This window comes from Euprymna scolopes, chromosome 7, assembly GCF_053919585.1.
Source record: "Euprymna scolopes isolate OS-2025 chromosome 7, ASM5391958v1, whole genome shotgun sequence".
Lineage (NCBI taxonomy): Eukaryota > Metazoa > Mollusca > Cephalopoda > Sepiida > Sepiolidae > Euprymna > Euprymna scolopes.
In genome coordinates, this window is record NC_136488.1 from 107,175,321 (window position 1) to 107,306,626 (window position 131,306).

At 30.7% G+C, this 131,306-nt stretch overlaps 1 protein-coding gene across 2 annotated transcripts; it reads left to right on the forward strand.

Moving 5' to 3' along the window:
• Positions 1-230: 230 nt before the first annotated feature.
• Positions 231-96,103, forward strand: LOC145279883 (uncharacterized). 2 transcript variants are annotated; one of them, XM_080131343.1, is made up of 9 exons: positions 231-500; positions 11,674-11,721; positions 30,622-30,852; positions 31,466-31,699; positions 40,796-40,966; positions 50,605-50,876; positions 71,530-71,706; positions 77,978-78,119; positions 95,930-96,103. In XM_080131343.1, exons 1-9 carry the CDS (start codon positions 461-463, stop codon positions 95,968-95,970), a joined length of 1,356 nt encoding a protein of 451 aa, XP_079987469.1. In that variant the 5' UTR covers positions 231-460; the 3' UTR covers positions 95,971-96,103. The 2 variants fall into 2 exon arrangements, with proteins under 2 accessions (XP_079987469.1, XP_079987470.1); XM_080131344.1 differs by lacking the exon at positions 30,622-30,852 and having other exon boundaries at positions 354-500.
• Positions 96,104-131,306: the final 35,203 nt, after the last annotated feature.

Genomic DNA, 131,306 nt, shown 5'->3' on the forward strand with positions numbered 1-131,306 from the left:
AACACGCCAGACTATCTGACACAAAATGCCTTTCAGCAAGGAAGAAGAGAAGCGGTTCCGGTTGTTGTGCAACGGTAGAAAGTAAACCATCTGCTCAATGTTCTTGAAAATGCAAATCAATAGGTGAACTATTATTTTCTTTCTCGCTATACAATGAAGCACAAATAATAAGCATTAAAATAAAAGCAAACGAAGATACTACTACTACTACTACTACTACTAACAATAATAGTATAATATGAAACACTCCAAATAGTGTTAGTAGTAGCGATAATCCATGAGGAGTAATATTTAAAAAAAAATTAATATTGAAGCGAAGTAACAATGGTAAAAGGAGGGGAGGGGCTATAGTTTTCAAAGAAAAAAAATATTAAGCGTGAATAAAAAGCGTTTCCAATCTTTATAAGTTAGGACGGCGTCTCTTTTAGGAAACGTTAATCTTTTTAAATCTCTGTTCAAGATGAAGGCGTTTCTTTTACTGCTTCCATTACTTTTACCAGGTTTGTGACGCTTTTAATTTTATTTATGTACAAAATGTATTTCCTCGGCGTTGCCTGGGAATTGATTTGATCTTTACTGTGTTTTTATTTTGCCAATTATGTTACATTCTAACTTCAGGTTCGCTTTTTACCTTTTTTCGTGAGAAAATATTTCGACAGATAATTCAATGAGGGAATCATTAAAAATCGGTTTTGTAATAATATCGAGGGAATGTTTTAAGAAATATTGAAATATAAATCTCATAAATATATTCCAATTTTATTTTTATTGATGAAATCGACATGACACGAAATAATGTTTTCAATTGTTGGTCAAAGTTCTTTATATATATATATATATATATATATATATATATATATATATATATATATATATATATATATATATATATATATATATATATATATATATATATAAATTAAATCGGATTTTTGTAAAATTTTATTGAATTACGGCATCGTTTGGTCATTGCATTGCTTGAATAAAATTGTTCAAAATCATAAGAGATTCAAACTAAGTTAAAAAAAAGTTGCATTTGAACGTGAATTATTATAACAATCACTGAAGAGTTGTGATATGATATGGCGAAGCAGTTGTTTGTGGATGTTTTCACTAAACATTCATTGCATATTTGATTGAAGTTTAAGTAAAAATCTGTAACGATGGCAAACGATTAAAGGATAACGCACATGCTACAAGGGAATGTAAGAAAGCTCGTCACCGGAAAACTCGTCCATTTTTGCTTGGTAGGAAAACTGGTCCATTATTGAATAAATATCGATTGAAAACACATTTTATTGAAAGAGATATTGTTTTTTTGGTAAATTTTCAGAGTAGGTCCACCTCTACAATTTTCTTTTAAATGACGACTTTTTTTTTCGACTATGCTGAATACGAAAATCGCATTGAAATTTTGCAGAAATAAGTAGTTATCGAGATATAAAAAGTTGTATTATGCATTGTATTCTTTGGCGGGTATCTTTTTACGCACATGCGCGCGACTACACACGCGTAAAAAAGATGGTCGCCAAAGAATACAATGCATAAAACAACTTTTTATATCTCGATAACTACTTATTTCTGCAAAATTTCAATGCGATTTCCGTATTCAGCGTAGTCGAAAACTTTAAAAAGTCGTCATTTAAAAGAAAATTGTGGAGATGGACCTAATCTAAAAAATACCAAAGAAATTAATGAATAATCTGGAAGAAAGAGAGATCCTATTTCCTCCGTTTAACTATAGGTGGCGTTACTGTCTGTCCACCCAGTTATGGAAGCACAAAATGTATATAATGGCACCCTTGAAATAAAAATCAATGTTTTTGCTATATTTTAATTTTAAACATGTTTTTTTTTTTTTTTTTTCAAACATATTTAAGTTTTATTTTTTTCAACCATATTTACGTTTTTTTTTTTTGGTTTTGCAAATATATTTAAGTTTTATTTTTTCAAAGATATTTGCGTTTTTTTTTTGCAAACATATTTAAGTTTTATTTTTTCAAACATATTTACATTTTGTTGCTTGTTTATTTTCAAACATTTACTTTTTTTTTCGTTTTTCATATTTATTTATTTTTGTTGTTGTTTGTTTTGGAAACATTTACGTTTCATTTTTGCTTTTCCAAACACATTTACGTTTTTTCTTTTTTTGCAAACATATTTTTTGTTTTTGTCATTTTTTTCAAATATATATATTTTTTTATTTTTTTATTTTGTAAACATGCGCAATCTATTACGATCTTTGCCGCCAATTAACCCTTGCCAAACCACATAATGGGTGCAATTGTTGATAATATTTTACCTCTAAGTGACATGCGTTTTCTTAAAGGATGTTCTCTTAGAAACGTAAAAAAAAACCCCAAAAAACGTAAATGTTTGCAAAAATAAAACTTAAATATGTTTGCAAAAAAAAAAAAAAAAAAAAAAACATGTTTAAAATTAAAATATAACAAAAACGAATTTAGGTAAACTCGTCCCCGGAAAAACTCATCTCCGGAAAACTCGTTTCCGGAAAACTCGTACCCGGAAAACTCGACCCCGGAAAACTCGACCCCGGAAAACTCGACCCCGGAAAACTCGACCCCGGAAAACTCGACCCCGGAAAACTCGACCCCGGAAAACTCGTTGCTAGGTAGGAAAACTGGCCCCTTATTGATTGAAAACACATTTTATGACCGTTTTTGAAGAAGATATTGTCTTTAAAAGAGAATACACATCCCATAATATTTTTTAAAAATATTTTACTTGTTTACTGTTGTTTTAAAAAAATTAAATTAATTTTTCTAAGTTTTCGATTTCTACCTAGCTTTGAAAGTTTTTGGTCTTTCAACTTATTTTAAGGAGTTTATTTAGTTAAAAAAAAAAGAAAGAAAGTAATGTCGAGTGTTACTTATGAACAAAAAATGTCCGACATAAGAGGATCATGTCTTAGGAGGATAATTGCTCAAAAATAGAAAATCAAAGAAAATATTAAGGTAGATATAGTTTTAAAACGAGCCCCCCCCCCCCAAAAAAAAAGAAAATAAATTTGTATATTTTTAGGTAATAATGCACATGCACATCTCATAATATTTTTAAAAATATTTTTACATGTTTATTGTTTTAAAAAAATTAAATTGATTTTTCTACGTTTTCGTTTTCTACCTAGCTTTGTAAGTTTTTGGTGTTTAAAATTATTTTAAAGAGTTTATTTAGTTAAAAAGAAATAACAAGTAATGTCGAGTGCGACATTACTTAGTAAATAATTTTGAACAAAAAAATGTCCGAAAATTAAAGAAAATACTGAGGTAGATATAGTTTTAAAATAAGCCTCCCCCACCTCCAAAAGAAACTAAATTTGTATATTTTAAGTACTGCAGTTGCACAAGTGCCCCCGAAATGACTTTTAAACGATACCCTCTCCTCCCTATGTTAAGAATGGCTTTCGAAATAATAAGGCGCGGTACCAAAAATTACATAAGACCGTGTTTTCTTTTTTGTTGTTTTGTAATAACACAAGAATTATTTAAACTGAATTGATTCTTCTAAATAAAATAATTGCTTTCTTTGATAATATGTTTTCTTCCTTTTATTTTTGTTTCGTAATGACACAAAAAGTGTTAAAACTAAAGTATTTTTTAAAATAAATATTTGGTTTCGTTTTTCATATCTTAACTCCGTGATCAAGTTTATTTTTTTAAGCAAGAGTTAAAAATAATTAAAAAAAATATTATTGAGGTGCATAGTCTCTTTTAAAAACAATATCTCCTTCAAGAACGGTAATAAAATGTGTTTTCAATCGATATTTATTCAATAAGGGACCAGTTTTCCTACCTAGCAAAAAGGAGGGGGATTTTTCCGGAGACGAGTTTCCGGAGACGAGTTTTCCGGGCACCTACAAAAACATAACAACCAAATATATTTTTATGTTTTTCGTTCTTTTTTTTAGGCTGGATGTATTCAATTATAAGACTTATGTAGTTTAACAGGTGCTTCTGCAGTTTACTTAATCGTTTTTCCGTAAGTAACGCGCCGACATTTCACCACCACCGCCTCCACCCCCCTCTCCAATAAATATCGGCGCGTTACTTACGGAAAAACGGTTAAATAAACTGCAGAAGCACCTGTTAATGGAATATCCTTCCTAAAAAGAATAACGAAAAACATAAAAATGTGTTTGGTGCTTATGTTTTTGACAACCGCTCGTGAAAACTGTATTTTTTTGTATCAATTAAAAAAGCATTAAAAACTACGTAAGACGAAAAAAAAAAAAAATGAACCACTTTTTTTCTTTTTTTTTTTTTTTTTTTAACTTTCTTATTTGAAAGATTCCTACACGACGTGATAAGACACTTCACTACGCCCGTTGTTCGCATGCGAACGTATCATGTAAGAAAAACATTACCGAAGGCGGTGAAATAGCACAAAATAGTCCCAAGTTCCAGTTCATACCATGCAAACCATAAATTTGCGGCGGTTTTGATTATCAGATTCGTTACCTCGAATACCCCTAAAAAATTAATTAAATCAGTGCTCTGTTGTAGAGTAAGGTAACATTTACCCAAAATATTAATCTAAAAAATATATTTTAATCTAAAAAATATATTTTAATCTAAAAATATATTTTAACCTAAAAATATATTTTAATCTAAAAAATGTATTTTAATCTAAAAAATATATTTTAATCTAAAAATGTATTTTAATCTAAAAAATGTATTTCAATCTAAAAAATATATTTTAATCTAAAAAATGTATTTTAATCTAAAAAATATATTTTAATCTAAAAAATATATTTTAATCTAAAAAATGTATTTTAATCTAAAAAATATATTTTAATCTTAAAAATGTATTTTAATCTAAAAAATGTATTTTAATCTAAAAAATGTATTTTAATCTAAAAATATATTTTAATCTCAAAAATGTATTTTAACCTAAAAATGTGTTTTAATCTAAAAAATGTATTTTAATCTAAAAAATATATTTTAATCTGAAAAATGTATTTTAATCTAAAAAATACATTTTAATTTAAAAATGTATTTTAATCTAAAAAAAATATTTTAATCTAAAAATGTATTTTAATCTGAAAAATATTTTTTAATCAAAAAATAATGTTTAATCTAAAAAATATATTTTAATCTAAAAAATATATTTTAATCTAAAAAATGTATTTTAATCTAAAAACGTATTTTAATAAAAAAATGTATTTTAGTCTAAAAAATGTATTTTAATCTAAAAATATATTTTAATCTAAAAATGTATTTTACTCTAAAAAATGTATTTTAACCTAAAAAATGTATTTTAATATAAAAAATGTATTTTAATCTAAAAAATGTATTTTAATCCAAAAAATATATTTTAATCTAAAAAATGTATTTTTATCTAAAAAATTTATTTTAATCTAAAAGATATATTTTTATCCAAAAATGTATTTTAATCTAAAAAATGTATTTTAATCTAAAAAATGCATTTTAATCTAAAAAACGTATTTTAATCTAAAAAATATATTTTTATATAATAAATATATTCTAATCTTTAAAAAATATATATCAATCTAAAATATATATTCTAATTAAAAAAATATTCTTGTCCAAAAAAAAATATTCTAATCTAAAAAATATATTTTAATCTAAAAAATATATTCTAATCTAAGAATAACATTCTAATCTAAAAATATTCTTTAATCTAAAAAAAATGTATTTTAATCTAAAAAATATATTCTAATCTAAAAAAATATATTTTTATCTAAAGAATAATACTCTAATCTAAAAACTATATTTTAATCTAAAAAGTATTTTTTAATCTAAAAAATATATTTTAATCTAAAAAAATATATTTTAATCTAAAAAATATTTTAATCTTTAAAATAATATTTTAATCTAAAAAATATATTTTAATCTAAAAATATATTTTTATCTAAAATATATATTTTAATGTAAAAAATATATTTTAATCTAAAAAATGTCTTTTAATCTAAAAAATATATTTTAATCTACAAAATGTGTTTTAATCTAAAAAATGTGCTTTAATCTAAAAAATGTATTTTAATCTAAAAAATATATTTTAATCTAAAAAATATATTTTAATCTAAAAAATGTATTTTAATCTAAAAAATGTATTTTAATCTAAAAAATATATTTTAATCTAAAAATATATTTTAATCTTAAAAACGTATTTTAATCTAAAAAATGTATTTTAATCTAAAAAATATATTTTAATCTTAAAAATATATTTTAATCTAAAAAATGTCTTTTAATCTAAAAAATATATTTTAATCTGAAAAATGTATTTTAATCTAAAAATATATTTTAATCTTAAAAATGTATTTTAATCTAAAAAATATATTTTAATCTAAAACTGTATTTTAATCTATAAAAATATATATTTTAATCTAAAAATGTATTTTAATCTAAAAAATGTATTTTAATCTAAACAATATATTTTAATCTTAAAAATATATTTTAATCTAAAAAATATATTTTAATCTACAAAATGTATTTTAATCTAAAAAATATATTTTAATCTTAAAAATGTATTTTAATCTAAAAAATATATTTTAATCTAAAAAACATTTTAATCTAAAAATGTATTTTAATCTAAAAAGTGTATTTTAATCTAAAAAATATATTTAATCTAAAAATATATTTTAATAAAAAAATGTATTTTAATCTAAAAAATGTATTTTAATCTAATAAATATATTTTAATTTAAAAAATATATATTAATCTTAAAAACGTATTTTAATCTAAAGAATGTATTTTAATTTAAAAAATGTATTTTAATCTAAAAAATATATTTTTAAATGTATTTTAATCTTAAAAATATATTTTTATCTAAAAAATATATTTTAATCTAAAAAATGTATTTTAATCTAAAAAATGTATTTTAATCAAAAAAATGTATTTTAATCTAAAAAACGTATTTTAATCTAAAAAATATATTTTAATGTAAAAATGTATTTTAATCTAAAAAATGTATTTTAATCTAAAAAATGTATTTTAATCTAAAAAACGTATTTTAATCTAAAAAAATGTATTTTGATCTAAAAAATGTATTTTAATCTAAAAATATATTTTAATCTAAAAAAACGCATTCTAATCTTAAAAATATATTTTAATCTAAAAAAATGTATTTTAATCTAAAAAATATATTTTAATCTAAAAAATGTATTTTAATCTAAAACTGTATTTTAATCTAAACAATGTATTTTAATCTAAAAATATATTTTAATCTTAAAAATGTATTTTAATCTAAAAAAATATATTTTAATCTAAAAAAATATATTTTTATATAATAAATATATTCTAATCTTTAAAAAATATATATATCAATCTAAAAAATATATTCTAATTAAAAAAAAATTATTCTTGTCCAAAAAAAAGATATTCTAATCTAAAAAATATATTTTAATCTAAAAAATATATTCTAATCTAAGAATAACATTCTAATCTAAAAATATTCTTTAATCTAAAAAAAAAATGTATTTTAATCTAAAAAATATATTCTAATCTAAAAAAATATATTTTTATCTAAAGAATAATACTCTAATCTAAAAACTATATTCTAATCTAAAAAGTATTTTTTAATCTAAAAAATATATTTTAATCTAAAAAAATATACTTTAATCTAAAAAATATTTTAATCTTAAAAATAATATTCCAATCTAAAAAATATATTTTAATCTAAAAATGTATTTTAATCTAAAAAATATATTGTAATCTAAAAAATATATTTTAATGTAAAAAATATATTGTAATCTAAAAAATATATTTTAATGTAAAAAATATATTCTAATGTAAAATATATATTCTAATCTAAAAAATATACTTTAATGTAAAAAATATATTTTAATCTAAAAAAATAATATTCTAATCAAAAAAATATATTCTAATCTAAAAATATGTTAAAATCTAAAAAATATATTTTAATCTAAAAAAAATATATTTAAATCTAAAAAAATATATTTTAATCTAAAAATATTTTAATTTAAAAAATAATATTTTAATCTAAAAATATTTGAATCTAACAAAATATATTTTAATTTAAAGAATTATATTTTGAACTAAAAAAATATTTTAATCTAAAAAAATATATTTTTATTTAAAAAAATATTTTTATTTAAAAAATATATATATTAGTCTAAAAAAATATGCATTGGCTACCAAGCTTCAGCCCCAGTCCCATCATCGCAATGTGGCATTCCTGTGCTTGTTTTACAAATTTGCTCCAATTAACTTGTTTTACTGATGTGCGTTTTTTTTCATGTAAATGCCCCTGTTTCATGTTTCCTTAGTTGTACTAACATGAAGGAATTTAAATGAAATGTGAACAAGCTTCTTACTGCACAACTCCTTTCTTAAGCTTTCCCTATAAATCGGTCCACTAATTCACAGCATAACCGCAGTTTCTTCGAGACTATCATAAAATTTTGGATGTTTTAATTTCACCACGCGAAATCTATAGACTGAGATAAAAGATGAAATTTTGAAATTCAGGTACTTATGCTATAATATTTTGCATATTCTTATAGCAAATTATCCTAAATCTTATTTAGAAAAAAAATTTAATTGATTCAAAAACCTTTTTAAAAATATAAATGGCGATGAATTTTTTTGTTGTTGTTGAATATTTAAAACTTAAAATTCTATTAAAAATAGTAGAAATTTTTTTATATTATTCTGCTTTTCATATGATAAAATTCAGGCTTTTATCTTTCTGGAAAAAAGGTTGCTCATGAATAATGGATTTTAATAGATTTTAAGTCGTTTAAAAAAAAGGCAACAACTTGGTTTTTCTACCATTTTTTGGCCGTGCCTAGTTTTATTATTATGAGACCATCCTCTCAAACACATCCTTCCAAACATCACCTCATCCTTTGGGCTAAAGGGTAGTGTAGTATATGTTCGATCGTCATATTTAATATGCTCTCTCGGTTGCGTATTATTACTAATGGATATAATCGACTGATTTATCTCTATTCGGCGTAAACAAAACAATAAACTCTTTTTTAACTTTCCAGAAATAACAAAAGCGCTACCGTTTATAGTTAACTCGTGAATAAATAAAAGTATAGAAGCACGTGCTTTCGTTCTCACTGGATTCTAAGATATTGTGTCTTGCTTTTTTAAGCGTAATAATAAAAAGAATAACGATTTTATTATTAGCTCTTTTAGTGAATGTCGATCGGCTTATGAGCAAGCTATTGCAGGCCATTTTATTCACAACTCGAATCAATATTAACTCGACAAGTGCATAAAATATGCATTCCCACCAGCTATTATATTAGTTCGACTACACAGCATCTGTCGGAGAAGTAACGAGTATTTATAAATATGTTAAAATTGGTAATAAATATTAACAATTTCTGTTTTGATTTTATCAGAACACATTCTTGAAATAGTTTGACTGTTCAGACTTCAAAGTATATAACGATCATTTGTGTAATCTAGAGTAGAAATAACTTAATGAAATTATTTGCATAGTTAATCTTTGGTGGGTTTTCACCCATTCAAATGTAATTGTTTATTATTTGCATATTTATTTTTACTAATGTACTATCACAAGACCGCTCGAAAATAAGTGTTAAAGAGAGCTCAATGATGATAAACACTATGAGAGGATTGAAAATAATTAATAAAATTTGATGACTTGTGAAGATGATTTCGAACTCTTGTTGACATTAGCCTTGTAAATGACGATTTTGTAGTTCACATTGAATTAATCTTATAGGAACATGTTTCGAAAACGTGAAGTTCTTGGAAATAAACTATGTTCATAGAAATGTCATTTGATGTTAGGTAGACGGAGGAAAATGGAAAATTCTTTGGAGTGGTGCAAGTTAACCGAGTTCTTGACATGAAAGTTTTACAAGGAGAAACGATTGAAACTCAAGCACTTCTCGTGAAAATAATGGTAGAATAGCATCGTCTCTTCTTTGAGAAAGGAATTGTAGAGAACGAATAGATCATCACACTAGATTTCAAAGTCGATTTTGAATTCCGTAAAACTAAAAAAGTGTGACGTGAGCTGCACTTCTACAGATGTGGCAGTAGTATTCCATTTTGAGACGTATATGGCTCTTATACAGGTAGAGGATAACATCAGGAGTCAAGTACAATCTTGAAAGCCATTTTCCCAGCAACTTTATTATGTTCACTAATTTTCTTTGTACTCCAAGCAACAAAAATAAAATTCAAATAAGGAGATGACATTGTCGAACAAAACATCCGAGTAATAAGGTGATGTACAAAAAAGAAATAAATAATGCAAATATTATTTGGATTATTCGAATTACTGTTCCAATCTTAAGTGCCATTTCACCCGATGTAACCCTCGACCTTCTTTAGGCATATTTTGTCAAACTCAGGAATCTCTTTGAAATTTCGAACAGGACCCTTTGTTTAATCATGATCTCGTTCCGTCAGCCATGACCAGGTAAAAGTCTCTAGTAATTCGCAATTGTATTCTTAATTCTTAGTATCACCTGCACTGAGGATTGAAGCCGCAACCCACTAAAAAGTGTCACAAAGAACTGTATTTTATTTAGTATTTTAATCGTTATGCTACGAGCCAGTAACATTATACAACTAACAATAACATAATTAACCATCAATTTTATTTCTGAAAAAATATTTATTGTTTTCTTATATCATTAATTCGCAAAAAAACATATCCTACTTCTCTCTTGAGGGGCAGCAATAAATCTCGTTGTATTATTTATAGAAAAACAAAGAAACAAATTTATTTTATATTTTGCTATTGCAGTTTTTGTGGTCGGTTCTTTTATTGGTTTTGAGTTGTTAAAAATAGCTGCATTGTGTCATAATTGCAAGAAAAAAAAACGAAAGTTGGCAGGCATATGTTGACGTAAAATGCTTTTGTACGCATGTGTAAATATAGGTTTATACGTCAAAGTTAGTTCATTTTTAACTATTTCTTATCCGTCTCACGATAGGTCAAACGATAACGACTAAGGCTGGGGCACTACATGTTTTGGTTTCAATTCTAACACATGACACTTAAGTCATATTTTTTTAACACTTTTGAAATCATTATAATATATTCTTAATAGAGAATTGCCTCTATAATAATAAACATTATTAATAAAGAGGAGACTATCAAAAAAATACTTAGTTAGGACAAATCACCAACATTTTAAAGATAGAGGCAACAGAGAACTATTTCTACCAAGAAAGGAAACAGAACTGCGATAAACAGATCGAATAATTTCGAGAGAATAGAAAAAATCTCGGGAGCATAACGTTTAAGAACGACAGGAATTGAATGACTACCGGAAGTCTTTGACAGTTTAAATTGGTAAAAGAAAAAAGTCACTGCGTATAATGAGATGCTTATTTTTAAAAAGAAATTATTTCAAAGTAATTTAACTTGCTGTGTGTACAGGTGACCGGAAGTTATTCAAATGTCAAAATGATCAGTTTGAATGTAAAACCTGTTTTCATTATAGCGCTTGAGTGAAGAAAATTGGAAATCAAAATAAGAACAGAATCGTGCCGAATATTAATTTATTATAAGAATTTCTTAATTATTCATAAAATCAAATATCTCGAAGAATGTGTGCGGCATTTTAAAATGGTTTTAATGTATAATTGAATTGGATAAACCTAAGGTGTTTTGATATAAATAATATTCGCACAAATAAAAAAAAATCTATTCATTCACTTTTACAATTTTCAGGTATTGTCAACGCTGGTGACTCAAGTACTATAAGAACAGCCGATATAGGTATGTAAATTTCTTAAAATTTGTCGATAATTCTTGGCGTACTTTCCGAAGATGTTTTAGTGTGTGTGTGTGTATATATATATATATATATATATATATATATATATATATATATATATATATATATATATATATATATATATATAAATGTAATTCTTGGTTCGTTCTAAATCGATAAAACCATATTTCTACATTACCAATTTAATTGAAATTTTCAGAAAATCTATCTGTAAAGTCAATGAATGTTTGCATGCTATTAAAATAATTTAACATTGCGAATTATAAAAATATTAATTAAAATAAAAAATATATTTCGTAAGTCGTTTCTGCGAGACTGCCCGGTTTTATTTCCGGTAACTTCCGTTTCAACGACTCGAATTAGAAGATAAGTAAAAATAAAAAAAGGTACTCATGCAGAGAGTGATCCGTGTTGAAATAATAACGTTATTATTTAAAAAGCCACTCTTAACATGGGGAGGGGAGGGTGTTTTGTACCTATTCTGTACTTTAACCTTACAACTGAATAAAAAACACCGTAAAACTTTAATTAAACGTGGAAATACGATATAAAAAATAGCACGGATCACCCTCTGCATTAGCAAAAAAAAAAAAAAAAAAAAAAATCCCCTATTTTTTAAATTTATGTATCTTACCAATTTTTCCTTTGTTTATCTTAAGGCTTTTCACTCATGAAACATTACGTTTTAATTGTTTAGTTTCTTTCACGGCATTGTTTACATAAAAAAGATTGTTTTAACTTTTTCTAAACTGTTTCATTTTTACGACATGCCTCAGTGTATTATAAACACCCTAATCTCCCCATGTTAAAAACGGCTTTCAAATTAAACACGCCCTTCCACAAACCTCGAAAGCCGTTCTTAACATGGGGAGGTTAGGGGTGTTCATTCCGAAAGCCGTTTTAACATGGGGAGGTTAGGGTGTTTATAATCTGGGGCGAGTCGTAAAATTAACGAAGTTGCTATTCATTATTTATTGCAAAAATTGCTTGAAATTTATTTATTTGACAAAAAAATCTTGACAATTCAAAAGAATGTTTAAAATTATTTATTTGTTCGAAAAAAAAAACTATTTTATAAAAGTCCAAGGTTGCTTTCATTTCAAAATTGTTTTCCTAAAATTATATTTTTTTACGCAAACTTTTCAATCAATGTTTTTACGATTATATTTCGATTCCCAGTAAAGAAAACACTTCTCCGTTAAAAAAACAAGCAAAACAATCATTTAAATTAATTTGTAGTTGACCTTTCAAAGTTGCTTTAATTAAAAAAAAATGTATAAAATTATTTATTTGTTCTAAAAAAAAAAAAAATAAATACACACACACACAAACGAAAAAATAAACAAACAAAAAAAAAACTAATAAATGTTTTGGTTTTCAAATGGCGCTCGCCCAGTTTAAACTATTATGAATATGTCATTTCAATTTTCTGTTTTTAATAAAATATTTTTTAAATATTTATGTTTTTAATAATATATAATGTTCAATGAAAAACTTTCCCGTTCTCATTAATTAAATCGAAATATTTCCAATTAAACAATTATGGATATATGTTCTTTTTCATTTTCTTTATTCACTTTTTTTCATAGTTCTTTCCGGAAGTTTTTTTTTGTTGTTTTTTTTTTTTTCAAACAAATAAATAATTTTAAACATTCTTTTGAATTGTCAAGATTCATTTTCTCCAGTAATATCAGTTTACCAAGTTTCTGGAAGTAATAAATGATAACTTTAGTTTAATTTCATGTTTCCGGAAGTAATAAATGTTAATTTTGGTAAAATTATTCTTTCCCTTTCCGGAAGCAATCGTTCGGCCATATAATGATGTCTCCCCTAGATTTGGATAGCAAGTGCGTGAAAAAAAATGGCGTCTCCAATTTCGGCATTAAATGGTAGAAGCACCATTTTATTCATTGTTGATTTATTCAAACAGTTCTTTGGAAAATAAATATTTAAAATTAAGTGGTCCTTGGGCGTTGAGTTCCATGGCAACCAGCAAAATTATTTAATGGTCGCTCCCTTAGCACCTCCATCAAGGCTAACGCATGCACACGTAACATTTATCATTTATTTACTTATGTTGCCTTTTACAAACATTATTTATTTACGTTGGCTTAACTCTTTTCATGAATAAAAAATGTAACTAAACCTGAATTTGTCACTTTTACAAACATTTATTTATTTACGTTGGCTTAACTCTTCATGAATTATGGGAAAATAGTTTTACTCTTTATGAATATTAAAAGAAAAAAAGTTACTAAACATTTATTAATAATTTCTCACTTTTACAAACATACGTTGACTTAACTCTTTTCATGAATATTAAAAAAAAATAACTAAACCATGTATTGATAATTTCTCACTTTTACAGACATTTTTAATTTACATAAGTGGATATTTTTTGGGGTAAATATTTACATTTAGGTTCATCTCCACAATTTTCTTTTTTAAATGACGACTTTTATTGATAAATAAATCTACTTCTCTGCAACGGGCATTGAACCCCTCCTTTTTTTTTTTAAATAGTATTTTCGGGTGGGTATGCTGACAACAAATATCAGTTGCAAATATTTTTCACCCCCCCTCCAAAAATGGTGTTTATTCCGGAATCTGTTCTTAAGATGAGGCGTTTTGGGGTGATTATAAGGTGGACCTAATCTAAAAAAAAAAAAAAATACCAAGTTTTTAAATGATTTAAATAATTTCTCACTTTTACAAACATTTTTACATGCGCACATAAGCAACTATTTTTTTTATCAACTTTTTTAAAACTTTTTTTTATTTAAAAATTAGTAAATTTCAATGAATAGAATAATAAATCATTTATCATTAATATGCGTTTTTGATTTTGTGTTGAATGAAACTTTTTTTTTTTCATTACAACAATAATGAATCAATTTAAATCTTCCGGCATGCGTTTAAGGGTTATATATCTATATCTATATATATCTATATATATCTATATATATATATATATATATATATATATATATATATATATATATATATATATATATATATATATATATATATATATATAATAAATCTCATTGTATTATTTATAGAAAAACAAAGAAACAAATTTTTTATATTTTGCTGAAAAACGACAAAATTTAGTTTTTCATGGTGTTATTTGATATATATCAATGTTGAGGAAATTTATTGTGTATGAACATTTTCTTAATTGGGAAAAAAATATCGTAAAGATTTTTTAATATATTTTTTCGATGTGAAAATTCAAGAGGTTTTATTTTGTATAACAATGAATTTCCTATAATTTGGTTATATGATCTTCTAATTTATATGTCTATCTCATCTTTTCAAAATGCACCTCCTCCGAGACACAAGGTCAGAGAGCGGCTCGAGGTGGGCCAAATGATTGCAGTTTTTGTAGTCGGTTCTTTTACTAGTCTTTAGCTGTTAAAAATAGCTCATGCTAATGTGTCATAATTGGGGGAAAAAACGAAATTTGGCATATATATATATATATATATATATATATATATATATATATATACAAATGGATTCCTTCAGTCTTGACAGACTATGGATACCCATGGTAAGGGTGCCTGCGCATGAAATTTTTTGTGGCAAGAGTTGTGCAATCTCCAACCACACCTCTCCTGAGTCGACATTGTTGAATACGAGTGGCAAGTGGATGTTCAGGACGACTGGAAACAATGCCGAGATAAATGAAAAGCACATACAGCACCTAGAATTTCCAAATGGTCACCCATCTGGTACTAGCCAGGCAAAATGTTGCTTAACTTTGGTGATCTGCCAAGAACCAGCGTGTCAACGCAATCATGCCGTATATATATATATATATATATATATATATATATATATATATATATATATATATATATATATATATATATATATATATATATATATATATATATATATATATATAATGAAAGTGGTGCAGACCCCTCTAGACCAAAATACCGCAAGTTTACAACAGATGGCATTTACAACAGATAGCCATTACCTTATTTAACTATAGAACAACATTATAGACACATTAATTCATAATATTAAAACATTACATTTATTCCTAGGAGTGACATCATCATCGTTGTCATAACCTACAGAGGAAGTAGTTCCCATTTTTCCCTATATTCTCCAAGTACTAGCACTGTCACTCACTTACACCACATATTTATACTCACAGGGGAATTAAATTTACATTCCTTCCTACGTAATTAATTTATTCACTATGACACATAGCATTTACCTTCCCTTCTTCTGCACTAAAAATATTAACAATAATAAAAGGCTATATGTCTGTCTGTCTCCATATTTTCAAACTAAAAGTCACAATCGGTCAAAATTGAGCTTGTCTTATATATAAAAGGCTATATGTCTGTCTGTCTCCATATTTTCAAGCTAAAAGTCACAGAGCGGCGCTAGGATCCTCAAATGATTGGATTTTTTATGGATCGTTCTTTTATAAGTCTTTAACCAGTTAAAATCGTTTTTCAGGGGTCAAAAATGGGTCAAAATTTTAAAAAAATCGTATTTTACGCCTGGGTAAAACCAGGTGCCTCAGCCACCCCCCCTACTAGTTTAACATATAAAAGAGTATATTTCTGTCTGTCTGTCTGTCTGTCTCCATATTTTCAAACTCTATCTTTATCAAAACTAAAAGTCGCAGAGCGACATTAGGAATCTCAAATGATTGGATTCTTTACAAACCATTCTTTTATGGGTCTATAGCCGGTTAAAATAGTTTTTCAGGGGTCAAAATTGAAAAAAAATCGTTTTATATTTTGTACATTTATCTTAGTTTCTTTTAATCAGTTCATATGTGTGCCGCATTGCTATAGTGGTAACGTTATCAGCTTTGAATGCTAAGGTTTTACTTTCAGTTTCGATTCTAGGTGATGGCACCTAAATACTTTTTTATTTACTTTTGAAATCACTACTTTATAATAATATATACGGAATCACTACTTTATAATAATATATACGGAATCACTACTTTATGATAATATATACGGAATCACTACTTTATAATAATATATACGGAATCACTACTTTATAATAATATATACGGAATCTGGGCAAATTAAAATATCATATTTAAGTGTATTTCATGACTGGCCAAAACTGGACATCCGCCACCCTGACTAGTTTTACATTATTTAACCTAGAATTTCCATTTATATTATTGCGCAATCTTGCGTATTGAGCTTTATTTATCTGCCTGGGATTGTCTTATAAATATTGATAATAATATTTTTTTTAGTTTATGTTTACAGTTTGTTATAGTGTTAAATGGTAATAAAAACGAAAGGAACACAGGACTCTTAGAAACAAACATGCATGCACATATATTACAGGCAAGGCAGGTTGAGCAATACCATTCCTCAACTGTTGGGTGTTTGCACACGACCTGCTTAGCCGTGTACCAAACTCAGACTGCCGAGCGCCGGACCTCGTTACTGGAAGTGACATCACCAGAGGAAGTGAGATCATGAGATAGTCGATTAATCCCATGGAGGGGCGTCTCCAATCCCCTCCCTACCAAGCTTTTTGTTCGTAAAAGCTGTCAGTACCTCTTCCTTTTAGGGTTTACCATCAATGGATCGGTAACTTTCTCTTACGGAACGACCGCCATAGTTCAGGTGTTGGTTGAGGAGGTTCAAGATCAAAAGTTTTGAAGACAGTGTCTATTGGCTCATCTTCCAATGGCGGACTGTCACTGGTTTCAACTGATCGATATCTTCTAAGTTGGTTCTGGTGATGTTTGTGGGTATATGTTGGTCCTTGGACAATATATACCATGTTACCGACTCTCTTAGTAATTGTACCCACCTCCCAGAATGATGTGTTGTTTTTATAACTTTTGAAAAACACTCTTTCACCTGACCTGAAATGTTTACTGGGTACACAAGTGGTCATTGGTAGCCTTGACTGCTTGGGTAAGAGCTTGTCAAAAATAAATCTCACTTTCCGCGCAAACAATGTTTCTGCAGGTGAGACTGCTCTTGGTGTGTTTGGATTAGGTGTAATCCTATACACGTGTAGAAATTGTTGAAGTGCTTCATCTGTTGGGATCCCTTGAACCTTCTTCAGTGCTCTTTTAAGAGTGTCCACAAAGTGTTCCACTTGCCCATTCGATGGTGTTGGGGAGTGGTGATATGATTAATTTGGAATGTATCGCAAAAACTTTTGAACTTAGCAGACGTAAACTGGGTTCCATTATCACTTACAATGCAATCGACTACACCAAAACGTGCAAACAGTTCATGTAAGAAATTTATAGTCATTTCAGTTGTCGGTCTTTTGCACCTCAATACCTCAGGCCACTTGATGAAACTATCGACTACGATTAAGTAATAATTGTCCTCGAGCGGACCCACAAAATCGTTGTGCACCCTAGACCATAGCTGGTCAGTCTTCAGTCACAAGGGTACAGCCTGTGCACAAGTCTATCCTCTCATTGATGTCCTTGTCCATTTTAGGCCAGTAGACATAGCTCCTCATCAAACTCTTCATATGATTTTCCCAGGATGTCCTGTGTGAAAATCCCGTAGAATTTGTTTTTGGAGACATTTGAGAATCACCACTCTTTTGCCAGATAGTAAAACCTCATTGCAAAGCAAAAATACTTCTGGAACATCGCCCTTTATGATGATCTTGTTTTTTATGTCACAGATGAAGTCATTCTTGTCTGCTTCCCTTTTAATCTCTGGTAGAGACACCGGGATTTCTCTAATTGTGAATCCCTTTTCAATGGTATCAGCCTAGATAGGCTATCTGCATGGCTAATTTATTTTGAAGACAAGTACTCCAGGGTGAAATCATAATTCAGTAATAATGTATCCCATCTCAACAGTCTATTAGCTATTAGTAAGCCTTTTTTGGAACCAAAAATCGTGAGCAACGGCTTATCATCCGTCTGCAATGTAAATTTTCTGCCGTGTAAATACTTATGAAACTTTGTCACAACGAATATAATACTCAAGGCTTCTTTTTCAATTTGAGAGTACTGCCTTTCAGCCATTAATAGCGTTCTTGCTGCATGTCCGATTAGTTTTCTGGTACCGTCAGGCATTATATGAAGTATGCACGCTCCCACACCAAATGAGCTTGCGTCACACGCTACTATTATTCTCAACCTTGGATCATAGTATGTCAAAAAAAGATCTGAAGTTAACGTCTCTTTGGTCTTCTCAAACGCCTTCTGGCATTCTGGCGTCCAGTCCCAGGCTTTCTCGTTCTTCAGTAGTCCATTTAGTGGGGTGCGCAAATCTTGCATATTCTTGATGAAGACTTGGTAGAAATTAGCCAGGCCCAGAAAGCTTTGTAGTGCTTGTACGTTATTGGGAGCTGGCATGTTCTTTATGGCTTCCACCCTCTCAGGATTGGGGTGTCTACCATTTTCATCAATAATGTGACCTAAGTAACATATTTTCTTCATCAGGAAGTCACACTTTGCTTCTTTTACTTTCAAACCAAAACTTTGAATTCTTTCAAAAACTTCATATATGTGTTTTCGGTGCTCATCCGTTGATTTACTGGCCATGACAATTTTTTTTTTAATTATATTTTCACCCCAAATAAGGCACGTTGTCACTTTGATGTAGGGGGATACTATCAGGGACATAATCTGCAGGGGTACTATGTAGGGAGTTGGGTAACAAGATGTCAGTTCACGTTACACTTGAACTTCTTCATGTCAGTACAGTTAGGGAAGCAGGGACCCGGAAGGGAATTCCAAAGTCTAGCGGTTCATGGGAAGAAACTACTGGAATAGAAGGCTCTCTTACATCTAGGGATCTCTATTGTGAAGGGGTGGGATTTAGCTGCTTGTCGAGTTTGTCAGGAGTATTTACATCGAGGGGGGTACAAGTGCTTGCAGTTCGTCAGAGTATTCACCATTAAAGTACTTGTAGAACAGGCAGAGTGATGCAACATTTTGTCGATGGGACAGAGGCTGAAGCTTAGATGACAGTTCAGGACCTATTAGATTGGCGACTCTCTTTTGAACCTTGTCTAGGAGCGACAGACTAGTGGCATATGCACTAGCCCAAATATGGCAACAATACTCCATACATGGGCAAATGATGACCTTATAGGGGTATAGGATACTTTCAAGCATTAGTAACTTTCTAGCACGGTAGAGAGAACCTACCTTCTTCGCAGCGGTCCTGGCAGTACTCTCAATTGTTCCAACTCATGTTTCCTGTGAAAAGTTAGGCTGAGGAGTTTAAAAGATGTACTTTCAGATAAAGAGTCATTAGCCATTGCTATTGGTGATAGAGAAGGTTTCTTGTAATTATTGAAGGATACAAGTTTAGTCTTAGCAGCATTGAATGTGACCATCCGTTTTTGTCCCCATTCTGCTACAGATCGGAGGTCATCCTCTAGTGTTTCTGCCATTTCTTTAGATATGTGTTCATTTGTTTTCCTGTCCTGTCTGCTATAGAGCATGGTGTCATCAACATATATACCCATCTCAGAGGCAATTTTGTCGGGGAGGTTATTTATGAATATTAGGAATAATAGAGGTCCAAGGATAGACCCCTGAGGCACTCCCACATTTATATCATATTGGTTAGATGTACGACCGTCGAGGACAACCTAGATTTTTCTCTTATCTAAGAAGGATTTACTTATGTCATGTATTCTTCCAGTTTACTGTATCATCTGATTTTCCTGAGAAGACCCTCATGCCACACCCTGTCAAAAGCCTTAGATATATCTAGAGCTACTGCTCTGCCCTCCCCCGCTTTGCCCAGTGAATGGTATATACATTCAGAGATTACAGTAAGGATGACTGCTGTGGCTTGCCTAAATCCATATTGTTGGTCAGTCAGAAGTTTAGTATCTGTAAGGTGATGGACTAGAGCTTGGTTAATTATGGTCTCAAATATTTTGGCAAAAAGTGGGAGGAAGCTAACAGGGTGATAATTTAATGGGTTATTTCTTTCGCCAGAATTCTTGAAAACTGGTACTACAGAAGCAGTTTTCCAGCAGGCAGGAAAGCATGATTCATTAAGGCATTTGTTGAAAAGTTTGGAGAGAACTGGAGCTACTTCAGCAGAGCATTTTTTTAATAGCACAGCTGGGATGAGATCAGGTCCACATGCTTTTGCAGTGTCAAGGTTTTTTATGATAGCATGCACCTTAGAAGAGGTGATTTTCAGATCGTCTAGCGTGGTGTCTGTCCGCAAAGGAAAGTCAGGGAGGGGGTGGGTTAGCAGGGTCCAGTGTGGATTTGGAGGCAAACCGACTGGCAAGCATGTTAGCCTTCTCGGTTGCTGAGCAAACAACCTCACGATTGTTGGATAGTGGGGAAATTGTTGATTGCCCATTATTTACTACACTGTTGTAGATTTTCCAGAAGTCACGGGTTCTTAATTTCTGTGCTTCGATCCATTTTTTGGTGGTTTTAGTAAATTCCCTCTTAGCTGTCGCTATTTCTTTCTTCCAGTTACTTCTGGCTTCTATATAATTCTGTTTGAACTGGACTTATGTTAGTTAAATTTGCAGTACACATGCTGCCTTTGCACTATGGCAGCTGCACAAGTAGAAGTAAGCAGTTGAGGAAAGTGAGGCTTGCTATAAAATTTGCGTATAGGAACATGTGCTTAAATTGCCATTTTGAACCATTCACCGGTCTCATTTGTGCACTGTTCAGCAGGAAGTGAAAAGATATTTCGCCATGGGGTGTCTCTGATGAGATCCCTTATGGCTTCCTAGTCAGCCTTTTCATAATATCTCGTTGTTTTGAGCAATGGCTCTTCAGTTTTGTCTCTAGGGTTTAGGGCGATTTCAACCATTATCACTGCATGATCGGCATTCCCGAGTGGGTTGTGGGTATTTGTTACACAATCATCGGGAACTGTGGTCAGAAACAGATCTAGAAGTGATGCGTGTTGTTCTTGCGGGTCTGGGAAACTGGTTGGAAATGTAACCATCTGTGATAGGGAATGAGATATAGAGAAGTTATGTATTGTGGTACCAGCTGCGTCTGTGTAAGTAGAAAATCCAAGCCAGTTGCTGTGGTGGACATTGAAGTGTCAAGGGAAAGTGCTGTATCTATTCTGTCAGAGACTTTGTTTATTAGGGTACAGTCCTGGGTCGAGGTAGAGCGGTAGAGAAAATAAAAGTAATTAATGTTATGTTGCATGTTAAATCTAAAGCACATAGAGGCTTAATCGTTTGATTCTAGTTTTGTTTCTCTAGTCAAGGGGAGGGTGTTTCGAATATCATCCAAGTAGACGCAAGCAAAATCGAGGTCACCCAGCATGACCTGCTGAAAAATCGCAGGTGCGACCTTGACTCTGAAAGCTAACCTTTCAAACTTGTAGAGTCCCCTGCGTGTATTTATACAGAGGAGTTTTGATGGGGATCTGCAAATATGCATCGTTCAAATCCACCTTAGAAAATACTTTACCGTTTAATTCGTTGAATATCTCCTCTTCTGGTGTGGGGAGTGGATAGTGGTAATCTTTGAGGGCTGCGTTCAGACCCGTGGAAAAATTTGCACGTACACGAATCTGGTTTGTTTTCTTGGTCACATATATGGTAGGGCTGCCAAATCACTGCTGCTTACTTTCGATAGTATACCGGCCACTTCTAGCTGATCCAATTCCTTGTTGATTTTCTCCGTTGCTGCAAATGGGACGTTTTATTTCTTCCTGAAAATGGGCAGAGTATTTTCTTTTAATTTGAATTTTGCTATACCTTTGTACATTTTCCTAGTCCTGGTGAGAATACTTCTGTAAATTCCACTTTTAACTCGTCCTTCAGTTGTTGCACCTCCGTAGACGAGTCTTCTACCCTATGACAGAATTTATTCATAGGTTGGTCCCACAATTCGAATCGCTCCATCCAATCAGTACTGAACAGGTTTTTGGATGTCCTATGTACATACGTTTTCACTTTTTTAGTAACACCATTTAAGGTCACCGGAAGTGTGAGCTCTCCCTCAATTCCACTTTATTGCCTGTCACAGCTCGAGCTGATTTATTCGTCTTCCACATGGTTGGTTTCCTTAGCCTTTTCCATGTCTTAAGGTTAATGATGGACAGGTCTGATCCGGAATCCAATTGTAGATGCACAGTTTTATTTGCGATGTTAACTTTGACATATTTGCGCTGTTCTTATCCGAATCCAAGTCGAATCTAGTCTGTCGGACGCTGTTCTTAACCTTGTTCCTCCTGCACTGAATCGCTTTGTGGCCCTTTCTGCTACATTCGTTGCAGTACTTATCTTATCTTTGTAAAAACATTAACTCGACCAATGTTTCCTGCCGCAGCGATAGTATGGGCTCATAGGGGATCCGGGTCTTGTGACTGGGTGTTACTTATAAGGTTTAGCCTGACTTTTCTTACTTCCAACTTTGCTTTTTTGGAGTGAGTATTTTTCCAGTCTGAAGGTCGTCCTTCTAATGAATGTTCCACCTGACTTCTCAACGTGTCTCGAGTTGTTCCTCATGCAGACTACTCATTGGCAATCCTCGGCCAAGTTCTGGAGGGTGAGGCCCTGTTCGCTCTCAAGTCTAGAGAGAACACATCGTCTAATCTCAGCATTTTTGGATGAGATTAGGCCCTGCGCAAAAATTAAACACTTGAAGTCATCTGCCGATAAGTCAGACAAACTGAAATCATTGCAGTGTTTATTTACCATGGATGCGAAGGTCAGGTAATTGCCATCATTACCTTTTTGCAGGCTAAAGCACTTCCATCTTTTATGAAAGAGTGTAGTATTCGGGCTGAACAGTTTGGATAAAAGTTTGACTGCTTCAGAAAATTCCAATTCACTCGTCTTCCTGGGGAGAATATAATCCACACACTTGCTATGTTCTGCGGTCCCTAGTTTCCTCAAAAGTAGGCAAACTTTTTTAGCATTGCTCCACTTTTGACAGTCCATGGTGAATAGGTCCTCATATCTCTGATAGAAAGCATCAAACGTCCCATCCAAAAGTCGGAAATTAACCAAAATGGCTAGTTTTTTTGTTTTTTTTTTTGTGTGTGTGTGTGTGTGTGTGTGTGGGACTTATTCCCACGAGGAAGAACTAAAAGAAATTTTTCACTTTAGAACAGACAGTTAAAAATAGAATATTTCAGAAAATTCCACTCAATGAAAAAGTCTTTCCTTTCAATACTACTTTAGTTCAAGTAAAAAGAAAGGGGGGGAAAACATTTCTCTCCCATTAAAAATTTGCATAAAGTTAGCAGCAAAAAGAAAAGGCAAAAAAACTTTTCACTTCATTTGAAAAATGTCCGACTTTGCATAAGAATGAACAGTAGACAAGTTACAATTAGAATTGTTTCGCAGTGAATTTGGGTCAACATTTTTTCTCTTTTTTGCCAATAAGCAGCCAAATTACTTTTTATGGCATTAACAAAAATGTACAGTTCTTTTCAATTTATATATATAGACAAAAAGATTACTTACAATTAAGTCGAGAACTTTGCCTTGCCATCATATCTTTTTTTGTTTTAGAATTTTGTTTTTAGAAAGTAATTGCCAGCTGAATTCTTAGCTTGTAAATCCAAAGTTCTTTTGAAGTCAAATTAATTTTATTTTTTTCCTTTTTTGTGGAGTTAACCCGTGTGAAGGTCGAATCCATTCGTCACCAGTTTGGTATGGTGTTAAATGGTAATACAAACGAAAGGAACACAGGACTCTTAGAAACAGACATGTATGCACATATATTACAAGCAAGGCGGGTTGAGCAATACCACTCCTCAACTGTTAGGCGTTTGCACACAACCTGCTTAGCCGCATCCCAAACTCTGACTGCCGGGCACTGGTACTCGTTACCGGAAGTGACGGCACCAGAGGAAGTGACGTCATGATATAGTCCATTAATCCCATGGAGGGACGTCTCCAACACAGTATTATACAATATTTTATAGTATATTTTACAGTATTATAAAATATTTCAGTATTTCATTTACATTAATATATATATTTAAATTATATGTATATCTACCACAGCTCCGAATATGCCATATACCAAGTTCCAAGTATTATAGACCAAAAATTAACAAAGCTGTTTGGTAAAGAACATTTTGAAATAGAAATTTACTCCAAATTCTGTGCAATTATGCACAATGTAGAAATTATGCACTCATAGAATTGTGCGTAATAATGAAATGAAATAAATTATCAATTAAGAAAAAAAATGCGAACAGTGAATTAATAAAAGTTTGTTTAAAAAATATGTAAATTAGTACAAACACAAATCTGTATGAAATTCCCAATACCTTGGAAAACTTCATCAGTTTGTCCCGTATTTAAAAATTCCAGAGATTAGTCATCTCCCTCTTAGTATAAACTAATCAGTCTCCTGTGCATCATGAATAAGTTGCTGGAATCTGTGATAAACAGAAGTGGTCAACCACCTCAGCAAAAATAACCTGTTCAGTGACATGTAATATGGTTTCTGTTCTGTGGGATTTACAGCTGATGTACTAACTGTTATGTCACACAGGATTTGTGAATCTCTCAACAGGAACTTTGTTTCTAGAGCAACAGCTCTTGACATATCAAAGGCTTTTGATAAAATGTGGCATAAGGTCCTACTTCACAAGATCACTAGCTAACATATATGTGAAGATTCCCCAACAAGAAGAGAAATCCTTTGTTTTGTGAGGTGTGAAAAAAACCCTCACCTTTGAGACACTACCTGCTGTATTTAAGATATTAAATACTTTGGATTATGGCTCTATCTAGAATATTGAGCACTTCTGTAAGTAAGCCAACCTTTAGAGCACTAAAATTAATTTACTAATAATGCCCTCTTCTAGAACAGAAATTATTTAAGTGATCAGTGAAAAAATAATTTAAAAAAAACATGCCTGCAGAGCACTACTAAACTAATTAAGGATGCCACCAAGGTACTACTAAACTAAGTGTCTCCTCATTCTTTCTTTGTAGTTAAGACCATAAAAATAAATTGATACAAATATTTTTCGATTTTATTTCAACATGAAAAGTTTGTTAGTAAAGACATTATGGCGTTAAATTTGAAATAGTGACATCAAACAAATTCAGAGTTGTATTATTATTATTATTATTATTATTATTATTATTATTATTATTATAATAACTGTGAAAATTCTACATCAGCATTTTTCATATGTAATATATTGTTGCTGAGCATTCTGTGGGCGTTCTGTTCAGCATGAAGAAAGGCACAATCATATTATTCTAGCCCTTTTATTAAAACTGTATCGTCCTCTTACTAAAATAATAACTTTGATATATTTCCTGGGCTGATTATTTCATTACAAACACACCGGTCAATTACCTCACATTTCATCATTTCTCATAACTATTCAATATGTTACTTTGTTCGATAATAATTTAACATAATTTTAACCCACATTATCGCCTCTCCCCTTACTAAAACAAAACATGTGACATAATGTATGGGCTGATTATTTCATAAAAAAGCACAACTATCAATTAACTCACATTTCATCATTTTTCATAATTCTTGGATATGGTACTAATTTCGACCATAATTTTTCATCATTTAAACTTACCATATCACACACCTTACTAAAATAATAGCTTTAATATATTGTCTGGGCTAATTTTTCATTACAACACACCTATCAATTAACTCGCATTTCATCATTTGTCATAATTCTTGGATATATTACTTATTTCGACAATCATTTTTTATAATTTTAACCGACATCATCGCCCACCTTGCTAAAATAATAACTTTGATATATTGGCTAGTCTGATTATTTAATTGCAAACACACTAATGTATTTAATCAAATATTAACATTTTTCATAATTCTTGTATATGTTACTAATTTCGACAATCATTTTCATAATTTAAACCGTCCTTATCGCCCTGTCTTACTAACATAATGACTTTAGTATATTGTCTGGACTGATTATTTTATTATAAACACATCAATCAATAAACTCACAGTTTATCATTTTTCATAATTCTTGTGTATGATACTCATTTCGACCATATTTTTTTGTAATTAAAACACATCTTATCGCCCTCTCTTACTAAAATAATAACTTTGATATATTTCCTGGGCTGATTATTTCATTACAAACACACCAATCAATTAACTCACATTTCATAATTTTTCATAATTCTTGGATATGTTACTAATTTTGATAATCATTTTTCATAAGTTTAACACACCTTACAGCTTCCCCCTTACTAAAATAATAACTTTGATATATTACTTGGGCTAATTATTTCATTACAAACACACCAATCAATTAACTCACATTTCATCATTTTTCATAATTTTTGGATATGTTACTTATTTTGACAACAATTTTTTATAATTAAAAAGCATATTATGCGCCCCCCTCCTACTAATGTAAGAACTTTGATATATTGTCTGGGATTATTCTTTCATTACAAACACACCAATCAAGTAACTCACATTTTATCAGTTTTCATAATTCTTGGATATGTTACTAATTTCGACAAAAATTTTCATAACTTTAACCCACTATGTCGCTCCCCCTTACTTAAATAATAATTTTTATATATTGCCTGGCTGATTATTTCATTACAAACACATCAATCAATTCCGGGTATTCTCATAGTATATATGTTCCACCTATCTTATCCTATCCCGGGTGATGCCACATATTCTGCTAGTATATATTTTTCACCTATCTCATTTGATCCCGGGCGACACTAGATATTCTGCTACTATATGTTTTCCACCTATCCCTGGGCGACGCTTTCTGCTAGTAGATATTTGCACTTATCTCATTCAAACCTGGGACTGACTTCATGTCCACCACCCCACTATTAAAAATATACATGAAATAAAGTAATGTTTAAATCGTAAACTGTTTCAGCTATTTCTGGGACTGAATTATTATTATTATTATTTCTACTAGTTACATATGTGTCTTTTGTGTTAGTTTTATTTTTGTCATGGTGTCGACTTTTTTTTAAAAGATAACGCTAATCCATTATACGTAAACCCTAAGTCCAACCACCCACCATCAATTATAAAACAGATTTCTAACTTGATCGTAAGTAGACTCAGCAATAACTCAAGCGATGAAAATGTATTTAACAGGTAAACCAATATCTATGAAACAGCCCTAAAAAATAGTAGATACAAAAATATTGATATCAAATATAAGCAACAAAACCCTAATAACTATAATAAAATTAAAAATAGAAGAAAAAGAAATATAATCTGGTATACGGCACCATACAATCAAATCTTAAAAACAAAACTTGGCAAGAAATTTCTAGATCTTATCGAAAAGCATTTTCCCACAACCAATCCCTTACACAAAATTTTCAGTAAGAATAATTTAAAGTTATCCTACAGCTGCTGCGAAAATTTAGAGATCATAATTATGTTACATGATAAAGGGCTGGCCTCTTTTCATGTAAGTAAAAAAATAGGGAATTAGTTAAATGTAAATATGAAATAGGATAGTCAAGGATTCGAACTTGCGAAGCTAGATTTGAAATTGAAAATTCCAATCATAAGTTAAAATAAATACAGAATGTTATTGAAATAAGGAATGTGGAATTGAAATTAGCTTACATATCTGTTTATTGGGAAAGGACTGTAATGATGAAATTTGTTCTGTTATAAAAATGAAAATTAAAATAAGGAATTTAATCATCAATTGAAATTGTAAACATATTTTGTAAAGAGGTTAATTGAGAAATAGGTTACTGAACTCAGGGTCATGTCAAGTTTGGCAACATGACGCATGTCATCCAACGTGCTTTATGAGAACATGCTTAATCATGCGAGGATGTGACGAGTTCTCAATATAGGTAGAGTTTTTAGATGAAGTCGGAGAGAAGAGGAGAGGAGAAGAGTCAGGGAGAAAGAGCCGAGAGAGAGAGAGAGAGAGAGGTCAGAGACGGCTGCTGACGTCAAACCTTGGAAGTGAAAGGTTAGAGAAGAAAAAGCCATGTAAAGAAACTTTGAATTCCTCAAGCGTAATCATGGACAGGTCATTGAAATAAAGGACGTCATCATCTTTTTGTATCTGCGTCTTCGTGTTGTCATTCAGCAGAAAAGGTATTGTCCATTTATATTATAAGAAATTTGTGAAAATCATCATCTCAAAAATAGGTAAGAAATATATGTGTCATTGGTTATAGAAACACTCCCATTCACAGAACTGTCAAACGTATAAATGCCAAATGCACAAACTCTCGGTCTATCTATCTATATATCAAATCTCCTCTCATTGAATTACATGCGGGTCTCTCTCTCTTTAAATGAACATCCGAAGACTATATGAACACACGAACAAAACATATCCACAATTTTAGTACCTTCTAATAATAACACTCAGTATATAACAATTAAAGCACATAATAGCAAAATATTAAATAAAGCAATGAAAACAACAACAAAATAAACAATAAAAAAGTGGACACCATGACAAAAATAAAACTAACACAAAATGTAACTAGTAGAAATATTAATAATAATAACTAGCAGAGCAGAATCTTTCATATGTAATATATTGCTACTGGGCATTCCATGGGCGTTCAGCATGAATGAAAAAAAAAAATCATATTATTCTAGACAACAAATATTATATAGGTATGACTTTCTTAGATTTCAAAACCTGATATTATGACCACAAAAGTACATTCAATAATAAAAACACCGTATGAAAACAATCTAGCAAACAAATACTGGGAACTCAAGGAAAGCGGACATTCGCCGGTAGTCGAATGGAAAATAGTAAAACAAGCAAACACATGTAGAGACCTAGACGATCCATGTAGATTATGCCTTCATGAAAAATTTGCTATCCTATATTTAAAGAACCCCAACATCTATCTATTAAACTGTAGGAGAGAAATAGCAATAACTATGTTCACAGGATAAAATTTACTTTAGGATAGAGATACAAAATAATTTTAAACAATTTAAAACGATAGAAAATAAACAAATAAAAAAAAAATAAACATGCATATACATAAACTATCATACACACACACACACACACACACACACACACACACACACACACACACACACACACACACACACACATATATATATATAAACTAGCATATTAAATGAAAAAGATATATATATATATATAACTAGCATATTAAATAAAAAAGAAATTTATAAAAAATCTAACCTAGATTTGAAATACGTCAGGACACTAGATATCTACGCTAAATAGCACACATAAAGGAACGGGTCAACCGGAGGTCAACTGGGCCTTTGTCCTGTAAGTGCCTGCTCATTGACTGATTAGGAAGGATACGGTGAAAACTAGAAAGCTGATTGGCTAACTAAAAACAATAGAATGTGCTTATATAAAAACGTGAGACAACCACAAAATTCTCGCATAAACCTGATGAATCCTAGCGTGGATGAAATGCGGAATATTCTGTGTAGCTTAATCGTCATATATATTTTATAACTCTCTTTCTATCTATATTTATCTATCTATCTATCTATCTATCTATATATATATATATATATATATATATATATATACACCTATATCAATCTGTTTATATCTGTCCATTCCTTATACTCGTATCTCTCTATGCTTGTATCTATCTATTATTATATACATAAATATATACATTATATACATAAATATATACATTATATACATAAATATATACATTATATACATAAATATATACATTATATACATAAATATATACATTATATACATAAATATATACATTATATACATAAATATATACATTATATACATAAATATATACATTATATACATAAATATATACATTATATACATAAATATATACATTATATACATAAATATATACATTATATACATAAATATATACATTATATGCATAAATATATACATTATATGCATAAATATATACAATGTATGCATCAGTATGTTCCTATCTATTTATTTGTCCAGGCAGTCTCTCATATTTCGTACAAGTTAAACACGCAACGATAAATGATCTGGAGAGCAACACCAAACATCAGGTCGACCTTAAAATGTGCGCAAAACTCTGTCTTGATGACATTACTTGCGCATCGTTCGAACATAACGAAAAGAATCAGACCTGTTCCATCTCAAAAAGAACTGCAAACAAATTCACTGTTGAGTTTCACGGAAATCACGATTACTACCAAGCCATAATTCGTAAGTAAGAAAGTTTCTTTTATTATATCAATGAAAAGTATTTCAAAATTAATTCTTTCATGTGAGTAACAGATAATATAACTTTTTTTTAAAATGCAGAATCCATACGAAAATTAGAATTTCCTCATAAACAATACCTTAATTTCTCTCTTGAATTCCTTATGACGGCCTCTCTCAATCCGTTTTGCCATACAGCCATATTTGGTGTGAATAAATTTCAGTCTGTGCTTAATCAGCCAATGTCGGATAGTCTTTGTTTTATTGGCATGCAACGACACACATGCAATATGGTCAATAATTCTGACCAACTTTGCCTTTCTTTGCACTGATTTATAAAGTCTGGAAATTATTTTGACATACGGGTTATTGTTCGGTGAGTTTGATGCTCATTCAGGACCTACTGATGAGACAATCACTAACGTGTCACACTGCATATAATTGAACAATGATTAAACAAAACCTGTTGATCAAGCCAGGCATAAACTGAAATATATTTGCATGGAATATGGATTGCATAAAAGCTTGAAAGGGTTCAGTTTCTTTTGATTCAACCTATATCGTAATCGTTTTTCTTTTATTTTGAATTAAATTTTCTAAACGTTATCTTCAACAGCTGATCAGAAACTGATTGGTCTGAAGGGTGTTGCTGTTCTGGGAATTGATGAGTTGGAACAATTCAAAAAGGTTTCTGTCGACGATTGCGAGGCGAAATGTCGGAAAAATCTTAAATGTAAATCAATTGCTTACAAAACTCGCACAAAACTTTGTAAATTGAATGACGTCACCTACTTGGATCAGAAATTAGAAGCAAGCAAATGGGGCTGGGACACCTATTTTCTTCATCAAGGTAAAAAATTATTTTATTTATTTATCTATTATGCAATATCCAAATGTTGGTCATAGCAGAGAAGATTTTCTTCATCTGTTGAAAGCAGTTTCTGATTTCATGAATAATTACATAGTAAAATACGCTTTAGCTTGTGTATGGCACTCTTTGTGTAGCATGACTCAAGCTAACACGTAATGTTTAAAAGGAGGTACTAAAAAACTAATGAAACACAGAAAATTGGCGTGGAAAGGCCACAGGAGAGAGACAACCAAGCAAAAAAAAAAAAAAAACTGAGCAAAATTCATCCCAAAGCAGCAAAACAAAAGCTGGCCTGCCATGACACTATATACACAAATGTAGGCAAATTTAAGCATATTTTTTACCAATTGTCATAAACTTTTAACCATAGAATAGTATTATAATCTTCAAAATGCCTGCAAATTTTTATGTAGTTTTGTCTCATAAAACCAAACATATGAGCATTTCAATATTCAATTTGGCTACAAGTGTAATGCTTCAAGCAAACTACTACCTACTGATATATATATATATATATATATATATATATATATATATATATATATATATATATATATATATATATATATAGCACATACAGAGAAAAATATTAAAAGTAAAATATTTTTCTCTCTATGTGCTACTTAGGAAAATTATTGCAAACCAATATTAGTATTTGGCTAGAAACTTTTCTCTGAGGAGATGTGCTTACATTAAAAACTCATGGGTTAAGGACATTAATTTAAACATTGTATTCTTTGATTCAAGCAATAAATTTTAAATTTTATTTTAAAATTGATCCTTTTAAATGAAATTTGAAAATATAAAAGAGAATATATATATATATATATATATATATATATATATATATATATATATATATATATATATATGTTACATGAACGGGCTGTCCCCTTCTCATGTAAGTAAGAAGACATACTAGATAAGTGAAAATGATATTAGGATAAGGCTAGAATCGAACACTGTAGGCAAGTGTTAAAGATAATAAATAATGGAATATTAGAAATTCAGTCCATTGTTAATTTTATTAGAAATAGTTAAATATTGTTTATGTTGGAAAGAGCCGATTGTCCATTCTTTCAGAAATCTTGATATTAAATATGTCAATTAAATGAATGCACAATGCGAGTTAAAATATATTGTTTAAAAATAGGTTAGAATGAGAATTGAGGATTCTTTGTTTGCCAAAAGTGTGTTTGGACAATCATTTGTAAATCCATGTGATATAGTCACGTTTGTAAACACGCTTCTGACGTCATGAACAAAGGAGATTTCTCAATATAGGAATCTGAGGATTTGAAGTTAGGAGAGTTGATGAGGATCAGATATTCAGAGCAGATCCCTCACGGTGATAGTCAGTTGGAGAGGAGGGCCCCTTAGAAGCGATGGAGGAAAATAGACCATTTCAATCAAAGTTTGAATTCCTGACGTCACTGATTGATCGATTAGATAAAGAACCAAATATGTTTGTAACTGTTTGTCTCGTCACTCCTTACAACAAAAAGGTAAATCATCTATAAGAAAAAGGTAAATCATCTACAAGAAAAAGGTATCATCATCTATAACGAACTTTGTGTAAACCCTTCCAAGTATTATGTGTCCTCCTCACCATCATAAGTAAAGTATCTTCTCCCTTCTATATGTGTTAAGAACTGTTGCATCATATATCTTCCATTCCGTATATAATATGAAGTCCCCAAGAATCATCCCAGTCAGATATAAATGTCTCCCTCATTATCATCGTCATCTGTTCTGAGTTAATATGTTAATATGTCTCCAATATGAGCCCCCTGCTACACAACATATATATATAGTAGAAATGGTAATTAATAAAAACTGAAGAAAGTGCTCAATACTGTTGTAGAGCAAATATGCGTTTTATTTTTTATTACCATATCTTTCTGTTAAGTTACATTATTGTTTCAGCTACTCGACCGTTTTTTTGGCTGTCTGTAACTTCCTCAGATTTTTACAGAAATGTTCGTTATGATGGGATGAGAGAGTGAATGATGTCAGGGGAGGGGTGCGAGAAGAGCGGAAAAAAGAGGAAGGGAACAAGGGGGAAAGTGGGAGGGGGTGCTTGGTATGTCGGTAATGTTTTAGTTTGGGAGTTTAAGGACCTTGTGGGGGAGGGTCTGGGAAGTTCATTTCTGGTGTGACCTACCCCCACATATTCCCCTTCCCCCTCCATGTATCCCTATACATGGAGGGGGAAGGGGAATATGTGGGGGTAGGAGGAGGGGGTTACTTTAAAATTTGAGTCTTAATGTTAAAGTTTTTGGCGTCTCGTTGGCGAGATAATTTCTTGATAAGTATGATTCGGTTTATTTATTTGGGTTTTATTTGTTGTTAATTGTTTGGAGAGGGTTTGCTAGCGGCCGCGCGCGCGAGCACACACATGCGCACGTACACACATATATACTTAAAGAAACGTTCACATGTACACATACATCTCCGCCCTGGCATGCAAATGTATGCACATACGTGCGCATGCATGCATAGACACCCGCGCACCTCCCGCGCCACTCCCGCTGACGTCAAATTTTCCTAAAGGTGCTAAATTGGGTACGTGTGCATAAGCATGGATGCGCTCATACACAGATACATACACACATCGACACCCATACCCCCAAGGAGGTGTATACATGGGCCTATATGCGCATATTGATTCAGATGCACATGCACCCCCACGCATACATTGCAAGCGCATGCACACATACAGATACTAATACTCGTGAACACATACATCAACATATATACACAGCTGCACGCTCTCACACACGTATGTGGGCAGCAGGCAGCGGGCACATATACTCTCACATCCACACATGTATACATAGGTACGTGCACATATACACACGGACGCACACGTGGATGTACACATGCGTGCATACACACCCAGATATACAGACAGTTATTGGTATAGATATATTCGTCTACATAGATGTAAATCTAAGTTCATTTGTGGGTATATAGGCGCAATACTTTCGTTCGATATAGACATGATTATACATAAATATGAGCATAAATTCATTCCCAGGGTCATATACATAATATTTTCATTTTCATTTGTGGGTTTTTTTATGGTTAGATGTGGGTGCACATGGGAGCGCCGGTGTACACCTGCGCATACATATACATACCCACAGATGCACGTCCCCACATGCATGCATGTACACAGATATACATGCATACACGCATACACATATGCACACACATATGCTCTCGTTATATACATCTGCAAAGATACACACCCACACTCCCTCAAGCACCGATATGTGCGCACGCATATACATATAGATATATAGCGTGACATGCCGTAAATATGGGCAGAGGTTTCATCCATATATACTTACATACGCATTAATAAACGCCTACGTACCCGGGATAGTGGTCCTAGGTAGCCATGTTTATAGATTTTGGAGAGGGGTTTGAGGTGGTTTATATGGGGATTGAGTGCTGTAGTTATTGTTCTAAGTTGGGGTATTTGGTTTTTTAGGGTATTATTGATCAGTTTAGGCGGAAGGCTATATTGGGGTGTCATACTCTAAGGTATGCGTCTATGGACATAAGGCATTGGTCAGTTGTACATTTCCATGCATACTTACCTGTGCAGGTGTAAATCCACATAGTTATATGCAAACAATTTCCGTGTTAAGTCGTGGAGGTTGCATGTAGGGTGTGTTGGGGTTGGGCAAGAGGTTGGCTAGGGGGAGGGGAATTGATGCCGATTATTGGGTGGTTATGTGGGATGAGGTTATGTGGTGTTTAGAGTTGATGGTGATTGGAGGTATGTTTTATTTTGTTGGATTTAGGGGGATTCTTAGGGGGAGGGCGTAAGGTGGTGTGGGGTGTGGGGGAATTGGTTAAGAGGGTTTGGTTGAGTGTATGTCATGGTAGTTGTGATGGGTGGTTGTATTGGATGTATAATTTTGGGGATTTAAGGTGGTGTTGTCTAAGGGATGTTTTAGAGAGGTGTATAGTTGCTAAGGAGGTGGGATTTATAATATATATATATATATATATATATATATATTTTTTTTTTCCTTGTACACATTTTTTTTTATTTTTCCATGGATTTCTGCCTTTGAATTATTATGGACCATCTTCTTCCAATTACGGGATTTCCTTAGATTTTACTTGTGCAAATGGAAATTCAATTAATTTTCTTGAAGTTATATATTTGGATTTTACCGTCACTGGATTATTTATCTTCCACCAGACTATCCATTCACGTGTAATCACCTTTTTCTTCACCATATTCCCTCTGCTTCACTTTTTGTTTTCAAGTAAGATCTTTGACTTACTTGTTGTTTCATAAAATACTTTTGCATGCAAAATCCGATCCCGCATTTTGCTAATTCCTACCCTCTGATGAGAAGAAAAGTATTTCTTCGAAACTCCGTGGATTAAGGACTATCCACTTATCTAGTGTTTCCTTTTCAGATTAAATATGTTTTTAACTCATTTCAAAGTGTTTTTAACATGTTTTATTAACTGTTTGCTCGTATTATAAGCTCTATCTCCTATTTGGTTTTATCGAGCTTTTACATCTGGCTGAGATAACTTTATAAATATTTATTCTTAATATACTTTAGTTTAACCACTTTGAATAATTTTGGTAAATTTAATTGTAATTTTATTTTATTATAAGCTCCCGTTTGGTTGAGCTTTTTATTCTCTCCAGATATGTTTGAAAAGGAACACATTCCTCTATCTGCCAAAAATATACCCAATAAGAATATATCCACAAATTTGTTCTCGCTTTGAACACTTTCCTAAAAAATATAAGGTGGAAGGCTTATCTCCATGACTTAAGCATTAAAAATAAACTTAAAGTGCCTATTTCCTCTGAAGACCAACTTCACCCAGAAATCTTAACAAATGAACTCCCTATCAACTCTCATAGAGAACAAAAGAAATTCGAAAGAATTGCTGCCAAATTTTATGGATTAAAAACTACTGCCCACCCCAAATACAACCCTTACCTCGAGGAGTTTGAGAATTCCATGTTAAATTTAGTCCAAAAAATTAAATTTAAGAAACAAAAACACCATTATAATCCGGTTACTCAAAAAATAAATAATTTTGCCGAAAAAGTTAAAAAGAATAAACATATATTCGTCCGTGCTGATAAGACAAAAAAAATATTATAAACTTGACTATACTACATATAAAAAACTTTTGTATAAAGAACTTAATAAATCTTATAAAATAGTCCCTCCTAAGACTTTAGATTCCATTAATTCTGAAGCTAAACTTTTACTGACTTCTATGAATATTCATAACTTCACTGAAATAATTTCTCTGGGTACTCCTAGATTCACCCTCAAAGATCATAAACCTAATTTCTATGTCAACCCCTCCATCAGATTGATCTGCCCATCTAACTCTGACTTAGGAGCTGTAAGCAAAAATATCTTAGATAGAATCATCCCTTCTATTAAAGAAAAAGTAAATTTCCCTCTTTGGCTGAATTCAGATTCCGTAATTTGTCTCCCTTAAAGATAAACACCTCCTTAACTTCATAACATTTGACATCCAAAATTACTATCAATCAATTTCTCCGATCCTTTTAAATAAGGCTCTGATCTTTGCTAAGAGAAATTCTGACTTAACTAATTTAGAAATAAAATTAATTCTCCTAGCGAGAAAGTCCCTTATACAATTTAACAATAAGCTTTGGACTAGAAAGGATACCCCTTATAATTTTGACATCTTGATGGGTGCTTCTGTCTCTGCAGATTTTTCTTACAGAAAGAACTTAAATACCACTTTAAACATATCCAAGGGGGTCTTTATAGAGACGATGCCATTTTTACTACAACAGCCAGGCCAAGAGAGTACAACAAAACAATTAAAAAATTACATAACTTCTTCAATAACTTTGGCCTTTCTATAATTATCAAACCAAACAAAAAAACTTCAAATTTTCTAGATGTTACACTTAATCTTAACACCGAAACTCATAGCCCCTATCATAAACCTAATCTTAAGCTTTTATACATCCATAAATCTTCTAACCACCCCAACTCAATTATAAAATCTATAGTACCATCCGTTTCTAGAAGAATTTCTGCTTTTTCTGCTGATAAAAAAACTTTTAATCAAAATGCTACTTTCTTCAATAATGCCTTATGGAACTCAGGACACAAGGAAAAGATTAAATGCAACAATTATGCTCCTCCTGCAGGCCGCCTTAAATCTGTAATCACACAATATGACTCGTAAGAAACCAGTTCAAATAACAAGATCTGCTGCTATCAATAACAATGAACCAGTCTACATTTATAATCCAAACCAAAATACTAATCGCAATACCTCTAACCCACCCAGTCGCATCAGGAGAAAGAAAAATATTTGGTTTAATCCTCCATTTAGCCTAAATGTCAAAACTAATATACCTAAGGAATTCTTCAACATTGTACAAAACTCTTTCAAATACCCACACAGATATAGTTCTATTTTCAATAAAAATTCAATCAGGATTTCTTATTCAACAATGCCTAATTTAGCACAAAGAATCTTAACATCTAATAACAAAAAAATTAAATCAGCCCAAAAAATTCCTTTCCCAATTAAACCCAAAACTAACTGTAATTGTAATAATAAACATCTTTGCCCACTCAATAATGATTGCATCCATAAAGATGTTATATATTCTTGCACTATTACTGAGCTCCCATGCAATCATCCCATAACAGATACTAATATTTCGTCTTCAAGTTATTCTTCTTCCCATCCTCCATCTGATATAGTTACTAATCCAATACACCACTCGAGCAGCCCCTCCATCTACAAACTAGTAATAATAATAATGATAATATTAATGAAAATAATAATATTTCTCCTAACAGCCATCCTAACACTAACAACACTCATTATCCCATTCAAAATAGTCATTGTCCCACCATTTGTTGAACACTATGAACAAAATTCAAACCATTTAACTAATACAAATCAGCAAATTTATATTAATACCAGACCTCGAGCTTTTAATAAAATACATACATATATCGGCGCTACTTCAACATTAATTAAGAAAAGAATATTAAACCACATTTCTTCTTTTAACAACCATAATTCTAATAATAACCAAGGAACTTCTCTAACCACTTTAATTAAAAAACTTAACTCTAACAATACCCCCTTCTCAATCAAATGGACTATCATGAAAATAGTTAAGTCTTATACTCCAGGCTCTAAGTCATGTCGCCTCTGCACAACCGAAGCTATAATTATAATTACTTCCCCTCAAAGTAACAATATAATAAATTCTAAAAATGAACTGATCTCTTTCTGTAAACATAAGTCCAAATTTAATTATGGCAATTTTGAAATTACATAGTTATTACTTTTACCTTTTATATAGATATAAAAAAATTTTCTTTAACTTTATCGTTTTTCTACATACTTAATACTTTATAATTTAATAATCCTTTATTTTAATTCTTTATCTCTTCTTTGCATGGCCGGTTTTTTATCTGCATTTTCTGCTTTATTCTTTAAACTTTCCTATCTATCTAATATATCAATCTACCCACACTTTCATATCTTGTATGTATATTTACTTATATTTTACTATATGCTTGTACTTACTTTTTTTCTTGTTTTTTTTCCTGAATTTGCAGATACCGGCCATCCCCCTCCTTAAATAATTTTTATTTTTTATTTTATATTTTATTTTTTATTTTTATTTATTTATTTATTGTTTATTTATTATTTATTTTCTATTTATTTATTTATTGATTGATTTATTTATTTTCCATTTAGTGTCTTCTAACAACTCTTGCTGACTTTTTTAAGTGATGACCTGTACATTTCAGTTGACCTATATTATTTTGCCCTATATATTTTTTCGCGCCTTTAACATTTCCTGTCTGGGTCATTTTGACATTTGTTTCTCTATTTTATATTTAACTCTATCACCATTTTTTTCTCCTCTTTTTCTTTCCTGATCTTTCTTATTTATATTTATATCTCGGCAGTAGAGTGAAAAGCATATCTTATTTTTCTTTTATTAATATTATTGGAATTTTTTCCTTTTTTCCTTGTACACATTTTTTTAATTTTTCCATGGATTTCTGCCTTTGGATTATTATGGACCATCTTCTTCCAATTACGGGATTTCCTTGGATTTTACTTGTGCAAATGGAAATTCAATTGACTTTCTTGAAGTTATATATTTGGATTTTACCGTCACTGGATTATTTATCTTCCACCAGACTATCCATTCATGTGTAATCACCTTTTTCTTCACCATATTCCCTCTGCTTCACTTTTTTGTTTTCAAGTAAGATCTTTGACTTACTTGTTGTTTCATCAAATATTTTTGCATGCAAAATCCGATCCTGCATTTTGCTAATTTCTACCCTCTGATGAGAAGGAAAGTATTTCTTCGAAACTCTGTGGATTAAGGACTATCCACTTATCTAGTATTTCCTTTTCAGATTAAATATGTTTTTAACTAATTTCAAAGCGTTTTTAACATGTTTTATTAACTGTTTGCTCGTATGTATATATATATATATATATATATATATATATATATATATATATATATATATATATATATAAGGAGCTTTGTGTGTGTGTGTGTGTGTGTGTGTGTGTGTGTGTGTTTATCCCATGCCATAATTGTCATCAAATATACGTTGGTGAAACTCAATATATATAAATAAATAATAAAAACAGCAAAACACATTACAATTATACATCTAACATTTGAATTATAACAGCTATATTAATTCCAAAACGAACAGAAATTACATCATATCTAACGACTATATGATGTTAAAAAATCTCACTCACTTCATGCCACAACGCTATATACAATTTGAAAGCTAACAGCTTTTTTTCGTTCTGAAATAAAACAAAGACATTCTTTTTAATGCAACAAATATATTTTTAAATATTGTATTTGGTATTTTATTTTCTCTAAATAAATCTTCTCAAGGAAGTCTTGAAATAAATATGAAACGTTGGTGAACATATAATTTGCTTTGTTTCTTTTTCATCTCTCAAATGATTTCACTTATGTTTTTACTTTATCATTGCATTGTTTTTTTTTTTCAGACAAGAAAGAAGTGAATTGTGGCAGTCCTCCCACTGAAGGTTACAAGTCAGTGGCATATAGCACTACGATTTACAAATCGGTGGCATTGTACCGATGCAGCCTGGGAGAGACTTTCTCATCCGTTTGCGGTATTGACGGGAAATGGTCCAAGCCAAATGGCACCTGTAAACGTCAGTATAGATTTTATTTCGGTATTTCAAAGTACAGTGGTACCTCGGCTCACCAAGGTTATTCGGTTTTGAACTGCATTTGTGAGTCCAACTGTGTTGATAGTGGAAACAAATTCCCCATTGAAATTAATGCACATCAAATTAACACGTGCACTTGCTTTCGAAACAGATTATTTACCTCTTTACCAGGAAGTTAGACGCAAGGTCAGGTGTAGTTTTGAGAAGCCAACACACTATAATAAGCCAATTTTGACCTATGAAAATGCTGTGTACATTTCCAGACAAGGTTACCTCAGGCGATCAACAGTAAAAAAATCACTTCTTGAAGAGAAAGTAGAGTTTGTGAAGGTGGATCTCTTGAGACTGAATCGAACCATATGTCAACCCGACTATAACACAACCAAGATCGAACAATTCATTCTACCTACTATTTCTTACACTTCGTTAACATAGTTACTCATTTAGCTACAACAATTGCTTGGCGAAATCAATGCAATGAAGACGATTCCCAAGTTTATCGCCAACACTGCAATAGAGAACAATGTTCATTGTATGCAAATATGAGCATAACTGATGCAATAGTTCTTGGATTTGTGCATTTATATATTTCCAGCAAAAGCCTGTATGTTCGTACACCGTGTTCGCAGGTGAAAATGAAATGTGTTAGAAAATGTGTTTGTGAGTCGATATCTTTATGGTTTAAGGTGTTAGTGAAGTGAGGTATCACTGCATTTTTTAGCCATTCTTTTATATGTTTTTTATACATCTTGCGTAGTACTCAAGGTATTCTGTCTTTACAAACTATTTTATTGTCTGAAACCTTTTTATGTTGCATTGAATCATTACATTTTATGTTTACAATAATGTTATGTTGTGACGAATGACATATTAGCAAAGGGTGTTAACGTCAAGTTTACCTATATTTTATTTTATTATTTAAAAAAATTTATATAACATTTTATTATACTTTTTTATTTTGATTTTAATCAATTGATTCTAGTCATGTTTATCTTTCCTGTGAACTTCTTTAAAATTCGTATTTTAAATGCCTGTACAAAAAATGTCTGGAAACTTATTGAAGGCACCTCGAACCTTGTGTAAGTTCTTGTGGGATGAGTTAAGATGCTTCGTTTGCTGGTAATATGAGTGATGTTGAATTTATGAAAGAATGGTCTATGCAATTCCTTTTCATAGAATTGTCTTTCTCGTGATTTATTTTCCAAAATTTAGCTAAAATTGCGATGCCTGCTTCTTTGTAGGAAGCAATAATTTACCTTTTTTCTCAGTGTTGAAATCCACGACTGTGTCGACAGGGAACCCCTTTTTATTTTCTTCGTTTCTTCCACAAACTGTCTTCTCGTTATTTGTTCAAAAGCTGCCCTTCTTTTCCTCTGTTGGAATTTTATTCTTGTTTAGTCTTTCTTTCTCTCTTTTTCCACTTTTTCTTTCTTACTATTTCTATCTATTTCTATTGTGATGATGATGACTGTTGTATCATGTGACTGAATTGTACTCGCTGATTGGTTTGGGAAGTTCCCGCTTGTTTTTTTGAAGATTTACGATATTTTGTCAGTTGGGGATTTGCTATCCACTGGTGCAGGACGTGTGAACTTTGTCTCCATCAAACAAGACGTAAAATTGGAAATAGTCTTAACTGGACTTTAAAACAGTTGGAAATCAAGAAAGTTTGAAGATAAGTTAACCGAGCGAAGGTCACAATTTATCCGGATGTCTGACTCGACTATAAACAAGTCAGAGAAGAATGACATGTCAGAAAAGACATAAAAATCAGTAACATTCGTGCATTGGAGGATAAAAGACAGAATATTTCTCCTAGGAATGAAGAATGGCCTAACACGAGGTCGAAATGCTGCATGGCTAAGTTTAGCCAGATTACAAATGGAAAGTCGACTTCAGTGTGCACGACAAAAAAAGTAAAATCCTCTGAGCAAGGTGGTGGAAACTTAGCTGCCGAAGAGATGAAACTACAGGAATTATCAAAATAACTTTGATTGAATATTCATGGTTTTATTTCTGTCATCTAAAACCATGGGTCTATTTACCCTAAGGCAAAAAAAAGAAAAAAAAGAAAAAGAGATATTGACGATGGTTAAGGGGACGTAATTTCTGTTGACTTATTTCCGTCCACACATAAAAAGATAAAATGTCGTCCATTGTAAAAAGTTCTTCATTAAGTGCCTTCTATCTATCTCTCTCTCTCTTTCCTTCTTCTACTCTGCACTCTCTCCAATGATTTTTTTTATAGTTACTTAAGGTCCATTAGACCTTGCTAAGGGGCAAATTTAGCAATTGCAGGCGTGAGTAAACATTTTACATCTCCCCCCCCTTTTTTTCTCAATAAATTATTTTGTTGTTTCTTACTTTTTCTTGTTTTTGTTGTTGCATTTTTTGTACCTTGGTAACTATGACCTGCGGGATAACTGTTGTTGCAGATAGCAACAAATGTTCTGCTAAATTTTGTTATGAATTTCTGCTAGTTGTCATTTGAACTGATGGAATTCTAACCTGAACGGTTTAAATCCAGTCTCGAATAAAACATCTGGGTAAAATCATTCCCCAACGACCGACGCTTGAGAATTTCATCAATAGAATCGTTCTCTGTTTGAATAAAATTTTGAGGAACCATTCTGTTCAGGCATTCTGTATGGAATGTGTATTTGTGTTCACTCTGTAACTGCTGTCCCCTCTCTTTCTAGGCTTTCTTTTTTCTTTTTGTGTCACCATCTTGTCTTTTTGCTCAGTTTGAATTTGGTGGGCTTTTACATCGCCATCTTGTCCTTCTGGTTAGAAACTGTGTTTGGTAGGTCTTTTGAGCACCAAAATTGAATTACGGCATTGTTGGTTATACCCCTCCCTATATTTGTCTGCCTTTTCCTACTGTTGTTCTTAGCTCTGATTGGTTGTAGGTTTAGGGTGGGTGGCGACTAATAAGTAAAATGGCTGCTATTTCAGTAGATTCCTTGTTGAAAAAGTTAAAGTTGACTAGATATAAAATTTTAGTCATATTCGAGTATCTAGAATCTTCAGTTGTGGTTGAAGAATTTAAATATTCTTTGTATCAAGTCAAGTGGATAATTATTTAACGTCTGTAGGCCTATTGGAAGATCAGATCATAGATATTTATTTAGCTGAAGATGCTGATGAAAGCGTCATTGAATCTTTCAATAAATATTGTTTATTTAAGATGGAGGTACAGGAAAAATTATCTGAATTTACAGCCTGTCAAGGTTGCAGATAATGACCCTTGTATAAGATTGTCAGGGAAGATTAAAAGAGGTTGATTTATCTTCTAGGATAGAATGCCCTAAATTTAATGATAGAGACTTGGAGGCAGATAAATTGGCATATTTGAATTTTCATAGAGAATTTCTGAATAGTGTTGCTAATCTTGATAATGATGCGTTAAGATTAGTAGTATTAAAAAATCATCTTACAGGTTGATTAGACATTTGTCTGTGTCTGAAAAAAATTATGGGGTGGCATTAGAACTCCTTTCCAAGGAATTTTTGGACGAGAATAGCATAGAAGACTATATTTTCCACCATGTTGGGTGTAGACAGACTGACTAGTAATGCAGCTGTCAGAAAATTTCTAAATGCAGTTAAAACGCAGGTTTACGAGTTAAGGAATTCTTTTGGAATGAATTTTCTGGAATGTAAATCCCCAGGAAATTGTTTACTTAGTTGCATAGTTTTTAGTAAGCTACCAGATTGATTTAAATCTGAACTTGTGCACAAGATTGGTAGTAATTTTCTCTCATGTGAACAAATTCTAGAAAATTGTGTAGACATCGCTCGTACTATTGAGTTCTGTAAGAATCAACATCATAAGGCAGTGGATTTTAGTAAGAAGAAGTTCACTCCTAATTTAAATATTACTCAGAAGCTAAGAAATCCTCTACTTTGGAGAATTTTTGCCCCAAATCTTCTAAGCTTAATTACGGTTGTAATTTTTGAAAGTCTGATCACCAGAAAGGACGTGCATGTGTATATATCCTACTTATGCTGCTCACATAAAGAGATGTTGAGAGTTAAAACTTTGTATTAAATGTGCTAGTGCACTTCATGAAGATAAGGGTAGTTGTGGATAGCTTGAAAAACCTTTGTGGAAAGAGAAAACAACTATAACAAAAATAAATAATTTAGAATTTAAAGTGGGGGGATCAGTTTAACATAAAATGATCCCCCGTTTTTGAGTCGTTCTATATTAGTTAACCTTCAGGTTTAGTCTTGAAATATACATATTAGTTAACTGCCCTAATAAGTTAGAATCAACATCAAAGGTAGAATCTCATTTCTTTAAGTGGGTGATAATTTAGCCAAGGATGTTAATTTACAAAAATGTGTTATTTAAAATTATGGAATTCTCTTTGTAAAAATATTTTAACAATACGCCTTTCCCACTGAGCTTTTTTAAATTACGAAAAAAAAAAAAAAAAAAAAAAATCATCATTATGCCTTATTTATTATTGTTGTTGTTGTCGTCATTGTCAAGAACAGAGTTGCCAGGTAGGTCATAATTAAGTAATTTAAAAAGTAGTTCCAATGTCAAGACTTGTAGATTTTTTAAATTTTGTCTTTTTTTTTTTTTCTGATTCATGGATTTGTACGAGAAAAACAGCCCCGGAATCAACATCTAACATTTGTCATATCAGGAAAAAAAGAGTAAAGTCCCTTGCCCATTCCCACCCCTCACTGAAGGAATCTCACACCTAAATGTTAAATTTGTTTTCATACTTACTAAACGTTTATATGGAACCTCTCACAGTTGAATATAAAACCGTTCTGGAGAAATTGTTTTAGTGTTGGTACTTTTGCTCTGTCCAATTATGTCAATCGGTCACTGAGTATATCTCCTCTGAAATAATTAATGTTTGTGCTTTTTGTTTGGAATCCTTTAAACCTAGTACTTTGAAATTAATGGAATCGATTTATTTTCAATTTATCGAAATTTAAATTTATAACTGTTAAACTATTTCTCAAATAGCTATTTAAAGTTGTATTTAAAAAGAATTGTTTAAAAATAATCTTATGCTTTTTCTTGAGTAAGTCCCAAAAGTTTAATTAAAAATAAATAATTATAGATTTTCTAACTATCTTGGATTAATAGACACATTTGTCTTAATAATGACGCATAGATTGTTCTTAGAAACAAAATCTACTTTTCAAGTTATGACTAAAGTTAAATTTATCAATATTTTAAAGATATTTAAAGTTGATACCCCCTGAGTAAATGTGGTATTGTGGCGACTGAAATAATTCTTCTCTAAGAATATGATAGACAAATAGAGTAGACAAATAGGAACTTATGTACAAATTGTATCAATAAGAATGGCATGGGAAAATTGGAACTAGTAAAAATTGTAAAATTGGTTTAATGGAAAAAAATAGCAGGAGTGAAAGATATAGATAAAAATTTCATAAGTTTATGAAAATCTTGGATGTAATGCATAAAGGGAAAATATAAGGAACTTTGGCAAATTAAAAATAAATCAATATTTCAAAGTAGATGTGGAGTCTCAACTAATAAACAATTACCTTTCAATCATGCCGCCATCTTTGAAATCTGTCAATTATACTAGCATATTTATCAATTTTAAATGTTTTCTTCAGTTTTCATGTGTAATACGAAATAGATGCTAACTCCAAAGGGTTAATTATGTTATAATCTTAAAAAAAAAAATTTATATCGCCTATAAACACTTCTTTTCTGTCCCAGTCATGAATCAATGATTACATTAAAGTGTAGTACTTGTTCTGATACTATACTTCTTCTAAATTCTTCTAAACTTTGGGTATATTTTTGCTATGGGAGATAAATTCTCTGCTTTTTACTTTTCAAGGTGATTTAATCTGGTTTTACGATTTTGCCAGTCAGATAGAAAAAAGTTAACTACCCAAAAAGTTATGATGGCTTGAAAATGGAGGATCATTTTATGTTTAATTTATATGCGAAACTAATTAATTATAAATATTTCTTTTCTGGATGTTCACACGTAATCATTTAAAAAAGGTAGAATCACATCTTTAGGAGGAATAGCTGAGGGTCCTTGTCTACTTTAGAATATAGATATAATTTAATTTTAATTTGACAAACTTCTTAATGTTATCTTGGATAACACACAGGTGAAAATATCAGTTTCAAATAAATTAATAAGAAAACTCTTCGATATAATTACATATTAGGCAAAAATGGATAAATACACCAAAAATCTTATCTCCCCAGTTTTATATATCAGTGGCAAATCGGAAAAATACTATAAAATAATTAAAATTCTATGCAATAATTTTTCTAATTTTTAAACAAAAATAAATTACTTATATCAAATGCAGTAGAACTTAATTATCTATCGATCTGTATACTTTTAACATGCTGCAACTTTTAAGTTTTTTATATTTCAAAATGTTAATGTTTTAAGTGATCTTTACATACAGGAAAAAATGGCCATTTGTAGCTTTGTGAAATTTGTAAATAAAATTACTTACTCTATCACTCAGACCGAAGAATTATGTTTCTCTTTGCTAGCATTGATTAAATTTAAATGCTGTCTTTTACACTGTTATAAATAATGTATATGTTCATATGTGTCTTTGATACAATGTCATTTTACTCCATTTGAAAATGTTCAATACATTAGTACATACATTCAGTTCTACAGACTTGCAGTTCTGCATCTTTCGTGTGTATATAAAAAAATTAGAACAATTGAATTTTGTGGACAAGTTATATTTCTGCTACCTTTCTACCACATTTACCTTTGTTCAGAAATTCTATTCTTGTGCACTATCACAAACATTCATGTGCATAGCTGCGTTTCAATGCAATATTTGTTTTTTATCTTGTTTTAATGTTTTTCATATCTTCTAAAAAATAAACTGCAACAGTTAAACCTTATTCATGTGAAAGCCCAACTTACTTCTTCGTTCTCTCATAATTTTTGTGTTTGTCGATCTATTCGATCTGTGATAGTAATTAATGAAAAGTATTTTGAACACATTTTTCAGTTACATTAAAAATGTTTGTGTGTTTCTTCTATTTGTTTTATTTTCTTAACGGTGAGGGTGCATCAGTCTATAATTTTTTAAATCATACTGGAGAACATTAAAAAAAGAATAACGTGTGTAAATGTTATCTCCTCTCCATATATAATATTTTGATTGCAGAAATTCCCCTCTGGACGAAAATACCGTAGGTTTGTAGCAACAGATGCCACATACAAAGTTATTATGTCTAAACTATTAGCCACTGTCATATGTAACTTTAGAACCACATTTTAGACACATTTAGTCGTTATAATAAAATCCTACATTTCCTCCTAGGAGCAACACCATTACAATTGCAGTATCTTTAGAGAAAGTAGTTCCTATTGCCCTCCTAAATAATAAATCCTCCTACCACCCACGAGAGAAAATGTACACATTCTACAGATATTGTGCTTGCACCACTCATAATTGGATCATAAACTCATAGACATAACATAATTTTTCCATTTTCCGATTCAAAAATAATAAATTCTCCCTTCTCAAATTCCACCCATTCTCATTGACTGAGAGCTGATATTCGATTATTCCAGAATCTACCTCTTAATACATAAACGAATGTTCCAGAACTTTTCAAATATGGTGACATTCTCTACAAGAGGCCATCGTTTAAAAAAATATACCAAATACAAACATAATAACTGCTCATAAACAGAAAATTAAATACTAATAAACTTACACTAACCTATGCACACATTAACAACATACCACTTACTACCCCCCCCACCCCCCATCCAACAAAACAAACCCTGAAAAAAAAATATGTATGGGTATCATTTTTTATTTTTCGATTTTGGAGCAGCTTAGCAAACCTTACACAATGCTATTTTTTTGTTTTCTTTTACACTGCCAACCCCACATTTTTTTTGTTGGTTTATAGTATTTGCAGATGGGTATCCTGACAATGATTATCAAGGTTAAATTTTGGGGCAAATATTTTGACAACTCCTCTTCACAAAATGGGGTGTCTATTCTGATAGCCGTTCTTAACATGAAGAGGTTGGGGGAGTCCATTCTGAAAGCCGTTCTTAACATGAGGAGGTTGGGTGTGTCTATTCCAAAAGCTATTCTTAACATAAGGAGGTTGGGGGTTGGGCAAAAACAACAACCATACTTTAACTGGCAACACCAGTTAATGGGTCCTGCTAGTATTTAAATAGTTTAAGTGAATAATCTTGTAAAAAACCCAATTTATCTTCTTTCACAGAAGAAATTCTGGTTATATGTTCTTAAAACGCTATCCTGTTAGAAATGGGTGATCACCATATGTCAAATTTATATGCGAGACTGATCTCTCACTCTGAATTCTGAAATAATTGTTTTACCAAAGTTTTTCAAGATATTCAAATGTAATCTTTTAAAAAAGTAGATCTATCTGTTATTTTTGGGGGGTGGAAGCACCTGAGAGTTCTCATCTACAAATTTACCAACATTTCCTTAAATTATTTAATATTAAAATAGTACTAAATATTCTTTGATGTTTTCTTGTATAATGTTAAAAATATCTAAACTGTAGAATGTACTGTAATGAAATTGTTTGGCTAAATGTTAAAAATCAAACCGTTCCCTATTAAATTAAAACCAAAAAATATGCTTGGAAGAGGGTGGTGGTGGTAAAGCATATTTTTCAGTTTCATAGGTAACGCTTTTGCCAAGAAAACACTACAAAACTAATACAGAAAAAAAAACTGTTAAAACTTTAACATAGTTAATTTTTCTTCGATTTTCAATTTGGCTTTTTTTTTTTTTTTTTTTTTTTTTACCTAAAAAAATGTGGTTTCGCATTTTAATTTGGCCTTTTCTAGCCTTTTCCCGAAAATTTTGGCTTCAAACATTTATTATAGTCTGGCAACCCTGGTCAAGAATAACCAACAGAAAGAAAGGGGTAACAAATAGCCAACAAATAACTTTTACGAAAAGTAATAAAATGCTTTTGTGGTTTAAAGTATTTTAAAACGTTTTTATTTCAATTTAAATGTTCGGTCAAATATATTACGTTAGATTAAAATCAAAAAGATAACTGACAGTCGTTTGCCAACCATCCAAGAAAATTGATAATTTTTTTGTACTTTTCTCCTTTTAATTAGGTAGAAAAGTAAATTTTAAGACATTTTTTTTTCACCCCAAAATACGAAAAACTCATCAAGAAAACTTCCGCTTGGTCATCTTTAAAATGTAACTGTAACGCGATCAAATTTTAAAATACGAAAACAAAAAAAGTGGGCAGGTAAAAAAGTGAGTTTATTATCTTTAGTAACAGTTATTGATTTTTGTTCACCTCTTTTTCTTTTGGTAATGCTTTACAATTGCTCTAATTTTTTGTTTATTCTTTTCATTATTAGGATTCATTTTTATGCTTATGCAAAATTCAAATCTCAACATTGGAATATAATAACACTATGACAATAGTCTTTTGTTGTATTTTTTTAATTACCAAAATATATAAAAAAAACTTTGTTTCTTTATTTTTTCTGTAGTTAAGGAAACAGCTAGATTAATTCCTGCCTGAAAGGCGGATAGTTTTGGACAGTATATATACTATCAAAATAAATAAGATAAAAACCATATCTTTTTTAGAACCTACTACATGCAAAGAATTAAAAAAGTGTGCCGAATTTGTACCCGATGGAGAGTATTGGATTTACCCGGTCGGATTACACGGGAAGAAAATGAAAGTCTACTGCAGCGGAATGCAAACGTGTAACCCCAAAGAATACATCTCACTCCTGGAAGAAAACTTTACATCTTACCCCTCAAAGAAAGCCTTCTTTTTCTGTTTCACACGGACGTCTTTGGACTGGAAGCAACCTGGAAAAACGCTGTTCACAAAGATCCGAATAAACCCAAAGGTTGGTAGAAATTGACAGAATCTTGAGTTTGATTTCCAATTTGCCAATATGTTACAAATGACACACATAACTTGTACTATTTCTGCATGTCCCCAGAATTCTAACCTAATGATAATCGCTACAATAATTTCTTAATAAAAATCATATTTTTATAGATGACATTAAGAACTTATAATTCAAAATTGAAACTGAAATACATACAAACAGATTTGATATGTTTTAAGTTTCCTTTGAAATTTTTTTTTTGAAAAACTTTTTATTTTTAAATCACAAGGCCATCACACAAGTACATCCACAAAATGTGCTCCGATAAACTTACTGCACTTGTACTCATCAACATAAATATCCAGACACCGCGACTATCAGCAAAATCGCACCCCTTCTCTGCAGGGGTCGCTAGATGCTGTTATGTGTTCTACTATAATTGTTTTTTACTCAACTGCTTATCTTTGGAATTCCCTCTCTGTTCTCTGTTTTCCCAACCTTACCAACATGCATAAATTGAAATGTAATGTTAACAAACATCTGGCTGTATAACTCCTCAGTCGTCTATATATATCTAGCCCCTAACACAAGTGTCATAATCAAATGAAAAAATGAAAAAATTTAGTCGTTTTTCTCATTTTTTTTGAGTAGTTTTTTTAGTACTCCTATAATTTGTAAAATATATATGGCTCATTCCATGTCAAATCGACAGGGAGTAAAACCATGTCCAACACGGATTTCTTTTCAAATTTGCTATGCTCTTAGATCTCCATGAAAGGGATTGCACTTGTTAAACATCTCAAAGTCAATGTGTTAATGAGATATGACCTTGACCTTTTACAAAAATGTGAATTTTTATGAAGAAGTGACCAACTTTATAAGACGATATCTCTGTTGTTTATGGGCCTAAAAAGTTCATTCATATATCATTTTAAAGTACTTGGATAGATCTATAATTTTATCTGGGAATTTTTTTTTCAAGATCAAATTAAAAAAGTTGACCTTGACCATGATCTTAACTTTTAACCTGAATTATCTCAGAAACCGTTCGTTCAATTTCTTTTAAATTTTGACAGAAGATTTGTCTATCTTATGACAGTATATATTCCAAATTTCATGATGGGCCTTTCACTAGAACTATCGTTACAAGCGTTTTAAAGAAGTGGGCAAATTCAAAATGGCGGAACGTAGTACCTGCGACTTCATATAAAACATTTTGATATTTCCCAATATGGTCAAGTTTGATATCTTTGTAAAGCTATTTTGATGCTGATTAATATTTACATAAAGATCATGGTCAAAAAGTAAAAAAAAAAAAAATTGTTAATGAAACTGAATTTTCTTCATTTGTTTTTTGGTACTTGTGCACTTTTTGAACTATGCTGAAATAATAACGTTATTTCGGAAGCCATTCTTAACATATGGAGAGTAGGGTGTTTTGTAACTAATGTGCACTTTCACCTAACAATTTTATAATAAAAAGAACATATCATAAAACTTTAAATTAAGCTGAAAATACAATTTGAAAAATAGTGTGGTTCAAAAAGTGCATAAGCACCATTTTTTTTTTTTTTAATGCACCACGGATTTTGTTATGGAAAAAGTGATATATAATAAAAAAAAAAATTTTGAAAGATGTTAAGGGTTTATTAAATTATACGATAAAACATATGTGATCTCAATGGTCTACTAAGTCAATTTTTATTAAGGCAATTTCTGTTGTTTATTGGTAATTTTTTTCAGTGACAAATTTTTAAAATGCATGTTCTTAAAAATTCTTGACATGTTGAATTTTATGCAAATTCTGGTTGTGAAGTCAAACTGTTTTATGACTTTCATACTTTTCTTATACAACACAGATTTTAATACAGAAAGTGATGTAATAAAAATTTCTAAAAAGTGCGTTGAGATTTAAGTAGGTTATAGTATCAAAAGAATAAACATTTGATGGCGATGGTAAAGAGTTTCTTTGACATTTTTAGAAGTCTTAAGCATACACTATATACACAAGAAATCAACATGTGTTCATTAGGATACATTTCAAAATGAAAAATCTGTTTTACTGAAACATTTTTATAATAATGAACATTAAAATATTTATTTAGATTTTTCTTTCATAATCTTTCTTTCTAAAATATATGATGCATTTTCATCTCATTTTTTGAAAGTTTATAAGATATTCCTGTTTCAGTTATTGGATCAACTGAGCTAAGAATATCAGAATATTTTAAAATTGATATATTTGGATGTAATGGATAATAGAAAGATGGAGAGGGTCCATTTGGTTGTAAAAATGTCACTTTCACCTCATCATTATCTGGATTTTTGTCAAGTACACATCCTAACCATCAATTGCTCTCATAAAGTGTTGTCACAAATCTGTTAATGTCTTCGAACTCCATATTGTTCCGTTTTGTGATTCGAACTACTCTTCCTTTCTTTTGTGTTCACACTGTTTTTATTTCCACTTCTCTCTGAGAGGAATGAAAGTATGTCATTTTTGTGTTCCTATAATCGTGGAGGAATTGCTAACTCTGTCTTCTAAGATGTTTGCTTCCTTTGTCCATTCTGCAATTGAGGAATATAAGAAATGTATTCCGGAAATATTTTTATTGCATAAAAATACAACTACCTTGGCGTCAATATTTGTTTATTATACGGTCGCTGCAGGCTAGCTTTTGCTGCTAACCTTTTTACAGTGCCACCTAACCCATCACATGGTCCTTTCCCATGAGAAGTAGCAAAAAATGCCACTCTGCATCAATACCAAAATCAGATTTATGGTTGCACAGATTTATAAAGTTTAAAAATTTTTTATAATGTGTAACAGCCCCATCAGAGAAATATATCATTTTTGTACATTAAAATTCATTTCTTTTAATTTTTCTATAACTTTTCTTTGAAACAAATGGACAGCTACTGCATCATGCTTAAGACAATCAGATATTATAACAAAATTAATATGCTCAAGCTCAATTCTATTTCTATAGTAGCAGATGAATGGGTGCAATGTAGCTTGATCATTATTCCAGTGGAATCCTTGAGTTGAATCTTGCAAAATACATGAATAATTCTCAGAAAAATCTGCTATTGCTAAGACTTCACCAAACTTTAAAGAACCTTTTCTATCAGAACAAAATTTTGATTGTGATTTGGCAATGAAATTATACTTCTTCAATTTTTGAAGGCCTGCATGGAAAGTTTCAATAAATTTCTCTGTAGATTGTGATAGAGTTTGTAGAATGGTTCTATCAGTTGATAACCACTGTTTGTATACAAAATCATCAATTGAGTTTTTTGAAAAATTTCTTGCATAACAAAATCATCCATCATTTTGTTGCAAGATGAGCAGTCACCCAAGTAACAATTTGTCGATGCTTCATTGCATGTAACAGCAAGTATGCATTGGTTGTAATCTGTCAAATGATGACTTTCTCCTTCAGTCACTTTAGCCGGATGAGATCCTGTAATCATCAACTTTATATTCTGATGGATTGTGCAAATGCAAATAGTACGAGTCCCGGCATCACGTGTTAGCATGCATTCTTTTGGCCTAAGCTCGGCGAATTTAGAGAAGCCTATTTCCTCTTGGTGCTTTGATGTGAATAATTTAAATGCCTCTTTCAGGTTACAGAGAAGAAGATAGTTTTGTTCCTGAACCCGTTCCCCATCCTTGTAATCATTTTTCCCCGGGCATCACTCGACTGACTTCTTCACTTTTGTAAAAGTGCTTTCCTTTATTAATTGTATCTTGTGGAAATCTAGTTTTTCATGTATTTGGCAAATATAAGATTCCTTCCTCATTCACAAGTTTTACGAAATATATTTAAATCGATCGAAATTACTATTTATTATGAAAGATGATAGTTCCAATAAATACAAAATATTTATTTTTTTACATTTTAAATGCACAAATTGGACAAAAACTTACCTTGAATTTGGAATTAAAAAATTAATCCTTTTTTAAAATAACCTTTTTTTTCTCCCGTTGAATTGCGAAGAAAAAAAAAACTTCCTAAAAGTTAATTCATTTTTAAAAGATTAAAACTCCATTATTTCAAAATGTTCCATTACAACATAGATTTAAAAAAACTGTGTTTAAATTTTATTTTAATATTAAGTTATAATATAAACACAACTCTTGACATCTATTTCATCGCCAGATTAAAGACGATTGAAAAATATTATTGTGCGAAAAATAAACTATTTCAAAGATCACTACGTTTTCTAGTTTGTCCCTTTTTACCAAATAAAGTATAGAAACACACAATTAACCAAAGGAATAGCGGTAAATATTTAGTAAAACCGTATTTTATAGTTAATATACAAATGTTGATAATATTACTAATCATTAAACTGTGTAAAACATAAAACTTAACAAAATTATAACAAAGATTATTTATTAGTTGTCGTTTGAAGAAGATAAACAAAGATTTTTAAAAAAACATTAAGTCGCTTCTGCCGTCCCATATTTCGTAAAGTAAACACAAGTCTGACGTTACGGGATTATGACAAAATTCTTCACAAACGTTTGAAGGTCCCTACAAAACACCCTCCCCTCTCCATGTTAAGAATGGCTTTCGAAATAATAACGTTATTTCAGCACAGTACCTAAAATACATAAGTACAAAAAATAGGCAAAAGAAACAAATTCATTTCCCTGTTTACAAAATAGAGTATCGATTTACTATAATGTCATAACTAAAAAGTGAGCAGCCCTTACAAACGTCGAAATATTAACTTTTAATTTTTTTTTCTTTAATAACCTTTGTATATAAGTGTCCATTCAATAATAATCCACTGAAAAATAGCAAGAAACCGAACAAAAACATATTTTTAGTAGGAGTGATGCTCCTACAGGTTCACCATTTTAATAAAAATATCTACTAAAATTCTACATAAAATTAATGAAAATAGAACTTACAATTTTATGGTGACTTGCAAAATGTCAATCTTGTAGCATGAATATTTAATGTCTTATCTGTTGTTCCAAGTCAAACTCGACTGGCAAAACGATTTCAATAATATTTTTTTTATATTTTTTTTTTATTGCTTTTTATCTTTACCAATCTCCCTACTACATATATTGAAAACTTATTTTCATAACAGGCAGTAGTCTCAAGTAAAGGGACCGGTGACTTCAAAAATTAAAAGATGTCTAACAGAGGTGATAAAAGCTTCCCTTATTGAAAAACCTAAGTATTTTAATATCTTTTAGCACTTTCTTGTCAGATTTAGACTGAAGGACTGGGCAGAAAAAAGGTAATGTTTTATGGGTTTTTTCACACAGTTAAAATAAATCCACATCCTATTTTTATGTTCTTAGCTTTTATTTCTACTAGTAGCTTAAAAATAAATGTTCTACATGTTAAACATTTCTTTTGTTTGTATTAGAAGATAATTCTTCTAATACAAACAAAATAAATGTTTAACATCTTTTGAAATTGTCACATAAGTTTGAAATATTACTTTTCATTGGTTTGTCACATATAAGCTTTCTGATTCCATACCTAAAAAAGTTTTCTAGATGGTCTAAATTCTGCACTAATTATATCATTATTTTCCATAATAAAATCTGCAAAAAATCTTTAAAGCAAAAACAAAAAATAAAACAAATGAAGAAAATTCAGTTTCATCAACAATTTTTTTTTTTTACTTTTTGACCATGGTCTTTATGTAAATATTAATTAGCATCAAAATAGCTTTACAAAGACATCAAACTTGACCATATTGGGAAATATCAAAATGTTAAAACATTGAATGATATGAAGTCGCAGGTACTACGTTCCGCCATTTTGAATTTGCCCACTTCTTTAAAACGCTTGTAACGATAGTTCTAGTGAAAGACCCATCACGAAATTTGGAATATATACTGTCATAAGATAGACAAATCTTATGTCAAAATTTAAAAGAAATTGAAAGAACGGTTTCTGAGATAATTCAGGTTAAAAGTCAATGTCAACTTTTTTAATTTGATCTTGAAAAAAAAAATTTCCAGATAAAATTATAGATCTATTAAAAAAAATGTATATGTATGTATGTGTATTATATATATATATATATATATATATATATATATATATATATATATATATATATATATATGTGTGTGTGTGTGTGTGTGTGTGTGTGTATATGTAAGCACATATATATGTGTGTGTGTGTGTATCTGTATGTATATCTCTATCTAAAACGCCATGAAATTAAAAAAGGTAAGTACTACAATATATAGACCTTCCTATTCCGTTTGTATAACCTAAATGCTCCGAATTTGTTGTTATATATTTATTGTTATATATTGTTATATCTATCTATAATATAAAGCTGAATGTCTGCGTGTGTATGTGTGTGTCTGGTCATGAATAGGCTCCTATATGGTTGACTATTATAGAAAACTGGTCACATATAATGATAGAAGATGTATCAAGACACAGGAATGGGTATGTTTGATCTGGCAGAACGGTGGTTCATTAAAATTGTGGGGTCTCCGTTCGCGCCTGGTCCACAAAGTATGCAAATAAAAAATTTAAAAATGAAAAAAAAAAAAAACGTTTACAAGTGCTTTTGATATAGATGTACATAATAATACTTTGATAAGTATGTTTTAACTTAAATAGGGATGGTATGATAAAATTATGGGGTCTGCGTTCGCGCCTGGCCCCCATAGAATGGAAATAGGCACAAACTTTAATAAAGACTTTTCATATCTATCTGCGTAAGTATACTTTGATAATTATGTTTCAGTTTGAAGAACTATGGTATAATAAAATTCTGGGGTGTACATTCGCGTCAGACCTCCATAGAATGGAAATATGTCATAAAGTTTAACAAGGTTTTTTAATATATATCCACAGAATATTGTGATGTGTTTCTGTGTGAACAGGTATGGTATAATAAATTATGGGGTTTATCTATTTTATTTTTACTTTCATCATATTTTGCTTTGGTTTTGATACCCCCAAATTCGAAGCTATCTCTTTACAACCCTTCCTTTTCATAACCTATCATACTTTCATAAATCAGAGTCCATTTTCTGTAGGCTGTTTTTGAACCCAGTCAAAGTATTGCTAGTATCTATATAAACCTGAAGGAAGTAGTTGTTTAATTGGTGGATAGACCTATAGACTTCAACCTGAATTTACTATAAGTTTCATCTAATAAAAAAAAAACATAAAAAACATAAAAATTGCGAAAAATAACAAGTGCTAGGGTGCGTTTAATATAAGTATGCGTATACGATGTTGCTAAGAAGAGTTATGTTGAGAATGCATTCATATCTATATCTACTTTAGGTGTATCATGGATATGTGAACGTACATGAGTGTGTATCTATGTATGTATTTGTATATGTAAGTCTATATATATATATATATATCTCGGAACTATTAAAATAGGTTGTCTCATATATAGAGAAATAACAATAATTGTATATATTACCAGAAAGTATATGCGTATGCATATGTATGAATCTATGTATGCGTGTATATGTACGCCTATGTAAACTATAATAATACGCGTTTTCATGTAAAGGGGTTACCACACCACCGGAGGTAGAAGGCACCTTATTAGATAAGATCTATTGAATAAATTTTATTAAGTTTTATTTAATTAAATAGAATTTATTAAAGTTTTTGTGTATGTACCTGTATGACTGTATATTTATGCGTTAGAGGTAAGCAGGTATCTGTGTATATGTGTATTTGTATATGTGTAGCTGTATACGTGTGTATATATGGATATCTATATAATTTATGTATTTCATATTTATATGTATATGTGTCTATGCCCGTATGTGTGTGTATATATATATTTTATTGAAAGGTGTATCCGATTGGAGTCTACAGGTTTTAAGGTTCCAAATTAACAGTTTTATTGATACTAGTATAATAATTGGAGTAGTATATAATATACAGGGGTGTATGGCTATTTATGTTAAATATCTGTATAGATATAACTTCGTGTATGAGTATCTATGTAGATTGTATGGCTGTGCATTTACGTTTAATGTAAATGAATTTAACTGTATATAGACATTATGTATATGTGTGGGTATGTTTATATATGTGTATATATGTACGTGGAGGTATCAAAGTAGTGAGTTTTGTACATGGGTTTGTGTATATTTTATGCATGCGGAAGTCGATAGTCTGCTTATATTTTATAAATTTTATACTTTTTTGTATTTATATTCTAGTTTTATACTTATAATTTATATTTCAGTGCGTATGTGTAAGTTTGGAATATAACAAACGTGTGTATCCACTCCTGAGTATATCTGTGTGTTTGGCTTCTATAATAGAATGTGTATGTAAACGAAGAATGCCGGCCTAATCCCAATGGATAACGACCGGAAATATCTATATTCTTTTGACCACCGGCCAGGCGAGACAAAATGTCTGGTCTCTCAAGCATGGGTGCGTGTGTGCATCAGTGTGAATTTTGAGTGCCGGCATCGCGTGTGTAATTATGGTTTCAACAGCTTTGAAAACGACGATGAGATGAAAATGAGAGACATGTTCTCGTGTCATGTTGGAGTTACAAGAGAAGAAGAAAGAAGGGAAAAAGGAGGGAAGAAAGAATGTTTAATGCGTTTAAATACTTTTTGGACTGGCTTCATAACAAGATTGCTGCTGCTGATATTTTGTTTTTTGGAAAAGCGTTAAAAAGACAATCTTCTAAATTTTCTCATTGGTCGCTTGTGTCATGTGATACTGTCGCCAACTACATCCGCTAGAAATATGTTCATTTTACTTTTGTTGCTGTGAGAAATTTGAAATTATGTCGTTGCTGGAAGAACTTATTTTTGTGCAAAATGCGCAGGGAAATTGAAATAAATAAACGTTCATTTATTTGCACGCGAGTGTGTGTGAGTGAGTGACAGCAGACCAGTCAAATTTTAGTTATCGAGGCGATTAGATCAGGCCATTTGACTTGCTCTGGTAAACATTTTTCATACTGTTGTTACTAGACCCAGTTGGGGGTTTGCTAAAAGAGTATTTCTGTTTTGCAACCTTGATACTTGCCTGCTTGCCTTGGAGTGTTGCCCTTCGACCCATTTTTTATTTTGACAAATTATTAGTATTACGATAGTTTTCTTCATGTTTCTTCTGTCCTTCACCTCTCTGGCAAGTTACATGTATTTACTTAATTTTTATGCCTTCTTGAGTTTCACACTGTGGTTTGCTGGGACGGCGAAAGATTTTACTTCATATTAATTACTATGATGTCTTGCTTGAACGAATTTCTGTTTCCAAACGATTTTATGTGCTCACACAGGTCAGCATCAATAATTTCTCTTTGAGAACAACCCGTGATGTTCTCTGGAATCTTAGTGACAACAAGTTTCCCTAAATTTCCAGTACTCTCCACTTCTTTCAATAAGATTTACCATTGACTTCTTCTTGGCAGCAACCATTAGTCTTCACTGGAATTTAGATGACGATAAGCTTCTTCAATGTCCCAGTTCTTTTTGCACTCATCCAGTAGTGGTCTGGTTAATGCTTTCTTACCTTTGTCTTTCCATTCTTCTCGAGCCTCTTCATGTGGTATCAGTTAATGCTATCACTTTCGTTTTGGAAGGTTGGGAGTAACTTTGCAATTATACATTCAATTTTGTTGACTGCATGTAGAGTTTCTTTGTGTTTTACCTTTGTAGCAGTTTCTATATGCCTGGCTTGCACCTATGGCTCATGTGTCTCCACATTCAAGGGTTTTCTTTAATATTTCAGCAATTTCCATTATTGTTATCCATTGTATCTTCTTAGCCATTCCTCTGATTCCAATTTCTCCCATTCTTTTTTCAAAGTTTATCGGAATTGTTCCTAATGCTCCTTGGTATTATCTTGATCTTCTCCATCTTCCATATGCCTTTCAGCTCTCTGGCTAACTCTGTGTATATGCTCCGCTTCTCAGTCTCCCTGATATTCATTCTGTGGTCTGCTGGAATAGTGAAATTTATGATTTGGCAGGACTTTCCCTTCTTATTAACTATTACGACATCTGGTCTTCTTTGCTTGGATGGGTTTATTTTCGTATGTCCATTTGTAATTTCTGTTTTCAAGTACTGCTGCTGATTTATGCTTGCACCATTTGCCTGGGTGTTCAACATGCAGTTGTTTGCATAATTCGCAGTGTAATGCTTTCGCCATGGTCATGTCTGTTCTTGTATTCTTTTTGGGTTAGTTTGCTGCATTCATTTCTCCATATCGAATTTCGTTTGGATATCCTGGCTGAAGATGTTGGTTATGTTTATTTGTGTTTCTAGTTCCTTTTTGGTTCTTGCAAAAAGTTTTAGATTGTCCATGTATATCAGGTGGTTCATTTTTCATTTGCATTAATGAACTTGTATCCGGCTTAAGATTTTCTTAGTAAATAACAGTATACTAAGAGGTATCATGGCTATAATGAACAGCAGTGATGATAAGAAATTTTTTTGGAAAAATAGATCTTTGTATTTTAATCTCGGTTCTGTCAGTTCAAATCTTCATGTTCTTATTGCATTTCCAATCAAATTGATAATTTTACCTGGTATTTTATACATTTTCAGGCATTCTATTATCCATACTCGAGGAATCCTGTCATACGCTTTTTATAGTCGATCCATGCCATGGCTATATTCTTTTTTTTGTTTAACCTCTTTCAGGATCTTTTGTTTCATGTATAGTAGATCATGTATTCCTCTTCGGCATCCTTTCTGGTTATCAGGGAATCGTCCACGATTATAATATGACGTTTTCACCATAGGGTCGGTCCTAGGTCACATGACCAGTTATGATGTTTTATTATGACGTCACAAGACGAGAGAGAAAAACAAAGAAAAAAAACAGATGACTTGTTATAAATAATCTCCACGACTCTTTCCTCCCCTCTGATTGTCTATTATTGGACCTTGCCTGATTTTGGGTGTCCTTCGCCCTTACTCTCTCCCAATACCTAACTGCTTCTACCGCTATCCCTACCGATTGTCTGGGGGACCTCGGAATACATCCCTTCTGACGTCCCCATCCCCAAGGGCATCGATGAACAGGTCTACTAATTGGGTCTGAATCATCACCCCCTGTCTAATTATCTCGTTGGATATGCGATCTTGGCTAATTCCGCCATACGGTCACCCAACTCCGATGTCGATTTCCCCTCCTGTTTGATCTTCATGAGGCTTCTCATTGCCTCTATGGCTGTACGCTCCATAGCATATTGCTTTTTTAATGCCTCTTTCAGCCGCGCCCAACTTATCCCCGGACCCCCTTTGTATATTTTCCGGATGAATTTTGACACAGTCCCCACCGCTCCATCATATGTTAAGAGTACCGTTTCTATGTTCCTCAGCCCATAAATGATCCTTTTCTTGTCAATGGCCCCCAAGCCATTCCTACAATTCCAAGGGATTTCCCCCATAACTAGGGATCCTCACTTTCTCCAATACTTCCCGGAGTTGTTGAGTGATTGGTGAGTACTCCTCACCTAATTCTTTCACCTCAGTAGTCGTGGATCCCTCACTTCTTTGGGACATAATTTCCTTTTTTTTCTTTCTTTTTTTTTCCATATATATATATATCCGTGCTAGACACACATAAAAAAAACAAAACAAGGGGACTGGTAGCTTCTCGATGTAACTGGGATCAAAATGAGCAAACATGAGCGAAAATTCAAACAATGTAAGGAAGCCAATAAAAATGTTCTTACCTTCCGGTCCTCTTATTCCAGCTGGTGCAATGTCCTTGATGATCCCTTGAATGTTGAGCTGGGAACCGTTATAGTTATCAAAACTAAAGTCCATGGTTCCCTTGCCACAACAATACAGAAGTAATTATCAAAGTTTTGTTGCTGTTTGTTTCTTGGGGACTGGGATTTTTTTGCAATTGTTGCCGCAACCGCAAGAGTCTACCCCAGTATCACTTAGGGTTTTTTTTCCTTTTGTGGAACGTTTAAGTAGTTTGTTCTTTGAGTTGAACATGATAATTATTTGGTTGTGTCCGTGGATTTTTCCATAGGGTCGATTCCGGGTGTCGGCACCAGTTATGACGTTTTCACCATAGGGTCGGTCCTAGGTCACGGGACCAGTTATGATGTTTTATTATGACGTCACAAGATGAGAGAGAAAGACAAAGAAAAAAAACAGACGACTTCCTATAAATAATAAGTCTAAATGTATTACAAAAAAAAAAAGATACAATAAAACACTAATTCCTTGTTACATCAAGTCGTTGGAGTGTGAACACTGTAAAAGTCAATGTTTGCAAAAAAAACCCTGTGTTTTATATATTTTTGGCTAGCCCGTCGCACATCGCCTTTGACCTGAGGCTGCTGATATGCAAGATATTAATCTTCCATTCATACGTATCAAGTGTTTCAACCGGTCAATTATTCGGGTCGCTTGGCCGACATTCAATACCGTATTTATATCTATCAAATGTCGACCCGTTCAACTTTTCTATTGTTTTCTCCGATCTATTTAAAGAATGATTTTCTGTTTACAAAACTTTGCCTTTCCTCTTGTTTCTGTTCAACTCTGTTATTTATCTACCAACTAGTATCAAACCCACAAGCCAGGTTCGATTTCTCATCCCGCACTTTCCAATTCTTTTAACTTAGACACTTTACAGTGTTACAATAAGTGAGTGTTAAATTTGTGCTGTTAATATTTTCCACATTGTAGGTAAGCATGTTATAGGCATGTAGTTGCTGAAGCAGGTTTCCTTTTCTGTGTCTTTTTGTATTAGTGTGTTTCTACGTTTCGTCATACATCTTTTAAGGTTTTGAACTAGCCTTTCATATAGTGTCGTAAAATTTTAAAACTAGTATGTGTGTATTACATTATGACCTAGTGCTTTCCAGTTTACCATTTTTCGTAAGATTTTCTTGAGGGTTTCTTTGCTGATTTCATTCTCTGTCCCTTCTTTGATTTGCTGTGACTCATCTTTCAGCCATTCAGCATTTCTATTGTGATCTTGTAACTCTTCCCATATCTTACTCCGGTAAAGTTTTGTTTCTGTTAGGTTTGGTCGTTCTTTTTTTGTTTTTCCTCTGTTTATTATTATTATTATTATTATTATTATTATTATTATTATTATTATTATTATTATTATTATTATTATTATTATTATTTTATGTATTATCCTCATTAATATTATTATGATCATTTTATGATCATGACATTTATTATTATTTTATGTATTATCATCATTAATATTATTATGATCATTTTATGATCATGACATTTATTATTATTTTATGTATTATCATCATTAATATTATTATGATCATTTTATGATCATGACATTTATTATTATTTTATGTATTATCATCATTAATCATTATGATTACTTGATGTATGGTTAATTGTTTCATCTCTTTGTTCAAAGAGTCTGCATTTGCCGTTTTCTTGTGTTTTGTCAATCTTTACTTTGATATAATTGGTATTAATTGCGTTATCTAGTGCAACTGTTATTAAGGATTTAATTTCTCTGTTTGGGTGTCCTTTTTTAGCCCTTCCCAAGTGTTTCCGAAAGTCTCATCTTTTGTCATCCATATGAATGATCTATGTAGCTGTTTCTCTTTCTGTTTTCAGTTTCTCATCTTATCTGTTGCCTCTCTATTCTCTGCCTTGTTCATTTGTTTCAGTGTCTCTTGCTACAGCGATTAACTTTTCTGTGTTCTGCATTATGTATTTTTCTAGTTCGTTTTTGTGTCATTTACCAGTCCCCTTCCTCTGTCTTTTCATGTAGAATCGGTCAACATTTCCAGCACTCTTTGCTTCTATAAATAACTCTTGTAAATTATTTGCATTATTGCAACAGCCACTGATCATTGATTTATCGTTGATAACAAACATTGAATTTTCCTGAAAGTAACAATAAGCCTCCATAAGATCCTATTGCTCTCTGTATCACTCTAACGTAGGTCTGAACTTGGTATTTCCATCCTTTTTAATACTTCATGACAATTTTGTGTGATAGGTACTATTTCAACTTACATGTGATTAGGTTGGTCGTCGAGCTCGAGGATTTTCCTTAATATTTTACCTGTTTTCGTCATTGTTATTGTATGCTGTCAATTCTCCCTTGGATTCTAATTTTTTAGAGCCAGAGTTTTTTTCCTATTGAATATGAGAATCAGCTTCTCTGTATTTATTACTATTTGTTTATTATTATTATCATTATTATCATTATTATTACTATTATTATTATCATTTGTTTATTATTATTATCATTTGTTAATTATTATTATTTGTTTATTATTATTATTATTTGTTTAATATTATTATTTGTTTATTATTATTATTTGTTTATTATTATTATTTGTTTATTATTATTATTTGTTTATTATTATCGTTATTTGTTTATTATTATTATTTGTTTATTATTATTATTTGTTTATTATTATTTGTTTATTATTATTATTATTTGTTTATTATTATTATTATTTGTTTATTATTATTATTTGTTTATTATTATTATTTGTTTATTATTATTATTTGTTTATTATTATAATTTGTTTATTATTATCATTTGTTTATTATTATCATTATTTGTTTATTATTATCATTATTTGTTTATTATCATTATTTGTTTATTATTATCATTTGTTTATTATTATTATTATTTGTTTATTATTATTATTTGTTTATTATTATTATTTGTTTATTATTATTATTTGTTTATTATTATCATTTGTTTATTATTATCATTTGTTTATTATTATCATTATTTGTTTATTATCATTATTTGTTTATTATTATTATCATTTGTTTATTATTATCATTTGTTTATTATTATCATTTGTTTATTATTATCATTATTTGTTTATTATTATCATTTGTTTATTATTATCATTTGTTTATTATTATCATTATTTGTTTATTATTATCATTATTTGTTTATTATTATCATTTGTTTATTATTATTATTTGTTTATTATTATCATTTGTTTATTATTATCATTTGTTTATTATTATCATTTGTTTATTATTATCATTATTTGTTTATTATTATCATTATTTGTTTATTATTATCATTTGTTTATTATTATTATTATTTGTTTATTATTATCATTATTTGTTTATTATTATTATTTGTTTATTATTATTATTATTTGTTTATTATTATTATTTGTTTATTATTATTATTTATTTATTATTATTATTATTTGTTTATTATTATTATTATTTGTTTATTATTATTATTATTTGTTTATTATTATTTGTTTATTATTATTATTATTTGTTTATTATTATTATTATTTGTTTATTATTATTATTTGTTTATAATTATTATTTGTTTATTATTATTATTATTTGTTTATTATTATTATTTGTTTATTATTATTTGTTTATTATTATTATTATTTGTTTATTATTATTATTTGTTTATTTTTATTATTTGTTTATTATTATTATTATTTCTTTATTATTATTATTTGTTTATTATTATTATTTGTTTATTATTATTATTATTTGTTTATTATTATTTTTATTTGTTTATTATTATTATCATTATTTGTTTATTATTATTATTATTTGTTTATTATTATTATTTGTTTATTATTATTATTATTATTTGTTTATTATTATCATTTGTTTATTATTATTATTTCTTTATTATTATTGTTTGTTTATTATTATTATTATTTGTTTATTATTATTATTTTTTTATTATTATTATTTGTTTATTATTATTATTATTTGTTTATTATTATTATTATTTGTTTATTATTATTATTTGTTTATTATTATTATTTGTTTATTATTATTATTATTTCTTTATTATTATTTTTTTGTTTATTATTATCATTATTTGTTTATTATTATCATTTGTTTATTATTATCATTATTTGTTTATTATTATCATTATTTGTTTATTATTATCATTTGTTTATTATTATTATTTGTTTATTATTATTATTTGTTTATTATTATTTTTTGTTTATTATTATTATTAATATTATTTGTTTATTATTATTATTTGTTTATTATTATTTGTTTATTATTATTATTTGTTTATTATTATTTGTTTATTATTATTTGTTTATTATTATTATTTGTTTATTATTATTATTTGTTTATTATTATTATTTGTTTATTATTATAATTTGTTTATTATTATTATTTGTTTATTATTATTATTATTATTTTATTATTATTTGTTTATTATGATTATTATTTGTTTATTATCATTATTTGTTTATTATTATCATTATTTGTTTATTATTATCATTTGTTTATTATTATTATTTGTTTATTATTATTATTTGTTTATTATTATTATTTGTTTATTATTATTATTTGTTTATTATTATTATTTGTTTATTATTATCATTTGTTTATTATTATCATTATTTGTTTATTATTATCATTATTTGTTTATTATTATCATTTGTTTATTATTATTATTTGTTTATTATTATTATTTGTTTATTATTATTATTACTTGTTTATTATTATTATTTGTTTATTATTATTATTTGTTTATTATTATTATCATTTGTTTATTATTATTATTTGTTTATTATTATTATTTGTTTATTATTATTATTTGTTTATTATTATTATTATTAATATTATTTGTTTATTATTATTATTATTTGTTTATTATTATTATTATTATTTGTTTATTATTATTATTTCTTATTATTATTTGTTTATTATTATTTATTATTATTATTATTATTTGTTTATTATTATTATTATTTGTTTATTATTATTATTATCTGTTTATTATTATTTGTTTATTATTATTATTATTTGTTTATTATTATTATTATTTGTTTATTATTATTATTATTTGTTTATTATTATTATTATTATTATTTGTTTATTATTATTATTTGTTTATTATTATTATTATTTGTTTATTATTATTATTATTTGTTTATTATTATTATTTGTTTATTATTATTATTTGTTTATTATTATTATTATTTGTTTATTATTATTATTTGTTTATTTTTATTATTTGTTTATTATTATTATTATTTGTTTATTATTATTTCTTTATTATTATTATTATTATTTCTTTATTATTATTATTTGTTTATTATTATTATTTGTTTATTATTATTATTATTTGTTTATTATTATTTTTATTTGTTTATTATTATTATCATTATTTGTTTATTATTATTTGTTTATTATTATTATTTGTTTATTATTATTATTATTATTTGTTTATTATTATCATTTGTTTATTATTATTATTTCTTTATTATTATTGTTTGTTTATTATTATTATTATTTGTTTATTATTATTATTTGTTTATTATTATTATTTGTTTATTATTATTATTATTTGTTTATTATTATTATTATTATTTGTTTATTATTATTATTTGTTTATTATTATTATTATTTGTTTATTATTATTATTTGTTTATTATTATTATTATTTCTTTATTATTATTATTTGTTTATTATTATCATTATTTGTTTATTATTATCATTATTTGTTTATTATTATCATTTGTTTATTATTATCATTATTTGTTTATTATTATCATTATTTGTTTATTATCATCATTTGTTTATTATTATTATTTGTTTATTATTATTATTTCTTTATTATTATTATTTGTTTATTATTATCATTATTTGTTTATTATTATCATTTGTTTATTATTATCATTATTTGTTTATTATTATTTGTTTATTATTATTATTTGTTTATTATTATTATTTGTTTATTATTATTATTATTAATATTATTTGTTTATTATTATTATTTGTTTATTATTATTTGTTTATTATTATTATTTGTTTATTATTATTTGTTTATTATTATTTGTTTATTATTATTTGTTTATTATTATTATTTGTTTATTATTATTATTTGTTTATTATTATTATTTGTTTATTATTATTATTTGTTTATTATTATTATTATTTGTTTATTATTATTATTTGTTTATTATTATTATTATTTGTTTATTATTATTATTATTTGTTTATTATTATTATTTGTTTATTATTATTATTATTTGTTTATTATTATTATTATTTGTTTATTATTATTATTATTATTTGTTTATTATTATTATTTGTTTATTATTATTATTATTATTTGTTTATTATTATTATTTGTTTATTATTATTATTTGTTTATTATTATTATTTGTTTATTATTATTATTTGTTTATTATTATTATTATTTGTTTATTATTATTATTTGTTTATTATTATTATTTTGTGTTTATTATTATTTGTTTATTATTATTATTATTTGTTTATTATTATTATTATTATTATTTGTTTATTATGATAATTATTTGTTTATTATTATTATTAGTTTATTATAACTATTATTATTATTATTATTATTATTATTATTATTATTATTATTATTTGTTTATTATTATTGTGTGTTTATTATTATTATTTGTTTATTATTATTATTTGTTTATTATTATTATTATTTGTTTATTATTATTATTTGTTTATTATTATTGTTTGTTTATTATTATTATTATTTGTTTAATGTTATTATTATTTGTTTATTATTATTATTTGTTTATTATTATTATTTGTTTATTATTATTTGTTTATTATTATTTGTTTATTATTTGTTTATTATTATTATTATTTGTTTATTATTATTATTTGTTTATTATTATTATTTGTTTATTATTATTATTCGTTTATTATTATCATTTATTTATTATTATTATTTGTTTATTATTATTATTATTTGTTTATTATTATTATTTGTTTATTATTATTATTTGTTTATTATTACTATTATTATTATTATTTGTTTATTACTATTATTATTATTATTTGTTTATTATTATTATTATTATTTGTTTATTATTAGTTGTTTATTATTATTATTTTTATTTGTTTATTATTATATGTTTATTATTATTATTATTTGTTTATTATTATTATTATTTGTTTATTATTATTATTATTATTATTATTATTTGTTTATTATTATTATTATTTGTTTATTATTATTATTATTTGTTTATTATTATTATTATTTGTTTATTATTATTATTATTTGTTTATTATTATTATTATTATTATTTGTTTATTATTATTATTTGTTTATTATTATTATTTGTTTATTATTATTATTATTATTATTTGTTTATTATTATTATTTGTTTATTATTATTATTATTATTTTATTATTATTTGTTTATTATGATTATTATTTGTTTATTATTATTATTTGTTTATTATTACTATTATTATTATTATTTGTTTATTATTAATATTTGTTTATTATTATTATTTTATTATTATTATTATTATTATTTGTTTATTATTAATATTTGTTTATTATTATTATTTTATTATTATTATTATTATTATTTGTTTATTATTATTATTATTTGTTTATTATTATTTGTTTATTATTATTTGTTTATTATTATTATTTGTTTATTATTATTATTATTATTTGTTTATTATTATTATTATTATTATTTGTTTATAATTACTATTATTATTATTTGTTTATAATTACTATTATTATTATTTGTTTATTTTTATTATTATTATTATTTGTTTATTATTATTTGTTTATAATTACTATTATTATTATTTGTTTATAATTACTATTATTATTATTTGTTTATTATTATTATTTACTCACTATGAGTAGTCACACAAGCCATCATCAAAAATTGCTCTTTGAGAACAACTTGTGGTGTTCCCTGGAGTCTGAGTGACAACAAGTCTCCCTAGATTTCCAGTACTTTCCACCTCTTTCGATAACCTTTGCAAAGGAATGTGCGTTATTACAACAGACACTTGCCATTGATTTCTCGTTAGCAGCGACCATTGGTTTTCTCTGGAATTTGAGTGGCAATAAGCTTCCCCAAGGTCTAAGTCCTCTTTGCACTCAGTCAGCAGAGGTCTGGTTAGTGCTTTCTCTACTCAATATTTCTATCCTTCTTGAACTTCATTATTTGGTGTGGTGCCCATTTATGGTAACACTCACACACAAAAAAGGGGGTGGGGCAGTATCTTACAATTATGCAATTTCAGTTTTCATGATTCTATGTAATGTTCCTTTGTGTTTTGCATCTGTAGCCGTTTCTGTGTCCAGTTGGTGTCTAGTTTATGTGTGGTGTTAATCTCCACATTCAAAAGTTTTTCTTAATATTTCTGCAGTTTTCATTATTGAAATTCATTGTATCTTCTCAGCCATCCCTCTAATTCCAATCTCTTTCATTCTTTTTTTTCAAAGTTTTTCCATATCGTTCCTAGCACTCCTACTATTAGTGATGTTATCTTTATTTTCTTCATTTTCCAGATCCCTTTGAGCTCTCTGTCCAGTTCTGTGTATTTTCTCCGCTTTTCAGTCTCCTTGATCTTCACTTTAGTCTATTGGAACGGCAAAATCTACAATCTTACTGGACTTTTCCTTTTTGTTAACTATTATGACACCCGGTCTTCTTCTTTGATGGGTTTATCTGTTTGTATATCCATGTCCTATAGGATTTTGTGACTTTCATTTTCCCTGTACTGCTGCCGGTTTGTGCTTGTACCATGTGTCTGTGTGTTCAAGATGCAATTGTTTGCATAATTGCCAATGTACTGCTTTCACCACTTGATACTGTCTATTTTTATATTCTTTTTGGGCTAGTTTGCTGCATTAACTTATTATGTGGTTTATTATTATTGTTATTATTATTATTATTATTATTATTATTATTTATTTATTTTCAGACTCTTAAAGTTAACACTAGGGATTTTACATTTGCCAATCTTGTCGCTAATACTGGTGACACCATGTGGCCATATGGCACAGCAGCTGACTGTCTTTATGAAAAGGATAGCCGTTGTAAAAGTGAAGGGCAGATGAAAGTCGATCTCACTGGAACAGGACTTGCTGTTGACAGAAGGGTAAGATAATTTTCCATAGTTTCTTTTAAAGAAAAATATTTTCTATGCGTTGGATGTTGTTTAATAAACAAAAAATATTGCACAAGGTGACTCTTTTCTCTTACCTCTGACACATTCCTCTCTTAGACCAACCTTGATTTGAATTGTGGTCGCCAGCTTCATTTCACAAGTAATTTGAAAATAGTTTTGATTGACATTTTCATTGAGATAAATCAACAGATAAAAAACTAATAAGTTATGGTCAAGTGGGTGTAAAGACCATTCATGATCACATAACACAAAAATCTGAATACTTAAGTCATCTGTTGCTGATTGATACTAATGTTTGCTTGATTGAGTCCCTTAGTGTTATAGGCAGTTGAATAGTTATTTGCGTGTGCGCGCACGCACACACACACACACACACACACACACACACACACACACACACACACACACACACACACACACACACACACACACAGGGTGACCCCCAAAAAACGGGCCACAACTATAATTAGGCCTCGTTTCTTAGTGTTTTGTCCGAATGAAATGAAACTTTGGTCATAACTAGTTTATTATATTCAAAACATCACATAAAAACACTATGGTCTTTGGCCTTTTTTCTCTGTTCTACAGCATATGTTCTAGATGACCTCCATTTATCTCCGTGCATTTCTTGAGGTGCAGCACGAAGTTGTCCATACAGACCGAATTGGTAATGGCTCTCATCTCCTCCCTGATGGCTTCCTTGAGTTCCGTGATGGTTCTGGGTTTTCCTGCGTAGACTCTGTCCTTAAGATAGCCCCAAAGAAAAAAAATCTGGGGGGCTTAGGTCCGGACTATGGAGTGCCCACTCAAAATCAGTCTTGAGACTGATCACTCAGCCTCCGAAGTTCTCTTTCAGCCAATCTCGGGACAGGTTTGAGGTGTGAGAACTTGCTCCGTCCTGCTGGAACCAGAACTTGCTCATGAGCGATGGGTAGATGGTCTGGAGCTCACTCTTGAAGGTTTTGAGGACCTCCACATATCGCTCCTTGGTGACTGTCACTGCTGCGCCAGATTCTTCGATGAAGATTGGTCCGATGATGCCTCTGGCCGAGATTGCAGCCCACACCGTACACTTAGGAGAGTGCAGGGGCTTGGTGGCTACTTCATTGGGTCTGGAGGACCCCCAGAAGACATTTGTCTTGGAGTTCGCCTTTCCATCAAGATGGAAGTGGGCTTCATCTGAGGTCCAAAGGAGGTTAAGGAAACTTGGTGTCTCCTCGATCTTCTCGAGCATCTTGACTGCCATAGCCCTCCTCTGCTTCTTGTCTGAGGCTGTAAGGGTCTGCAGCGTCTGTATTCTGTATGGGTAAGCCCTGATATCGTTCACCAGCACTCTCCTGTAAGTCTCACGGGACATACTGAGGGACTGACTTCGCTTACACACAGAGTGTTTCAGACTCTACTGGAGAGACTCTCTCACTCTTTCGACCAGCTCGGCTGTTCGCTTCTTGGGACATCCCGAGTGTGGCTTGGACAGTTCTCTCTGAAAGCGTTGAGGTTTTCTATAGTCCCATACTTCTCGAAGTGGTCCACCCAGTTCTTAATTCTGCATTTGGATGGAGCCTTTTCACATTCGAACTGACGCATGAAAGTGTCCTGGGTTTTCTTAAACGAGCCTGTCTTGTAGTAAAATTTAACACAGTGTATTCTTTGTCCCAGCTCCCACTGGGATTTTGGTGTACTCACAGTCGTTGATTCTGCCATGTCCTGTAAAATAAGGGCAATCGGTGAATAAATAATGGAGATATCACATAAAGTGTACACAGGGCCCGTTTTTTTTGGGGGGGGGGTCACCCTGTATAATTGCATATGAAAGGCACTTTGTGTCTTTGTCTGTGTATGTGACCTCCACTACCATGTGTCCTTCTCCAACATCAGGGGTCTACGTTCCAACTTTCCAGAAGTTGAAACTCAATTACAGGAGACCAAACCAGACGTATTATTCCTAAGTAAAACTGGCATTGGATTGACTATTTCCGTAGATGAGTTTGTGATTAAAGGATAGTTTAATTTAACATCCAAATTTGATCCCCAAAATTGCCATGGGCATGGAATATGTGCCTATATTAGAGATTGCTTTTCATGTGGTAGTTATATCTTCAGAGAAGACCCTAAATTACCCTATATGTACTTCCGGGTTGCACTCGCTCAAACCACTGCATATATATTTGCCCTCTATCACCCCCATAACAGTGAAGTTACTATCTTTAAGAGCATATCTAAGAAAATTGACCACATCCTGTCTGCTCATCTTTCAGCTAACATTCATGTCTGTGGAGACTTCAATGTTCACAATGTAGAACAGTTAGCTCACTCAAGCAAGACAGATGATGAGGGGAGGTTCTGTCACAATTTCTTCATTGCTTGTGACCTAACTCAGATTGTTCACGAATCCACCCATATGCTTGACACTGACGGTCAGTATGCAAGTCTCCTAGACCTTTTTCTTACACTTTGCACTGAGCTATGTTGATCCTCTGTTCTGTCTCCACTGAGATCTTCTGACCACTCGGTTGTTTCAGTTAAGATAAAATAAAATATAATAAGTCCTCAGACATATCTCTGTGTATGAGTTCGTTCTCTATGGACTCCAAAATGGCTGGGCTGATTTAAAAAAAAAATTCACACAAATGTCTGGAGATGTTCTTAGATAGGTTTTATATTGGAATGCCTCTGATAAGTATCGAAAATCGATAATAAAAAAAACTCTGATTAAAGAAGGAACAATCCGATTTGGCCAAAGTTAACACCCTTATACAGCCTAACATCACAAGTGCATTTAAGAAACAGAATGGCCTGACATATAAAATCAACAGTAGGTTCTTTGATAAGATAGGAGTGCGTTTGAAATAAATATTTCTGTTTAGAGCACAATTAAAGCATGATACTTGACTTTTGCATTTTAACCTTTAATTCAAGCCATTATATAAAAATAATTTTATAAAATCAACAATAGGTTCTATATAGTGCAGTGAAGCCTACAATGTATTGTGAATTAAGTTACTGCGAGGAGGCGTGTGAAGCTTACTCCTGGTACACTACGGTGGATCTCCGACATGAACAGGCGATCAATCGATTTGATTTAAAAAAATAGACGATTTTACCAATTCACTAGAAATCTGGAACATTCGTTGAACCTAATTCAACCCGGGGCAATGTCGGGTGTCCCTCCTAGTATATATATATATATATATATATATATATATATATATATATGTGTGTGTGTGTGTGTATGTATGATATATATGTGTGTGTGTGTGTGTGTGTGTGTGTGTGTGTGTGTGTGTAGAGAGAGAGATAGAGGGAGGGAGATAGATATAGAAACCCTGACAAAACACATATATTAAAGATTCAGTTTTTATGCCATAAACAACATCCATAGCGAAAACAGTCTCATTCATATATTACAGCTGACAAGATCAGTTTGATGCTATTTGTAATTGCTAATAGCATCAAACCGATCTTATCCGCTGTAATATATGGAGCAAATTGGTGGACAAAATAATGATTTCCACTTAGTATAACACGTCTGAATTTAACTAAGTAACAGCCAGATTAGAGGTATTTAGAACCTGTAAAAACCAATTGCATGTAACCATTTCCAAGTAAGACAAGGAGAAAGAAGAGGAAGTAAAAACCCCTTGAAATAATTATAAACTTTTATTTAAAAAGGGAAAAATAAATTGAAAGGGGGAGGGAGAAAAAAATAATAATAAAGTCTGAAGTTCCTCTTTTAACCGTATAAAAGACTGTATTTTGACTGCCAAAAAATATCCCATTTCTAGAACCTTAAAGGTTCTAGTAACAGTTCAGAAGAGAGAAAGAATAGAATTAAAAGATTAAGAAAGAGGAAAAACTTGCTTTGAGGTAAAAATAGTTTTTTTTAGAAGCAAGGATAATTTATACAGAATTTTTTTTAGAGAGAAGAATTGTCATTCCTGCCTGAGATAGCATAAAAATAAAAAATGTCTCGTTGGATTTTCTTCTTTTTTCATCAAATAAATCTGCATTTTCAACTTTCTTTTACTCATATTTGTTGGCTTTTACTTGGAAAAAAACAAAACATTACTTGACCTGATGTAGCTTCGACAGCTTAGTTGAATGAAAACTTTGTTATTATTAGAGAAGGCTCTTTCTTCTTGCTGCATCATTAAAGATTGTACACTTTCTTTTTTACTTCGAATATTTCCTGAGAAACAATCAAATTATTGTTGTTTGCACCGTCACTTTTTCACTCGTCTGAGGTTTAACATTTGCACTTATTTCTTTTCCTCTAGACAAGACTTTTGACTTGATTTCTTAAGACTTTTCTGTCTGAACCCTGCCGGCATTTTTCTCTTCATTTTTGTCACCTAGACGAAAATTTAACTGACCAAATAGGACCTGTATCTAGAGTCTCTTAATGTCTCGCCATGATGGATTACTACATACAGGTCTGACATTTTCAAACAATGACCTTTCACTCCCAAAGGCCTGGCAGGAACTGCCTTTTTTCCCTTCCAGTTTCGCTTGGCAAGCAAAAAATCACTCGACCAATCGTCAACAAAGAAACAGCCACGTGCTATCAGTAGCAGTCTACAACTACTTCCATAGAGGGGTGGGTTAAAGAAAGAAGAAAAGAAAGAGGAAAAGGCTAGATGGAAGAATTAAATTCTGACAAACACAATACTTTTTGTAAAACAAATTGAGTTCTCTCGGTTATCAATATAATAGCAGTTGTAAATAAATGAATCAATTTATTTAAAAACGTTATACTTTCATCCACTCATAGTAGCAGGTTTGTTAGTTCAGATGGTAAGAAATTTAACACTCATCAATCATTTTTGATATTGATGTGCATCTGTGTTTCGAATTGAATCTCGTTGGTGATACTTTTGTTATGTCTAATCACACTATTTTCGTCATGAAATAATGAAATATCTATTTATAAAATACATATTTCCCCCTCTCTCTCCATCTTTCTCTCTCTCTCTCTCTCTCTCTCTATATATATATATATATATATATATTGCTATTTGTTTACTTTGTCAGTTTTATGGCATATCCACCACTTTTTGATTAAGACTGAAACACGATCCTGTTATAAACCATTCATCGGTAAATTGTAAGTTCATACTTTTCCCAGTAGTATAAGTGATAAAAACATATCAACTAGATTGAAAGGCAGCATAGGCGATTTTGTAGTCCATGATTTATCTATTACGCCAGGAGTATCCAACCTATGAAATATGTGACAACAATAGCGCATTGCAAAGTAACAAGTGGTGCACTGAATTTCGAGATAAAAACGAAATGTATTAATTGATTTCTAGAAAAAAACTTCAACATAAATTTATGAATAAATTATTGCTAAAATAAATTTTAATCTAAATCATCTCAATTATTAACAAATTCATTGTAGTATGCACATCTATTGGTAAGGATAGGCGAAAGTTTGCTCACTTTTAACCATCATAAAAGTTTTCTCACTTTTAACCATCATAAAAGAGAATTGAAAGTTGGGATAGCAAATATAGAATATGCTGTGAAAGTTAACGTAAGAAAATTTTAGTTTTCAAAATTCTGTCATCCCAGATATATGAAAATATCGTGCATCATTTTCTCTTCGTATTCCGTCAACCTCATAAAATAACATATGAACTCATTACTTGTATAGATCTGTAAAGTTTGCCAAACGAAGCACTGCAACCTCATATCAAAATCAAACTGTAAAGAGGACACACGCACACAACGAAGATAAACATGACATTATCTGATGCCATGAAAATGACAAATGCGACCCCATGTGGTGCTGTGATAGCATACCTTGCAACGCAGTCATAATATGTTAAATACACCAAGTTAAAGCAAGTTTTGATTTTATATTTATTTTATAAATCTGCACATTTTAAGGATTTGAAAGGTGGCAGTGCTGAAGCAATTAACGACATGTGACATGTCCGAAGTCTGTTGAATCCATAGCATCACTTTCACAATGAATGTTTCAGTCTCCCCTGTGAATACCTACTTCTAAAGAGAAATCGGGGATACCAATGTCAAGCAGGTTAAAGAAACTTAAATTTCATCAATGCATAACTTTTCCATCAAATAATATTCATCTAATAAATGTTAGTTGAAAAGAAAATTCTCTGATGAAGTCATGTGCATGAATAAACAAATTTCTGTTTGCCATTTAATTTTTTAATCAGCATTCTTTGTATGTGTTGAGTGCAAGTTTATAGTTTAATTTACTTATTGACAGGTATCATGGCGGAATTATGGAAACAATTCCCGCATTGCTGAATACAAAAGATCCCAGAATGATCAAGTCATTACAGCTACATGTGGCGGTTACTGCGGCGGATGTAAACCCCTTTGCATTAAATTGATTGCTACCAAAAAAGGTAAGTAAAAAGACAATGCCACTGGGAAGGTATATACCACTGATAAGACAAAACAATATGCCCACTTGAACAGGTGACACAAATGATGAGCCAATTTTGTTTCCTACACATGTTTATAATGTTTGGTGGATATTGAAAGTTAAATGTGACTGAAAGAAAGAAAAAACAACAAAAACAAAAAAAAATAACAGACAACAGAAAAAAATAAAATAGAAACTCGTGTAATATGTGATGTTATTCAGTAAATAAAACGAAACATCAGCGGCACTCACCCTAAACGGGTTGAACCGGCTTCCTCTGGAGAAGTAATCTCGTGGAAATATCAGTCGCAGGCTGTTCCAATCGCATGTATATTATTCACTAAGGTTTGAATTATAATGTTGCCAAAAAAAGATACGACTCTGGACAGTTTCTATTTATTAGCCTTTTGTTAGCTTTGTGTATGTGTATGAGTGTCCAAATTCAGAAAGTAGAACATTTAGAGCCCCCCCCCATAAATATAGTGTGTGTATGTGTATATGTGTATACATCTCATTATATATAGATAAAATCAGGTGTAAAAATCCTACTTGTGAGACATCGGCTTGGGTTCTCGTTGGTTGGATGACCACACTCCTTGTTTGAGACAAAATAGGTCCATTCCATAGTTGGGTTTCGTTGCAGTTTGATTCATCTATGTTAGTAGATTTTCTTGTGTGGTGTGCGTTTTCACAAGTGGCAGAGTACTCGCCTTGCACACAAGAGTTTTGGGTTTTGAATCCCGAGTTTGAGCATGTCTTACTGATGAGATCAAATGAGGCGAAACTCGAATCTTGGACTCGATTTGTTGTGTGTGTGTGTGTGTGTGTGTGTGTGTGTGTGTGCATGTAATATATATATGTGTATATACTGATGAGAGGTAGAGCCACGAAACACGTGTCCGTAAATTACTGTTATGTATATATATATTAGTGGTGGGACGATTAATCAGAATCATTAATTGTAAGAATTGTGTATTTTGGTGGTAATCGGAATCGCATCATTAAAAATACCTTAGATTTATGATCCTTTCATTACGATTGTCTTATATTTTTAAGTTGAACTGTTTGTTTGAAGTGAGATAAATGCTGTCAAAAATTTATGATAAAAACGTCATAGAACTTTTCATAACATATTTAATATGATGTACAAGAATTTTATTAACTACTTTAAAGGTAATCTTTATTTATCTTAATGAGTTTTCTTATTGCGTCACATACATAGGCGCTGTCTGTTTCAAAACTTCGAAGCCATGATTAGTTATCTGTTTGCATTGTTGTGAAACTTTAGGGGCCGTGAGGTAACATTGTTTTCATTTGTGAGCCAAGTTTATTATATATAAAACAGCCTAACTACGTCAAGACCATGAAAAAGTTGATGAATACTTAACCCTTAGAGGAAAAAGATTTCACAGTGCTCTCATTGCGAGTAATTCATGTAAAAATCAGTGATTTTTCCAACTGGGGACTAAAAAATAAAGGGGACGGGCTTATCTTTTGGCAAGTTTTTTTTTTTTTACTGACACTCTTCCATTAGTAAATGAATAAAAAATCTCATTAGTAAATGAAAAATGTCTTGTCAACCTTTATATTAAAAAAAAAAAATAAAACAAGCAAAGTCAAATTATGTAAACAATAAAAGGTTTAATAGAACAATGCGGTAAATGAATTGAATTTTTTTTTCTTTCAGAAATTTACATTTCATTAAAATATTCTGCGAATGAAACAATTCAACATTTCTTTGTTTGGTAATTGTTTATTTCACAACAGAAATAAACAATTACCAAACATTTACTTTTTTATATAGAAATAAAGAGATAAATTAAGACATTAAATAAGAATAAACATTAAAGAACGATAATAATTATATAATTATATAATAAAAATAAATATAGAAATAAATCAATGGTAAATGTTACCTTACGCTACAACAGAACACCGATCACTCTAATTTGTTTTTTTTGGGGTATTCGCGGTCGCTGACAACAAATCTGATAATTAAACCCGCGAACGTATCATGTAAGAAAAACACTACCGAAGGTAGTGAAATGGCACAAAATAGTCCCAAGATCTAGGAGTTCATACCATGCAAATGGTAAATTTGCGGTGGGTTTGATTATCAGATTCGTTGTCAGCGACCGCGAAAACCCCCCCAAAAAACAAATTAGGGTGATCAATGTTCTGTTCTAGCGTAAGGTAACATTAACCAAACCAATTTATTTAGATTTAAAAAATAACATTATTGTTAAAAATATTTTTTAAAAAGTCAAATGAATAAATAGGGATCATTTGAGATGATTGGATATAACAGGCTAAAAATTTAATCAAAGATTTAGTTATTTTTAAATTTCATTTTGAAATAATAATATTCTAGAAAGCGGAATAAAAATCAATTAGGGATTAAAGCTGCAAAAAAAATGTTAAATTTTAAAGAAGATTTTTTTCTTTTTATCGAAAATAAAACCAAAAAATGTTAAATTTTAAAGAAGATTATTTTCTTTTTATCGAAAATAAAACCAAAAAATGAATATCAAAAGATAAACAAAATATATTATTTCTCTTGAAATTTGATGTTATTGTATTTTTGTTGAATTAATCATGACTGACCTTTTTCTTTATATTTTTTAATATATAAAATAACTCCTGAAATTGATTGTTATTAATTTCATGGTGCATGTTTAATTCATGGTTAAACTATTTGTTTTGACTTTTATCGTCGATGAAAAAAAATCAAATCGTTTTCAAAATTCCCTTAATTGTATTTCCACTTTTTTGCTGTACCAAATTTTTTCGCTACACAAAACTTTCGATTATTTAATGGTATATTTCAAAACAACAATTCCACTGGAATCGGAATCATACTTGATAATTGGAAAAAGTTAGGAATCGTCCCAACACTAATTTATATATATATATATATATATATATATATATATATATATATATATATATACATATTTATATATATATATATATATATATATATATATATATAAGTTTACATGGTCGCGACATTGGACATGCTAATGTTTTGGACAAATGGTTGGTTAAAACCAGAAGTCGTCGTCAGGCGATTTAATAAAAGGTTGCTTTCCTCAAACGACACCAGTTCTAAAAAACTATCCTTTAAAAAATTTCAAGACTGGTTTCTTTTGTGCAAAGCAACCTTTTATTAAGTTGCCTGATGAGGACTTCTGGTTTTAACTGACCATTTATCCGAAACATTAGCATGTCCAGTGTTGTGATTACATAAATTTGTTTATATTAATAAATTGAGCACTCTTATTAAACTCGTTAAATTCATTAGTTATCACTCGTGAATACCTTTAACCTGCTATTTGTGTGTGTGTGTGTATTATATAAAATTATCTCAGACAAAACAGGTAGATATGTTGTAAATTAAACATGAAAATGCGATTCGAATACTAAAACGCAAATGTCTCTAATTGTTTACCCTCTTTCTTTCTCTAGTTTGTTTTGTCACTACTTAAAGTTAGATTTTGAAATGAAGTTCTTGGCTCTTATTTTATTACTAACCTGAGTGCCCGGCATTGCCAGGGTGTTTGTGTGTGTTGAGCAAAAAAAAAAAGTTGTAGTAGGCAGGCAGGCAGGCTCGAACCTGAGACACGAAGGCAGAAAAGAAAGTGGAGGTGTGTGTAAGGGTGTTAATTGAGCAAAAAAAAAAAAAGGAAAATTGCGATGGCAAAAAAAAAAAATAGGTGTAGTAAGCAGGCTCGAACCCGTAATGCGTCAGAGGAAAAAGAGGTAAAAAAAAAAAAAAAAACAACAAAAAACAAACGGTCTTATCGATGCACCTACCGTGATTGCAATGTCATGGGTGGTCAAAATAATGTGTTTTATGCAACGTCGTTGACGCGAGGTTTGAATGACTTGCAAAAATGTCACAGTAAACATAGACCCTTCTTGTAGAAAACTATCCAGTTGAGAGTGAAGGAATTAATGTTTTTAGCCAATTTTTCGATAGTTGTCGTCTGAAGGGTTAAGCTTCAAAAGGATATCAATCTTGTGAAAATCTGTTGCCTCTGTCGAAAGTTTTAAGCAGACATACAAATATACATACATACATACATTTAAACAGACAGGTAAGATTATAGATGTAAAATGTTTTCTTATAAAGTTTCATATTTCTCATTTTTCATAGATAAAACTCTGTGTTTTAGTTAGCACTTCTTATCTGATGATCTTTCTGTTATTTCAATGTTCATTTTATTATGCGCGTTCCTTATATATCCGCTAATTTTCTTCCTTCATTAAACAACACATTTTATACCCCAGTTCATATTAAATATCGGTGTGGTTCTTACACGAAGATGTTACTAAATGGCCTCTATCAAAGCCACAGATACAACTAATTTAAAACATGTGTGAAATATATTTTAAATTAACTGAAGTTAACAATTGCGATTTGTGCAGATTTTACCTATTATAAGCATAATTTTTATATTACTTATGTAATACTATTTATTTATGTAATGATATAATATTTATTAATATAATAATATTTATTTATGTAATAATATAATAATATTTATTTATATTATAATATTTATATATGTAGTAATATTCATATGTGAAATAATATTTATTTATGTAATAATATTTATTCATGTAATAATCTAATAATATTTATTTATATAATAATATTTATTTATGTAATAATGTTTTTCATATAATAATATTTATATATATAATATTTATTTATATAATAACATTTATTTATGTAATACTATTATTTATATAATAATATTTATTTATGTAATCATATTTATTTAAGTAATATGATCATATTTATTTATATAATAATATTCATTTATGTAATATTATAATATTAATTCATGTAATAATATAATAATATTTATTTATGTAAAATAATATAATATAATAATATTTATTTATGTAATAATATTTATTTATGTATTTATGTAATAATATTTATTTATATAATATAATAATATTTATTTATGTAATATTTATTTATCTAAACATATTTATTTATATACCATTTATTTATATAATAATATTAATTTATATAATAATATTTATTTATGTAATATTTATGTAGCAATGTTTATTTATATAGTACTATTTATTTATCTAATAATATCTATTAATGTAACAATATTAATCTATGTAATAATATACTATTAATATAATAATATTTATTTATATAATAATATTTATTTATGTAATGATATAATATTTATTTATATAATATTTATTTATGTAATAATACAATAATATTTATATATGTAGTAATATTTATATGTGAAATAATATTTATTTATGTAATAATATTGATTTATGTAATAATATTAATTCATATAATAATATGTATTTATATAATAATATTAATAATTAATTATATAATATATATTTTATATATAATAATATAATTATATAATAATATTAATAATTAATTATATAATAATATGTATTTATATAATAATATAAATTTATGTAATAATATAATAATATTTATGTAATAATATAATAATATTCATTTATGTAATAATATGATATTTATTCATGCAATGATATTTATTTATGTAAACATATTTATTTATATAATAATATTTATTTATATAATAATATTTATTCATATAATATTTATTCATGTAATAATATTCATTTGTGTAATAATATTTATGTAATAATACTTATTTATATAATAATATTTATTTATATTATAGTATTTATTTATATAATAATATTTATTTATATAATAATATTTATTTATATAATAATATTTATTTATGTAATAATCTTTATGAATGTAATATTTATTTATATAATAATATTTATTTATATTATAGTATTTATTTATATAATAATATTGATAATATTTATTTATATAAAAATATTTATTTATATAATAATATTTATTTATATAATAATATTTGTGTATGTAATACTATTTATGTAATAATATTTATTTATATAATAATGTAATAATATTTATATAATATTTGTTTATATAATAATATTTCTTCATGTAATAATATTTATTTATATAATAATACTGCTAATATAAGCATACTTATTTATATAATAACATTTATTTATATAATAATATTTATTTATATAAGAATACTTATTTATATAATAATATTTATTTATGTAATAATATTTATATAATAATATTTATTTATATAATAATATTTATTTACGTAATGATGTAATACTTATTTATATAATATTATTTATGCAATAATATAATAATATTTATATATGTAGTAATATTTATATGTGAAATAATAGTTATTTATGTAATAATATTTATTCGTATAATAATATTTATATATGTAATAATATATATTTATATAATAATATTAATTTATGTAATAATATAATAATATGGATTTGTGTAATAATATAGTAATATTTATATGATAATATAATAATATTTATTTATGTAATAATATTTATTTATATGATAATATAATAATTCATTCAATGATATTTATTAAGATAATTCATGTCATAATATTTATTAAGATAATAATATTTATTCATGTAATAATATTAATTTATGTAATAATATAGTAATATTTATTTATGTGATAATATAATAATATTTATATATGATATAATAATAATATTTATATACGATATAATAATATTTATTTATGCAATAATATTTATGTACACATTTTTTTATATAATAATATTTATTTATATAATAATATTTATTTGTAATGTAGTATTTATATAATACTATTTATTTATATAATATTATTTTTGTAATAATATTAATTTATGTAATAACATAATAATATTTATATAATAATAATTATTTATGTAATAATATAATAATATTTATATAATAACATTTATTTTTAAAATAATATTTATTCATATAATAATATTTATTTATATAATAATATTTATTTATATAATAATAGTTATTTATACAATAATATTTGTTTATGTAATACTTTTTATTTATGCAATAATATTTATTTATGGAATAATGTGATAATATTTATATGATATTAATTATTTATATAATATTATTTGTTTATATAATAATATTTATTCAGGTAAAATATTTATTTATATAATAATACTTCTAATGTAATAATATTTATTCATATCATTGTATTTAATTATATAATAATATTAATTCATATAATAATATTTGTTTATGTGATAATATTTGATTATATAATAATTTTTATTTATATAATAATATTTGTTTATATAATCATATTTATTCATGTAATAATATTTATTTCTATAATAATATGTATTCATGTAATAATATTTATTTATATAATAATATTTGTTTATATAATAATATTTATTTATATAATAATATTTATTTATATAATAATATTTATTTATGTAATAATATTTATTATATAATAATATTTATTTATGTAATAATATGATAATATTTATTTATATAATAATATTAATTTACATAATAATATAATTATATTTATTTATGTAATAACAAAATAATATTTATTTATGTAATTATATTTATGTAATAATATTTATCTATATAATATAATAATATTTATTTATGTAATCATATTTATTTATGTACTAATATTTATTCATATAATAATATTTATTTTATGTAATAATATAAATTCATGTAATTATATAATAATATTTATATAATAATATTTATTTATATAATAATATTTATTTATATAATAATATTTATGCATGTAATGATGTAATATTTATTTATCTAATATTTATTTATGTAATAATATAATAATATTTATTGATGTAGTAATATTTATATGTGAAATAATATTTATTTATGTAATAATATTTATTCATGTAATAATATAACAATATTTATTGATTTAATATTTATTTATGTAGTTATATTTATTCGTATAATAATATTTATATATGTAATAATATGTATTTATATAATAATATTAATTTATGTAATAATATAATATTTATTTATGTAATAATATAGTAATATTTTATGTGATAATATAATAATATTTATTTATGCAATAATATTTATCCATGTAATAATATTTATTTATATATAATATAATAATATTTATTCATGCAACAATATTTATTTATGTAGACATTTATTATATAATACTATTTATTTATATAATAACATTTATTTATATAATAATATTTTTTTATATTATAGTATGTATTTTTATAATAAAATTTTTTTATATAATAATATTTATTTATATAAAAATATTAATTTATGTTATAATATAATAATATTTATATAATAATATTTATTTATATAATATTTTCTTTCATAATACACTAATATTTATTCACATAATAATATTTATTAATGAATAATATTTATTAATGAATGATATTTATTTATATAATAATATATACTTATATAATAATATGTATTGATATAATAATATTTATTCATTTAATAATATTAATTTATATAATAATATTTATTTATATAATAATATTGACATAAATAATAATATTTATTTATATAATAATATTGACATAAATAATAATATTGATTTATATAATAATATTTATTCAGATAATAATATTTATTCATATAATAATATGTATTTATATGATATTTATTTATGTAATAATATGTATTTATGTAATACTATTTATTTATGCAATAATATTTATTTATGTAATAATGTAATAATATTTACATAATATTATTTATTTACATAATAATATTTATTCATGTAATAATATTTATTTATATAATAATACTTCTAATATAATAATACTTATATAAAATTATTTATGTATGTAATAATATTTGTTTATGTAATAACATTTATTTAATAATATTTAATCATATAATTATATTTAATTATATAATAATATTTATTTACATAATAATATTTGATTATATAATAATATTTGTTCATATAATAATATTTATGTATATAATCATATTTATTTATATAATAATATCTGTTTATATAATAATATTTATTCATATAATAATATTTATATATCTTGTATTATTTATATGTGAAATAATATTGATTCATGTAATAATATTTATTTATGTAATAATACAATAATATTTATTATTCATGTAATAATATAATAATATTTATTTATGTAATATTTATTCATGTAATAATATATATATAATATTTATTCATGTTATAATATATATATAGTATTTATTTCATAAATATTATTACAAAATTAATTAATAATTTTTAATTTTATATTGATATAATAATATTTATTTATGTAATAATATTTATTTATGTAATAATATAATAATATTTATTCATGTAATAATATAATCATATTTATGTAATAATATAATCATATTTATGTATGTAATAATATAATCATATTATATAATAATATTTATTTATATCAGAATATTTATTCATGCATTAATATTTATTTATGTAATATTGTTTATTTATTTATGCAATACTATTTATTTATGTAATAATATAATAATATTTATATAATATTATTTATTTATATAATAATATTCATTTATGTAATAATATTTATTTAAATAATAATACTTCTATTATAATAATACTTATTCATATAATAATATTTATTCATGTAATAATACTTATTTATATAATAATATTTATTTATATAATATTATTTGTTTATATAACAATTAATAACATATATATTATATAGCATATATTATATAACATATATATATTTATATAATAATATTTATTTATATAATAATATTTATTTATATAATATTTGTTCATATAAAAATATTTATTTATGTAATAATACTTATTTATATAATAATATTTATTCATATAATAATACTTCTTTATATAATAATATTCATGTGATAATATTTATTCATGTAATAATATGTATTTATACAATAATATTTATGTAATAATATTTATTTATATAATATAATTTGTTCATATAATAATATGTATTTATATAATAATATGTATTTATATAATAATATTTGTTAATATAATAATATTTATTTATATAATCATATTTGTTCATATAATAATATTTATTCATATAATAATATTTTTTTATGTAATAATACTTATTTATATAATAATATTTATGTAATACTATTTATTTTTGTAATAATATTTATTTATATAATAATATTTATTCATATAATAATAGTTATTTATGTAATAATATTTATTTATATAATAATATTTATTTATATAATAATATTTATTCATATAATATTTAGTTATTGTTATGTCTGTATTAATAACAACACGAACGCAGAATGTAAAGGTAAAACAAATACATTAAGACGAAAAAATAATACATATTTACAAAGGTGCAGTTGTACTGTAATTGGAAGATTGTCTGGCAGAGGGCATGTTAAAGTCTTTCATGGAGCAACCGGCACATGCGTCTTGCCTATCCGGCGTTCGAACACAGAGCACCGGTCTTGCTGACTTAATACCTTTATCTATATCTTTTCACCCACGTATTCTAATTAGTGGGCGTCTCCACAACACACCCTCCCAAGATTTGAAGTCGTGTAGATTTCAATATCTTTTCTTTTTGGGGTTCATTATCATTGGGTCTATAGCCTTTCTTTTCCTTCCCGATCTCCTCGGTTTGGGTATGGTCTGTGGTGGTTCAATATTAACGTTTCGTATACTATATCAATTGGGTCTTCCTGTTCCTCGGGTTGGTCATGTTCATTGTCCTTCCTATGACGTTTTCTCAATTGATTTTGGTGTCTTTTGGACCTTTTATCATGTAGACCAAGTCGCCGATACGTTCATCTACCGTACCCGACTCCCAATATGACATATTATTTTTAAAACATTTAAAATATATCTGATCACCAGGTTTAAACCTTTTACTTGATGTGTGTGTCGTCTTATATACGACTGCTTGCTTTGGTATTAATTTATCAAATGGTGATTTTATTTTTCTCGCAAACATTAATTTCTCAGTTATCCTGTCACCGTTCTAGCACCCTTACTTGACTTTTTCAGAGTCGGTTTATCCAGTTTTTTTCCAAGTGCTAACGTTTATTACCGACAAATCTGCCCCAGAATCAAGTTGAAATTTTATTTGTTTGCCGAAAATATTAACCAACACATATTTTCGTAAATTGTTTTTCTCTTTGTCGTTTGTTCTCATTTGGTGTACTCTATATTTTGTTCTGCAACAAATACTCTTTTGTCCAACTTTGGCGCAATTGAAGCATCTGATATTTTTGTAAGGACAATCCTTTCCCCAATGTTTTTCATCACATCTTTAAATACTGGTGTTGCATCCTTTTTTACTCGAACAAAGCTTTAAATTTATTACATCTTCCCAGTCCCATAGTAACTATTTCTGGGAATTCGTCCATTAGTTCATTTTTAATATTTTCTGACGTTGTGGTGCAGCTGGTTATTTTTTTACAAAAAGCGTTCATCGGTTTATCCCAAAACGTGCAAATATTTCATGCAGAAAACTTATTGTGTTATCTGTCGTAGGGTTTTTTACCCGCTTTACTTCCGGCCATCTGGAAAAACTATCTACTATGATTAGGTAGTATTGTCCCTTGATCGGTCCAGCAAAGTCTAGATGAATGCGTGACCATGGATGGTCAGTTTTTTTCCAAAGTTTATGAACTATCGGTGGTGCCTTAGCGGCTAACGCACAACCTTTACATTTGTTTACTGTTAATGCAATATCCACATCCATATTACGCCAGTAAACATAACTCCTCATAAGTGTCTTCATCCTATTTATACCCGGGTGTCCTGTATGAAAATCACGTAAGATTTTTTTCTGCAAGGTTTTTGGTACAACCACTCTTTCATTATATAATAATACCTCATTGCATAAGGAAAATATACTTTGCGTTTTTCTGTCATTTTCCCTTAATTTTTTCTTTATGTCTTTGATGACGTTGTCATTTTCAGCCTCCCTTTTTATATCGGAAAGCGTGACTGGTAATTCTCTTATTATATTCGCCACCATGTTTTTTTCTTCGTGATTAGAACGTATAGCTGCAATTACTGACTCTTCAAAGGTTTCATCCCTTTTCGGTATAAGCCTTGACAATCCATCCGCATGACCTATTTTTCCCGAACGTAGATGTTTTATTTGAAAATCATAATTTAGCAAGATTGTACCCCAACAGAGTAACCGATTTGCCGTATATACTGATAAACCCTTTTTTGAGCCGAAAATAGTCACTAGGGGCTTGTGGTCTGTTTCCAGTATAAAATGTCTTCCGTACAGATTACGGTGGAATTTCGTCACCGCGAATAACTTGATAAGATCCTCCATTTTGTTTTTCGAATTAGTAAATCAGTCACTTTTTTTTTTTTTTTTTTTTACATAGATGTCACCACTTATCAAGGCCGATAGGCCACTCAAGGATAAGGGTTAAATAGTGTAGAGTAGTCAAAAGGACAATATAGTAATCGATAGTAATGGAAGTTCGGTAAATTTGTTAACTTAAGTGGAACGGCTCATCAGAAACTTGTTCACGTTGGACTTGAAGACAACAATATTATAGAAAGCTGGAAAGCAGGGAAACGGAAGACAATTCCACAGGCGTGCAGTTCTAAGAAAGAAGCTTTGATCATGGAATCAATTTTACAATTTCCTTTCTTTAACTACGAACAACCGATTCCTTTTGTTACGTTATTAATTACGTACAAGAAAGAAAAAATAAATCCCTTCTTAGCACACTGAGAAAAAAAAATCACTTTTTCTTTCAAAACTGTCTACCTAATAAGTTCACGGTATCCTAGCGAAACACTTTTTTTTTTGTGTGCGTGTGTGTGTGTGTGTGTGTGTGTGCACTTTGCAGAAAAGGTTACTGCAACTTTCAAGTTTTTTTTTTTTTTTTTTCGTAGGCACTTTGAGATAAAGTGCTTGCTGTTTTCTTTATTTTTTCTTTATTTTTTTTTCAAGTGTCCCGGGTTTTGAATTTCCTTTTCAAGTAGTCACAAAAAAAAAATCTTGGTGTTTTGCAAGTATATCGCGTTCGACAATTTCGTAGTTGCTGCGTTTTAAACATTGAATTCTCGATTGAATTTTTTTTTCAATCTTTGACGAGTAAGTATTTCCTGAATACCACTGTTGAGTTTGACAGTGTATTTTCTCACGCGTAAATCTTTTTTCGAAATCCCGTCGCACTGTTGTGTCTGTATCAATAACAACACGAACACAGAAAGTAAAGGTAAAACATATGTATTAAGATGAAAAGATAATACATATTTACAACGGTGCAGTTGTACTGCAATTGGAAGATTGTCCGGCAGAGGGCGTGTTAAAATATTGCTGACTTGATACCTTTATCTATATTTTTTACCCACGTATGCTAATTAGTGGGCGTCTCCACAACAGTTATATAATAATATTTATTTATATAATAATATTTGTTTATATAATAATATTTGTTTATATAATAATATTTATTTATATAATAATATTTATTTATATAATATTTATTTATATAATAATATTTATTTATATAATAATATTTATTTATATAATAATATTTATTTATATAATAATATGCTCACATATTTATTTATAATTTCGACTTTACCTATTTTAAAATCAATTGTTCCAAAATCAGATTATGTAATCACGTTTTATTTAAAATAGTACAGTTTAAATTTTTTTTTAAATTCCATTTTTATCCCAAACAAGGCACAGTGCCACTTTGATATAGGGGCTACTATTGGGGATATAAGTTGTAGCGAGTTGAACAGCAAAATGTCTGTTCATATTACACTTGAACTTCTGCATGTCAGTAGAGTTGGGAAAGCGAGAACCCGGAAGGGTGTTCCAGAGTCTAGCAGTTTTGGGGTAGAAACAATTAGAGTAGAATGCTTTATTATATCTAGGAATCTCTACTGTGCGGGGGTGGGATTTTGCTGCTTGTCGAGTTTGTCGGGGGTATTTATGTCAAGGGGGTACAAGAGCTTGTAGTTCGTTGGTGCATCCACCATTAAAATACTTGTAGAACAGCCAGAGGGCTGGAATATTTCGTCAATGGAACAGAGGTTGAAACCTAGATGACAGGTCAGGACCTATCGGGTTGGCAACTTTCTTTTGAACCCTGTCCAGGAGCGAGAAACTAGTAGCAGATGCACCTGCCTAAATGTGACAACAGTGTTCCATACATGGGCGAATGGTGGCCTTATAGGATACTTTCAGGCGTAAGTAACTTTCTAGCATAGAAGAGATAGCCCACCTTCCTCGCAGTGGCCCTGGTAATGCTCTCAATGTATCTGTTCCAACTCATATTCCCTGTGAACATTAAGCTGAGGAGTTTGAAAGAAGTACTTTCAGGTAATGTATCTTTAGCCATTGCTATTTGGTCATTGAGAAGGTTTCTTGTAATTATTGTAGGAAACAAACTTAGTCTGGGCAGTATTGAATGTCACCATCCATTTTTTTCCTCATTCTACCACAGATTGGAGATCTTCCTCTAGTGTTTCTGCCATTTCCTTAGATATATGTTCATTTGTTTTCTCCTTGTGCCTTTTTAGAGCATGGTGTTGTCAGCAAATATACCCATCTCAGAGACAATTTTATCAGGGAGTTCATTTATGAATATTAGGAATAATAAAAGTCCAAGAATAGACCCCTTGAGGTACACCTGCATTTATATCATATTGTTTGGATTCTTTTCTTATTTAAGAAGGATTTATGTTAAGTATTCATCCAGTGATAGCGTATGATCTCATTTTTCTGAGAAGACCATTGTGCCAGATTTTCCAGAAATCACAGGTTCATAATTTCTATGCTTCGATGCGTTTTCTGGTGGTATATAAGAGAGAATATACCACCAGAAAACGCGTCAAAGCTATTTCTTTCTTACAATTACTTTAGGATAAAGTTTTGTCTGTTTGTACTGGACTTCTGTCAGTTAAATCTGCGGTATACATGCTTTGAGCAACGGTAGCTGCTCAAGTAGAAGTGATGTTCGGTTTTTATTTGAAGAATCTGTTTTAAATATTGCTCCAATTTTCAATAAATAATAAAGAAACATTCGTTTTATTTATTTAAACAATATTTAACTGACAACAACAATTAGGTTTTACGTGAGAAGGAAAATTAATTTTTCTTAATAAATATATCTATTATAATATAAAACTCAAATAGTCTTACTTAGGGCGTTGAAACCGTCCATCCAATTTACAGCTTCCGGTTTGAAAAATTCTGTACATGCATAAATAAATAAAAACAAAGCCATAAAGACCTTTTTTAAATTCATAAGAATCATACAACGAGTAACTTTACCAAAGGCAATAAAAGTGACATCTCTTAGTTAATCTGTTGGTTAAGAAAAAACAAAGAAATTAAAACCATTTAACTGGTAAATCCGATTTCAGATCCCTTTAATTTTAAAAGTGAATTTCTCACTGTAACTGTAATCAAACACAATAGCGGTTACTTTTCTACGTATTTGCTTTAGTTTTTTTTTAATGATTTAAACTATTTTTAAGGCTTTTTTATTGCATCAGATTTTGTAATTGGCAATTTAAAGACATTGAAATTACTTGCATATATTTATTAATACTTTAAAGCCTATGAAAACAATAGACTTTTGACCTGTTAAAATGGGCAAAAGTTATACAGTAATGTACTAATCTGTATTACTAACTGTGCATCGAGCAGATACCATAATACTTAGTTCGTTACACTTTTATCATAAAAAAAACAAAACATTTTTTTTCATTACGTGTGAAGATACACCCCCCCCCCACACACACACACACACACACACACACACACACACACACACTTGAATATACTGAATGTATCTCGAATATTGCCATTAATTGTTATACTTAAGTGTTTTACATTTTTTCATTTAAAATGATAAAATACACAAATAACTTTTTTTCATAATTTGCATGTTGAAACAAAAAATACTAAGTAAATTTTATATTCATTTATTACAAAAATAGAATAAATAAAAACTCATATTTACTTGCATCCCCACGAGAGCAAAAGTCGGAGTGTGCGATTAAATGTGTTACATTCTTTTTTGTGTTTTAAATATGCAAATTAAAAAAAAAAAAAACTGTAAATGCCTTTTGTTTGTTTTTTTTTTTTTTGTATTTTTCATAGCAATCGTTTTCAAAGTAAAACCAAATAAATATGTTTACGGTTTAAACTATTTTAAAGTCTTTTATATATTCTGTAATTTACAGTTAAAATTACTCAGATCCGCTTGCCCAGTTGAAACCATGTTAATAAAAAGAAACTAAACACACTAACAGCATCTAACTTAATAAATGGGACATAACAAAAAATAATACAATAAGTAACTGTTAGCAAAATCAATAAAAGTGACATCTCATAGTAAACTGTTGGTTAAAAACACCCGAAGTAATTAAAATCATTTAACCGGTAAATCGTATTTCTCATTATAACTGTAATCAAACGCAATGGCAGTTACTTTTCTTATGCACCTATTTACTATGCCTCCCCACACGGGACAGAGTTAGACACCAGAGTCGTTTTTTTATGATTTATACTATTTTAAAGTCTTTTTTATTGCATTATCGATTCCATAAATGATAATTTAAAGACGTTAAACTTACTTGCAAATGTTTACTTTGAAGGTTATGCAAACAATAGACTTTTAAAAATGGGCAAAAGTTATGATAAGTGATGCAATGCATGCCATACTGGCTTTCGTTAAGAATCGAACTTCTTTGCTTACAAAGCCATTCGGTGGAAATGACGTCAGACAAATTTTAATGTAGCTTTAAAAAACAAAAAACAAAAAAAGAACAAATATAAAAATAGAAGTTTTAGTAAATTTTTACTTGGTTTCCACCTTAACATTTCCCTTTAAAATGACGATTTTTATAAGTGTTTGGGTATGCTGAAAACGAATATCGCATTTAAATTTTCAGCAAATAAGTAGTTTTCTGGATATGAAACAATGTAGTTGCTGTTAAAAGTGGCCATTGTTGTACATACAAGTGCATATTTTTGGCATAACTAGCTATAACATATACTAACCCAACGAGTCAAGGATATTCTAGCAAATAATAAATGTCAATAGATCCTGAGAGATATTTATTATTTCAAAAAGGAAATCACCGTGTAATTTCCATGACAGCTTGATAGTCATGCAAAATGTTCTAAACTAGATTTAAATAAAAAATCATTATTTATTTTTAAATTTATGAAATTATTAAATGCTTAATAGATAAAGAAAATCTCTTTGATATATGTGTCTGTCATGGAATGAAGTTCTCATGAAAAACTCGCTTAATTTGATCATTTTTTTTTTTTTTAACAGAAGAAAATCAAATTTCGTGCCGGAGCTATTTTAGTAGTTTCCAGCTACAAGGAGTAGGCGTGAGGGGAGAGAACTCTAATTATTGAAGCTTGCTAAAACGCACGTGAAGTTTCAATGGTTTTATTAATAAATATGAAAATGATATTTTGAAAAAAAAAACAAAAAAAAACAACAGCAAAAGAAAACGGGATACCTAAAATTATTCAACACTGTAAAAATAATCTTGTTAAATTTTAGCAAACTTCAATAATTAGATTGGCGTTATCTGTACCTGAAAATTGCCGAATGGCTCCGTCGCGATCGGCCTCACTAAAATTTAATTTTTCTCTGTTACGAAAAAATAACAAAAAAAAAACTACTTGATCAAATTAAGCGATAAAAAAAAAAAATGAGAACTTCATTCCATAACGGACACGTACCTTATAGAGAATTTTCTTTATCTTCGTTTTTTAAATGTCTTGGTAAACTGTACAAGTACTATTATTTATTTGAATAAAGCATGGCAATTTGAAGAAAATATTTTCTCTCCTTTTTTTTCTTTTCTTCTACAGGTCCTGCCGAGAATACCGCCAGATCTTGTGAATTCCTGTAACTTATCGTTGGAAAACAACTGAAATTATTTGTAAAATAAACGGATTCTAAATGAAAATGATTTTTCTCCAATAATCTAATGGAAAAGAAATATAATTAAAAAAAAAAATAATAAAAAATATTGTTGTTACTTTCTTACGTTTTATTGACCTTTTTAGTCAGAGTAAAAAGTAAAAAAAAATTGTTTAACTTAATGTCGGTTCCCAGATTCTCCTTTTCTTTGAAATTTCGTCAATTGAAAACAAAACCCGATAACAAGATCGAAGATAACTTTTGCACAAGTTAATTAATGCAAACAATTTTATAATGGTATTGTGTAAGTTTATGGCGGTTACCATAGATTTTAACGACGTTTGAAAAAGAGTCACCATTTCGGTCGGTCCCCTTTTTGGGGCACCTCGGAAATTAGAGAGAAAACAAGAGTGCTGAAAAAGAACGGTTGTGGAAAAGAAAACATCGGGTATAATTAAGTGCGACGAGACTTTAGGATTGATGATGTTTTGTAAAGGTTTCCAAGATTTAGGGGTACAAAGAGGATGGTACATTTCTTTGATAAAAGTCTTTACCCAGGGAAACTGGTCAGTCGCATGTTGACGATTCTATCGTTCCCGCATGTCTGAGACAGATTTCTTCTTTGTATCTCCCTCCAAGACAGTCCTCTATTCCGATTGGCTGAAACCTCTAGTGACGTTGAGAGAAGAAAGGAAGGGAAAAGTAGAAGAGTAGGGAGAAAGAGAGAAATAAGGTAAGCATTCCGTAGCAGTATCATAGTAGTAGTTCACTACACGAGTCCCCCTCCAAATAATGGAGTTAAGTACCCTCCACAGAATTATTAAATTAATATTGCCTAAATTTGTTTAAAAATAAAAGTACTCATTTTTCTTTTTCCATGTTACTTTCCTACCAGATTTAGACTTATATGTGTCAGCAATTTTATCTTTAACTTTGTCGGTATCATCTGTCTTAATAAGTTTATCATTAGTAGTACCGTCATTTGTCTGTGCCTTCTCAGTCGGTCTAATTTTATTAGTACTAGTTGGTTCTATGTACGGCTTTAATCTATCTATTGATACGTGTGTATGAGTACCGTTGTTCATATCGATCTGATAATGCTTATCTGATCGAGTCAAAACTTTATAAGGACCTGAGTACTGGTTTCCTAACTCGATCAACTCTGAGCCATACTTTTTCACAGGAAGATAAACCTTTCGGTATAAATGTTTTGGGACTGTCATGGATATATCATTTTCCATTGTTGAGTACATCAATTTGGGACATCCATTCACACAAATTACATATGTACTGGTTATTAACTGGAGTTTCTCCTACTCTCTGCTTGTGTATCAACTGCTGAGGAATCAATATCGGAGCTCCAGTAACAGACGTAAAAGGGGAAAAGCCTGATTCATTAGAGGTGCTACGTATACCCAGCAGAATCACCGGTATCGCTTTCATCCATGATTCTTTTCGAGTCATTATTGCCGCTTTAAGGGTACGGTGTGCTCTTTTGATCACCCCGTTACTTTGAGGATGATACGAAGTTGTCCTCAATTGGTAAAAACCTACTACCTTGGCTAATTCCTAGAACAATTCGCTCTCAAACTGACTACCTCTGTCAGTTACAACATGCAGTGGGACTCCAAATTGAGATATCCATGCATTGATAAACGCTTCTGCTACCGACTGTGCAGTTATCTCAGTCATAGGCTGTACTTCAATCCAGCGAGTTGCACGATCAATGCAAGTAAGCAAATATTTGTAAGGGCTCAGGTAAGGGTCGAACTCATTGTGTGTTAAGGGCAGGGGTCCAACGATATCGATATGTACCGTCTGAAAACGTGCAGATGGTAACTCAAATTCTTGGACTGCAGACTGTGTATCTGTGAATTTTTGATAGTTGACACACTACACATTCTGCGCAGAATTGTTTAATCATTTTATCTAAACTTGACCAGTTTTATAGATGCTCCTGTACCAGGATGCGCCAAGCTATGTAAACTGTTGAAAATAGCTTGACGAAGCTCTTTTCGGATAAACGGTCTGGGGTACTTAGTTGAAGTGTCGCATAGGACTGAGCCAACTTCGCTTGACACACAGTATTCTTTCAAATTAGTGTATGACTTTATTTCGTCATCACCTTTTTATGCCTGGGCTATTTCAGCCAAGTCGCATGCATCTATCTGCACAGCTAATGCAGGCTGAGATATACAGTCTGAAACTATATTCTCAGCTCCTTTAATGTACTCCAGATCAGTAATATATTTGGCAAGCACTGATAAGTGTCGCTGTTGTCGATCTGACTTTACTGGTGTCTGACAATAAAAGGCTCCATGAATAATGTCACGTGACGACCTTCTATGAGGTGGCGGAAATGTATCACTGAAAAATAAGCTGCTAGTAGCTCTGTCATAAAACGTGGAATACTTGGCTTGGGTTTGAGAAAATTTCTTGGAAAAGAAACCTATGGGTACTGGTTTCTTAACTATCAACTGGTGTAATGCAGCACCAGCGGCATATTGACTAGCATCTGTAACTAAGTGGTATTCTGTAGCTGAAGACTGTGGATGAGCTAACGCTGTAATTTCCGATAATTTGCTTATTTTTGTTTTAAAGCGTTAGTTTCTTCCTCATTAAGCTAGGTCTTTGCATTCGGATAGTGGTAAAATTATGGATGCATAATTAGGGACTAATCTGCGGTAAAAACCTGTCATCCCCAGAAATCTACATAAGCTTTTTGAGTCCTTAGGTATCGGAAAATTTTCAAACTCTTTGATTTTCTTTAAAGTAGGCAACAAGCCTTCTTTGCTTACGTGAAAACCTAAGAAATCTAACTCTGGTACTCCAAATACACACTTATCTAAGGAAATCTTTAAATTGTTATCGCTAAGGATCCTAAATACTCTATCTAAATCTGCCTTGTGCTGTTGCTCACTTTTGCTAAAAATTAGTATGTCGTCTAAATATATAAATATGCAATTTAACATTATGGCCTCGAGCTTTTATGAAAGAATTAGGGGTGGGAAAGGATGCCATAGAGGCCACAACCAAGAATACATGAAATGAATAACGTTGGAAGTGTGTAGATTCTGACTCCATATGCTTAAAGACAAACGAATATTGAAGGTTGAGAACCGACTTTATTTACTATCAACAATTTGTATTAGGAGAGGCAAAGTGTTCGGAGGATGGAATGTGATTTAACAAAGAAGATGAATGTTCATAAAATGTTTGTAGGTATGTATGAATTGACAAGGAATGAATGTTCGTAAAATGTTTGTAGGTATGTATAAATTGACAAGGAATGAATGTTCGTAAACTGTTTGTAGGTATGTATGAATTGACAAGGAATGAATGTTTGTAAAATGTAACTTATCTTTTGGACGATGGAGAGGGTTAGGGTAGGCCGGTCATCCTGCTGTTGGTGATGCGTGTCCTGGCTTGTAACTGGAAAGCGAGTGACTTCTTTCATCAGTGCTAGCAGCCCGGCGTCTTCGTCTTCTTTCTCCTCCTCCTTTCTTTGGTTTGTGTGAATTAGGCATTGTTTAGAATTGAAGGCGTTTTGCCCATAACATGAGAGTGTAGTTGGCTTCAGTTCACTGGTGCCTTATTTCTTTTTCTTCTTCATCTCTTTAGGTCGGGTGGGAGAATCCGTCTGTGCGTTCACTGATGCAGCAGGGTGAATCTCTTCTCTCTCCTTTTGGTTCCCTCATTTTATAGTGGCAAACCGGCTCCCAGCGACTGTGATATTTGAGGTGTTTATTTTAGGCACGGAGCTCTGCCATTGGTCGATAATTATTTTGTGGTTATCTTATTTTTTTCTTCCCAAGCGGAAGCGATGCGTGGAGCCATGTGCAAAAGACGATGTTTCATTTTGTCTCTCATGGTGGATGCGTTAACATCCGGTTCGCTGCTAATTCTCATCATGTTCCCTCAACTTTAAAAATATTTTATTCATAAAACGCTGAAATGTAGGCGCAGCATTCTTTAAACCAAATGGCATGTAATTAAACTCAAACAAACCAAAAGGTGTCACTACTGCTGTCTTAGGAACATCTTCAGGGTGTACCTTAATCTGATGATATGCTGCATTTAAATCTATTTTGGAAAAATATTGTTTATTAGCTAACTGTGTGCAGAAGGAATTTATATTTGGTACTGGGTAGCAGTCTGTTTTGGTAATGCTATTTAACACACAGAAATCACTGCACGCTTGATATACCCATCCGGCTTCTTCACCAAGTACAAAGGGGTTGCCCACTCGCTACTGGAAGGCTGGATAACTCCCGAATTTAGTAACTTTTTAAATTCTGACTGTGCTGCGTCTAACTTAGGACCGGAAAGTTGTATGGTTTTATCAAAGTACGTGGCTGCCTGTATCAATTCTGTGATACACTCCACCATAGTTTTTGTTTGTGTCACTATGTGGTGAAAGCACATTATTATATTTACCTATTACTTCTGTAACATAATCCGCTAGGTCTATTTTGTTAATCACTACAGCATCGATTCCCGTTACTGTATTGACTGTAATTTCACGCTCCGTTACATTATCACGGATGGATCTATTTTTACAATCCACTATAATGTTAAATTTGTTTAAGAAGTCAAATCCTAACAAAGGGTTAGTGACATCTGCGATCACGAAACTCCATTGAAAAGATCTTCTCAAACGGGGTATCTTAACTTCGAGGTTTGTCTGACCATAACATTTTATGCTTTCACCGTTCGCGGTAGAGATATGAACAGGAGTTGGCTCAAGAGTAATTCCATTTGCTACAGAATGTGGTAAAATGGGAACACTGGCTCCTGTATCTATGATAAAATTGACTTTAGACGTTCCTATTTTAGCAGAAACTTCTAATAACGGCGGCACTACTGGAGCAAACACAGTCCGCCTTTCTAGTTTTCCGAATCACTAAGGCGGGAGAGGAAGGGCGCGAGTTAGGCAGAGTCTGTAAGCTACTCTTTTTCTTTGGCCACTTACACCATGGCTTACATGTATGAGCCTCCTCCGCGAAATATATATGGGTTCTACATATCTTCGGCTGCTGTTTCCTTCTATATGGACATAGGCCGGCTGGAATGATTTCACTAGACTGTCTGGTGGTAATATGGTCGTTTGTCCAAGCTCGACTCTCAACCGCCAGAAATACTGACATATTTTCTATTTAACTGCATCAAGTTGTTGGATAGTCGACCCAACTCCATTAACGGCATTTCAGTGTGGGCTGCCATTACTGGGGCGATTTGCTTCGGAAGTGCGTGTATGAATTTATGGCGCACTATCTCGTCGCTTTCCCCTATTCTATGTGCGACCCTTACCATCTCCTGGAGGTATAATGACGGACGACCAGCTAATGTAGTGGTCTTCATCAACTTCTCCAGGAGTTCAGTCTGGTCTTTTCATATGCAGACAACACAGACTCGTTTAGCTTCGCATAGTTTAGCGACTGCAGAATTGCTGGAGGTATATTTGTTACCACGTCAGGCGGCGATGCGCTAATAACAGTATAGAACTTAGTATCATCGTTCGTAATGTGTTTGAGATGGAATTGAGCTTCTATTATCGAAAACCATCCCTCGACACTCGTCTCCATAAATTGTGGGTGTTTTACGCTAACCTGTTGTGCGCCCATTATTATTATTAATTATTATTATTACTATGATTATTATTAGTTACTATTATTATTATTTTTTTATTATTATTTATTTGTAGCTGCGACTAAAGGAAATGGCTGGGGTGTGATAAGCAAGGAGAGAGAAAAGCGAGTACTCACCTGAGGTTAATTTAAGCAGGTGCTTGGAGAAATAGCGTCAATTAAATTTGTTTTTTTATACATATAAATATATATATGTGTGTGTGTATGAATATATAGTCAATGTTCTTAAAGAAAAAAACTGAGTTCCTCGATGCACACACGTGTTCCAAAATTGGCTTCACACACGTGCGTCTAGAAGGTTCCTTTTTTTGTGTGCGGGGTGTGTGACCACACGTGTTCCAAAATTGGCCTCACATGCGTGCGTCTGGAGGGTTCCTTTTTCTGTGTGCGGGTGTGTGTGTGTTTCAGAATGAAATTTGGGATTCTGTATTGATTCTTAAAGTCACTTTTTGTTGTTACAGAATAGTTTTTAGACCAGGTTTTATTTATTTATTTTAGTCTGCCCTCCACATTCTCTTTATTAAAAGACACATTCTCTTTATTAAAAGACACATTCTCTTTATTAAAAGCTATTAAGGTTAACATGGCTGACTGGAGACTCTCAACTCAGATGTTGAGACCCTTCACTGGAGAGGGTGACCTAATTAAATGGCTGGAAAATTAAAGATGGTGGCAAAGTTGCAAAAAATCGAAGACGTGGTCACCCTGCTGCCACTCTACTTAGAGGGGGAAGCCCTCACTATTTACCAGCAGATGCGTGATGAAGACCTTGCCTCAGTGGAGCAAAGACTGAGATTGGCTTTCGCCGAGAGTCCATTTGAAGCACTCGGCAAGCTTGCAAGTTTGAGGTGGACAGGCGAGTCTGTTGATGTCTTTGCTGCAGAGATCAGAAGATTGGCAGGATTGGCTGGTTAAGTGGGGAGGAGTCTGGAGATGACGGTAAAGCTATACCTAGTGAATGGCTTCCCAGAAGAAATCTCCACGAACATGCAGAGAATCACTGAGATCAATTCGATGGAAGTGGACGATCTCTTGGTCCACGCCAGAGTCCTAGTCAAGAATGTCAAGGGCTCAATCATGGCTGCAGCGGTGAGTGGAAATAAGTGCATGAGGCCCCACTTGAATGACGAGAGACAGGCAGCGAGGCGGTGCCAGGGTCCTCACTTGCTCAAGGACTGCAAAGAGCGGAGACTGGGGGTCATCTGCTACCGATGTGGACGAGTGGGGCACATTAGCCGCTATTGCGTTGCCGCACGGGACCAGGAGAACAAGTGAAGGGGAGCCATTGCGCCAGTGGTTCCTCTTTCTATGTGGAAATGGCGCACAATGAAGCATTGCCTCAGTTACCGGTAGTGGTCAATGGGAAGAGAGCCATGGCCCTTGTTGACTCAGGCTGCACCATGACGTTGGTAACGAAGAATGTCGCTAGACCATGGAGAGGAACCAGGAGTATTAAGACCGTGGATGGCAGGGAGGTGAAATGCCTGGGAGAGACAACAGCGGAAGTACTGGTGCAAGGTGTGCCTATTGGACTACGAATCAGTGAGAATCACGGAAAAAAAGTTTTGTTTTTCTTTTTTTTTTTACTGCTTATTTTTCTTGTTTGTTTGTTTTTGCCTTATTTAGCGTAAAACGTGTCACAAAAATAGCAAAGAAATATATATTATCAGCATTTCTTGGAAAGCGGATTTATATACACTTTTTTTGTAAGGTTCTACTGTAGTTTTAGAAAGGCTTTTTCTTTTCTTTTCTTTTCTTTTTTACTATCACGTTCTCATCGTTTTCGTTTTTTTTTTGTTCTTTAAAGATTGCGTGTATATACGCACATCGGGCGTTCACCAAATTATGGCGGTTACCATAGATTTTAACGACGTTTGAAAAAGAGTCACCATTTCGGTCGGTCCCCTTTTTGGGGCACCTCCGACATTAGAGAGAGAACGAGAGTACTGAAAAAGAACGGTTGTGGAAAAGAAAACATTGGGGTATAATTAAGTGCGACGAGACTTTAGGATTGATCATGTTTTGTAAAGGTTTCCAAGATTTAGGGGTACAAAGAGGATGGTACATTTCTTTGATAAAAGTCTTTACCCAGGTCCATCGCATGTTGATGCTTCTGTCGTTCCCGCATGTCTGAGACAGATTTCTTCTTTGTATCTCCCTCCAAGACAGTCCTCTATTCCGATTGGCTGAAACCTCTGGTGACGTTGAGAGAAGAAAGGAAGGGAAAAGTAGAAGAGTAGGGAGAAAGAGAGAAATAAGGGAAGCATACCGTAGCAGCATCATAGTAGTAGTTCACTACAAGTTTTCTTATGCTAATTTTATGAAATTTGCATTTGCGTCGGACAACAACAAAGACACTGTTTTGCTTTTTTCATTTATGGCAACAAAAAGACGGGGATCATGGGTACAAAAGAGAGCCACATTACTTGTCCCTAATAAAACAAATAGGAGTGCTGTTACCTTGTCAATCAATCTCCACCCGACAACTATTCCATTCTTGATAGAGTTCAAAATAGACTTCGTAGCTTCGTAGGGGATGTCCTTTTCTCTTTCTTGCAACCTATTTCTCACAGAAGAGAATGTCAGAATTTTATCTTGCTTCCAGATAAATTCGACGCTAAAGTGACTAACCTGAAAAAAAATGACAGCATAAAATAAAAGAGGGGGTGGGGGTTAAAGAATAAATAAAACTTTTCACTGAGTATTTTCAAATATTTTAAAGTAAGCATTTTTCACGGCAGTGTTTTTTTTTTATTTTTTATTTTACGATTGGTGAATTATCAATATTTTAGCACGGGGCATAATTCATTTCTTTGAAATATTTTTAAAACTTCAATTTTTTATTTTTTATAACATTTTAACTGTAAATAATTTACATAACGAGTTTGTTTTACTGTACAAATAGATTCGAAAAAGTTGTCAAAAAACAAATATATAACAAATAAATGTTATCAAAGGCAAGATAAGTTACAAACATGCCGACATTTTTCTTTTTAAAATATATTGATAAACATTGTATACTTTCGAAGCGATTACACGTTTTAAAGTGTGTAAAACCACTAAAAACCTTCCCAGATAGGTAGAAGAGTAAATTATCTTGCCTTTGATAACATTTACTTGTGATATATTTGTTTTTTGACAACTTTTTCCAATCTATGTGTACAGTAATACAAACCTAAAATTTAATTTAACTTGAAAATAATATTTAAAATACACGTGTGTACACTGCACAAGCACCCTTGAACTTTTATTTTTATTGGAGAAAGTCGAATAAGAGTAAATTATGTGTGTGTAGTTTCATTAACGTAAATTTTTTAATTTCACTGGAAATCTGGGGAGACTTGTCACTTGGTCTCCAGGGAACACCACAGGTTACTGCCAGTGAGCAATCACTGATGATGGCTTGTGAGACAACTAATACGCTACACATTTTGATGAAAAACATGGGGAAAAAATGGACATAGAAGCACAGAAAACCAAAACTTTAAATATAATTTCTGTATTTAAAGTAATAGTTATTTAAATATTTCAACATATAATCTTGTGGAGAAAATCCAGCTTCCCAATAAGGGGCACTCTGGATAGGAACAAAAATAATCTCAGTCATGAAAGATTTCTCCTCCACCGACCGAAGACAGAAAAGGTAAAGTGTAGCATCAAAACAGATACTACACTGATCTTGTTCCGAAAGCCAAAAAATATTTGTTTAATGTTTCTTTAATTGTTTGTTCCCTAAATTCATAATTCAGTTTGATCAGTATTAAATTGTATATTGCTTTAAAATTACTTAATTTTACATAATGCTTATATTTTATATTGAATAAAGTTAAGTTTAAGTATTAATCGAACTGTGTTCCTTTTCCTTTTTAAAAATGTTTTATTGCTTTTTTTCAAATGGCACTCATATAGTATTGACAGTCTTACAAATCTTACCTACATTGCCTGCAGACATTTTTCAGTTTACAGGCCTTCTTCTTACTCTCGGTGGCCGTGATTAACCCTAGCTAAGTAACGCATTGACAGAATGAGAATAAAACGGGTCTCGACCTAGGAAAGATATATTTAATTCGAAAAGTACCCTGAAATAAGGGACATGAATGCCTTCAAATAAAAGCAGTAAACTTACAAAATGCTTCTAAATAAGGGAAAATAAATTTGGAAAATGCTTTTAAATAACGGAAGAAATTCACAGTAGTCAAACGAATCTAAGAGACAAGTTGATAGTGTCAGGTCGCGGAGGTAACAGAAATTTCAAGAGGTTAAATTTAATCCTAACTTGGAAAAAAAAAAAGGAATTAAAGTGTATCTCGATTAGAAAAAGGAACACTTAATTTTCAAAGTGTCCCAAATCAGGGACAAAATGTTGCTAAATGTATTTAATAGGGGAAAACAATTTGTAAAATACATTTAAACAAAAGCAGAAATTTTTCAAACTACTTTTACATAAAGGTGAGAAATTTGCACAATGTCGGAATTTTATCTTGCTTCCAGATAAATTTGACGCTAAAGTGACTAACCTGAAAAAAAAATGACAGCATGAAATAAAAGAGGGGGTGGGGGTTAAAGAATAAAATATAAAGGTCTTGCTTTGAAATGAAGAAGAGATTTTATTCACAATAAAATTAGTTGCAAATTTTTCCCTTTACGGGCATTAAATTAAAAAAACGCCAAGGTAACATGTAATGAAAAAATAACACTGGTTCTCATAATGAAGATGTCGTATCCATGAACAAATACAATAATATGATGCAAAATAGTATCTCCTAATCACAATCTCATATGTAGTAAATTTTAGGAGCGTACTCACAAATTGAAAGCCAGTCAGGCACATGCCTTTTTCTTTTTTTTTTTCTCGTTTAAGTCCTTTTAGAATTTTCTCTCCTCTATTTGCGTGCAAACCGTAGACACGCAGATGGATTTCAGAAGTATGGCTGCGTCGCATACCCGGGGTATTCTTGCCGGGTTTTCTTCTTTGTAGGAGATTCCAAAATTCCTTGTCACATTAAATAAGGTCTTTTTAAAAATAATTACACTCCTTCAAAAATACGTGCAAAACCGTAGTCACGTAGATAGTTTTCAAAAGTATGCCTCGTCGCATACACGGGGTATTCTTGCTGTGTTTTCTTCTTTGAAGGAGGCTCGTCAAAATTCTATTTTCATTGCCGGGCAATGAAACGAAGTCCAATCTCAACGTCGGCGGAATTTCAAAAGAGGCCAAAATCCGCACTGAGCTCATGACGTCATCACGGAGTTAGCATTTCCCTTTTCTTCCAATTAAAGGGAGTTTCGTACAAAGCCAAAATGTACGAAACTAAGAATCAAAAAAGATACAAAATACAAAAAATTAACTACAAGAACTAGATAAAAAATAATAAATGTAAGCGGGGGGGGGGATGCACCATTATTGGTACAAAAAAATTCCAACATGATGTTGCAAGTTTGCATCTGCTTTATCGTTATTTTCATAGCACGTGCTCGGCTGAGCTCCAATCTATGGCCCCCCTCTCGCCAAACTTTCACAAGAAACACCCGTCTAGCAGAAAACACTATCACTAATTTCCCCCACTCTTTATCTGTGCCTAAACCTAAACGTAGATTCCATGAACAAAGCTTCTTGCTTAGAACTGCACGCCTATGGAATTGTCTTCCGTTTTCTTGCTTTCCAGCTGACTACAGTATAGTTGTCTTCAAGTCTAACGTAAACTAGTTTTTGATGAGCCGTTCCAGCGTTCCATATAAGTGAACAAATTTATTTCTATATTGTCCAATTTCTACTGGACACTCTTTAACCCTTATCTTCGAGTGGCCTCTTGGCCTTGATAAATGGTGATGTCTATGTGAAAAAAACAAAAAAAAAACAACAAAAGAAATTCAAAATTTTATATAAAAAGGAAAAAAACGACTTAAGACACATTTAAAAGGGAGGTAATTATTAAATTATTTTTTCACAAGGGAGTTAACTCTGAGTAAAAAATTTCCGAGTTATTTTCCTTAGAATCTTTATTTGTTTCTCACTATATTTTTCTTCCACAGCCTACTTTTTTCTGTTGAAGAAATAATAATACTTAGGACACTAAAAGACGGCGCTGTTTTACAATTTGTTATTGTGCAAAGGGAGACAACTCTCGTTTACTAAGAGATTCGTTTATTTTTTTCATCTCATAATTTAGGTCGCTCAATCCGACGATATTTTTCTTTTATTAAATGAAAACATTAAAAAAAAAAAGCTGCGACGATTTTTTTAATGCAACAAAGTTGATATCATTAACGTAAATTTTTACGACGTGCTCCAGCGTATTATAAACATCCCAACCTCCCCATGTTATGAATAAACACCCCCAACCTCCCCATGTTATGAATAAACACCCCCAACCTCAAAACCGTTCGTAACATGGAGAGATTGAGGTGGAGTATTCCGAAAGCCGATCTTAACAGTTAAAAGCCGAGTTTTCCGGGTACGAGTTTTCTTAAATTCGATAATATTAATCATATAAATAAAACAGTAGACATGTGTGTGTGTGTGTGTGTGTGTGTGTGTGTGTGTGTGTGTGTGTGTAACTATCTAACAGGTAAATTATTAAACTGCTGGTCACATAGCACTGACATTCTCAGGAAATAATATGCATACAACAAGGGTGGTTTATAGCGAATAATATCTTTTCTTACATGCAATCATGCATGTATGTCGCATACACACGTCGGCAAATTTACATATAAAATATTCATTAAGCATTTAGGTGACATTTTGTTTTTTTTTCTGCGCATGCGCGTACATTTGTTTTTTCTCAGAATTTCAATTCTAACTAATGACATCAACTCATTTTTTTATGGTTTGTATTAAAAAAAACAACAACAAAAAAAAAACAAAGACAAAAAAAACGAAATAATGCGTACATTTTACTCGCGGTTTGAAATTTGTAAATATGAAAACAAACATATCTATCTTTTTACGATCTCATTTTTACTTAATTTTATACATTGTTGTACGACGGAGGAGCGGGGGATGACACACGGAATACGGACAGTGCTGAAATAATAATGTTATTAGTTAGAAAGCCATTCTTAATATAGGGAGGGGAAAGTATTATTTAGACTATTCTGTACTTTCACCTAACAATTTATTAAATAAGAAACTGATCTGTTTTTGTTTAGTGTTAAGTATCTGTTTCTCAATCCAATTTCTTGATTAGTTTATTGTAAAGCAAGTTCAAGTGTTGCCTCACTAACTGCACTTTGAAATATTTATTTTTTGAGTAGCATGAATTTTAAATAAGGTACTTCTACAGTGGAACATATATTTAAAAAATACAAACAATTTATAATGAAATCTTATATTTCGAAAAACTGCTGAGTCATTTTCCGGAAGTGACGTAAATGTGTTGATGATAGTTGGCGGATGCCGCCAGATATTACCAAACCTTGTTTTTTAGGTGGGGTTGGGATGTAGTGAATTAGTGCCAGTTAATTCCCCCAAGCATTACCACCACTATTTCTGATTATGAGAAGGGGGGGGGGTAGAGTAGATGACTTCGCGTCAGAACAGATACTACACTTTAATCTAAGCCAAAAGGCCAATTAAGCATTATATAGTTTTCTGCCAGACATTACCGCCTTCTAAAAAAATACAAAATAAAATATATTTTAAGATAATAGGGGTTAAAATGTGAAAGATTATTGTCGAAATTAGTAACATGTCCAAAAATTATGAAAAATTATGAAATGTGAGTTAACTGATTGGTGTGTTGGTAATAAAATAATCGGCGTAGACAATGTATCAAAGTTATTATTTTCGTTAGGAGTGGCCATAATATAGGCTAAAATTATGAAAAATTGTTGTCGAAATTAGTAACATATCCAAGAATTATGAAATATAATTAAATGTGAGTTAATTGATTGGTACGTTTGTAATGAAAAAATAAAGTCAGACAATATGTCAATGTTATTATTTTCGAAAAGAGGGCGATAATGTTGATTAGAATTATATCAATTACTGTCGAAATTAGTAACATATCCAGAAATTAAGAAAGATGATGAAATGTTAATTAATTGATTGGTGCGTTTATAGTTAAATAATCGGCCCAGATAATATATTAAAGTAATTACTTTTCGTAAGGGGTGGCCATAATGTGGGTTAAAATTATGAACAATGATTATCGAAATTAGTAACATATCCAGAAATTATGAAAATGATGAAATGTGATTAAATCGATTGATGTGTTTGTAATGAAATAAACAACCCAGACAATTTAGCAAAGCTATTATTTTTGTAAGTGCAGGTAGAAATTATAAAAAAATGATTGTCGAAATTAGTAATATATCAAAGAATTATGAAAAATGATAACATGTAAGTTTATTTATTGATCTGTTTGAATTGAAATAATCGGCCCAGACAATCTATCAAAGTCATTATTTTCGTAAAGAGGGGGGCGATAACGCGGATTACAAATATTAAAAATGTTTGTCGAAATTAGTAACATATCCAAGAATTATGAAAAATGATGAAATGTGAATGAATCGATTGGTGTGTTTGTGATGAAATAAACAACCTAGAGAATATATCAAATTTATTATTTTCGTAAAGAGGGGGCGATAATGTAGGTTTAAATTATGAAAAATGATTGTCGAAATGAGTAACACATCCAAGAATTATGAAAAATGATTAAATGTGAGTTAATTTATTAATGTTTTTTTCAATGAAATTATCAAACCAAACAATAAACAATATATCAAAGGCATTTTCGTAAGGACAGCGGGCGATAATGTGGGTTACAATTATGAAAAATGATTGTCGAAATTAGTAACACATCCAAGAATTATGAAAAATGATGAAATGTTAGTTAATTGATAGGTGCGTTTGTAATGAAATAATAAACCCAGACAATACATTGGAGTTATTATTTTCATAAGCGGGGGGAGATAATGTAGGTTAAAATTATGAATAATGATTGTCAAAATTAGAAACATATCCAAGAATTATGAAAAATGATGATATTGAGTTAATTGATCATTGTGTTTGTCATGAAATAATCGGCCCAGACAATATATCAAAGTTATTATTTTAGTAAGGGAGTATGCGATAACGTTGGTAACAAATATTAAAAATGATTGTTGAAATTAGTAACATATCCAGGAATTATGAAAAATGATGAAATGTGAATTAATTAGTGTGTTTGTAATGATATAATCAACTCATACAATATATCAAAATTATTATTTTCGTAAGATGGGGGGCGATAATGTAGGTCAAAATTATTAAAAATGATTGTCGAAATTAGTAACATATTCCGGAATTCTGAAAAATGATCAAATGTGATTTAATAGAATGGTGTGTTTGTAATGAAATAATCAACTCAGACAATATATCAAAGTTATTATTTATTTATGAAGGGGGTGATAATGTTGGTTAAAATTATGAAAAATTATTGTGGAAATTAGTAACATATCCAAGAATTATGAAATTGATGACATGTGACTTAATTTATTATTGTGTTTGTAATGAAATAATTGGCCCAGACAAAATATTAAAGTTATTATTTTAGTAAGGGTTACAAATATGAAAAATGATTGTCGAAATTAGTAACATATCCAAGAAATATGAAAAATGATGAAATGTAAATATATCGATTGGTGTGTTTGTAATGAAATAAAAAACCTAGAAATATATCAAAGTTATTATTTTCATAAAGGAGGGGGCGCGATAATGTGGGTTAAAATTATAAAAAATGATTATCGAAATTAGTAACATATCCAAGAATTATAAAAAATGATGAGATGTGAGTTAGTAGATTGGCGTGTTTTGTAATGAAAGAATAAACCCGGACAATATATCAATTATTATTTTCGTAAGGAGGAGGGCGATAATGTGCGTTTAAATTATGAAAAATGATTGTCACATAATCAACAATTGTGAAAAATTATGAAATGTGAGTTAATTGATTTATGTGTTTTATGAAATAATAAACCCAGATAATATATCAAAGTTATTATTTGCGATAATGTGGGTAAAAATTATAAGAAATGATTGTTAAAATTAGAAACATATCCAAGAATTATGAAAAATGATGAAATGTGAATAAATCGATTGGTGTGTTTGTAATGAAACCTAGAGAATATATTAAAGTTATTATGTTATATTAATATATGAAACCTAGAGAATATATTAAAGTTATTATTTTCGTTGGGGGGGGGCGATAATGGAGGGTTATATTATGAAAAATGATTGTCAAAATTAGTAACATATCCAAGAATTATGAAAAAGGATGAAATGTGAGTTAATTTATTTGCGTTTTTTCAATGGCATCATCAAATTAAACAATATATCAAAGTTATTTTTTTGTAAAGGCAGCAGGCAATAATGTGGGTTACAATTATGAAAAATGATTGTCGAAATTAGCAAAAATAATGAAATGTGAGTTAATTGATTGGTGTGTTTGTAATTAAATAATAAGCCCAGACAATTTATCAATTTCTGTGGGTGGTTAACAATATTTTTCTGAATTTTCAATGTTAACTTCGGAGAATGACGTCACAGTTGTAGTGGTGAGTAGAAAGACACATTATTATGTTGCTTTTTAACGTGCTCTGGAGTTCTCTATGAATTAACAAATCTTCACTTTTGGGGTGGGGCTGGAGAGAGTAATGTCCATTTTGGGGTCACTATGCAATCTCCCACAGTGTCATATTCCAAAAATATGGAATAACTATGGAATCATATTCCGGAAATGACATCATAATGTGTTGTTGGCGGTTGTGGTAGTAAGGGGGGGGAGAACTCTATAAATATTGAAAATTGTGGTAAAGTAAAAGTTGCCTAATGATCATTTGCGTCAATGCATTTATGTAATTATTTGGAAAATCTGCTCTGTTATGCTCAAGAAATGATATCATTTCACTTAAAATGATGCTGTCAATAGTAGGGAGGGAAAGAACATATTAATGTGGAATTTTGTAGTGAAGCAAGGGTTGCCTAATCACAAAGCATCTCAACATATTTGTTTGTAAAGCCTGCTGAGTGATAACTCAGCAGGCTTTACAAACAAATATGTTGAGAAAAATGACGTCTTTTTTTCCCAAAAATTTTGTTGTCGGTAGTGGGAAAAAATGAAACAGAGTAATGTGGAATTTAATAATGAAGCAAGGGTTGTCTAATCACTTAATTGTCTCAACGTATTTATGCATTAATTTTAAAATCCTGCTGAGACATCTAAACATGGCATAATTTTTCTTACAATAATAATACCGTTAGTGAGGAAGGAAAGAAACGCAGTAATGTTGAAATTTATGGTGAAGCAAGGGTTGCGAACTCATTAACCAACACAATGTATTTATGTATTAATTTGGAAATCCTAATGATCCATCTTCTAAAAATGATTTCAGTTTTCTTAAAATTATTGTAGCCTTGGTGGGGAAAGAAATTATTTCATATACGTTGTACAATACGTGTCGAGAGTATGTTAAATTGTTTCATATATGTATATAAATTACCCATCCAAAGGTAGGTGAACATATTTTAATATGTGTTGTAAAAATATTTCATATACATTCTGTAAATTAGCGGTCCTAGGGAAGGTACAATTATTTCATACATGTGCAATAGCCGTCCTAGGGTAGGTAAATTATTCTTTTGCCCGAAATAGCAAATGATACATAGACATTAAAAATTTCTCTCTCCAAAGAATAACAATTATATTCAAAATCAACTTCAATTTTCTCATTGTTTATACGGTCACGAGCAACGCTGGGTAGCCCCGCTAGTTTATAATAAAGTTACATCGTTTTACATATAGTTAATTCTGTGGTGACTTTTGGAAGTGTCTAGTTTTCATCTAATGAAAATATCGTTAGTTTTAGCGTCGTAAATGATGATCTAAAAACAGAAACGATTCTCTTAATAGTTGCGTAAAAAAACTACATTTTGAATTATTAATGTTATCAACTTTGTTACATTTAAAAGAATTCGTCATAGCTTTCTTTTTTTAATGTTTTGATTTAAAAGCGTCCTAAATTATGAGATGAAAAAATGGACGAATCTCTTAATAAACGAGAGTTGTCTTCCTCTGCACAGTGACAAATTGTAAAACAGTGCCATAAACTATGCTCTTCTTCAACTCTTTAACGAGAAAGAAGTATGAGAGAGGAAAAAATTGAAAATACAGTTGTAGTTCTGAAAAAATGTTATAAAAAATATGGCTGACATTTGGAAATGCTTACTTATTCAGTCAAAAAACTGACTGATCATTTAATGAAAAAACGTGAAATTTATACAGTAAAATATTTTATTAAAAAATTAATCATCCATGGTATTCATGACAACAAAACAAAAAAAACAAAACAAAACAAAACAAAACACAACAACAGCAAAAAAAATAAACTTACTTTCCTGAAGGCTAAGGGTAAAATTTAAACTGAAGCTACAGTTGAAGTAGTAGGTCAGACAATACTCTCAAGTCTCAGTAGAATAACTTGTTAAGTAACTTGACTTATTATTTCCAATCGTATTGAATTTCTATTTACCATAGTGGGCCAGGAGAAGTGCAGTTAGGCATTATGCAATTACTACACAGCCACCATAATAGAGAGTTTAGAAATGAATGAAGATTTTCCTTGAGGAGCACGAGAATTCATTCAACTAAGATAAACATTGTAGCTCTTTATTTTGTTCGATATTATGATCAGGAAAATAGGACAATACAAAACATATCTGTTGAGATCAAAACTGCCGAGTCTCGTTTTATTCACGTGGGGCAAGAGTTTATATTAAACACGTGAAACAACGGGAGGCAACTCCCACTCATGCAGAATGATTGCTAACATAACATCTCCCCCTTTTATTTAATGGTCTTTGACGTTTTTCAGTGTTTAAACTATATGATCTTTTCTTTTTATTTACTTCTTCAACTAATTGATTTATTATTTATTATTTTCATTATTATTTTTATTTTTTTATTGATTTAACTTTTTTTTTTTGGGGGGGGGTTAGTTTGATAGGTGGTCTTGGCTGATCCCCAAATCTGGTTGTTGTATAATTTTGAGAGGTGAGGAGTGGACATGCTGTACTTATGGTGTCCTCCTTTAGTAGATGACTGTCTTCATAGGACTCCAATATTGAGCTTCAACTATTTTGGATGGTTTGGGTACAATGTGTCATTGATTGCATCAGATTATTGACCCTTCATCTTTGGTCTGTAGAATATAGAAAAGTGATGTAGATGTTGCTCCAATAATGGTGCCTTCTTGGTTTGAAAGGTTGCAGCTTTGGACCCATACTAGGATACCATTTTTCAGTGATTGTAGCTTTATGTGATAGGCAGTGCGTGAGTTGTTGGGCCTTTTGGTTCTTTTCCCTCTGCCTGAATGCCTCAAGATCAGGCTTTCTGGGTCTGTTCTAAAGATGATAGGTACTCTGTGTGTGGCAAAAATAGCTTTGAAGCTCTTTATTACAGCTCTCGAGGTCATTAATGTGAGCATGATGACCTCTGCGTATTGTGAGAAATAGTCAACAACTATGACATAGCTGTTGCCTTTCAATTCAAATAGATCAAAGACTAACATGTGCCAGGGTCTCGTCGGAAGTTCAGTTGTCATGGTAGGTTCGAGCGATTGGTATCTTAGCTCAGTACATTTTGGGTAGTTTTTACGGTCCTTTTTTACTCAGATAGTCCTGGCCACCATATAGATTATCTACACCTGGTAATTCCCTGATGACCAGAATGGATTTTATCAATCATGGTCAATCTCAGCAGTGATGGGATTATGATCCATGTACCATCATCAATAATCTGTTCTCGGACATGATGCTGTCAAAGTAGGCCCAATAGAGTTTTTTTTTTTTTTTTACACAGTGATCACCACTTATCAAGGCCCGGAAGCCACTCAGGGATAAGGGTTATTGCAAGTATATTACGTTAGTGTGGAGATTTGATGAAGCGTTTACTTAAGGGGGCGGTTCATTAGAAATTTGTTAACATTGGACTTGAACACATCCAAGTTGCAGTCCAGTGGTGACGGAACAGAGTTCCACAGGCGTGCAGTTCTAAGAAAGAAGCTTTGTTCATGGAATCCGCGTTTTGATTTAGGCACAGATATAGAGTGGGGGAAATTTTTCACATTGGATTCAGCTAGACAGGTGTTTTTCGTGAAAGATTGGCTAAGGGGGAACAGAGATTGGAGTTCAGACGAGCACCTGCCATGAAAATAACGATAAAACAAGGATAGGCTCGCAACGTCTCTTCTGTGGGAGAGAGGTTGCAGGGTAGAGAAAAGGGCATCCCCCACTAAGCCACGAAGTCTATTTTGATGATGGAAGATGGCCCTTTGATAGCTAGTTGTTTCTTACATATTGTGATATGTAGTTGCTGGTTTTGTCAGTTTTGATGGCTTCCTCCAACTCTTTTTAACATTTTTTCTATCACAAGCAAGGATCTACACATATTCTATCATAAGTATGGATCTACACAAATTCTATCACAAGTAAGGATCTACACATATTCTATCGCAAGTAAGAATCTACACATATTCTATCACAAGTAAAGATCTACACATATTCTATCACAAGTAAGGATCTACACATATTCTATCACAAGTAAGGATCTACATATATTCTATCACAAGTAAGGATCTATACACATTCTATAACAAGTAAGGATCTACACAAATTCTATCACGAGTAAGGATCTACACAAATTCTATCACAAGTAAGGATCTACACATATTCTATCACAAGTAAGGGTCTACACAAATTCTATCACAAATAAGGATCTACACAAATTCTATCACAAGTAAGGATCTACACAAATTCTATCACAAGTAAGGATCTATACACATTCTATAACAAGTAAGGATCTACACAAATTCTATCACAAGTAAGGATCTACACATATTCTATTGCAAGTAAGGATCTACACATATTCTATCACAAGTAAGGATCTACACATATTCTATCACAAGCAAGGATCTACACATATTCTATCACAAGCAAGGATCTACACATATTCTATCACAAGTAAGGCTCTACACACATTCTATCAAAAGTAAGGATCTACACATATTCTATCACGAGTAAGGATCTACACAAATTCTATAACAAGTAAGGATCTACACATATTCTATAACAAGTAAGGATCTACACATATTCTATCACAAGTAAGGATCTACACATATTCTATTGCAAGTAAGGATCTACACAAATTCTATCACAAGTAAGGATCTACACAAATTCTATCACAAGTAAGGATCTACACAGATTCTATCACAAGTAAGGATCTACACAAATTCTATCACAAGTAAGGATCTACACAGATTCTATCACAAGTAAGGATCTACACAAATTCTATCACGAGTAAGGATCTACACAGATTCTATCACAAGTAAGGATCTACACAAATTCTATCACGAGTAAGGATCTACATATATTCTATCGCAAGTAAGGATCTACACATATTCTATCACGAGTAAGGATCTACACAGATTCTATCACAAGTAAGGATCTACACATATTCTATCACAAGTAAGGATCTACACAAATTCTATCACAAGTAAGGATCTACACAAATTCTATCACAAGTAAGGATCTACACAGATTCTATCACAAGTAAGGATCTACACAAATTCTATCACGAGTAAGGATCTACATATATTCTATCGCAAGTAAGGATCTACACATATTCTATAACAAGTAAGGATCTACACATATTCTATCACAAGTAAGGATCTACACATATTCTATTGCAAGTAAGGATCTACACAAATTCTATCACAAGTAAGGATTTACACAAATTCTATCACAAGTAAGGATCTACACAGATTCTATCACAAGTAAGGATCTACACAAATTCTATCACAAGTAAGGATCTACACAGATTCTATCACAAGTAAGGATCTACACAAATTCTATCACGAGTAAGGATCTACACAGATTCTATCACAAGTAAGGATCTACACAAATTCTATCACGAGTAAGGATCTACATATATTCTATCGCAAGTAAGGATCTACACATATTCTATCACGAGTAAGGATCTACACAGATTCTATCACAAGTAAGGATCTACACATATTCTATCACAAGTAAGGATCTACACAAATTCTATCACAAGTAAGGATCTACACAAATTCTATCACAAGTAAGGATCTACACATATTCTATCACAAGCAAGGATCTACACATATTCTATCACAAGTAAGGATCTACACATATTCTATCACAAGTAAGGATCTACACAAATTCTATCGCAAGTATGGATCTACACAAATTCTATCGCAAGTATTGATCTACACAAATTCTATCACAAGTAAGGATCTACACAAATTCTGTCACAAAAAAGGATCTACACAAATTCTATTGCAATAAGGATCTGCACATATTCTATCACAAGTAAGGATCTACACATATTCTATCACAAGCAAGGATCTACACAAATTCTATCACAAGTAAGGATCTAAACAAATTCTATCGCAAGTATTGATCTACACAAATTTTATCGCAAGTATGGATCTACACAATTTCTATTGCAAGTATGGGTCTACACATATTCTATCGCAAGTATGGATCTACACAAAATCTATCGCAATGAGGATCTATACAAATTCTATCGCAAGTAAGGATCTACACATATTCTTTCACAAGCAAGGATCTACACAAATGCTATCACAAGCAAGGATCTACACAAATGCTATCACAAGTAAGGATCTACACATATTCTATCGCAAGTAAGAATCTACACATATTCTATCACAAGTAAAGATCTACACATATTCTATCGAAAGTAAGGATCTACACATACTCTATCACTAATATTGATCTACACAAATTCTATCACAAGTAAGGATCTACACAAATTCTATCACAAGTAAGGATCTACACAGATTCTATCACAAGTAAGGATCTACACAAATTCTATCACGAGTAAGGATCTACATATATTCTATCGCAAGTAAGGATCTACACAAATTCTATCACAAGTAAGTATCTACACATATTCTATCACAAGTAAGGATCTACACAAATTCTATCACAAGTAAGGATCTACACAAATTCTATCACAAGTAAGGATCTACACATATTCTATCACAAGCAAGGATCTACACATATTCTATCACAAGTAAGGATCTACACATATTCTATCACAAGTAAGGATCTACACCAATTCTATCGCAAGTATGGATCTACACAAATTCAAGCGCTAGTATGAATCTACACAAATTCTATCGCAAGTATTGATCTACACAAATTCTATCACAAGTAAGGATCTACACAAATTCTGTCACAAAAAAGGATCTACACAAATTCTATTGCAATAAGGATCTGCACATATTCTATCACAAGTAAGTATCTACACATATTCTATCACAAGCAAGCATCTACACAAATTCTATCACAAGTAAGGATCTACACAAATTCTATCGCAAGTATTGATCTACACAAATTTTATCGCAAGTATGGATCTACACAATTTCTATTGCAAGTATGGGTCTACACATATTCTATCGCAAGTATGGATCTACACAAAATCTATCGCAGTGAGGATCTATACAAATTCTATCGCAAGTAAGGATCTACACATATTCTTTCACAAGCAAGGATCTACACAAATGCTATCACAAGTAAGGATCTACACATATTCTATCGCAAGTAAGAATCTACACATATTCTATCACAAGTAAAGATCTACACATATTCTATCACAAGTAAGGATCTACACATATTCTATCACAAGTAAGGATCTACATATATTCTATCACAAGTAAGGATCTATACACATTCTATAACAAGTAAGGATCTACAAAAATTCTATCACGAGTAAGGATCTACATAAATTCTATCACAAGTAAGGATCTACACATATTCTATCACAAGTAAGGATCTACACAAAGTCTATCACAAATAAGGATCTACACAAATTCTATCACAAGTAAGGATCTACACAAATTCTATCACAAGTAAGGATCTATACACATTCTATAACAAGTAAGGATCTACACAAATTCTATCACAAGTAAGGATCTACACATATTCTATTGCAAGTAAGGATCTACACATATTCTATCACAAGTAAGGATCTACACATATTCTATCACAAGCAAGGATCTACACATATTCTATCACAAGCAAGGATCTACACATATTCTATCACAAGTAAGGCTCTACACACATTCTATCAAAAGTAAGGATCTACACATATTCTATCACGAGTAAGGATCTACACAAATTCTATAACAAGTAAGGATCTACACATATTCTATAACAAGTAAGGATCTACACATATTCTATCACAAGTAAGGATCTACACATATTCTATTGCAAGTAAGGATCTACACAAATTCTATCACAAGTAAGGATCTACACAAATTCTATCACAAGTAAGGATCTACACATATTCTATCGAAAGTAAGGATCTACACATACTCTATCACTAATAATGATCTACACAAATTCTATCACAAGTAAGGATCTACACAGATTCTATCACAAGTAAGGATCTACACAAATTCTATCACGAGTAAGGATCTACATATATTCTATCGCAAGTAAGGATCTACACAAATTCTATCACAAGTAAGTATCTACACATATTCTATCACAAGTAAGGATCTACACAAATTCTATCACAAGTAAGGATCTACACAAATTCTATCACAAGTAAAGATCTACACATATTCTATCACAAGCAAGGATCTTCACATATTCTATCACAAGCAAGGATCTACACATATTCTATCACAAGCAAGGATCTACACATATTCTATCACAAGCAAGGATCTACACATATTCTATCACAAGTAAGGATCTACACCAATTCTATCGCAAGTATGGATCTACACAAATTCAATCGCTAGTATGAATCTACACAAATTCTATCGCAAGTATTGATCTACACAAATTCTATCACAAGTAAGGATCTACACAAATTCTGTCACAAAAAAGGATCTACACAAATTCTATTGCAATAAGGATCTGCACATATTCTATCACAAGTAAGGATCTACACATATTCTATCACAAGCAAGGATCTACACAAATTCTATCACAAGTAAGGATCTACACAAATTCTACCGCAAGTATTGATCTACACAAATTTTATCGCAAGTATGGATCTACACAATTTCTATTGCAAGTATGGGTCTACACATATTCTATCGCAAGTATGGATCTACACAAAATCTATCGCAGTGAGGATTTATACAAATTCTATCGCAAGTAAGGATCTACACATATTCTTTCACAAGCAAGGATCTACACAAATGCTATCACAAGTAAGGATCTGCACATATTCTATCGCAAGTAAGGATCTACACAAATTCTATTGCAAGTATGGATCCACACAAATTCTATCGCAAGTAATGATCTACACAAATTCAATAGCAAGTATGGATCTACACATATTCTATCACAAGTATGGATCTACACAAATTCTATCATAAGTAAGGATCTACACATATTCTATCACAAGTATGGATCCACACAAATTCTATCGCAAGTAAGGATCTACACATATTCTATCATAAGTAAGGATCTACACATATTCTATCACAAGTAAGGATCTACACATATTCTATTATAAGTAAGGATCTACACAAATTCTATTGCAAGTATGGATCTACACATATTCTATCACAAGTATGGATCTACACAAATTCTATCATAAGTAAGGATCTACACATATTCTATCACAAGTAAGGATCTACACATATTCTATCATAAGTAAGGATCTACACAAATTCTATCGCAAGTGTGGATCTACACATATTCTATCACAAGTAAGGATCTACACAAATTCTATCGCAAGTAAGGATCTACACATATTCTATCACAAGTATGGATCTACACAAATCCTATCGCAAGTATGGATCCACACATATTCATTCACAAGTAAGGATCTACACATATTCTATCGCAAGTATACATCTACATATATTCTATCACAAGTAAGGATCCACACATATTCTATCGCAAGTAAAGATCTACACAAATTCTATCGCAAATATGGTCTACACATATTCTATCACAAGTAAGGATCTACACAAATTCTAAGTCAATTTGCTTTTGGTACTACCACCATGGGAGAACATCATTCAGTGGGTTTGTCAATCTTGCTTTTCTATTCTCTGGAGTCCCGCCTGAATTTTCTTCATCAAGGGTAGTGACACCATTGTGGTGTGGATACTGAGTATGGATTTGCATCCAGGTGTAACAGTATGTTATATTCTTTCCTAAATGTGTCCAGGTCTGTAAATAGGTTTGGCATTTCCTTCTTCGCATCAAATTGTCGTGTCTTACTCCTGATGAGCCATAAGTTTGAGTGGATGGTTAAAAGTTTAAGTGTTTCGATGGATGGCCTAACAATGTATGGTTATATCTATCCAAGAATCCAAAGTTAATCGTAACAATACTCCATTAATGGTGATGTCAGTTCGCCAATGCTTACTCAGATTGCTGATATCATCGGGTCACTTTCACTGTTATCCAAGTCATGTTTCATTTCATGGCAACACTAGACATGGTGGCCAATCATACTACAATGGTGGCAAGTGACCGAAATGGTGGCACATACACGTCTCTGGTGGTGGGTCTTGTATTTGCTCTGATCTTGTCTGTGAATTCTGTTTTGACTAGTGGAATAGACAGCAATATTACTATCAGCTGATTCTTCACCACTTCAAATGTGTTCTGGTGATCGTAGGAGACGTTGTTGTGTTGACTTTATTGTCTCACACTTCTGTGCACGTTTGATTGACACCATTCAAGGTGAGGTCTGCAATCATTTGCAGACTAAGTGATAACTTAGAATCCGTGCACCTGACTACAATTCTGTCATGAATTCCTCATGCAGATTCCTAAAATTGCACTTATTAGCCAGTGTGTGATAAAAGAATTAATGGACTAATCTTCCTCTTGACATCTCTGATTGAATCTGGCCCGTTCATAAACTATATTTGTGTCACCTTTGAAGTGGTCATTGAACTTTGATACCACTATATCAAAGTTTTAGGCTTCCTTGGGATTAAATGTGGCGGAAATGCCTTTAGCTTTATCATCCATGCAATATATCAAATTGTTTACCTGACAGGGACTTGGTCTCTCGTCAAGTCAGGACATTGTCCGGTAATGGCTGAACTATTAGACTCATCTTTCTTATAACTCAGGTTGGTCAAATGGAAAGGATTCTGGCGGGCTCAAGTGGCTGGTCATATTAGGGTTTTTATGGTATTTTACATATTTATTTACTTTTTTGTATGGCTATTCAGCTCAATATTTAGTTTAACTCCTTCTCTGTATTTTGCTCACGATCGTTTGTAAATCCCTTTTTCTAACCCATGGTTTGTTATATTTTTATCATGAAAATCGGACAAAACGATGCATATCAGTTAATACCAAAATAGCTGACTGTCAAGTCTCGTTTTATTCGTGTTGAACGAGAGTTTACATTCAAAACATAAAACAAAGGGAGGCAACTCCCACTGGTGCGGGAAGATCACTAACATTGACATCCGTTCATCGCTAATCTAAAAAAATGTCTGTCAGTGCTGTAACATTTATTGTAGATAAAAATAACTAAACAAAGTTGAACGTGCTTGCATTAAAAATACTATTACAAATTTTGTCCAAGGGGCTATGAAAAAAAAACTGAAAAAAATTAGACTAGTGCATCATGTGCCTCAGCAAAAAAGAACCCTTACACAAGCATTGCTTTCGTCACATGAGTAAAATTAAAACTTAAAGTCTGTCTTTGCACAAATAACCCATCACAGAGTCTAGAATATGAATTGTTAAATCCAGCCGTCTATAATTGTTCAGATTTATTAGTCAAGCTGTGAAGACAGCACAGGTTCAAATCTTGCAAGAATCTCATTTTTCTATTTGTAGTTGTTTTGTTTATTCAAACCTAAATAAATTATATATATATATATATATATATATATATATATATATATATATATATATATATAGCTTGTTTATTATACAAACATCATGAGCTACATATGTGTATACATATTTCAGTAGAATCCCAGTTCAAGGATAACACCTCATCAGACCAAAAAAGAATCGAATTTGGTCTGATGAGGTGTTATCCTTGAATTGGGATTCCACTGAAACATGTATGCACATATGTAACCAATAATGTTTGTATAATAAACAGACTCTATACCAGCTCTGTCCTGCATTGAGCACTCATTGATAATCACACGAGTTTCATTGGATTTCCATCTAGGAAACAAATCGATACAACCATTTTATATATATATATATATATATATATATATATATACTAGCATGGGCGCCCGGCGTTGTCCGGGTTTTTGGATGTGTATGTTGAGCAAAAAAAAAAAAGTGGTAGTAGGAAGGCAGGCTCGAACCCATACCGCAAAAGGAGGAAAAGAATGGGGTAAAACCTAACGTTTATGCTGTTACGACCACCGCCAAACTGGAAGCGACATTTTTTAACATTAAAGTTAGACAATCTAAAGGAGAGGATAAATTTAAAAAATATCGGCGAAAAAAGTGACCCCCCCCCTGTAGAAAAGTGCCTAGTTAAAGGGGAAGATCTTAATGTTTTAGCCAATTTTTCAATATTTGTCGTATGAAAGATCGAACTTTAAAACGATACTGATCTTGGTAAAATCCGTCGCCTCTATTGAAAGTTTAAGGCAGATGTGCAAACAGACATACATACATACATTTATATATTGGTAACTAAATATTTTCGACCCAAACTGATGAAAAAGCTTGCCCTATCTCTGAATACCCTTTATGTAAAATTTCAAATATTTAGACCAGAAATTGTCTGAGTAATTTGGAAGAGACCGCAGAGGTCAATTTCTTTTTAACTTTGACCCCTATTATGACCCCTTAAAATTTATTGTTTTGGGCTCAAATCAAGTTATTAAGTTAGATTCATGTCCAAGGAACCTATATCTAAAATGTCAAGTGCATAGACCCAAAATTGTCGGAGGAGTTTGGTAGAGTTCTCAAAGGTCAAATCGTTTAAGTTTGATCCCTTAATCGCCAAATTTCTGGCCCAAAACCGATCACATCGATTTTCCCAAATCTCAGTAACCTGTATATCAAATTTCAAGTCTGTAGACTAAAAATTGCGTAGGGAAATGTACACAGATACACAGACACTTTAATATATATATATATATATATATATATACACACAGAATAGTGCAATACAATAAATCTACTGGTGTGCAAATCCAGTGATTGTCGGTCTTACAAAATATTATTGAATGTAATATTTTATATAAGACTATCCCAACTAAATAAAATCACTCAATATACTAGATAATCATAATTTAGGAATTTAAAATTTGTGATTTGAAAAAGTTAAATTTCAAATATAGAAAATTTATTGTATACAAGACAAAGAATACAGTATAGTAAAATATATTTCCTTAACCCATGAGTTTTCGATGTTTATACATCTCCTCGGAGGAAAAATATTAGCAAATATTATAAAAGGATTGCACTTAATTTACTAAAGGTAATAAACATAGAAAATTAAATTAAATGTTATTAAAGTTTTTAAATCATTTTAGCTACATAGAATAAGGGAAAGTGGATATTGATGCAGCAAAAAAAAGGATATTGAACTTCAAATCGAAAGTGCATGCTAAATCCTGTAATTGGAGTTCTTGGTATTCGGCAGGTAAAAAAATCCAACGCGTATTGTAATAAATCCAAGGGAGCTGGTAACAATCCAATATATACATATTTCCACAGTTTTTCTTTAGTTTGATTGGATATCCGGCAAATCTTTGATGATATCAATCCGGTAAAATTTTTTTCCATATAACAGTTTCAAATTTCAGTTTTCAATCAATTTGTGAATAAAAACCAAAAGATATCCGTAGACAGGCAAATAAAACTAAAATTAAATTAAAATTGAAATTAAAATTAAATGAAAATGAAAATAATTAAATGAAAATAAAATAATTAAATAAAAGGCTTGCTTATCAAACCAAAGCAAAAATAGTTTTTAAAAAATCAGATGCAGTTTTTGTTATCAAGATTATATTTGTAAGTCAGCGCAAGTGAAAATTGTTTCATTATCTTATATTGGTCGATATTCACCGATGCCTAGTATCACAGCCATGGCGTGAGCATAGATAAACATCTCCCAACCTGTTTCATTATCTTTACATGCGGATTCCCATTAATGAAAACAACACAACGCGTACACTTGGTTTACTGGCATCTTCTTTTATTCTCGCGCCATTATTCACAATAGAGGTCTGTCGCTGCCAAGGGACGTTACTCTAGCGGTGTGACCTGAGATTAGTTCCTTATGCAACATCTTCTCCCTTTTAAGAACAACAACAAAGAAAGAAGATCCACTAACAAAAACACAAAATAACTAAAATACAAAAACAAAACAATGCTTTGTCCTTGTGACCTTGTGATTATTCTGCCCTTTTCACTTGGACTCAATTAGTTCATATAGTCTTTGAATCTAGCCGGACTCCTTACTAGTCTCCCTGAACGTGTGATCCTCATTCCTTCAGTATTTTGGTTTGCTGCGGATGGTGTCGCCGGCCTCATTCCTTCTCTTCTATTACTTTCGAGCCGAGGTGTTTGCGAATTACAAACCCCTTCTGTACTTGGCAGTTCAGTTATTGGTGCCTCCTCGCTAGGCCTTTGGTATGACTGAGGGATCAATGATGGTGATGGGAGTTCTTCTGCTGTTTTTTTAAAATCCACCCTATTATGTTGGAGGCACTCCCCATCAACTTTGACATGGTATGACCTCTCATCCAGTTTCTGCCACACAACTGCCTTCTTCCACTCTCGTTGACCTTTTGTGTGTGGTTTAATACATATCACATCTCCATGTTGCACTGGCTGAAGTGGTTTTATTTTCCGGTTGAAATAATGCTTTTGCTTTCTGCTGTCCCACTTAACTGTTTTGCTTAGATTTTTGTGTAGCTCTGGTCTGAGTAGGCCCTCTCTGGTTGGAAGAAGTGTCTTTGTTCTTCTTGACATTAGCTTCTGCACAGGTGATAAGTGACCTTTGGCTGGCGTATTCCTGTGATCCAGCCTCGCTAGGTATGGATCAGCCTTATCTTCCATTGATTTCCGGAAAAGGTTCTTTGCCATCTTTACAGCAGATTCTACTTTTCCATTTGCCTTGCTATTGTAAGGACTGACGGGTGTATGTGCAAAACACCACTTTCTTGCAAAGGTGGAGAATTCTTGACTACTAAACTGTGGTCCATTATCAGTGACCACCTGATCTGGTATCCCATGTCATACAAAATGGTACTTAAGCTTAGTGATCACCGTTCTAGCTTGTTTAGACGGGAGATGGTCAATTTCCAAGAAATTACTCATATAATCAACCGTGCAGAGATAGTCCCTATCTGCAAAGCTAAAGAGATCTACTCCTACTTTTGCCCAGGGTCTCTCTGGAATTTCATGAACCATTAACGGCTCTGCAGGATTGGCTACCTCATATTTCCTGCACGTTGGGCATTTTGAGACAAAGTCTCTGATGTCACTATTCATATTTGGCCAGTACAATCATTCTCTTGCTATTCTGCAGCATCCTTCGACCCCTAGGTGTGTGGTATGCTATTTTTCTTTTAACACTGCTCGCTGTGTTGTTGGTACTACTACTCGGTTTCCTCTAAATATTAATCCATCTTGTACCATCATTTCATTCCGCATGCTAAAATATGGTCTCACCTCTGGGTCAAGATGTCCTTTGTCTTCTGACCATCCTTCCACAATTACTTGCTGTAACATCTGCATACATCTGTCTTCTTTTGTGGCTGAATGCAATTGGAGCAACCTTCCCTCTGTTACTGGAATATATTCTGTTTCCTGGACATCATCATCATCATCGATACATTCATTGCTCACTCCATGAACGTATGCCCTTGATAATGTGTCTGCTATGAACATCTTGTTACCAGGATGGTATAGAACAATCACATTGTAAACTTGCAACCGCATTAACATATTTTGCAGTCGCTTAGGGCATTTCCCCAATTCCTTTTTCATTATTGCTTCGAATGGTTTATGATCAGTCAGTACTGTAACCTGTTGACCAAATGTGTATTGGTGAAACCGTTCACAGGCATAAACCACTGCCAATAGTTCTTTCTGAATCTGTGCATATCGGGTTTCCGTGTCTAAGTGCTTGGCTAATATATGCTAAGGGTTGACCTTCTTGTAGCAATGCAGCCCCCATTCCTTTCTCACTTGCATCACATTGAACGACCAATGGTTTGTTGGGGTCATAGTATTTCAAAACTGGTGCTTCACTCACCAACCTTTTGATTTTCTCAAAAGCTTCTTCACGGATCTGAGACCACGTCCATGGCACATCCGCCTTTGTTAAGTTGCGAATTGGAGCCATCAAATCAGAGATGTGAGGCAGAAACTTTGCCAAATAATTCACAAATCCTCCCAATCGTTGCACTCCCTTAATGTCTGTTCGCTGTGGCATATCTTTTATGGCTTTTATTTTCTCAAGATCTGGAAGTAAACCCTCATTGGTTATCCTGTGACCGAGGAATGATACAGATGTTTGCCGTAAATTCATTTTCTCAGCATTCAATCAGCATTCAATCGCATCCCACGATCACAACATCTTTCCAACAGCCTTCTGAGTTCCTCTGTTGCTTCTTCCATCGTTTTACCAATCCCGATCACCAGAAGATCGTCTGCTTTGTTGATGATTTCTTTCAAATCGGCCACATTATTATATAGTTCTCTTTGAAATATTTCCGGGGCTGGAGCAATTCCAAATGGTAAAACCTTCCATCGAAACCGACCATATGAAGTGGCAAAAGTGGTCAAGCGACTGCTGCTTCATCTAACTTCAGGTGCCAAAATCCATCCCTTAGATCAAGAGTTGAGAAAACTTTGCTATCAGCAAGTTCTGGGAGGAGATCGTCCAGTACCGGTAACTGGAAATGCTCTCGTTTAAGAGCCTTATTTAATGGTCTGGGATCAATACATATCCGTAATTTTCCATTTTTTTTGATTACCAGTGATAAGGCACTTACCCATGGTGTTGGCTCGTTCACTGGTTCAATTACCTTCTTTTTGACCAGTCTTTCTAATTCGGCTTTCACTTTTACCTTGATAGCCACTGGTATTCTTTGAGCCGCTGCAACATGTGGTGTTACGTTGGAGTTCACCTCCAGATGAACCTCTCCAGGTAACGTACCCAATTCTTCCTGGAATACATCCTGAAATTCGGATATGATGCTCTCCGGGTGCTGGCTGCTGTCTTTTTGAGATATGTTTGCAACCCTCTTAAATTTGTCATTGTTCACACTAATGAGTGCCATTTGCTGGATGGCATTCGCTCCAAGTAGTGGATGGAAGTCTTCCTTTACAATGACAAACTTCACTGCATACTTGAGTCCGGTTTTTGGCTTTATCATTTTTATCCAACGTTCTCCTAACGGTTTCATTTGTGACCCATTCCACTTTACAAGGATCTTATTGGACTGCTCAAGTGTTTTTCCCGCCACATGTTTCTCGTTCAGAATGTTCACTGAGGTTCCACTATCTAGCTGAAAAACAACCGGCTTTCCTTTGACCATCATTTCTGCTTTTATCACTTCAGGTCTGATGGAATTGATTCCTTCTTTCGTGGTCACACTGTCCACGTGTCCATAGTCTGAACGTCATTACTGCTATTGTTATCATCTTGTTTTCCAACAAACCGAATATTCTTTTTTCTTGATTTGCATCTTTTTGCAAAGTGGTGTTTTCAATTGCATTTGAAACACGTCTTCCCAAAAGCTGGACAAAACTCTTTTCCAGGTTCATGTCGCAATGCACACGCCCTATACCCTCTGTTACTTTCTGTGGTTGGTGACCTTCCCTTAGGTTTCAAGTCCACTCTGTTAACTGCCTCGAGTCTCAGAATTCTAGACTGAAGCGTTGCATTTTCCGATAGTTTGCATATGTCTATGCATTTCTGTAAGTCCAACTGTCTCATTTTAAGCAGTTTCGCTTGGGTGTGGGGGTTGTATACTCCAAGAATTATCTGGTCTCGTAGTATGGAAGAGACGCAATTCTCACAGAAATTGCATGTCTTTATCAATGTACGGAGTGCCGTGATAAATGCTTCCACTGTTTCACCTTCTCCCTGTTTTCTTGTGTATCTCATTAATTTCTCCGATGGCATACTTATTGAACGCTTGGAGAATTTCATTGGGTGTTCTCTCTTCTTCCGGAGTCCGAAATTGAAACCCATAATACACTTTTAACGCTTCATCTCCAAGTGTATGCAGCAACATCGCCGTTTGGTATGGTACTGGCTGTCTCGCTAGATACGTGATGATAGCATAGTTATCCCATCTTAATTTAAACAGCTTCCAGTTCGCTGACAGATTATTTTCCATACACAGGGGTTGTGAGGGTCGTATCCCCGCCACTGGTCTATTTATCTCTTCCATGTTAAGTTCGGACACTTTTTTTCCCAATACAATCTTGTGTTTTATGGCCGATTAAATTGGTTTAAACTTCTTTTTTCATATTATTAATTATTATTTAAACGCAAATAGATCACAATGACCAGATAAAGCAAGGCAAACTTTTTTTTTTGTGTCTGTGTGCAATGTAACACAATAAATCAAACATTACTTATCTTCGTTTATTTTTCTTACAATACATTTTCCGTTTTGTATTCTTCCTTGGAACTCTGTTCATCCGACCGCTACCAACGTGTTTCATTATCTTTACATGCGGATTCCCATTAATGAAAACAACACAACGTGTACACTTGGTTTACTGGCATCTTCTTTTATTCTCGCGCCATTATTCACAATAGAGGGCTGTCGCTGCCAAGGGACGTTACTCTAGCGGTGTGACCTGAGATTAGTTCCTCATACAACAAAAATGTTATAAGTTACAAAAGAAAACTAATTATTAATTAGTTTTCTTTTGTAACTTCAAGGAGGCAAAGACATTTATTTTCTCGATTCTGCGAGCTACCTTCCGAGTCTCTGGTTTCAATTAGTGGAGTATGGACTCCATTCACCACCAGTGAAAGACACGCGAACAAACTCGCAGAACAGAGAAAAATAATTAAGAAGAAAAAAAAAATGGAAAAACGTATGTGTTTAACATATTTAACATCCGGGTAATGCCGAGGAAGTTTGTATGTTGTATCATATGAGTATTATCTTTTGTACATAGTTTATAGGCACCGCCAAAACTGGGGGGGGGGGCAGGCAAGTACTTTTTGACGGACCGTCTTTTTAAAAATCTACCAAAAATCAGGTAATTATCCAATCAATACGAAATTTTCAGCGATTATTAAGAGAAGAATGAACTTTATAACAGTGTACTTATTTTTCATAAACAATATTTATATATATATTTTTTTGCTTACAAACCCCCCTTGTTTTGAGGGGGTTCCAAATATGCTTAAAATAATCATCTGAAACCGAACAAAACATATAGTGTAAAAAAAAAAAAAACTTGTTTGCATACCTTATTTTGATGTCTGAATATCAGAACTTCGATTGTGTTTAATTATCTCGCTTTTGAGTTTTGAAGTGTGAAATTCGGTGAATATGTTAAGTAAAATAATTAATTTAAGTTAAGCAAAACAAAAAAAAAACATTTTTTAAAAAAATATTTATACGAAAAAAGCCATTTTAAAATCTTTGATAAATAAATTAACAATTTCTTTTTAGCGAGCCGAATAAT

What these genes read in the sequence shown, in the direction of transcription:
- LOC145279883 (XM_080131343.1), top strand. Translation starts at nt 461, where the DNA reads ATGAAGGCGTTTCTTTTACTGCTTCCATTACTTTTACCAG. An exon ending in GCCAAATGGCACCTGTAAAC is followed by an intron (nt 40,967 to 50,604) that starts GTCAGTATAGAT and finishes TATCTTTTTTAG; the next exon opens with AACCTACTACATGCAAAGAA. An exon ending in ATTGATTGCTACCAAAAAAG is followed by an intron (nt 78,120 to 95,929) that starts GTAAGTAAAAAG and finishes TTTCTTCTACAG; the next exon opens with GTCCTGCCGAGAATACCGCC.